Source organism: Micropterus salmoides, unplaced genomic scaffold, assembly GCF_014851395.1.
Source record: "Micropterus salmoides isolate LMB-PRFRI ecotype aquatic unplaced genomic scaffold, ASM1485139v1 Ms_hic_scaffold_18, whole genome shotgun sequence".
In the NCBI taxonomy this organism is placed as follows: domain Eukaryota; kingdom Metazoa; phylum Chordata; class Actinopteri; order Centrarchiformes; family Centrarchidae; genus Micropterus; species Micropterus salmoides.
In genome coordinates, this window is record NW_024040928.1 from 15,638,914 (window position 1) to 15,768,227 (window position 129,314).

General features: G+C 38.7%; 8 protein-coding genes across 12 annotated transcripts; 2 read left to right on the forward strand and 6 right to left on the reverse strand.

Moving 5' to 3' along the window:
• Positions 1 to 824: 824 nt before the first annotated feature.
• Positions 825 to 15,921, forward strand: si:ch211-225h24.2. The gene is made up of 4 exons (XM_038727393.1): positions 825 to 1,192; positions 6,661 to 6,717; positions 12,707 to 12,822; positions 14,189 to 15,921. The coding sequence occupies exons 1-4, from the start codon at positions 1,106 to 1,108 to the stop codon at positions 14,625 to 14,627; spliced, it is 699 nt and encodes a 232-aa protein (XP_038583321.1). The 5' UTR covers positions 825 to 1,105; the 3' UTR covers positions 14,628 to 15,921.
• Positions 15,922 to 18,955: 3,034 nt separating this feature from the next.
• Positions 18,956 to 42,037, reverse strand: fbxo25 (F-box protein 25). 3 transcript variants are annotated; one of them, XM_038727391.1, is made up of 12 exons: positions 41,964 to 42,037; positions 40,773 to 40,853; positions 30,390 to 30,575; positions 26,082 to 26,185; positions 25,038 to 25,087; positions 24,837 to 24,929; positions 24,631 to 24,724; positions 23,910 to 24,094; positions 23,257 to 23,439; positions 22,669 to 22,812; positions 21,655 to 21,681; positions 19,754 to 19,866 (listed from the first exon to the last, which is right to left on the reverse strand). In XM_038727391.1, the coding sequence occupies exons 2-12, from the start codon at positions 40,841 to 40,843 to the stop codon at positions 19,777 to 19,779; spliced, it is 1,227 nt and encodes a 408-aa protein (XP_038583319.1). In that variant the 5' UTR covers positions 40,844 to 40,853; positions 41,964 to 42,037; the 3' UTR covers positions 19,754 to 19,776. The 3 variants fall into 3 exon arrangements, with proteins under 3 accessions (XP_038583317.1, XP_038583318.1, XP_038583319.1); XM_038727389.1 differs by lacking the exons at positions 40,773 to 40,853; positions 41,964 to 42,037 and adding an exon at positions 31,470 to 31,532 and having other exon boundaries at positions 18,956 to 19,866; XM_038727390.1 differs by lacking the exons at positions 21,655 to 21,681; positions 40,773 to 40,853; positions 41,964 to 42,037 and adding an exon at positions 31,470 to 31,532 and having other exon boundaries at positions 18,956 to 19,866.
• fam110c (family with sequence similarity 110 member C) lies at positions 33,430 to 36,420 on the reverse strand. The gene has a single exon (XM_038727392.1). It carries the CDS (start codon positions 36,142 to 36,144, stop codon positions 35,113 to 35,115), a length of 1,032 nt encoding a protein of 343 aa, XP_038583320.1. The 5' UTR covers positions 36,145 to 36,420; the 3' UTR covers positions 33,430 to 35,112.
• A 1,931-nt stretch (positions 42,038 to 43,968) lies between the features above and the next one.
• On the forward strand, positions 43,969 to 59,833 carry acp1 (acid phosphatase 1). Of its 2 annotated transcripts, none has more exons than XM_038726999.1 (6): positions 43,969 to 44,062; positions 44,638 to 44,711; positions 47,332 to 47,445; positions 55,442 to 55,503; positions 56,425 to 56,530; positions 59,502 to 59,833. In XM_038726999.1, exons 1-6 carry the CDS (start codon positions 43,969 to 43,971, stop codon positions 59,577 to 59,579), a joined length of 528 nt encoding a protein of 175 aa, XP_038582927.1. In that variant the 3' UTR covers positions 59,580 to 59,833. The 2 variants fall into 2 exon arrangements, with proteins under 2 accessions (XP_038582927.1, XP_038582928.1); XM_038727000.1 differs by lacking the exon at positions 47,332 to 47,445 and adding an exon at positions 47,505 to 47,618.
• A 1,648-nt stretch (positions 59,834 to 61,481) lies between these two features.
• On the reverse strand, positions 61,482 to 67,243 carry LOC119909318 (ALK and LTK ligand 1-like). Its single transcript, XM_038727503.1, has 6 exons — positions 66,468 to 67,243; positions 65,168 to 65,538; positions 64,640 to 64,693; positions 64,347 to 64,427; positions 64,151 to 64,228; positions 61,482 to 62,675 (listed from the first exon to the last, which is right to left on the reverse strand). Exons 2-5 carry the CDS (start codon positions 65,454 to 65,456, stop codon positions 64,164 to 64,166), a joined length of 489 nt encoding a protein of 162 aa, XP_038583431.1. The 5' UTR covers positions 65,457 to 65,538; positions 66,468 to 67,243; the 3' UTR covers positions 61,482 to 62,675; positions 64,151 to 64,163.
• A 46,337-nt stretch (positions 67,244 to 113,580) lies between these two features.
• tmem18 (transmembrane protein 18) lies at positions 113,581 to 116,251 on the reverse strand. Its single transcript, XM_038726783.1, has 5 exons — positions 116,065 to 116,251; positions 115,763 to 115,880; positions 114,758 to 114,812; positions 114,463 to 114,556; positions 113,581 to 113,979 (listed from the first exon to the last, which is right to left on the reverse strand). The coding sequence occupies exons 1-5, from the start codon at positions 116,155 to 116,157 to the stop codon at positions 113,881 to 113,883; spliced, it is 459 nt and encodes a 152-aa protein (XP_038582711.1). The 5' UTR covers positions 116,158 to 116,251; the 3' UTR covers positions 113,581 to 113,880.
• Positions 116,252 to 116,377: 126 nt separating this feature from the next.
• On the reverse strand, positions 116,378 to 124,394 carry si:dkey-126g1.9 (uncharacterized protein C1orf115). Of its 2 annotated transcripts, XM_038726780.1 has the most exons (3): positions 123,824 to 124,394; positions 118,997 to 119,107; positions 116,378 to 118,804 (listed from the first exon to the last, which is right to left on the reverse strand). In XM_038726780.1, exons 1-3 carry the CDS (start codon positions 124,130 to 124,132, stop codon positions 118,430 to 118,432), a joined length of 795 nt encoding a protein of 264 aa, XP_038582708.1. In that variant the 5' UTR covers positions 124,133 to 124,394; the 3' UTR covers positions 116,378 to 118,429. The 2 variants fall into 2 exon arrangements, with proteins under 2 accessions (XP_038582708.1, XP_038582710.1); XM_038726782.1 differs by lacking the exons at positions 116,378 to 118,804; positions 118,997 to 119,107 and adding an exon at positions 120,435 to 121,647 and having other exon boundaries at positions 123,824 to 124,296.
• Positions 124,395 to 124,524: 130 nt separating this feature from the next.
• Positions 124,525 to 128,227, reverse strand: LOC119908870 (structural maintenance of chromosomes protein 6-like). Its single transcript, XM_038726784.1, has 7 exons — positions 127,991 to 128,227; positions 126,437 to 126,582; positions 126,162 to 126,287; positions 125,886 to 125,991; positions 125,508 to 125,660; positions 125,294 to 125,391; positions 124,525 to 125,059 (listed from the first exon to the last, which is right to left on the reverse strand). Exons 1-7 carry the CDS (start codon positions 128,096 to 128,098, stop codon positions 124,957 to 124,959), a joined length of 840 nt encoding a protein of 279 aa, XP_038582712.1. The 5' UTR covers positions 128,099 to 128,227; the 3' UTR covers positions 124,525 to 124,956.
• Positions 128,228 to 129,314: the final 1,087 nt, after the last annotated feature.

Genomic DNA, 129,314 nt, shown 5'->3' on the forward strand with positions numbered 1-129,314 from the left:
GTGTGTAGCAGATCACACAGAAATACACTTAGGCCTAATTATGGCAAAACAATTACTAAAATATTAAATATTACATTAGATATTATGTAACACATCACATAGACAGTAATAAAGATATTTACTCAAAGAGCCATGCACAACATACACAGGTGTATTTCCATTTTTGGCGACTTTAAACCTCTACAGCGTGACATTTCAGAGTGAAATGTTGTACTTTTTACATCATTGAAGTTACATTTTACATATGCTATGAACATTTCATAAAATATGATGAACTCTTAAAAATGAACCTGTCCAACCAAATATCAAGTGGTTAAAATGACCAGCAGCCACATTAAAATACTGATAACATGTATTAGTAATAATAATTCTATAAAAACTTATATGAAAATATAACATGGACTGGAGACATTCTGCTACATTTGAAATGTTTACACTTTGCTAACAATTCGTCTATACTTCTACTTACATAATGATTTTACTTTTAAATAACCTGTGACCTACTTCATAGGTCTGTATATACAAAGTAATTTAAACAAAAAACAGACTCCTTGAGAACTGAAGAGTGTTTCACTGTGTGTCAAACAGCAGACTTCCAAATATCCGTTTCCGTTTTTTTCCAGGCTTCAGTTCTTTCGAACATGAAAAAGTTCTGCATAAATATATATTATTTTACATCAGTGCTTAGGTCAATGCTTGCTTTGGCCAGAGATGAGACGTATGACCCCTTCCTCCTTCTACCATGGCAACTTCATGGAGCAGGAGAGAAGGAGGGTTTATGGGAGGAGCAACTGTTCAAGGTCCAGGTGCGTAAAAACGCACCAAACACACGCCAAACACTTACGAAATAGTGAGCGTCATTTCGAAAAAAGCCCGATCCTCCAGCTCCTGGTACCTCTATTAATTAATAAGCTGTTTGCAGAGAACGCCTACTGGATTTGCTGTTACAGAAATAACCAAAATACCGGAACGCGCTGCGGTGGTGCGTCGCTGAAAACGGACAAACGGGGCCAAAAAGTTCAGGGGGAACTTTAGATTTTTCTGGACCGTGGAAGGCAACTCTTTCAACAGATCAAGACGGCTTGTTTCAGCGATAAGTGGTGATATGTTCAAGAAAAGCAAGAGTAAAATGCTGGTGGATTATGCGTCAGAGGAGGAAGACATGTCCTGGCACTATCATCACTCCTACAAGGTAATGACACGGATGGAAAGGAAACTCAAACAATCGACTGCTTACAATGACAGGCAATCATGTTTGGCGACGTACCTGAAACAGCTGGGTTTTAAAAAACGGCAAAAATGATCCTGTGTATCTCTAAACTGTCTTGTTGCACTTGTTCAGCCCACCGTTTCATTTGTTTCAGGGTCCCCCCCCCCCAGGAACAAGTGTCAGGAAAGCAAAATGAGGCAAGGTCGTAACAGTAAAGCTGGGTCAAAATTCATAGCATGCCAGGTTTCAAATGATTGAAGAAAAAGATTTGTTTAGATGATATATAGATCAATATAGTAATTATTATGAGTCAATGAGTAAAAAAGCCATTAAAAACTAGATATAAATGATCATAATTAGGCACAAGTCTAGTCTGCAACTATTATTTTAAAATTACTCTTAAGAATATTTAAAATACTTATCTATTGAAGCTGCTAAACTTACCTAACCTAAAAAGTAACCATATACACCTTATGCTGTTAAATTGAGATTGTGGAGCAGAGGGAGGAGGAGGAGGACAAGTACTCAAACTCATGTCATGTCTGCCGAGGAAGAGAGTGACAGAAAATGCTGAGACGTCCAACCAATCCAAACATATTTTAGATACTGTAAAACTGTAAGAATATCTAAAGAAGCTATTAAACTATAGCATACTATAGTCTTCTTCATGGGAAATTACAGGAATAAAGCTGTGGAAAAAGGAGAAAGAGAAGTATGCTGACTCCACTATTATCATTGAGTGCTTTAGCACCGACATAAATGTATAAAACAGGAATATTTTATATATTATATATATAAAATATACAGTTTAAATAGAAATACAGTAGAAAGAAAGAACTTTAGACTTAAATTTGTGTCAACTTTGCATCATATAAAGCTTAAAGACTCGACTGACTGACAGCACTTGTTAGTCAAAAGGTAACAACTAACAACAATGTACTTGTGTTTAAAAAAATGATAGACGCATACAAAGAAACACACAACTGCACAATTCTCAGGTGAGCAGCGGCATGTAAGATCTGAGCCTCTGTGTCATCTCTATCTGGCACTTGCAAGCAGCTGGGCTCTGTCAAGGTGCTGGGGGGCATAGGGGAGGATCCATGATAAGCCACACACACACAGGAGGCCAGAATCCCTGGATAGCATTTTTTTTTTTTTTTCTTCATAAAGTTTGGAGCCCTGGTGGAGTGAAAGCATGTGGTATCTAATCAGCTCACTGTACTTGTGATAAAAATGCCTTTAAACTGTGTAACGAATCCAGGTTTAATGAAGAAAGTAAATCAATAAACATTAACAAATAAGATAATAAGAGGAGACACAAAGCTGTCAAACAAAAACTATTTTTATTTTGACAGAGAAGATGAAGTTTAAGTTCATTTTAAGACACTGTGTGATAATAAACCATGTCAGATTACCTGCCTCCATCTCCTTGAGTGTATTGCCATAGAACATTCACTGGATGTGTCATGTAGCAGGGAATTGGAAAGATCAGCCAACACCATTTCCCAGCATTTTTCATCTGTTGTTGAGATAATGTGGAGATCTGTGACCCTCGCCTGGGTTTTATTGGCCGTTCTTTACTTCCACCCTGGGAACCAAGGCATGTGGGCCTTACCCCCAAAGAGCTGCTTTGAGTTCAGCTTGTGAATCTGTGTCCAGTGGTCACCAGCTACTTTTTTGGCGATAAGAGCTGATCTGGGATTAGAGTAGGAACTACTCCTCAGAATTCCTGGGAAAGTCATCAGGGAGGTCTCCTCGAGTCTCCATTGCAATAAAGTACATCCAGGGGTCAGGGGTTTGATCATAAAATGTCGTAAACACAGAGAAAAGAGGCAGATCCAGCACAGCAGTGATAAAGGATGAAGCTAGGATCAAAAGTTATGATAACACAGTCTGGACATGCAGGATTTTCCTTCCCCTTGGTCAAATCACAGTAGCTACTCTGGTCCGATCTACCTCTCACAGTAGAGAGGGCAAAAGATAGATTATCCTGTGATGTTGAAGATAATCAAACATGTCAGATGGAATTAGAAAAATGTTTTATCAACTTTAAAGCTACAATGAAGAGAAACTTAACAGGAAGGTCAGGGTTCAAAATAAAGTTACAAATTATTTTCAGTTTATCTTCAGATCTATTAATCTGCAGTTGAATGGTGTGGTCTGTAAACTGTCAGAAAATAGTCAAATGCTCATTACAATTTCCCAGAATTCCAGTTTACATATGGTTTGTTTTATTTGACAAACAGTTCAAAACCAGCAACTTAAATGATTAATCCATTATCAAGATAATTACCAATATATTTTCTGACGATCGACTAATCAACAAATCGACCAATAGTTCCAGCTCTAGTTAGAAAAGTTGTTGTTTTTTGCCACTTTATAAATAAGATGGCGGTTTTTGTTTTGTTTTACATAATATTTATTATATATGTGCGTCAGTAATATTCAGAAACACATCTTTTTGCCAAATTTGTCTGAAATATACAGCATATAAACAAAAGGTACACAAAATAACAGAAACACCTGACTTCCAAAGCAATAAAATAATCTTTATATAAATTAGGTCTAGGTTTACCTCTTTTTGCCCCTTTTTGCTCAGAACCACCACAGTCTGATCTGTTGGGCCCTTCTGGGTGTTAACAATAATGGTCAGGGACCTCAAAGGCACCACAAGCGCTGTTCTTTCACTTTCTTCCTCCAGCATTTATTCTGGTGGAACAGGGATGGAGCCAGTGACCCACAAGTCTGCTTTTCTAGCCTTTAGCCCACCTCTGTAAGTTTATAATATTTTTTCGAATAAGATCAAAATGTTTACTTATGGTCGTTACAAGATAAAGTGAGTCTCATTCTTGTGTACTTTGTTTGCTCCCTGTTATCTCTGTGTATGTTTCATGGCAGAACAGATGATTTACATGTAGTGCCTATCAAAGGAGTTGAAAGCGTACATCATTGTCACCAATACAGACAGACACAGACAGACAAGTATAAAGGGATAATACATCCATGGACAAACAGAGGAAATGAAGGAGGGTACAAAGGAGGAAGGGAGGAGAGAAAATGCAGGATTTGAAGTTAATATCTTTCCTCCCTCCACAGTGCTGAAGGCGACTACAGTACAGGCCCTGTGCCGCAGATTGCTTTCTCACCACTCACTCTATTGAAGTTCAACAGGCTGTAAAAGGCAGCTGTGAGCTTGCGGGAGGTGCGTGTGCCTGTTTGTCTGTGGCTTAAAGTGCTAACACACCTGAGTACTTCAATAACACCACTCTTAATTCCACCATAGGGGCCCTCTTTGTGAAGTGGGATCACAAAAGTACAGATCAGGTCTGTGCAAAAAAACTTCAGACGTCCTCACATCTAAATCATTAGTGGTGAAGAACAGAAAGGTAAAGCTGAGTGGATCATCTGTTGAAGGGCATAGGGTAAAAATCCTGGAAATCAAACGTTTGTGGGTTTTGTCTTACAAGTTCAAACCAAATTGTCAGTATGTCTTAAGCATTTTTACAATCAAAGCAAAAGTTTGTCATTCCAAAAAATATGATTACGTGTTTTTTTTTTTTTTGTTTGTTTGTTTTTTTTACTGAAATTTAGACCAGAATGTTGATGCAGGTCTCATATCTGTACGCCAAGTGTGAAGCTGTAGCCAAGAGAGGGTTAGCTTAGTTTAGCATAGTCTGGAAAGTAGCTAGCCTCGCTCTGTCCAAAGACTCCAGGAAGTCCCTGCTCGTCCCCCACAAGTTGTTGTTTTTACAACAATAGATGAGATACAGCATGTTCATTAGTGAGCTTCATATTAACTGCAATCATATGAGAGTGTGGTGCCAATCTTCTCATCAAACTCAAGAAAGTGAATCCTCATAGTTCTTAAAATGTAAATGTATGTATAAAACTATTCCTTTAAATATTTTTGGTCAAGTGCTAGTCCCTGTGCTTGGAGAATGTGGAGTATAGTTGGTGTGCAATGCCCCTTGAAGACTACTGTTGGTACTTTAGATTGAAATTCACTGTGCGTCTTTATTGCCTAGTAATCTGGCTTTTTGAAAGACAACTCTAAAATTTACACACTGACACAGTCAAAGAAGGAATGAGAGAAAGACTGAGAAAAAAACGACCCCCTGAGGTGCGAAAACAGAACTCTTGCTTTCTGTTGTTTGGAGTGTTTTTTTTTTTTTTTTTTTCCTGTAACACGACCCCCCCCCCCCCCCCCCCCCAAATCTGCCCTCCCCTCTTCCTCTATTTCAAGTTCTTTAATGCTTTTACGCAGCGCTTTTAAAAGTACTCAGCAATCAGTATGTGTGAGTGTGTCTTTGATCGGCTCAGGTGGCGGAGACCCAGCAGACTTTGCTCAGACATGTCCAACCACCGTTTCCCCTCCTCTCTCTCACGGAGTCTTTAGATGTCAGACGTTCTTACAGCTTTGATCATTTTACAGAAATTCTGGCTCCACTTCAGTAATCTCAGGCTCAGCTGCACATCTGATGACTTCTTGCTGCCCTTTTCTTATGATTTAAAGCTTTTTTTGAAGTCTTTTGGAGCAAGTCCAAGTGAAGTCTATGATAATGGTTAATATCAGTCAAAATGGATTTCTTAATGAGTGTAAGACTCAGTGAAATGGGTCTTCAAAGTTTTTCTTAATAGTGTATCTCACATATCTGACAACCAGTTGTTTCAATTAACAAAAAGGTGTGGGACTATGAAAGGTCTACTTGAGGCTGTCTGATTTACTTTCCGTTTGTCAGCGAATTTTCATCAGGGCCAAAGTTGAGACTTGATTGTTTTTTCTTCATTCAGGTTAAGCTAATTCAATTACATTCAACTTTATTTTCATTATACTTTACTACACAACATAGGCTGTTGGAATTTCTTAAAAAACAGCAGTCCGTTAAAGTTAAGTTAAAACCTCATTATTGTGACTTAAGTCTGACTCAAGTCCACAAGCCTCAGGCTTGTAGCTCTGTCTATTGATTTATCGTTATCACCTATTATTATTATTATTATTATTAGATTTATCCCACAAAACAATAAAAAAATTATGAAACTTTAACACAAATATTACACAAAGGATATATGAATCATTGGGGGGAAAAGCCTGTAAACTGAAGCACAATGGACCCAAAATAGCTCTACTTATATACCCAAAGAGTGTGACATACTGTTGATGCAATAGGTCACAAATTTGTTTTCTCTGTTTTGTTTAAACCTGCCCTCTGAGTACAGTGGCTTCCCCTCATCCCCCCAGTCCTCCGTCCATCTATCCCTCCATCTCACCCTCCAAACAGCGTGTTTATGCTACAGCATTAAAAAGGTTGCCTTTTGTTTTTTTAACAGGAAAGCCTGCACACACTCCACACACATCCCTGCCGCAAAGAGTGGAAGGTATGTGTGTGTTTGTGTTTGGGGGTTACTATTTGTGTTAACTCACTGCTGCTGTATGTGTGTGTGTGTCTCAGGACAAAGACGTAGAAGGAGAGGAAGAGGAGGAGGAAGCTGTCACTGCAGTATCCAAGGTAAACAGCACAATTTCACTGCTATACGGACGCAACACAGACACAAACACACTATTTGCTTCCAAACTTAAACTCAGTTTACAGAGTTTTACGTCTGACAGTTACCCCCCGCCCCCCCAAAAAAAGATATGCACTCGTCCTGCATGCGCTTATCTTCTAACACAATGACTGTACAGTCATGCGCACATGCTTGCACTTCTGACATCACGCTCATGATTGTGTAACCCTTAAAGAATCAATCTTATGTCGCCAAAAATGTCCACATCCTTCAATTACCCCAGTGACTACATAGATGAAACACTATGTAGTGCAGCTGAGGTAAAGCAGGAGGGTGGAAGGACTGCTGAGGCTGTAGTGTTTATCTGTAAACACACCAGCCTTCAGAGTTCACCCCCTGCTTTATCTGTAGCCTATCACTGGAAAACTGTCATTGTCTGTTTATTGTTATGACGCGTGTGTGTCTGTGCTTGTACTGTTATCTTTATTCTGAAACTCACAGTTTGGAACTGTTTAGGGGGGTCACTGTAGCTTAGGGTAAATGTGCAAAGGGTAATTCTTGAGTCTTACATTTTGCAGTTTTGACCATGATTTTTATCAGTAATAATAACATTGTACACAACTCAAGTTAATTGATAAGATCTGGAAGTGCTGCAACAATGTCAGAAAAAAGAAGCACATGCAATGAGATGATCATACAGGTTAAAGTGGTCATAAAATGCTCACTTTAATAATTTTATAATAAGCATAAATTGATTTAGGAGTTTTACCAGAATGGTTTAATATTTTTGTCATAGTGCACATTTCTGCAACAGCTTATCATCCTGTGTGTTGACCGCTCCGTTTTAGCTACTGAATGAAGCATCTCACTATTTGATCTTTGTTTGAATGGGCAGTACCTAGTTAGGGACAACAGGGCAATCAGAAACATAGTAAGGTGGGTCCTGACTGGCTGGTAATCCGGGCTCAGTTCAGTCCCTACAAAACACTGTAAAACGTTTATTTCAACAGAAATGGTGGAGCTTTGAATTTCCTATCGCACTGCACTTTACTGCCTTATCGCAGCTGATTGGGTAACACCTTTGACATGCCCACCGAACGGGAGAAAACTTACCTCAAAGTCCGTTGCGCAACATTGCACACTGTTTCGAGGAAATATATCGCTCAATCCGAAGACGAAGCAAACTGGCGCAAAATGTTTAAAGATTGAAACCGGCCCAGGGCTTTGGTTCAACTGTACATGTTCCCGAACCAGCTTCTTAACTTAAACTGGTGCAAGAGTTTCAAGGTGTTAAGTTAAAATTTGTCTTTCATACAAAACGTTTTAGCTGTCTCTCCATCACAGAAACAATCTTATGTCCATTGACTGTCTGGAGGGTATCTAAGTTTTGGTAAGGAGAGTGGGGGTGAGGAGAGGCTGTGGTCAGACTCTGTGTGTGATGCAGCTCAGTGTGTTTCTCCACCTCTGTTTCTGAGGGCGTGCCACACCAGCTGCTAGGCAAGCATTATGACCAATTTTGCATAGTGACGCAGATAGGTTACGAAAGTAAAGGCAGGACTACAATCAAGCTTTTTCAGACAGTTCAGAGGAGTGTTTTCTGTGGGAGATGGGAATTCCCTTTTGGAGTGGACCTTGGGCTTTTTTTTACTTTGCAAACCTATTACATGCACGAAAAAGATGTGAGACAATAATCTTTAAACAAACCCTTAGTCAAGGTTAGTTAACCCAGCCGTGTAGAACTTTTGTCTTCCCCTTCTGGCAGTGAGAGTAATTAAACAAACGCTGTCGACGAGTGCTCATGACGGATGCCTACATGAGAGCTCGCCCCAGGCTAGTGTTAATATACAGAAACTTCCACAGTTAGAAGAAAATAATCCATTATTTAGGTAGAGTAAATGAAATGGCTACATAGCCTGCTCCAAATATTATACAAAAACCTGTCAGAGAGCAAGTAACGTAAAATCCGTGTCTGCCTGCAGTCCCTTCTCTTCCCTTAGTACTCTCCAACAAGGGAAGGCTTTCTTTTTTTGATTGCGTTAAGAGGAAGGATTACAGAGTTTTTTTTCACAAATGTTTTTTTTTTTGGATGCTTCTTAGTTTTTTCCGCCATAGTCTCCATAATACTCTTAGTTGCTTTGGTCTAATCTGTTACTACGGTTGCTCCAGAGCCCCCCGTCAGCTCTGACAAACCAGTCATTGGGTGGCGTAAAACACATATGTGCTGCAGTGCGGGTATATTGTCCTTGCTACTAGTGAAGCAACTCATGAATGACTGTTTTGGTTCTGTATTTTTTTTATACCCCTACTGCATATATACCTCAAATTACAAAAAGCTATGGCCATAACGTTAGACCTCATTTCTGAAAACTTGTGTGGGGGAAGCTACTTTATCTGCACCGATGCCCACTCCAAACAATGTTTGTGTGAGTGAGATGGTGATGAGAGATATGTAACATCTCCTGATAAGTACTGACAACAAGCCTTAACTTATAGGTGTGGTTGTGATTGAACTCTAACTGCGTAAATCTTAAGTGTAAACCTCACACATTCACAAGACATTGTCTTTGACTCTGGCTGCCTTGCTACTGTAGGTATAGCTAGCTAGCTGACTTAGTTCACAGGACATATTTCATGACCTGTCCTGTTTGTGAAGATAGGGGTGGCTGGGCTGAAGAAGGGAAGGAAACGCAGCATTCTTTCGAGGAGCTGGGCCTTTTGGACGGGAACAATCACCGTGGAAGAAAAACAAGGCTGAAAATAGCCACAGACTGCTCTGACTCTGTGGATGGCTACACTTCTTCCACCGTTGGCTGTTTTATGCTCATATTAGGACCCACAAAGTAGTTTTTCACTGTAAAAGGCTGATTCCATTTCTAGATAGAGGGAGTTTAATTCTAGACTGCTGTATTACCGTTTTCCAACATAAACTTCATCAAACCATATTTGCAAACCATTCTTCATTTCGCCTTTAAAATAACATATATTTCATATATAAAGGACTGACTTCCTACACTGTGCAATAATGTCATTCACTTCTATGACAGGGATCAAACTGACACAGTGGCTGAAATGTTAAATGGAGGATAACAGTTTGGGAAATAAGGTTATTTTCTTTTATGCTGAGAGCTAAACGAGAAGATGAATGCCATCCTCATCTCTAATGGTTAATGTGTAGCTACAGCCAGCAGCCAGTTATCTTAGCTTTTCATAAAGACTGAAAACCGGGGGAAACACTAGCATAGCTGCCACATAACCCACTGTGAAACCTTACTGTATTAGTTATTTACAATCTTTGGTTTTCATACCGATTAAACAAACAAGATATGTGTCGAGGTTAGAGGTGCTGGTAGGTGGGTTTTGTTAAGATTGCTGTTTCCCCCTGCTGATGGTAGCTTCATATTGAATGGATCGGTAACTAACTTTTGACAAGAAAGCGAATAAGCGTCAAAATTATTATTTATAATGGTAATAGTGAACAGGAGCAGCCCTCATATATTACGTGTAGCAGAGAGGCACAGGAAAAAGATGTCAAGCAACAAAGGCCGTAGGTGGATCAGAACCCATGAAAAGTAAATGCAGGATCTCCAGTAACTGAAGCTAAGGCTTTCACATTAGCCCATCAAAAAAAGACTAGCTTTAAAAAAAACTATTGTGTCTGATAACCAAATTTAGCAATATTTCTAAATACAAATACCTCTTTAATCTCGCAGTTTCCATCTCTGGGGTATGGATGGAAGAATTTGGGCCAATAAGAGCTCTATTGTTCTGCCAGGCATGGAGCTGTAGGTAAAGCTCCCCCACACAGCGAGCCTCAGTGAGCTGCTTGGTTTACCTACTTTTTGGCCAGAGAGATTACTGGGCACTGAGCTGCTTTGGATCTAGAGGCCCGGAGGTTAATGCTGAAGAGAATGGTGAATAGGCAGGCCTCTGTATGGGCACGCATGCATGCATGCACACACACAGCTGGAATTATGCTACAGTTCATGCACACACACACATACACTCAATCTGCTTTGGCATCTCTGGTTTCTGCTCTGAAAAGCTCGAACTAGAGCAAATCTGATCCACGGTTTACACTTGGCAGCACACAGGAAACAAGAAGCAGAGCGAGGAGTGAGACAGAAAGAGAAGAGACAGGGCGCTGAAATAGCTGAGACAAAATGTTGTAAATATTTTTTATGATAAAAAACTCGTTCATGACGATGAGAGGTGAGATTTGATTTTTCTCTTATCAGCAACAGTGTCTGTATCCATATGAGATACCAAAGTTAGGCAGAGTAAAATGAATCCATAAAATGTCACGTAGTTTTGAATACGTAGTTTTGTGTGTGTTTGATAAAGTGTATCTGTGTGGCCTGCATATCAGTAGGATGAACTGTTCTGTAAGTTCAAGTTATCTAAACTGTGACATTCTGAAGCTTGATCTCAGACCTGGTGATCTTATTGTACGTAATCCTGTTTGGCTTGAGTGATGACTGCTTTCATGTCCAGCTAGCTGTTTGCTTGTTATGGCCGCTGTCACATCCTCTGGTTTGAATCGGACACCTCTTAGATGCTTAAAATATAGAAACAAAAGAAGCCGTTTACATGGGCTGCCAAGGTCAGATGCATTCATCAAATAATGTTGTGTGTACTGAGAATGATTTGATAACGGTAAAGCAAAAGCAGGCACAGATGTGAGTAGGGAGTAAACGTTATGACCTTGACAGTTAACATTGGGAATTCTTCCCAGGCATGGATAGAAAGGGCCAAAAGCTTGTTCATATTCGCTGTGGAAGGTGGAATCTGTGCTCGGTGGAAAGCTGTGAGTGCAGGGAGGAATTCTGACGTGACGGGGAGTCCGGGGCAGTTTCAGTGGGAGTGGAGGGTCCTACCACTGGAATGTGCTGTGTGTTATTAGTCAGTGCCACTCAATTGGTCTCTCTATATGTGACTCAATATATGTGTAGTTATGAGTTTTCTTCTCCAACAGCAATAAGAAAGTTGCCTGGTTGGTTGTAGCATTATAAACCTTAAAGGAGAAGTTCAACATTTCGGGAATATGCTGGTTTGCGTTCTTGCAGAGAGTTGGATGGGAAGATCAATACTGCTTTCATGTCTGTACAGTAAATACTGTATGAAGCTATAACCAGCAGCCAGTTAGCTTAGCATAGCATAATGTCTTGAAACGTGGGGGAAACGGCTCTATCCAAAGGTAAGAGAATCTGCCTACTAGTGGAGTAACGTCCGGACAAGAAACCACAACATGACATTTATATACGCTTCTACAGATTAACCAAATGAGATTTATCATGTTAATTAGTTAGCTTTAGCAGTGCTTCTAGGCAGATTTTGTTACCCTTGGAAAAAGCCAGAGCTAAATTAAGCTTCATGTTTAGGGAAAAACGGCTAGCCTGGCTCTGTCCAAAGACTCCAGGAGGTCACTGTGCCCAGTCAAGAAATAGTTGCAGCACATAATGCCACTATAAAACCACAGCATTTGAATTTTACTATTGATTTACATGTTTTGCACAAGTTAGCTTAACTAACCAACTGATGACAGTAGCTTCATATTCACCATACAGACATGAGAGTGATATCAATCTTCCAGTTCTCTACAAAACAATGTGTCTCAAAATGTCAAGCTATCCCTTTAAAAAAGATTGGTGTTGCAAAAAAAAAAACAACTTGTGTGAGACTGATTACCTTTTGTTAACCAAAAAGAGTAGTTTTAAAAATGGATGATTGCTGTATAGATGGTTTAGGTTTGAGGAAGAGCAGTTCAGAGCCAGTGAAGCCCATTTAAAAAAAAAAAAAAATGCACCTTCATCAATCTGAACTGCTTTTCTAAATTCCTGTGAAGTTGACTTTATGAAATCAACCTTTTCGGGGAGCATAAATCACTCACAAACAGGCATGGGAGATAACACACTACCATGCAACAGAAGAGGATAATCATTTCGGCTGTGCAGTTCAAAATCAAATGTTCTCTTTTCTGCTGGTTTCTGTCAGGAGGCCAAGGTGAAGAAGATCATGTCCAAGAAAGAGAGGAGGGAGAAGAAGATGTTCTCCTCTCAAGATGATGAGCACTTCTTGTTGACCGGAGTAAACCTGGCTGACCGAAGAGGGTGAGCTTACACTTATAGTTATAACGTTATCATTAAACATGTTACTCTGAGTACTTACTGTGTTTTTACATGCTAATCATTATGAGGATATGTTATCCCCATCGACAACCTTGTAAATGCTTACAAGTTAAAGTATCAATAACTTAACACGTAAACAAAATAATAATAATAATAATGGGTACTTTTAAAAGATATTTAAGGGTATAATAATAGTTTCACATTTTGGAAATGTGCTTCTTTGCTTAGTTAGTGAGATCAATACCTCTTATGTCTATTTGCTAAGTATGGAGCTAGAGCAAGTAGGCTGATCATAGAGAATGGAAACAGCCAGCCTGTCCAAAGTTTAAAAACCCGCCTACTAAAAGCTGGCTAATTAGAAAGAGTCAGGCTCAGCATGCTAAGCTAAGCTAACCACCTGCTGACTGTAGTTTATTTAGCGACATGAGAGTGGTATCGGTCTTTTCTCTCACCAAGTGTATTTCCCAAAATCTGCTAATGGTCACCATGCTAACCCACTGTGATTTGTTTGCTTTTTAGCGTTAAATTAGGTTCAGATATGCTCAGTGGCCACTTTATTAGGTAAACCTAATAGCCATAAATTCAACATTTATGATAATACTGGCATTTGATTATATGTTTAATATTGGGGTTGGAGTTATAAATGGTGTTGAACTGGAATAAATTATATTTAGAGGTGGTTCTAATGGTTTGCCTATCCCAGTTACAAACACGAGGGGTGCTACTACCTAAGTAATAAGCATATGGTCGCTTTTAAAGTTGTAACAAAATCTGGCTATTATAATCTTAGGAAGAATAGGTGGCAGATCTGCTGTACTGGATTGCATTAGATTGTGTAGGTGTACCTAATGAAGTGGCCAAGGAGTGTAATTTAAAGTAGCCTACTTTTTAATACCACTAACTATATGTAACTTTGTGCTAAAAATATTGAAGTCAAACCTGACCAAATCATTCCTGGTTCACATCATTGTAAGGGGGATATACCCAGTAGCCATTACTGGTTAAGTGTATGTAGCAAAAATATTTACAAACTTGATTAGAAATAATGGGATCATGTCCAACCACTTGTATTTGTTTACATGTAATACAGAGCTTCATTTGCCAGCAGTTGTTATCTTTCAGACCCCTTAAGGAAGTGGAACATGTATGAAGAGGAAAACAAATTAATTACCTCTGACAAACAACCGGGAATTCCTATATAATGGCTTGCTGTGTGAGCATATCTCTCACACACACCCAGTCAGTCTTATTTTTAGTTAAGATGTGAGAAGTCAGCTGATTATTTTTTACACTGCAACAGCCACTTTAAAGTTTGTGTATCTCTGATTCTCCCTGTTTTCCTCTAAAGGTCTCACAAGAAAATCAAGGATGATGAGAAGGAGAAGGAAAAAAAGGACAAGCCAGAGAAGGGCCACTGCTTCTGGGATAGTGTTACCATGACAATGCGGCAGATCTCACCCACCAAAAAACTGGAGAAGATGGAGGGCTGGGAGCCGCCTTGCCTGGATAATGTAACGGAGCCTGTGACCGATGAAGCCCCAGAGGACAAGAGCAAGAAAGGGGACTCGCCTGTGTCCTTCCCCAACTCTCTAGGCCTCCCGTTGGAATTGGCCTCCTGGGGGGGGCGGGGTTTTGAGGAGGACTCCTCCCGCTATGCTAACCTGTCGGACTCCAAGGATTCAACAGCCGCGGTCAGGTGGACAGCCCGCGCCAAAGTCAAGCTGGCTGGCATCAGCAGGATGAGCAGAGGGATTGTGTCAGAGAGTGCTTGGGAAGGGTTTAAATAGTAGCCATTTTACCTTTGATCCACCTCCTTCCTTACCTACCATCAGTAAAGAGGATGAAGACCTGAACCAAATATCTGCTTGTCTCTAGTCTAGTTCTGGAAGAAACTGGTGTTTTTTGTCAACTGGTATTGAGATGCTGTAGTCAAGCCCTGAATATAACACATGAAGTTTGTCCTTACTATTTTAGCGGATTTGGCTTTTTTTCTGCAGGGCGGCCACATTTGAATCACTGACTGCCTGTAAATTAAAACAAATAAAAGCCTTAAACTACTGAACCCTTTTAACTGTGTATCCCCTGGCTTGGCATTTAGATGTTTTATATTGCTACAAAAGGAGAAGTTATTTTCATATAATTATTGTGGCTGTCAAAGGTAAAGAATCCATGAAGAATATGCAAACCTGCTACTGAAGACTGTTGGTTTCCACTTCCTTTCTGTCCATGCAGTCGGATCATCTGAGTACAAAATGAGAGTCTCACGCTTAATGTATACATCAACAGTGGGCTTAAAATCTGTGCATTCTTGTGTGTGTGTGTGTGTGTGTGAGAGAGAGAGAGAGAGGTGGATAGTAAGAGGAGAGAAAGTTTATGGATGGGCATGAACATTTGTTTTAGTGAATCACTCAAAGTTTGAAGCTCTGTTGTGTTTTGAGTATGTGTCATAGACTGATACATCTTTAAATCTGATGCTGAATAACATTTTTATAAAATTTGTAATGATGAAAACATAAAAGCCAGACTCTGTGTGTAGTTGTTTCCCACAGTGACTCCATGCACCTGTGAAGTGCCTTGTATCAATAGAATTATGTCATGTGTTTGCTGTAAATTTGAACCAGACCGAATCATCCTCTGCTGTGCTCACCTCAATGTCTATGCAGGTGTGTCAACCCAGCATGTTCCTGTGCTGCGTCAGCCTTTAAGTCCATTCCTGGTTTCCAGTTACAAACCAGTGTCCACGGATGTTGTTCGCTTCACCAGCTGGAGCAGCAGAAGTGTTGCAGTGTGTGATACATTATAAAAAGCTAGTGGGTTCTTTAATGCTGTTTGCATATCTGTGTATTTTATAAGACTGAGGCCATGGAGATTCATTTAATTTCTACAATGATTTTTCTTTTAGATTATATGAGAAACATTATGCCATTGGGCTTTGCTTCTCAGTTTACTGAATTTGTTTGATACTGACGTCTGCTTCACTGCAGACATCCAGTCCGCTTCCAGGGATATGCCAGTATCCTGTATTTATTCACTAAAAGGCTGCGTCACATTTTCTCAAGCAGAATAAAGATTTAGTTTGACTGTCTGGCTCTACTTCTTTCAACACTTTGCAGTCTGGAGTAAATATACGCCTTGATTTACCAGACTTTGCTTTCACCACCCACATGGTTTTCACTGATAAAATGGCCAAAACAGAAACAGCCTGCCCAAGTTCTTCCACCAGCAGGCATTTAAAGCTGGACAGCCACTTGTAAAACATACCGTGACCTTAAAAATTGAATAATACATATAAATACTGTCCATAATGTTCTGTAAAATAACACTGTTCTTCCACTTTGTATATTCATGTGACATTTCTTGTTATTATATTTAATTTTCAATGTATTTTTTTAGAAAATGTCAGCTTGTGCAAAGCAAGTTACTTTTCATTTATCAGCCTTTAAAAACAATTTACATTACATACAAAAAGTTACATTTTCAAAACACTTCACACACAGGGCTAAACTGAAAGTCACTGGCTAAAATGACACACTGTATTTGGAAAATGCACTAACACTCACAAAAGATAAAAAACATACAACAAAAGCAAATGTATATCTAACAACACAACTTTTGGTGAAGATCATACAGTCCTTCAATTAATCATTACATAATGGACAACAAAATACAGCTATCAGTATGAACCAGTTCAACCTTAGGTTGTGATACATGCCATTTTATTGATACTTTACATAGTATGTGCCAAAAAAGGCAAGAAAGCATATTACAGCATGAATTGTATTTTCTTTAAAGAGATAACACACCCTGCTGCACCAACACTTGCCTTGTTGCAAAACTGAATGCAACATACAATAACATCCAGATGCTTATTTGCAAAAAAATGTGTTTTTGTACGACAGCCAGTCCTATGGAGAGTAGCAACACTGCTGAACTTTCTCCATTTATAGACCGTGTAGTGGCCACTATTGCAGGACATGAAGTTTCTGACTCATGCTTCCCAAAAAGGGCAAAACTGTATATTCCAGTGAGGCAAGGAGGCAGATGTAAGATGAAAAAATATCCATTTTATTTGACAAAAAAAAAAGGCGACTGTCACAAAACAAACGTCTCCAGCCAGAGTCCTAAATATGTGTTCTATCAAACTTACTTACACAAAACAACTTCAAAATTTTCTATTGCTAATACACTCCAGAAGGTGTATTTTCTTCTGCTGAAGCCATTCTGTTGTTGATTTACTTCTGGGCTTTGGATTGTTAACCTGTTGCATCACCAATCTTCTGTTAAGCTTCAATTGGCAGACAGATGGCCTTACATTGTCCTGCAAAATGTCTTGATTAACTTTGGAATAAATTTTTCAGTCGATGATAGCTTCCCTTCCAGGCCCTGAGGCAGCCAAGCAGCCCCAAACCATGATTCCCCCTCCACCATACTTCACAGTTGGGATGAGGTTTTGATGTTGGTGTGCTGTGCCTTTTTTCCTCCACACATTTGGTTGTTGTTCCTTGCAAACAACTCAACTTTGGTTTCATCTGTCCACTGAATGTTTTGCCAGTAGTGCTGTGGAACATCCAGATGCTCTTTTGCAAACTTCAAACATGCAGCAATGTTTTTTTGTACGACAGCCAGTCCTATGGAGAGTAGCAACACTGCTGAACTTTCTCCATTTATAGACCGTGTAGTGGCCACTATTGCAGGACATAAAGTTTCTGACTCATGCTTCCCAAAAAGGGCAAAACTGTATATTCCAGTGAGGCAAGGAGGCAGATGTAAGATGAAAAAATATCCATTTTATTTGACAAAAAAAAAAAGGCGACTGTCACAAAACAAACGTCTCCAGCCAGAGTCCTAAATATGTGTTCTATCAAACTTACTTACACAAAACAACAACTTCAAAATTTCCTATTGCTATAACGCGACAGTCAGAAAACTGTTGCTCTATGTCCTGCTGGGCTGACCTTTTACCGCAGATCACCTCATTTTTACACTTTTTTTACACTTAGCTGCATTTTACAACACTTGAATAGCTCTGAGTTAACAGAACAAACTAATGGAGCACAGCTACACGTTAATTCACCACTTAAACAGTAATGACACCCATCTGAGACAAACATAAAATTTTGCCAAGTGCTAAACACATAAAGGAAAATTAACAAGACTTATAAATAAGAAATTATCCACAAGATTAACCATGTTTTTTCTGGTGGCTCTAACAGAGAGACCTTTGTAACCCTTCATGCAAACCAACAATTCTTCTTCTGAGAGCTTTTTTGTTTGAGGTATGGTTTCACATCAAGGAATGCTACATAAGAGCAGCAAAATTAAAATTGGTGGTTTTTTTTTAGGGCAGGGCAGCTCTAACCAACACCTCCAATCTCATCTCATGGATGGGACTCCAATAGACTTTTGTAGAAGTCATTAGCCTAGAGGTTCACATACTTTTTCCACCCCGCACTGTGAATGTTTACACAGTGTGTTCAATAAAAACATGAAACTGTTTGTATGGTATTTCTTAACTGACTGTGTTTGTTTATTGTTGTAACTTAGATGAACATCAGATCACATTTTATGACCCATTTATGCAGAAATCCAGCTAATTCCAAAGGATTCACATACTTTTTCATAGAACTGTATATTATAGAGGGATAAGGACTGATTGGGGATTGAGGAGTAGTGCAAATGAGTTTCACACAGGTGCACTGGATATTAATAATTATGTAAGTCATTTCTATCAAATGTGGATAGATATTTTCCTTTTGTTTAACATGTTTAATTCAAGAAGTTTAGGTCTTTCTCTATATGATCTGTTTTGAAAATATGTGTAAAAGCAGTAAAACATTTGCATGAGAAGACTTATGCTGTGCTGAGAAGGTGGTGATGAAAATCAAGTGGATCCCAGTTTGTCTAAGCAAGCGAAAAAAACTAATCATGAAACTTTGTTCCTGTGTTCAATTAAAAACGAAATTTTCCTTGCTGTTTTCGGTGGGAAGACATTCACATTGAAATCCAAGGAGTGGAAACTACAATTAGATTAAGTCTAAAAAAAAAAAAAGTCTTTATACAGTAAACAAAAGGAAAAATTATTCCCTGCGACCCAGTATAAAATGAAGAACAGAAACAGGTTTTTAGAAATATTTAATAGTTCCTGTCCCATACAGTCATGATAGTACCATCAAGAGTATTGGAACAGCAAAGGAATATTACAAAAAGTTGGAGGAAAGATACAAAACGTTTTTTTCCCATAAATAATTTTTTACATTTCCTCTGTCTGTTATTTGACAGTTCTGACAAAAGTACATTTAAAAAATTTTACCGCTAATGGAGTTTTACATAATTTTCTCTTAGTGTCGACGTTTCCAAATATACACGGAGCACAGCAAGAATTCACAAAAGGACAACATACAGCATGTAAACAGAGACTCAGTTATTGCAGAAAAATACCACCAAAACAGAACACAACAAAAAGCAGAATAGTTTAACGCCATTAAATAAACCATTAACACACAAGTAATCTTATTCTGCTGCACTGTAAATGTTTACCTTTTGCCATGTAAAACAAAAACCCATTAACATTACTTATTATTATGTACCTACCATAAACATGCTACAACTCCTTTACAGAAAAATCCTTTCACATATTCATATTACATTTACATATATTTTTTTCTCTGTCAGGAATTGCCTTTTTTTGTCAAGAAGACAAACATTTGCGCTGAGGGAGGAAAAACATAAAAGTTCTTAAAACCAACAAACACACACATTTAATCTTTTCTTCGTCTTACGGAAACATTTGTGCGTAAAGAAATGAAGACATTAAAAAAGGCATCTTTCAGTTGAAGCCCTTTGTATTTGGGTAAATGACATCAAGGTCTCGTACAAACTCTCGAGGTGAGGGCTGGGGGTAAACGTAAGCTTCGCTCGAAGAACAACATGTAGGGTTTAGAACTTGAAAAGGTCGATAAAGTGCTGCGGAGAGATGGGCATGAGGCAGCTATCTGGATCGTTGGCTGTGCATGGATGGCCACAGTCCTGGAACACAGTCAACAACCACATTGTTAGAGAGAAGGGAGAAGCCAGAGGTGCAGCTATGCACACAGTTCACATACATACAACAACTTGACATGGGACACTGGAGCTGGATGCATCAGCTGTTTGTAAGTTCAAACTTGGTGTAGTCATGATGCAAGTGGAAGTTTACGCATTACTGAACTTAAATCGATTGTACTGCTCAAACTAGCTCTTACAGAAGAGATTACTTAAGCCTGCAATAACTGATTTTTTGGCCACTTGGGGGCAGCTGAAACAAGCTCTAAATACAAGCAACACTTTCCGCATACAAGTTTGATCCATTGTTAAAAGTATTGATTATACCACCTTAACATTACACATCACTGCCAGATGTAACACACTTTTAGAGTATTAGTCAACATTTCTGACCTGTAACTTAAAATGTTGTTGAAATTAGTGACTTAAACTGCTATAGAAATAATAATAAGTAGGCTTAGGGCTGGGCAATATGGGCAAAAATGGTATCCCGATAAAAAAATTTCCTATCATTAAATTATCGATAATTATCACGATACATGTAAAGTTGTTATTTCTTTGAAGTTTAACGGCTGATTTTTCTTCCGGAGTGAAAGTTGAAGAAGCCAGATGGTTAATTGTAGTTTTAAACTGTTCTTTATGGTCAGTATCTGACAAACACCTGACAAAAACAGTGGATCACTTAACAAAGCTGATATAGAACATTCAAAACAATTATGAAAAAAATCTTTTTTTTCAACAAATATTTATGAGTAAAATTAAGTCAAATCTTTTTTCGGCCCCTTTTCCTCAACATAATAAATATCTTAATAGAAATATTAAGTGCTAATTTGTTTGTGATTCAAATGATTTAAATCAAACATTTATTGAACATTTGTTATATTGTTATTAAGGAAAACTGTATTGGTCTAATTATCATTAGTTTTATTGCCCAGGCTTCAAGTAGGCTTCACTCTCAAACGATTACAATTTGTATCAACAACAATCTGAATTAACCAACATCATTGCAGATTTTAAGCAGATATGCCCAGATATGTTAACTAAATATGTATGTTAACTAGAAGATTTAGTAAAATGCCTTTAACTTACATTTCCAAAATAACACAAAACACTTTTACAAAAATTACAAAAGGTCACTTAGATTGCGTAACTGGATATGTCCTGCTCACTCCAAATTTCATAAATAGTACAAAGTTAACACATACATTTTTCTATGTAAGCATATTGTAAAGAAAAGTAATATTTACATTTAAAAAGGATTGGAAGTCAAGCATAATATATTGATTGACTACCTAAAACTTATTTTTTTTTAATTTACAGCCAGTTACAGCTGATTGCTATAAAGAGCAAGAGCTTTAAGTTTTAATAGTACCTGATTTAGTAAAGCAGGAGTAAAAACATGGAAGGACTTTGCACACACATTTAGGGATTTACAAATTGCTGGTGCAACCTGATTCTGGACATTAGTATACACAGAGAAACGTGTGTTAAACTAAATGACAAATGACAGTTTTCTTTCAGACACATGAACTCAACATTCAGAGGAGTTTATGAATCAACTAAAACACACGTACTTTTAAGAATTCTGAGAGAAGCCATTAAAAAGTCAGTGGAAAGAGTGGCACTGTTTACTAAACACACCTCGAGCAAAACATGATGACATCAAGTGAAACGGAGAACACTACAGTGATGAGTTATAAATCAGATCATCTGGGAAACATGAGACAAACTGGCAACTGAAGACACAAAAAGGCATGATGGGACAGAAAGTACCTTGAATAACAAAGCCAGGTGGCAATCCTTAAGGAATCAGGGAGAAGGGGTACCAGGAGAAGAGGCAGGAAGGAAGGGGGACAAGCAAGGAGAGGGATGCAAAGAGGGCGAGATTAAAAAGTATAGGCACCCAACATGTTTGTGGGTAGTAAATAATCACCAGGAGGGGGGAACAGATAGTATAGGAGCAGTAGTTTTCATCCAAATACTGTTATTTTTTTGTACATACATACATCTTTCCACCAGAAGTTATTATCTTAAATTCTGAAAAACATGATCTTTGTCTTACACGTGGTTTAAAGTCAGACCTTGTGTCATTGAGGGCAAACAAGAAATGTGTTTGACCTCTGACTGCCACGTATACATGTACACAGAATCCATTGTATTGGTGGCAACAAGGATTATCATTCCTGTCAGTACTTACTTATATATTTGTATAAACATAACATTATTCTGAAAATGTAGTATTTCACTGGCCTGCTGTTTTACCAGTAAACTGATCAACATCAGAGCCAAATATTTACAGTACAAAGATGGGACTATTAAACACCTTTTTTGCTGCATGCTAGAGACAGATATCAGTGTGATAGGCTGTGTGACTGGACCAAAGTGTCTCGGAGACTTTCCCTGAGTGTTCCAAATGATAATGGATGTTTTGTCTCTTTGACCAAGGAAATACAATGTGTTCTGGTACAAACTTGATAGACTCTCATGTCTGATTTCTGTACAGTTTAAGAAATATCAGGTCTGTGAGAAAAATCTCTTTGAACCGTGCAGGTTTAATTTACTGTACACACACTTCTGCTTCTAGAAAGCTACAGGATACACCACTATGAGGCGATAAAAGCAAAAGCTCAACCAATCAGTAACACTTATTGTGTAGAACATATTGTTTACTTAATGTTTTCCTCCAATAATGTACTGGTAACTTACTTGCAGTCTGATGAACAGTACTGGTTAGTCACATGGTATTTCCCTCATGTTATGAATGTGGTTGTAGGTGTGTTTGTTTACCTTCCAAAAGAGGATGCTACAGTGTTTGCAGAAGTGCAAGGTGTCGCCGTACTGCTCCTTCATCGGATAATGTTTCTGCAGGGTGAAGTACATTAGCTTCCAGTCCACATTATTGCTCTTGGTTAGGACCAAATTCCTACAGAACTGCACATGGATGGAAGGAAACACAATTAAAACACCCAACCATTTAAAACACAGGGGACAGGAATGTAATTATAACTGGAACAAAGTGTAATTAGATATAATGGAGGACAATTTGTCATTAACACCAATCATGAGTGGGTGTTTTTATACAATATGTGTGTGATAGTGTGTGTGTTTTTGAGAGAGCGAGAGAGAGCGAGAGAGAGAGAGAGAGAGAGAGAGAGAGATCATTGTGAGCAAAGTGTGGCAATTCTGCCCTCTAGTGGACAGCAGGTGAACTAATTAGCAGGCATCTGGGGCAGCCATCTTTTTGGAAGCTTAACTGTAAACTACTATTGGAAGTTTTAAGCATCTCCCTTTCAGAATTATTATTAAAAATCACACATTTAGCGGCACATACTCTTTGTCTATGTCTGATAAAAATTAAATATGTTGCTCTCTCACCTGTTTGTCTGAGAAGTGAAAGTAGCAGAGTTTCTTCCACAGCGTCCTGTTCTCACTGAGGAAATGCAGAGTAGGCGTGGCCTGTCCCAGGTTAATGATGTCATACGCATCGGATAACTTGCAGAGGATCTTGTTCTGCATGTGTAGCGGCAAGTCGCTGAAGGACGTGCCACTGCACATTTGCTGGGGAGACAATTAAGAGCAACACATTAATATCAGAGCTGGACTGTACAGACAAACAAAGTTTCAATATTCCTACATCATAGCAGTAATTTTCCACTGAGGATGATGTTTGATTCATACACAGCTGAGCATTAAATGACCAGTTCCAAGAGATTAGTTGTAAATGCTTCCTCCATCCATATTTCATGTTCCTCACTCATTAAGTTTACCTTCTGCACTTGTGGCCATAAAAGCTTTCAGATTTGTAGCCTATTTCCCTTTTTAAATGTCTCATTTACATACTGGCAACTCAAACTGGACCTGGAGGCGAGGCCCAGACTCCGGGGAGCAGACTTTGGGATGGGCTACACACAAGTCACACGCAAGTCACACACACACACACACGTCTCACACACACACACGTCTCACACACACACACGTCTCACACACACACACACACACACACACACACACACACACACACCTTCTACCTTGGGGATCTGCAGGTTATTGAGCTGCTGCTGCCATTTGAAGATGGTCTCCAGTCGGCACAACCAGATGTTGACGTTGCCCACGAGGACACACCTGCCAACGTGAATAGTCAGACTGTGCAGTGTCGAGCTCAGGTCCTGCAGCAGCTCCTTGACAAGGCGCGGATTGTACTGGTCCTCTAGAACTAGTGGAGAAATAAAAAATAAATAAATAAAAAAAGAAAACATACAAAACACACAAAAGACAATCTTTAAGATGAAGTTCAGCAGCCAAAATGTAACATAATGTAACTAATTATTTCCTTTTCCACCTAAAAAATTTTTATAACTGCACCTAAGGAAAATGCAAAGACTAATGGTAGTTTTAAAAAATCATTTATGAATGAATTGCTGAAAATACCCTATTTTTCTGCATGATTAAAAGCCATTACTTTATGGGGCAACACAGCCCCATAACGACGGAGCACACTGGTCCTACTGGTTTTGTGGTTAGGCATTCAGTGCAATAACACTACACTAAACAGTAGTCTGAGAAACAACATCTTCTGGTTGCTCAGAACACTTACGATTTGGTGAAGAAATGTCCTGTCTGTATAAAGCTACTTTTACTAACACAACATGCTACTGACAACTCTAACACCAGAAACAGTGCTGAGAAAATATCTGGCTACACAAGATGTCCACTGAATAAGTAATCAATGTCCGTCTCAGGTCTCCTTACCCTTTCTTACAATCTTCTCCAGTATATTGAAATAGTTTTTCTGTGCAGCTCCACTCAAAGAGGTCAGCTGAGACCTGGCAATCAGCTGGAAAAGCTGTGGGAGAGAGATGGAGTAAGACAGTTAAGAGGAAGAGATGCTTGTGCACGTCGTAGTACAACAGTTTCAAAAGGATCATAAATTAACATGTGTGATCGTCGTCGCTCACTCTCGCAACATAGTTGAATCTTCTCAAGTCCTGAATGGCACTGGAAAAATCTAGACGGTTGAGGGCTTCACCGAGCGTGCAGTAACCATGACGCTGTGTGTTAACATAAAAATACACACTTATATTTTATTAAAGAATTTATGTATTTAATAGCAAGTTAATCCTTCAAGTGAAAATTAATGTGACTGCTGCAGCACTCACTTCTTTTGTGCTCCCTTTCTGCACGTAGATCCATTTATCCCTGAAAACAACTGGACAAGGGGAAAAAAAACAAATGTATTGCAAAGTGTCCTTCCTTAGTATTTTGGTGATATGCAGTACTAACCAGGTGTTTACAAATGTTTGGACTGAGGTGGTGGAAGACATATTTAGATCCTATGCTTAAGTAAATTTATTAGACAATAAGTACAATTAAGTACAACATTAAGTGTTACAAATCTTAGTGAAGTATTTAGGTACAATCAGCAAAATGTACTTAAGGTGCCTGTGAAGATTTCTTGTAAATAAACAAAGGTTATATTTATATTCAGTGTTTCTCACCAAAAAGCACTGTATGCAACTTTGAGAAAAACAAAAGTGTTTAATGCATTTCATCCCTCATCAAACATCTGAAAGGTTTAAATCCTGCATTGTTTACATTCATCTTTACTTTCCAACAGTCTTTCACAATGTTGTACAATGTTGGGCAGTTTAATCTATAACAAGGCTTCATATTTTATAAGATCATGATGCATTTTGTGAGTAAAATCTTAACCTACAAAGCACCTATTTATTATCGCTGTCAAATAAATGTAGTGGAGTATATAGTACAATGTTTCCTTCTGAAATGTACTGCAGTAGAATTATAAAGTAGCATAAAAGGAAAGTCCTCAAGTAAAGTACAAGGACCTTTAAATAATGTAAGTAATGTGATGCTACACAGCATTTTCACAAAACCCTGAAAATGTTTCTGTAATCTGTGCAAAAAAGAAGGTTGAATTCCATTTATGGATGAAAGGTCATGGGTGGATAGTTCCAGCCCTGAACAATGTTTCCCACAAGCTGTCTGTTGGACAGCTGATTGAGACTGAAACTAGTTGTGTTATTAAAAACACGTTCTGGTGTAAATACATGCAAAAGTCACAAATAGCCATTACTGCTGTAAGCTTCAATATGATAATCACAAGTGATAGATTGAATTTTCATTATTGATACCATGAACTCTTCACAAAGCCAAAATTGTGATCATGCTTTGCTGAAACTCACACTGAGATTTGGTGTTATTGTTGTAGAAGTCCTTTTTCCTCTTTGTGGTGGGGAGCTCACGCACGTCTTCAACAAACAGATTTTCTTTGTTGTCACTGCACAGCCTGTTTGGACAGAGGAAGCATGGAAGGAACTTGTTAAACATTGCATGCGGGTGTGACCAGTTCACCTGAAATACAACATAATTACAAACTGCTGTACAGAGTATGCTCTGCTGCAGCGTCCTGGAGCAGGTCTGTGACTATTTACTGACTGTAGTTCATGGCAAGATGGCTCCTAGGCAGTTTAAGTGCTGCAATATTTTGGAGTTAACAACTTAGGCCAACAAATGTCCTTAATGGCTTAGGTGGCCAATGAGAATAAACTAAACAGAAAGTAAATGCGGGGCTAAAATTGGCTAAACTCAAACAGAAACCCAAATGAAACCATGTAAATATATTGGATACAGGTTATCCACGGGTGGGTGCTTGTGAGGGTCTGTGCACATTTCTTGCTATTTTTATTGAATATAAATGCTTTATGACAGCACATCAGGTGTCTTTGCAGAGTACTACTATTGTGACAACTTCTTCTTATGCAAACTTCTTCTACGGCAAATGAAATGAAATCCCATTAACTAAAATAATCTTTACCACAATCGATTCCTCTGTAACTAGGCATTCTCCAATGACCTTTGAGCAACAGATAAAAGGGCTGGACTGAACTAGTAATTGACGGTCACTGAATGCACTCATAATACTTTGGCTGAAGTTGAGCAGCCGACTGGCAACACTACCAACTCAGGGAGCACAATATATGAGTCAGCTGACTGTACTGGGCATCTTCTTAAAGAGTAAGTGGAAGGACTGTGGTCCATTCAACTTGACTGCAAAGTCTCTGGATCTCATATAAAAGCACACTTTTCATCTAAAGCAGATTTATTATAAGGATATACTTTAGAGAATGACTGATAAGATGGTTGCAACAAATACCAAGTACTACAACAGGTCCCAGAGTATATTCAACAGGGTATTTATTCTAATGACAGATACAACGGCAATATTCTGTTCATGAGCTTCCAGAAGCTGGACAAAAATATGTACTTCACACAATCTGAGTGATTTCAACACAGATTCTTTTGGATCAAGAAACAAATTTACTTTTTCCTCCAGCATAAGTGAAGGCATGGCTTTGCTTGTCTGACTGTGAAGTCAACAGATTGGGGCGAATGAGCTCTACAGTAATCCTCCGTCTCTATCCATTTATCCATTTGCACAGGCATACACACAAACACACATGCAAGCACAGTAATCTGTCACAGTGAATTACAAGTGAGGAATGCAATAGCCAGGCTTTTAGTAATTTATTTTTTTTTTACAGTTTGCATGCAGAGCACCAGCCTCCACAGAGCCAATAAAAGTAATCACACAGCAGCAGGAAAGTTCAGAAAGATTTGTGGACATTTAAACTATATCCTAAAATACATGAGCTAAAGGGTTGAGGGTTATGTAGAATGTCAACATGAACAGGGAAGAAAACAAATAAAGCATGTGGCTGACATTTAGCTGTTAAAATGTCTATTACTCACTGTAGATAGATGTGTTCAAGTAGCATTTATTACGTGCTTTGTCAAGCGCAAGACGACTAAACAATCAAGGCAATTCAGACAGTGTCTGTGATAAATTACCACAGAGATGGGCAGTAAAGTGAGGGTCAAATACTGACACTCAACTTTCCAGCACCTGACACTAGTGAGCGAGTGTTTGCAGATAATACGTGACAGAGGTTTGTTGACGTTAAAAGATACATTATGTTCTAAACTACATCCGTAACACTGTGCCAGAGCATTGTGGTGGAACAATGCTCTTCTTTCTTTCTTTCAGGCATACATTTGTTGGTCTGCCAAATGTACCTCCGTCGCATTAAGTCACTGGCCTTTCTGAGTGAGGCTGCCTTTGGAGAGCAGCCAATTTGAACAGATGATGTCATTAGTTATTGTCCGGTGCAGTGTCCTTGGCCTTTTTGTGAAAAGACTGCTGACCAGCTAATGTGGCACTGTGAGGTAATGTTGTTTTTTTTTTTGATCAATAGAAAGGGCAACACTGTGATGTAAAGGAGATATCACCAACTGGTGATGAGATTCTACCAGTAACCCTATCTGCACCAGCAGGACACCAGCGCCCTGCTCACTGTTTAAGTGAGTCTGACAAGTGTAAATAAATTCAGCCTTGTACCTTACAGTCAGTCAAAGCTCTGGTCCATATGAGCAAAATGAGCTATCATGTTCTCGGCAGTCCACATTTACACAATAAAATTTGGCTCTAGCCCATAGTCCTTACTTGGGCAAGAGGCTTCAATGAATAGCTGCCTGTGTTATTTTTTGGATATGATGCTTTAGTAAACTCTCCACATTCCAGGTTTTGACCCTTGACCCCCATGAAGTCAGAAAGGTTAGGGACAACTTGAGAAAAACCTAAGCAAAGACTACTTTAACTTACAACAAAAATCTCACAGATTTCACCAATAAATTGGATTACTGAAAAGTTCTAGGCCTGAAGTTCTATGTTTGTTTGTTTGTATATATATATATATATATATATATATATATATATATATATATATATACACACACACACACACACACACACACACATCATAAATTTGAATACAATACATCTTAATCTTCAAATTGTGCAAAGATAACAAGAGACTTTGACAGTCAGATAAATGCAAGTAGCAAAAGAAATGCTTTGCAAAGAAATGCTAAGCCATGTACAGTATAAACAAACTAATGATGTAAATAGCACCTCACTGCACCACACAACACCCCAACACACATACTTTATGATTTAGGAGAAGACAGATGTAATTAAAAGGATGGATACGACTGGGAACCTCCTCTTTTCTCTCCCTTTATGTGACCACTCATTGCTAGTTGGCTTGCGTCAAAACAGTACATGTTTCCTGCAGATAACAAGGCGAGCTCTCCTCCTGGGAGGCAACCCAGACTGCCCACAGAGGCACATGTAATACAGACCAGAAAGAATTATTATTGTTATTTTTTTTTAGTTCAGCTGCTTTCAACAAACAGTGGTCGTTAAAATCCCAACTTAACTCCTTTGGGATGTTCAGTGTTATAAAAGCACACACACAGGTGCTGTTTCATATTGAAGTTATTCTTGTGTGCTTGATATACGTTACGCCAGTCATGGTTTGTCAGTCAGTCAATAATAAAGCTAAAATATGAACAATTACCTAATACCAGTGTATATATAATGTAAATTTTCAGTTATGACACAGGCCTTTGCAGGTTAAGTCATTTTTACTATTTTAAAATAGGTTATATATTACAACCAGGCTGCATGGCTTGTTTTGAGTGTTTGAGTAAACAACAAGTGTTTGTTTATTGCTTCAAGAGGACAGATTGCAGGAGACAATAATAGATAAGAGTTAGCGGAATACATTTTCCTTCTGGAAATGAGAAACTATGGCTTTTGTACTTTGTGGAAGTTGGAAGATGTCTGACAACCAAGACAACACTCAAAGTGAGCGAGTCAGTCAGCTAGAGTCCACTTTTAAACAGAGATAAAATCTAATCGACTCTTGGCAATACTGGTTTACTGTGGTAAGATACTGAGCAACCTCCAATCTGATGGGCCATTTTGAGTTGCTTAAATATTTTAGTTATTCATTTATTTAAGTATTTGTAATACTAGTGTAGAATAAGAAAACTTTGATGCTAATTTGATTACACTTACTGCTGGGCTCTGAATATAGATTATTTTTGCATGACAGTAATCCTTGCAATCATTAATTTAATAAAACCAAAGGTGAAAAGGTGAAATCTTTATCATATTGTTGACCAATGCAATGACCTTTGTTCTATGGATAATTTAATCAGATAAAAAAGTCCACTAACTAACTTTGTTAGTTTTAAATTATTTTTTAATCTGAATCATTACTTTGGACAACACAAAATGTCTCACATTACGATCAGATCATCAAGATATGATACCACTAAAAGTCAATAAATGCTTATATATATATATATATCCATCCCTAGTATATACTGTGCATGTAGAAATAAATCTAAGCACTGCATAAGAGAGAGAGAGGGCTACTGATGACTATAGGTAATATACTCATTTTATACTTACATGCATGTCACAATTGTATACTGAGGATATAATACATTTTAAAGTCAGTTAAGTCTAATCTTACCTGACAAAACACTGACCCATTAACCATATGACGTTTGACACACGCAGTGCTGGTACAACAATGCCATTAAAGGCTGATATAGATGATGAAGGTGAACAATTATCTTACTCTTTCAAGTCTATTTCTCTGTTGTCATCTTCCAACTCGTGTCCATAGAAGACAATCCTCTTCCAGCCACACTCTGTCTTTGTCCAGCTCCAGCCTGGTGACCTCCAGTCTTGGCCCAAGAAAGGCATTTTAGCAAATGTCCGGCAGAGAGCAGTGAGCAGAGAGGGTCGCTTCCACTCCAAACACCTGGGGGGTCAACAAGATGCAGGATTTAACTCTGTGCTCTGGGTTCTTTGGAAGAAAAGAAAGGATAGGATAGGAAACGGAATACCTAAAGGAGAACTTATAGTCAACTTAATGCTTAATGTTGACACTTAACTAACATTTTTCAAAAATTCTGATAAAAAAATTCACATCTTGAAATTAAAGTTAAGTCAAAAATCTGGTCGCTCAGACTGGATCAGTGAAATTCAGACATCAAAATTTAAGATTAAAACTTGACCATCACAGCTACTTAGGATGAATCAGTCAGACCTCTTCCTCATGTGAGTCATCTGAGAAGGAGAAGTTCACATGAGCCACTGCAAACCTAGGACACTAAATTTGTGAACACTTTTTTGAAACTCCACCAGCTGAAATGACTCTCTGGACATTTAAATTCAGATTTTCAAAGCTATAGTGAGATTTCAATTTTAACAGTGTTTAGGATCTGTTATACTAAGGGAGTGGGAAATGTATTTATTATGGCCTTTTTTGCTTCCATAGTCTGCAGCCTACAACTACATGTTAATATCAGCTTTCTCTGACAACTTCCAAATAAAAAAAAGAGGAGCATTATATTTATTAACGTTGTCTATTTTGATCCTGTTTTTGCGACATTACGGTAGACACTGCGATGCAAAATGGCATACTGAGATAAACTGCTTTAATAACACACCTGACAACGACTATGGCGCATTTATCTTGCGCATTTGAAAAAATAACAGCGTTAGCAAACGTCGTTTTAACGCTTAACAGTAAAAAATGAATATAAGACAAGCTGTCAGTCGGTTCAACACATATAATCACGACAGGAAATACATAAAGCATACCAACACTCTATAACAGAGTTGTGAATTTGCACAAAACGGCTAAACAAACCTTAAGCGACTCGTTTGTTGCACGGTTCTCCTCTGCCTCTGTTTCTTGTCTCCGCCTGCCCTGCTGGAAATATTGACGGAAGTAAACACAGAGCGGACACTGGAGTTCGTCTGCGCCCCCTGCTGCTCTTTGATAGGACAAAACGTCAGTATTTATCTTGTTGCTACCCAGAGTCGCATCACTGATTGGCTCACCCGGCTGTCAATCACGTTCTTTTTTTATCCCATCTGTTTTGATGGGGGTTTCTTCTACACGTGACAGAGGTCTGCGCACATGCACTTATGTTTTGATTTTGAGCTGGCGGATGGGAACGGGGGGCAGGACGGTGGGGGCCCTTTCTATGTGGAGTTTGCATGTTCTCCCCGTGTCTACGTGGGTTCTCTCTGTGTGCTCCGACTTCCTCCCACCGTCCAAAGACATGCAGACTAGGTTGATTGGTGACCCTAAATTGTCCTTAAGTGTGAGTGTGACTGGTTGTTTGTCTATGTGTGGCCCTGCAATGGATGCCTGTCCAGGTTGTACCCCGCCTTTCACCCAATGTCAACTGGGATTGGTTCCAGCCCCCCCCCCCCGCGACCCTGTATGCAGGATAAGTGGTTGACGATGGATGGGAACGGGACCACCGGGCATTTGTATGAGTGTTGATGTTGTTGTTAAGGAACATTTCCAAAACACATATTTTTAAAGTGCTATATTAATTATTATTTTATTAAACAGAAAACTCAGGTTCAGACCTCATTGTTAATGGTATTAGTTTTAGAAGTTGTGGTAGTGGTTTAGTATTAGTATTACTCTGATGTGAGAATTAGGGTTAGCTACCATATTTCTGTTTAATCATCATTATTTCAACCACTTATACTGTAGTGTTGTTGATTGGGGAAGTCTAAGTCAAATCTTAAATCATTTAAAGTCCAAGTCAAGTCTCAAGACTGTTGAAGAAGGAAAGTTGCTCACCTTAAATCTGAGTTTAAGATGGTGTATAAACAGAATTTTGTCAACTCCATCACAACTAGTTTTGAAGCCATTCGTGCTCCAACTTACTCAAGTGTGATGTGCAAACATAAAAGGCTACATAAAATACACAAAGGCTGGACTTTCACGGAAGAAGGAGACGTCTTGTATCTAGTAGTTCAACTTTTGATTGGAAAACTATTTGTATATTCATACATTCTTGATTTTATAATGAGCGAGAAGAGGTAGATGTCACTTTCACAAGTTTTTAAAGAATTGATTGAAATAATAGTGTAAAAACTGTATTAGACAGTCAAGTCAGTCAAGACTCAGCAGTCAAGTCCAAGTCAAATCTTGAGTCCTAATTTTCTTAATGTAAATCACACATAAGTAAAGAGTCTCAAGTCTATAGCTAAGGTATTTCTGAATTTTTATCGGTGACATGACAGAAAAGGTCTGAATTGCTGTTGCCATTAGATAGGCTATATTTATGTTTTGTAGAGCAGCAGCATTACAAATCAAGCATCTATCCAGATTGGTTTATGTGGGGTAATTGTTCCTCTGGGCATTGTTAGTATATGTGATCACAGTGCTGACAGAGGTTTAGTCTGACTGGCCTGGTGACATAGTTGCTTAGCTTTTAACACTACACATCACATTAGGTTCAGTCTTGTTGTTTGATACTGCCCCCTTTAGGCTACATACAGTAAGTTCAAAAGATTTAAAATCACTATGAACAGTGCTACCATAGGCCTGATATACATACAATATTAATTAAAAAAATGGTGTTATATCTATATAGATTTGTATTCCTCTTAATTTGATCAGTTGAATAAGTTAACCAACATTGTATTCGCACCTTGGATTAGACCTCCCGAAACATACTTTCACTGAATAAAGGCAACAATTTCATCCCTATTCAGTCATTGTCCGGTTAGAATCTGTTAACGTGCACCTGGCCTAAGAGATGTGCACACAACTTGTAACAATGAATACATTTAAGAAACAATTTGCGAGTAAGAAAAATAATTAACAACTTTATTTCTAGCAGTTTTCCAAATTTACAGTATAAAACAACACAGACAACGGTAGTGGTAGCTTGAACCTGGTTTGGGTAAAGGGGTGAAGTGATACTGCAGTAATATTTCAGCCTATATGGTGAAATTGACTGAGATCACAGTAACACTTTACACAATAAAAATCCCAAATAAAAGAAGGCTTACAAGCCTGCAGTCAGCAATCACACATTGTACACTGAATCATCAGCTGAATATTAAGAAGTAATTTTTAATTCTGGGAACAAACAAGTGGAAAGAGCAGGACATGACTTGCCATCATATGAAAAATTCAGTCAGGCCTCTGGAGAGAAATGTGTGTTGACAACATGGGTATACCTGAGTGATGTGTATCTACTCACATATGCTGTGCAGAGACATTGTTTTTACAAGAGAAAAACAGAGTGGGTGGTTATCCCGTTTAACACATTGAGTCCACAATTGGCTAAAAGACAGAAAGGGGAAAAAAGTGGTGAAGAGACAAAGCAGACAGAGATTGGGAGAAAAGTGGAGATACAGTTACAACAGGTCACTGGACTTAAGCCTATCAGATTATTAAGTACATTCCTCTCACACAGTACTCAGGGACAAGCTGATTCTTTGGCTGGAAAATAACTACATCCTGCACACATCCTGTGCACAAGTTTTTCTGTCCAGCGGCAGTTAGATTTAATGATTTTTATTACTGTCAACAAGAAACACTCGTCTACGATAACATGGAAGGAGCAGACCTGTCTTACTGACACTCTTTACTTTTGTAACTGTGGTGTGTGTGTGGAAAGGAATTTACACATTTCACATCTCCAGATGAAAGGTGTACATGAAATGTGGGCAGGGATACACTCATTGGATTATGAACTTATAGGCAGATTGGATAAATGATTATTTAAGGGCACGTTCATGCTTATGGTGGTCTGAATGCCTTCCTGAGGAACTTCATATTTGAGTAGCATAACATGAGCAATATCACTGCTCCTAAAATTTTAATCTTGATATGCGTGTCGTTATTTGTGTCTTCAAGTGTGCACCCATGCACACAGTTTTGACATTTAACACAGGTATTAGGAATTCTAAATTGCAGCTCTGTGAAAAATCTGTGTAGAACGTCAGCAAATAAACCTGCTAGTAACATTTACATTTAGCTGACACTTTTACCCAAAGCGACTTACAATTGCTATACATGTCAGAGGTTGCACGCCTCTGGAGCAACAAGGGGTTAAGTGTCTTGCTCAGGGACACAATGGTGGATGGGTCACAGTGGGGAATTAAACCTGGGTCTCTCACACCAAAGGCATATGTATTATCCATTGCGCCATCACCAATGTTTGAAAAATAAGTTTTTGTGTTCCTGTGTGCGTGTGAGGTGGGGCTTTCTGTGGCAGGACAGAGAACAGCTAAGCTTTATGCAAGTTTGAACAGATGCAAAAATGCATTTTTTTGCTGAAATTCGCACACAGTATGCATAGAAACCAAAAGAAAACGGATATAGGCACATAGACACACAAACACACAGTCACAACACACAGTCACATAAAGTCCAGTGGCGTTGTAGTTGATTTATGGTCTGCGATACAATAAATGGGTAAAACGTATCAGTTGTAGGTATATGGCCTCTATAGAGAAAAGAAGGAGTTATCTCAATCAAGGTCTCTTAACTTTTTCCCAGTCTCTGTGGCGTTTTTGCAACTGTACAGCCATTTGATAATCCTTGCATTACGTTCAATAACAGACGTCCCCTGATGTATCTTTTCATGTAACTCACGATCTTGTAGTCCATCGCTGTCACCACTGTTCCTGGAGAAGCCATCGTCTGATGTCGAGACGCTGACACTACGGATGTTTATTGGAATTTCATCTGAGCTTGCAGAGAAGTTCTCCTTCCCCAAAGACTCAATAACCTCACTGTCCAGCCCACAGTACTTGAAGAAAACATCAAAGTCCGCAAAGCTTTTGGAGTACCTGGAGCTGATGTCAGAGTGAGAACGACTGACCCCTTTGCCAGGCCTCCTTTCACACTCAGGGACCGCCAGAAGACCAGCAGATTTGTTCACACCAGCTGTCACCTTTCTCCCAGAACCCCTGTTATCTGTTTTGTGTTGTCCTTCTACTCCGTTCATCCTCCTCTCTGATTTAGAGGTAACTTCAAGTGAGCTACATTCCTTTACTGTTCCCTCAAGTGTGGTGTTTTCCCCCTCATACTCTTTATCTGCTGCCTCAGGTAACGGAACATTTCTGTGCACAGAGCCGAGAAGCAACTTACGGGTTATATTGTGTTTCCGGTCATTTGTTGACAGCAACTCACATTTTTGTCTGTAAAGCAGAAGAGAGTCTCGTCGTTTTTTGGAGCTGGACTGACGTATCTGCCCCGGTGAGCAGATTTGTGCTCCACGTGTAGCCTCTGTTGAGTTACTCCCCATGACAAGATTTCCACAACGGTTTGAGCTCTGGTTAGAAGACCCATTGCTACTCACAGAGGCTGGTCCAATACTGATCACAGGCTCCTGAGCCGAGTTGACCACCTGTTGGCTTTTGACATACTGTAGTTTGCTTGCAGCGAGCCTCTCCACAGCAGTCATGCGTCCTTTTTTCTCATTCTCCAGTTCCATTTGCTTTCGAAGGTATTCTGGACCCTTCCCCAGGATTTTAGTGGTCTCACTGGTTGCCTCCATTGTGGTTTGAATGAACAATCAAATCAGTTGTTCCAAAGAGTGGGTAATCCTTTAGCTTACGGTCTCTTCAGCGTTAGAAGTAAAAAATTCCATTCAAGTCCGTTCTTTGCCTGGGCACGTATCACAACAGGAGACTTCACATTACTCCACCCATTCTGTGCTAGGCTAGTTTTAACCAAACACAAGCCCGTTCAAAGTACACCTGATACATCACAGGGTTTTTTTTCTCGTCTCATGGTGCAAATGCGAGCCCTTTTCCTTGTTGCTCAACACAGGAAAAAATATTACATTATCTCCTACCAAGAAAACTAGCTTCCCTATTTACAAACTAGTCTCCGCTATCTTTTATCGACTCATTTATCAGAGACACTGACTCATCAAATAGGATTGGTGTTCATATTGTGCAATAAATGTTTACCCGAGCCTAATCATGCTGTCTCCCATGGGGATTTTTAAGAGAAGGTAGGTGGTAATTATTATGTGTCAAAGCCATCAAAGCAATATTGTGTAACACTCAAAGAGAAAAGTTTATGGGTTATTGTAAGAGTTTGTTTTGTATTTTGCAGTGTAACTATATCTTACTGAATGACTCCACCAGCGGTTTGAAGACTTGCGCCAGGTCAATTTAGGATGATTACGTGTTGTTTTAAATCAATCCCCCTAGCTCGTCAAAAAACCTGACATTAACTTTATTTTGAGGTTTTATTGGATCTGAAAAGTTACACCCTTAAAACACTCAGAAAACACCACAGACCACTAATTTGACAGGGCAAATTGATGAAACCATAAAACTTTTTTATTTTATTTCAACAGTCCAGTCTCCAGTTTACTGGTTTTCAACAAACAGATGTTCATTAAAGCCCAGTTACCAGTGATAAAGGAAAGCTAGACCAGCTGACAACAGATATGCAGACAATTAGTCAAATAAAAAACATTGGCAACAACCAAACCCTCCACTCCACTTCTATTAATGGGTTTTCTAATATGTTCTCGCTGTATCTTTCAGAGGACATGGGTAGATGTAAATGAGTGCTTAGACAAGAGAGAAGGAAATCAGCATGAGTGTGAATGTATGCAACCTTTGTTGGCTTGTGATAGCTGTAAGATTAAGGTTTGAATGCAATAGATTAAATTAAAGGTGAAAAAATCCCATCAAAAATAAGTAGGTTCTCTACACCCTTGTGTTATTGGAAACATTGAATCAACTAGAAACATCTGTGTATAAAATGAACCTTAAAGATACCAGATCTACTTGTTCAAAAGGCAGAGGGCAGCACTAGAACACATAGAAGGAGGGTCATTAGAATACAGTTTTGCCTATGGCTTAATACTTTATTTTTTTAAGAGCAAACACTACACATCCAGCATCAAAGAGGAGTCCACTCTTATCCCGCTTGTTAGCTTAAAGGCCAACAGAAACCAATGACTTAAAGGCATTTTTATTAATTATTTCAAATAATTTAAGCATTCTCATATTTTCCGGTGTTTGCAAACAATTATCATACCACATCTGTTTTTCGTGTTGATTGCATTTATTCATCAGTTTGATTTCTTTTCATTGGCTGCCCTAAAATCAGAATGAATGGTTCACTTGAGGATTCTGCAGTGTTGTGTCGTGTCATTATTTATTAATCATACAATTACATTTTTTTTTTATATTGTTATTTTTTTAGATAGTCATTCTTGACATATCACACCTTTTAACCATCACTATGACAGAATATTTAAATGTATTGCAGATGAAGAATCTTCCATATTTATTTCTTGCAACAAAGAAGAAAATAACTTAGGCAGTGACAAGTGAAAGTGGTACTGAAAGAGCCCACTCTCGGAAAGCAAACAAAGCCATAAGATCCGGCTTCCTTCAGAGAGCCATAACTCCCATCATTGTGACAGACCCACACTGCTATCCCTAGAGGCATGTTGCTTACATCTCTAATAAAAAGGAAAAATAAGCATCTGAAAATGATCATTTTCATAAATGACTGTCTTTCTGTTGCACAGTAATCACCAGTTTGTCTTGGCTGGACTTCATGTGCAAACCAAATATATAATAAGCAATAAATGTTTATAATATACAGCATGTGTTTAACACACAGATGCACGCGTGCATGTACACACACACACACACACACACACACACACACACACACACCTCCCAAAGACTCTTATGTCACCTTTTTTAAAATGTTAGAGTTGAAACTAAGTGCAGTGGCCGTGTTTACAATCATTTAGCATGTTGTCTGATTGATTAGTGAAACCTGTTTAATTGGAAAAAAGAGAGAAGGAGCAGACTCGCAGAAAGGATGCAGGGGAACAATGAAAACATGAACACTGACACCATTAGTCACTTCTCCCCTGAGCCCTGTCACTTTTATTTTATTCTAAACTTACAGTGCCAGTTGGATAAACATAATCTACACTTTAATGTGACACTGCATCATCTGCTAATTGTGTTTTTATTGAGTCATTCACAATAATTATCACCCATCCTTGAGACGTGAATGAAACTGGTCGACTCAATTAAAAACGCTGTGCAAATTATAAGACATAATTGCTGCAGGCATCTTTTGCTTGCAGTTATTGTTTCAGTGTTATGTAAAGTAACTCATAATAGGTAATTATGCATGCAGGGCTAATTACCAGGAATATAAAGTCACCTCCCACTCAATTAGTCAGTGTCTATCACAAGCTCATTTTACTGTATTTCAGAAAACAACTGTTTTTGGAGGATTGCTGCAGTAGTGCTCATTCATGGTAAGGTTTTAATTTCCTTTTACTTACATGTTTGTAGTCAGATAGTCTGGTGTAGTCAGCACTAGATAATCCTTTCTCAAACTCAAAACAGATCCAAACTGATTTTTTTTTAAGTATTTCATTGTGAAATACAATAAATTTTTTTCACCATGTTCATATTGAAGTGATTAAAAAGACTCACTATAGAATGAAATAATGCAACACACCAGGGATCATAACCACACTTTGAAAGTAATGAGTGCATACATGAAGAAACAAATGTTTTGTGAGTCTTTATTTGACTGGCGAACTCGTTAAGTCTTAAATTCAATTATAAATAGAAATGAAATCCTACATCTCATATTATGAAGTTATCAAGAGTTGGAACTGGAATCAGCAAAGAATCTCTTGGATCAGCCTGACAAAACAAAGGCCTGAATTTTATAATTGTCGGCTTACCTAATGTATATCTATTCCCTGGGCAATAATATTCCTAATCTTTAAGCCCTAATCATTGCCTTGCATAAAAAGTGGTGTTGTTGCTAACACCCTGCTTATTCCTCCATTCACATCTGCACAACCAATCACATCCTATTCTCTTGGCAGCTGCAGTTACCTACCACACATGGTCAGACTGCAATAACAGGAAAAAAATGCTAAACAACACAAAAAAACCCAACAACAACACACTAATAGCATTAATAACAGGCACAGATTGCCTGACAACTCTGTGGATATATAGTAACATCAAATGGAACTGTTCCCCACAGCCAGCTCTGTAGAAGAACATCTGTAATGTGCATCTCTTGAATCCATCATAATGTGGAGCAGATGAAAAGCAAACCAGGGAAATGGTTGTGACTGACTACGTTAAATCAACAAAAAAAAAGAAATTTTCAGCCTACCATGTTTCTTCCCTAAGACAAATATATTATGAAAATATATGCACTCAATAGGACTATGTGACAAATTATGTACTTTCACTTTTTATCATTCTTTGAAAAATGAACAATTATGCACAATAGCTGCAATATCAATATTTTATTTATATATTATATTTCCTAACACCAAACGAGAGAGTGTAAGTTTGTACATATGTGAGGTTTTGACCATAATTGAGGTTTGTGCTATAGTATGCACAATAAAGGTGGAGGCTGATTGTGCTAAGGACTGAACATTGTAGTTGGTTTCAGTTGAAGGAAATACATTCCTCTGTGGCATCTGTCTGAAAAAAGTATTGATAACTTTCTACCGCTTTCTCATGAAATATTCCTGTGTTTTCAGGTGGTGTCATATTAACATTCTATTAAAAAAATATTTTTTTCCTTGTTTTCTAGACTTCAGTGATCGCCATCTTGTGGCATTTGTTTTTTCCTTTCTACTTGCCGACCAGCAGGTGATAGTGATTTGAGTTGATTACTGTGTCTACAAGAAATGCCTGTTTTCTCTCTCTTAACACTTGCCTGAGGAAGATCTTGGAGAGTCAAACGTTGCCTTGACAGGAGAATTAAACTATTTATTTGGAGCTTAACAGTGTGCATACCATTCTCCTCTGTGCCCTGCAATAACGCTATATGCTAATTTGATGTGGAACATTTTTCCAAGATTAAGTTAATACTCTCAGAACAGTTAAGACAGCCATTAAAAACATTGAAACCATTCTTTGCCAAACAGCTTGGCTTATTTTTATAGTGCTGCTTTTTTTCATACAACATATTTATGGAAAACAACACAGCGATTATATACCATATTCTGATTAAATGGAGTTTCCTTTTATCCTTTTTTGACTGTTTTGGGGAAAAAACATTCAGTAAATGTAACAGTTTCATCTGACATGTATGTTTGATGTAATAGTGAGCCAGGAGAACTGATTAATGTAGTTCATTACATACCTTGATACTTTCCTCTTTTCCTTAAGACTGTAGTGTTGTCCAGCTGCGTGTCCATCCGATCGGAAAGGCATTAAAAGCTCCCTGTACAAAAATCCACAGATGTTTTAAGTAATATGTAGACAGATAAATGCAGGATACAACTACCTAAGATCCTAGAAAACCTACAGCTGGCTTTTTCCAGGAAGAACTACCCAGTGAAGTACACCTGAGTTCTAAATTAAGTCGGTGTCTCCCATGCCCACATTTATGTCTGGGCTTAGGTATTTCTTTGAGTTCAGCCGGTAGACTTACTCATCCAGAACCTTTTGTTTTACTTGTTTGAAGTGAGAAAATGTAATTACATATTACCATATACATCTGTATCTTATTGTTAAAGGTGAATCATAAAGAATCATTTAAACCTCTGTCAATGAAACACTGAAGGTAATTTCAAAAAGCAACGTGTTTCTCCAAAATGAATTTTTCTGCTTTAATGAACATCTCTCCGCAATCTACTTGTCCTGTCATCTCTTCTTCATTGCTGCTAAGAAAAGATACTTCCCATCAGTGGCGCCGCCAGAAACTTTGGGATCCATGACAAAAAATCTAATTGGGCCCCCTCTGCGCAGCTGTTGTCACCACATCTCTAGGACCTAACTGTCCCATCAAAAGCTTTACATAACTCTAATTAAAGGCTTTCAACTGTCTTGTTTCTTGTAGGTCAATACTAGTACTAGCACAATATTTACTGCTGGTGATTTGTACATGCAAGTCTGCATACAGTATGCAGTTATTTTTATTATTTGATGCAAGATTAAAAGCCACCATAAAAATGTCCTTAAGGCAATCTTTTACAGTCTCAATGTATTTTTATAGTAAAATTAATTATCTATAGATGTCATTTAACGGCCATAATAAAATCTAAATGAATGTATCAAAGAGGATTATTTTAATATCATCTGTAAATTACGTGCAGGTTGAGGTAAGCTACTCACTGTTTCCAACTGTCCAGCATCCAGTACAGACAGGAGGTTGTTTTTATTTTATTTCATAATGATCATTATGTGAGAAAATAATTTGTGTTTGAATTGTTGTCATTAATAAATATTTCATTTTGTTTTTGTTATGGTAAAAAGAGCAAGAAAGACAGAAATCCCCTCAGACTCCCTGGAATGATGCTAACTGGCATGTCATTAACACAGTGTTGCTCACCTTCTTCACTGGGACAGGGACGCTAGCGGTTATGAGGAGACTGGGGTGCTGCCGACTCATCTGTTGTTAGTCTGCTAAAGGGACAGGGACAATGATTTACTATGAATATTTTGCTAAACGTTTCCCTGCACTGATTAAATGTTGGTGAAATGTAGGCTAACGCCAGTCTGTAGCTAGCTAGCTTATTTCACTGTGGACATTAAGCCAACAGGTTAACACCACTCACAGACTAAAGGCTGGCCACTTTTCTTGGTGAAAAACTGGGTTACACATTGACATCCTTTCCTTCGTCTTTCCTCTCTCTCTTTTCTCTCTTTCTCCTTTTGAAACCAGATTTTGGTTTACTAGGCAACATTGTGATGTCTGTATTTCTGGCGCATCTACTAACTGCAACTAAACTCCGTCACTGATAAGGTGCGCATAGGTAGGACCAAACCATTTCATGCAGATACAGGGGGGTGGTCGGTCAATATGGATGTTTAGTTTTTGGTCAATGGGGATATTTAACTTCTATTGCCAAAAACAAAGAGATTAGTAATTTTATTATTATATTTAAAATACTCAATGATGATGGTTTATATAAATATAATTTGATATTAGATTTTACCTATTTTTTGGAATTGTCCTAACTTTTCCCCCCTACATGGCGCCCCTGCTTCTCATCACTGGCTAATAAGAAGATCCAGGCTAAGTAATGAGTTAATTAGTAACAGGAAGTAAACAAAGAGAAACAGGTACAGCTGCTTACACAGTTTGGTGTCATATCTATGTTGATCTGCTCTGACTACGTGACAAAGCATTGTCTTTGATTTGGCTTCCAGTTTCATTCAAGGGTTTGTCTGTGACCCTTATGATTTGTAGCTGAGCATCACTAGGATGGCTGACTTAATGTATGTACTTTATGCATGTATGTGTTTCGTTGGTAACTGTATCATATACATCATAAACAATGGCATGACAAATGGGGCATATGCTGTATATAACAGTTACACAGTACAGAAAGATGATCATGAGTTGTGTATTTCACACCATGACTGAGCAAAGCGTTACCCAGTATATGATAATTTAATCTTCTTGTAGTCCAGGGTGACCCCAAGCCCAGATTTACCGATGTTGTTGTACATAAAAAGAATGGGTTTCACTAAACATGACGTGATAATGAATCAACTATAGTCAGATTGTGTCTGTAATTCGAGGGATCTGAGAACTTCTGAGAAATAAAATGATAAAGTTCTCCCTGTAACTCTAAACATTTATTACCCTACTTCACATCTTGGATTGACTATTGCAATAAAATAATAGTGAGTGTTACAGGCTAGTGAGCCAGTTTTGCATATGTTTCAAATCATCACAAAATGGTACTTTCCTGTCCAGCAAAACATGAATGTACTATTTACTGGATACCAAAGATTGATCAAGAACAAGTCATCGTAATAAGAATGAACCTGTCGTCTGCAAATATTATCAGCAAAACAGTAAAAAAGACAGAATGGACTTTCTAAGTGTTACAGTATATTATTATATAAGTGATATTTTTTGATTACTGTTACTGATGCATTTATTTGTAAGCAGCATTTTGCTGTTGTTGTTGGTCAATGTTTTTAGTTCTAGCTACACAAATGCATCATATTTTACAAAAATGAAAATGACCATTAATGCTAAATGTGAAAATTAATTCACACGATAATTAGTAGTGAAAAAGTGTAGCAAAGTGAAATGTAGTAGAGAAAGCAGCAGACAATGGAAATAAACAGTACAATACTTAAGTAAATGTACTTAGTTTAACTTTCCACCTCTGTGAACTACAAAATAAGTAGGCCAATAAAAGTTTGATTGGTAAAAGAGGACCTAATAATTGTAACAAGGATAAATATTTTGAGTTTTACACATTTCTCCATAACTTATGGGATGTCTCTAAACTTAAAGAAATGTGAGATTTTAGGACTTAAAAACAATGATAATCACAACTGTAGCATTTTCAGGCTTCTTCTCGTTCAGGCGCTAGATGGCCACCACCTGGTTGCGGCGTCACACAGGACCCTTAACTTACAACAACATGGCGGCCAGTAGTACAAAGTCGGTTTTGTTCGTTTGCTTGGGTAAGAGCCGTTTAAATTAAAAGCCTAAAAGCACAGATTGAGTGTGGCCGTGTAAAACAAACATCGCACACGACCAGTGTACTAACGTTACTGTGAAGCATTTTAGAGGTTTATTTAGGCGCTGTTATTTACCCAAGAGAGCCGAGTTAGCTGACGTGTTTCAGTTGAAGTGTTTCAGCTAACTAAGTCATCTGTTAAATGAATGAGTGCGATGCTGTGAACTCTGTCATATAACGTTAAACTTTTCACTAGAGCTACTTCACTTATGCATCAGTGTGTTCTGTAGAAACGCCGAGTATTGTTACTTTGACAGTAGCGACGAGTTTTGGTGACAGCTTCTCGGAAATGTGTCAGTTCATGACATCGGTGCTCTGTTATGACCTCTTGCTTATCATCAGCAAAGTGCTCTGTATTTGTTATTATGGACCCGCATTTGGACACAGATAATGTATCTTTTGCACTGTGTTAATTGTATCATGCTATTTTGTTGTCAGATGTAGTGTTAGTTGGGTACTTGTTTTTTCTTTAATTCCTGGTTTTTAAGTTTTTGTCGTGGCGTCTCTGGCTTTGAACAGGGAATATTTGCAGATCCCCCATCGCTGAAGCAGTCTTCAGGAAGATGGCAACTGATGCTGGGGTTGTTGATAAGGTAATGTTTATTATTAATTCATTATTACATTGTACGTTTATAACACAGGTCATTAATTGCATTGGCCCACTATTACATCTGATGATGGAATTGTTTTTTTTTTTTTTATACTTACAAAGAGAGCTTTTCCTGAGGGAATGTCATTTAGCACAATTCTCAAGTTAGCAGAACAGAAACAGAAAGAAAGTATTAAGCACATAGAGGCACTCAAATGACCAAACCAGTTTAACTACATTAGTTACAAATACTATGCACTGTAGGGGAGACCGGTTATGGTTGTAACACTTTTTGCTTCAGCAACTACAACTACTTTTATACAAAGTACCCACATTTGTTTACTCCAAATGGCACCAATTCAGTCCTCTAAAAGAAAATTGATGTCAAATACATGTTGTTCCTTTGTTACAACCTACCCCACTACTGGCATAGGTTGTAACAGTTAGACAAAAGAAGCAAAAATGGATGCCACACCATATGATATGCTTAAAAAACAGGTATAGTGAAATAAAATAACAATGTTTCTCTCTCTCTCTCTTTAACTAAACTACTGTGTGTGTGTGTCAGTGTGTTTAAATTCTTAATCAGAGTCACAGTCAGTGCTTGAAGTGGGCCGGTGCTCACCAGTACACAGTATCAGCACTTCTACATTTTACTCTTTTGTGTACCAGGACTTTTTCTTGGGCACCAGCACTTTTCACAAGCTTCCGGTATTCTTTTCTGCCCTCTCCACTTATGGAGACTGAGTAGGGAAAAGATTGGGTGCTGATACACACGCCAACATGTGAATGGGGAGTACTGGCAACACTTTAAGAACAGGTCAAAGTGTTGACAAATGATTGCTGGTAACCCTGGAGTGCAGGCTTGGTGTAGACCCATAGACTCCATAGGAAACTCTAAATTTTTAAATTCAAGAAAGTCCTTATAGGGGATTGTTGTGACTAGGGATGGGGACTGTTAATTTTTATTGATACCCTTATTGAGACTGCTTAACGATCTTTACTATTTTTACTACTGCACGTGAAATATTCAATGTGCGAGAACGTTATATATTGAGATGACCTATCATTTGCAATAAATAAATATATATTGAAGGGTACATATTAACTGCCTGGTTGTTTTTAATTTAATATTTTAAATACAGCTAAATGTTGTTTCTAGAACAGCAACATTAATTTTCAGCAGCAAAGTAACTCAATAACTTTATGTGACATCACAAGTAGTGAGTGACGTTTAGAAAGAACAACATCAGTCTGTATCAGTCCCTCCTCCTCTCTCGCTGGCTGCAGGTAAGTTACCAGGTAGGAGGAGGAGCGTCTGGTGTTTCTCAGCCAGCAGCTGAGATTGTAAGACTACAGACCAGTCTGTGCTCCAGACAGACAGCTTTCTAGTTAGCTTGTTTTTAACATTTGGCTAATGCCAAGCTAGCGTTAGCATTGTTTGTATAAAACATACAGGATGAGATACTGAGGACAGAGATGATTAAATTAACCATTTCTACATGTTTAACGTTACATTACAGACAGGTGTATTGATAAAGTATTGTGTTTTTACTTGCGAAGGTTTTATTGCACGTACTTACAGTAACGAGCGTAGCTGTCATCAACTAACGTTACAGTAGTTTGGAGCTAACTTAACCCTCACCGTGACGTTATTCCACCGCGACGGCGCAGCCTCTCGCTCTGCTGCCGCTGTGTGAGTATGTGTGTGTATGTAGGAGCCGACAGAGAGCAAGCAGAGACCGCAGCCTGATGATTTTCTTATCCATTGCGTTTCAAATTAAATCAGATTTGATGCTCGAGACATAACGTTACATCATAGGACCCGCAAGTCACGATAGCAGTATCGATAAGCACGAACCTTTATTGATTTTCGGGTTTTGAGAAATTTTGGAACCGGGTCTCGATCCCCATCCCTAGTTGTGACACTTTTTATTGAAGTGTTACAACCCACCCCTGTCAGTCATTGTTTAGCTAGCTGTATTAGCATAGCGGTTTGAAATTAATTAAATAGGGAAAAATGCATCACACGTTGCCTAAGAAACGACAATTCAATCTAGTATAAGTCATACAATTTTATCTGCAATAGATACTAAACAAAATATAGTCCAGGTCAAAAAATTTACATTCTTACCTCAAAATAATTGTTTGTATATATTCTGAATGTACCTGTTTCCGGCCTTGCCAACTACTATGCCTGATCGGGGAGGCAGTAGGTAAACACTGAAATGATCTCATGACTCCTTTCTTACCTCTAATTGCTGGAATTGGTTTTGTTACAACTCTCCCCATGTTACAACCATACCCGGTCTTCCCTACTATTACATCCACTGATTATTGTTATTAAGTGGGAAATGAATACCTATTGGTGGCAGGTTAAACAAACCCTATCCATAGTAATTGAGTTGATAATCACAGGATACATTTAAAGATTTTTGGAGTGAAATAAGTCATCCATCCTTATCAGGCCCAACAATACATAACAATGAAACATTTGTCCTAAATTCCACCTGTTGAGTTTCACTTCTAATCCTGTAAAAGCTGTACCACCTACCACATGCCTGTACATGAGAGTATGAAGCATTCTTACCCTTTTATTGTTCCCCGTGCTCTGCTTTGCCTAGTGGAGGATAGACAGTGCCGCCACCTCCACCTATGAGCTAGGAAACCCTCCAGACTACCGCGGTCAAGCCTGTATGAAGAAACATGACGTGCCCATGAGGCATGTGGCCAGGCAGGTACGACCACCCACCTCTCCACCTAGTTAGCGCCCCCCTTTTTTTCTGTGTTGTTGCAGTGGATCATAGACAGTGGTGCCACATCCGACTGGAATATAGGCAGCTCACCGGATGCCCGCGGTCTGGCCTGCCTAAGGAGGCATGGCATTGAGACGAGTCACAGGGCCCGACAGGTACAACCAAATGTCCCGTGGCTCCTCTCACCCCATTTTTAGCTTCATTACACTGGCTCCCAGTATGTTTTAGAATTGACTTTAAAATTCTATTTATCACTTTTAAAGCTTTTCATGGCCTCTCGCCTTGTTATATTTCTGACCTTTTAGTCCCATACGCACCAGCACGACCTTGAGATCCTCGGGCAGAGGTCTGTTGTCTGTTCCAGAGTCTCGACTGAAAACTAAAGGGGACAGAGCGTTTGCTGTCAGGGCCCTGAGGCTCTGGAACAGCCTGCCCGAGGAAATCAGGTCGGCTGAGTCAGTGAACTCTTTTAAGTCCCTTCTTAAAACATACTTTTATAGGAGAGCTTTTCCCGATCTTATTTGACTTTATTTTATCCCTTTTATTTTATTGTATTTTACTAATTTTATATTAAATTTTCATGCTCTTATCTTTTTTTGTATTATTCTTTACACTTGTTAAAGCACTTTGTAACTTGTTTTTGAAAAGTGCTCTACAAATAAGGATTATTATTATTATTATTATTGATATTTGTGTTTATTAGTATAATGTTGGTAAGATGGTGCCTTCTAGACACCCAGGTGTTGCTGTTGCTCTGTGACTCAATGTATGACCAGCTTACTGGAGCTTTTTCTAGTTCAACACAGGCTCAAAAATTTTTTTCTAATGCCTGGAATGCCATGTTTAAAAACATGGGATGCCACAGACATAACAACAGAATTATTAATATATTTTAATTGTAAGAACACACACACCAGACAATTCAGCCAAGACTCATGACCACACATTTTCAGAGTGGCGGTTCTGGGGACTTCAACTCGCGTGATCAAACGTGACTTCAGAAATAAACGAACATGGAGGCAGACTAATTGTCAGCTAGTTGCACTTGTGTGTGCCATGTTCTGCAGAGAAAAACAAAAAAAAAGGATGAAACTGTGGATGAACTCGTGACTGTGAAGAGGACATCTGCAAGGTTTATACATTTTATAGTGCAAACAAATATACAACGTGTTGGTAACACTTCCTGGTTGGTTTACTCTCATTGGCTGTTGGGGCTTTTTTGTTCCATCGCTGTTCCATCACAGTACAGGAAATGATTCAAGTCTTCCTGATTTCGAATCGTACATACTAAAACATGTTTGATATTTGCGATACGGCCTCTGATCTAGTCGCTGACCTTGGTTTTATGTCTATACACTCTTCTCACTACATGATCATTTCGCCCGTTACTCTGTTTCAACCATGCCATAGATTGAGAACGCCACCGCAATTTTTGGGAGGGGCGAATTGGACCCAAAATCGGCCCAGTTATCTTCTAGTGTGGGACCAGAGTTTTACATGATTGCTCTGTCCACACAAGCTCTTCCTTTGCAAATGGTGGAATAGAAAATCTGTTTCAGTTTGTCAGTGCCAGATTTTTACAATGTAGCCCTGTGTTTCATTAATGATTAACTACTCCCTGCTTTAACACACCCGCATCATCACAAATTAAATGAAAACTAATTCAAACCCAGACTCTAGCTCTGGAAAAAATAACCCTGTAGAGGGACCAGGATTAGTTGTTAGTGTAATAAAATGAGTGTGCACACAATTTATTAACTTTTCTTCTTTACCTGCTAGAGAAAATTCAGTAAAATACCCTTACAGTGGGCACATATATTTACTGGTGTTACACTAATACCTTGGTTCCCAACCCTTTTAGCCTATGACGCCTTTAAAACAAAGCTTTGTTGTGAGTAGATTGTCTGAGTGTGGTGGCCTTTTCAGTTCGCCCCTACAATCATATGCTTTATAAAACGTCTGTCGCTTTGCACACAGCTTACACAATATAACATTTATATAAGATAGGTCTTTATAATGGCACATATGGTGAAAGAGATGAACTTATATTTGATATTAAAATGATAAGAACTGTAGAAATGCCCCTTTGAACAGTTATTCTTCACTCTTCTCTCAGTTACAGTTTGCAGCAGGTTTAGCTTAAACCTCAATTACAGTGACCTCTTGTGACAGTTAGCTGAACTCCGCAGGACGCATCAGCTGGTTCAGATTCTGAGGACACAACAATAGGGTTTAAGAGATAATGTGACTCAGGAAAGACGAGACTGGCAAGCTACTTATTTGTTTTTTTATATGTTTTTTTTTTTTTTTTTGTGTTGTTTGTGTTATATTGCTGCAGTAAGTTTAGTCCTGTCTAAGTTCCTTTCGTTTTTTTTGCCTCTAGTTTATGTGCTACTTGAGCTGTTTAAAATGTGCTTTTATTTCTAAGTGGCTATCTACTTTTTAGATTTATTGAACAATTTTAGGGACCTTTTTTCCCCAAATACATCAAGTAATGATGTTAATGAATAAGTTTTAAATTCAAGATGGCAGTTTTTACCATTGTACAGGTTTTCTGATATGGATTTTGAGACTATAGTCTTATTATCTTGGAAATATATTTTGTGTGTGTTTGGTTGTGAATCTGTTCACTAGGCCTGTGTCTATACTGCTGTGTATCATGATGGTGCCCTGTGTTGTGTATGAAATATCGATAGAGCCAATGTTTGTATCACCTCGCAGCATGTGTTTCAAATCTTGAAACAGGCCTGAAATTACACCAAGATGTTTGTCCATCTAGGGCCTTCAGGCTTTGCGCTGTGCTGACTTATCCTCAGCGTAACTCCTACTCCCCTATGCCCTAAAAACACTTTCTTTATGTTTCCCTGAGAGAACTTCACCCTGCGCTTGAGTTCTGCTGTCTTGTTGGTTTGTCTGTCTGCAAATCGTTCAGTCAGACACTCATCTAATCTCCTCAAAGTAGGGACGTGGAGGCTCAGTCCTTGGCTTAAACCCAGCCAAATCCACACAATGGGCTTTGACAAGCTTTTGCTCTTTCCTCTTTTCCTTTATCACCCTTTTCATTTCTCTCACTTACTTTTGCTCCCACCCTTTATTTTTTCTTCCCCTTACCCCCAATTTCGTTACTCAGTGAACTTTGCTGACCTTCTGTCGCTGCCAGTTTCCAAGTAGACTGGCCAAAAGGGAGATGGTATGGAGACAACGGTATCCCCACATAAACAAATGTGTTTGTTTAATTAAGCAAACATGCTCCGCAGTGAGCCATAAAAGCCTATGTGAAGTGTTTAATGCCTCATGAGAACTTGCGAACCAGTCATTAGATTTAAGAGAGCATAAATTTTTATTTCATACTCATCAATATGTTATCAGTAAGTCAACATTTAGATAAAATAAGTGTTGGCAATGTTTTAAACTATGATACAATCCAGACACAGCCTAAGGTTGCTCGGTGCAGGCTGTCATTTAAATGGTTATTGTATGTAATAGATTTTTTAAATTTAGCATTTTTAACTTTTAACTTAACACTTCTGTATATTATTGTTGTTGTTACATGCAGTAGTATGTAATATTATATTTTAAGGAAATATATGAAATCTAAATATGCTATAACACTTTACTTTCTAAGCAGAATAAAAACATTTAATAAATTGTTTATAACAAACTATGTATTTAAATGTATTTGTCAACAATTATAACTCCTATAACATTTAATATTATTTTAACTGCTTTGTCATTCATTATCTATTTACACACCAGCCTCCACTTATGAATGCTCACAGGGCCTGCAACCTATGGTCAATTCAGAAGTCAGTCACTATATTTTTCAGAATATGCTAATTCAATTAACATCTATATTTCCACAAGTCTTTCTTCAAACTCTACTAAAATCAACACAGACATTCTCTATATGGCCGATATCGAGAGTTGCAAAGGGTTTTCAGATCGGTCAAACGGTGAGTCTGCAGTGATCTTCCGTATCTTGCTATAACTCCTACAGTATGCACAACATTTTATTTTTGGCTAAGTTATGGTTCAAATGCCACCAAAATAATTGACAAAACACTCAAAACCAATAGAATGATGTGTGATTTTTTTTTTTTTTTGCCTCACCAACATCTTGACAGTAAGTGTTTTGAAGTTTTAACTGACAAAACCATCCAGGTCTGGCACATGTGATGTCCTTACTAACTACTAACTGAGCAGGTGTGTGGAAACAGCTTCTCACCAGTAGCTCAGTCAGGAAGTCACCTACTCTGCAGATCTGACGTTCCAGGATTCAGAGCCCCAAGTGAGAGAGTCAGACTTGCTGACTGTGGGGTTGTTCAGATCCTAGTGAGTCTAAGGTCTCTTTTATTTGGATCTTTTGACACTTTCTTCTTTTTCTTTGCTAAAAAGTGTTTGTGCAGCTTAAACTTTAAACCTTGGAAACACAAAATGTCGCAGGTGGGTTGAACATTTCACCCAGTAAGTAGTCCAGTACATATAGGCAAGGCAAGTTTATTTGTATAGCACATTTCAACAACAAGGTAATTCAAAGTGCTTTCCCTAAAACATAAAAGCAACAGGGAAATAAAAAAAGTTTAAAAGCAACATAGGGAAATTGAAAAAATACACATTAAAAAAATAATAAAAGTTACAGTGCAGTGTACAATCAGGGTTAAAATAGTTAAATGGAAAATAAAAACAGGCTGAGGAGTTGAGCAAATAATTGAGTTACAATTATTTTGAAAAGAGAATAAACAGAGAAGTACACTTAATCTAGTCTCTCTAGCTGGTCTGTACTCGGGTCCATAGCAATCTTTGGGTCCACTGAAACTCCAAAAACCCTCGGACACTACAGAGAAACCAGGACATGTCTGTCCGCAGGCCACTTTGATCCAGTTATACTCTGGACCCACCTGCGCGTTTACAGGTGGACAGAGGTTCCTGCAAATCACTCACTTGCGAGATTTAAGACCACTTCCTTCACTCTGTTCAATCTCTCTCTCATTATCTTTTCACTCAGTTTACCTACTCATTTCTCACCGTGTAAATATTTAATTAAAAGCAATGGTAAAAAGCTAAAAACAAAGAAAAAGAAAACAGGACAGTAAAAGTTACAGTGCAGTGTAAGTTATCAATCTACTAGTTAAAGGCAGTGGTAAAAAGAAAAATCTTAAATATTTAATTAAAAGCAATGGTAAAAAGAAATGTTTTCAGTCTTAATTTAAAATAACTGACAGTTTCAGCAGACCTGCAGTTATCTGGGAGTTTGTTCCAGATATACGGAGCATAATAACTGAACGCTGCTTCTCCTTGTTTAGATTTGACTCGGGGAACAGAAAGCAAACCTGCCCCAGACAACCTGAGAGGTCTGGATGGTTCATAACGAAGCAGAAGATCAGAAATGTATTTTGGCCCTAAACCATTTAGTGCTTTATAAACTAACAGCAGGATTTTGAAATCAAATCTTTGACATACAGTAAGCCAATGTAAAGACCTCAGAACTGGAGTGATGTGATCCACCTTTTTGGTCTTAGTGAGGACTCGAGCAGCAGCGTTCTGAATCAGCTGCAGCTGTCTGATGGATTTCTTAGGGAGCCCTGTAAGGACACTGTTACAGTAGTCGAGTCGACTGAAGATAAATGCATGGATTAAGCTTTTCCAGGTCCTGCTGAGACATAAGTCCTTTAATACTTGATATATTCTTCAAGTGATAGTATGTCCATGACTACACTAAGATTTCTGGCTTGATTTGTGGTTCTTAACGTTACAGATTGAAGTCGAGCACTGACTTTCAATCGTTCCTCCCTGGCTCAAAAAACAATAACTTTAACAGTTTTATATTTGTTCAATTGAAGAAAATTCTGGCACATCCAGCCGTTGACCTGCTCAATACAGTTACTCAGCACCCGTATGGGATCATAGTCCCCTGGTGAAATGGTTATGTAAATTTGTGTGTCATCTGCATAATTATGGTAACATATTTTGTTGTTTTCCATAATCTGAGCCAGTGGAAGCATGTAAATGTTAAACAAAAGAGGTCCCAAAATGGACCCTTGGGGAACTCCACATGTCATTTTTGTCAGCTCATATGTGTGATTACCTATAGACACAAAGTAGTCCCTGTCCTTTAAGTAGGATTCAAACCATTTTAGTACTGTGCCAGAAAGTCCAACCCAGTTTTCAAGTCTGTCTAGTAATATGTTGTGGTCGACCGTGTAGCACTGAGATCCAATAATACTATGACACTCTCTGATCTCAAGGCGATGCTGTAAAGATCAAGTTTGTGTTCCTGCAATTATCTTAAAGTCTGAATTCTTTCATCACTTTAATCTCTTAAGTAGTCTGCATCTGTTCTTCTCCAGTGAAAATGTCAAATATTGCGTTTTTCACGACTTGCTTGATTCCCGATCATTGCTGCTTGTGGCTGTATTTATTTTTGTTATTTAAACCTGTGCTTTTCCTACTGTGATTTGTCAGAATGTCTTCAACAAAAAAAGGGCTACCATTGATAAATTTCCCACAATTTTGCGATATCTCTTCATATCTTCTCAGGGCTTTATCTTATCTTTCAAACTTGCTGAACTTGAATTATGCTGTGTGGCGCACCCTGCTTATTCCTCATTTATATTAACACCCACCCAGCTCACTCTCAGGCACATATTTCAGAAATCAGACCGAGGTTTCTGTTGGCCACTGTCTCAGTTAGAGTGTGAGAGCGCAAGGTAGCAGCAGAGAGATCAACAGCTTCTGTGATTATTACTGCGACAGATGACCAACCTGTGTGAAAGTAAAGTGTGAGAGATTTTTTTTTAAAAAGTCATCCGACCACCATGGCTACAACCAGACTAGGAATAAAAACATGGATTCAAAACAGTCATAATAATTATCTGTTTACTGCTGTGGTGTTACATGAATGACCACAACTGTCTCTGTGATTGAATGTGTCCCTCAACATCTGGATCATTGCAGGCATTTTATTCGTGTCTTGTTCTTGTTCTTCTTGGCATCCATATAAATCGTCTCTCAGAACCCTTCAAAACTATTTAGGGGGCTGCCTGTTTTTTATTTCATCTCGTTCCATTAAATCATCTCGAAGCACAGTGAGCACTTTGCACAACACCCCTCCGCATGCTTACAGATGTGCAGCTTTCATAACCCAGTTTTCAGCATGTCCAGAATCAAGTTGTTATCCTCAAGATCGAAGCCCTTGTTGATTTGGCCACACTGGTGATTACCGTGGTAATGGCAAGTGCAGTTTAAAACGACATCAAAAACTCTGCGAGCTGCTATTTTGTCCGTATATATAACATCATCAAAAAGTTCTGGTATATCTGTTTATAGTTCAGCCAAACATACTCAAGTTCTTTTAACAAAGAAGTCAATGATAATAATGTGATTTCATGCTGCACAAGTCGAGAGTAGATTTCCACATAACAGCGGGGCACCGTAAAGTTGGTTGGTTAACTCCTCGTCTTACAGCTCGCTTTGGCTCCATAGTGTTTTATTACTCCCTTGCAAAATCTGAAAACGATATGCTGACAAAAACTGCTGAAAATTTCTGTTTTGTATAAGCAACTTCGATGAACAGTCGCTGTTAGAGCTAACCTGGGTGACAAGTACATTATGTTCATGTTTGCGTCGTATGCACTGTTTGCTGTGAATCCCTTGTGTATGTGAAGGCAATAGGAGTCCAGCGCAGGAATGGCGGACTCCGCCACTAACATTGAAAACTTAAAAAACCGAATGTAATTCCTGAAAAAATGCCGACCATTAATAGTATCAAAAACATTGTTTGATTTCATGAAAATCTTAACATTTATAACATTAAATGTGTATTTCCATGACTAGGCTGTCTTTATTGTTGTATTGGAAATGTTTGATTTTCACTGCATATGATTGAAGAACCGGAGAGAGGCTCTGCAGGCCGTACTGTGTTTCCACACCGAGCCAAAAGTAATATTTGTTTTGTCCTGCATTTCTTCCCGACTTCCAGGTGACCAAGGATGATTTCATGAGCTTTGAGTACATTCTCTGCATGGATGAGAGCAATTTGAGGTACAGTTATTTCAGCTCACAGCATCAGTGTTTATTATTTCTCCAAATGTGGATTGCAGTTGGGCACACAGTTGTTGAAAATACTGGTGTCATGTGTTAAGTGTCCCGTCACACATATTAATGCCTGGGAGAAAAAGAAAAAAACATTTGCCTTGAATGGGGTCAAACTAGGTTGTCCTGCTAACTGTCTCGATAGTGATCTGTGCTACTTGTTCACATGCACATGAAAATGGAGGTAACATTGAGCTTTAACTAACGTGTAGGTGAATGCCTCCCCTTAATGAGCAATATCCTTTCTTAAGCTCTTTCCAGAGGTCAGTGGGAGGGATATTTTCTGATACTTTGAACGTTTAGGGATCATTTTGAGATCACATGCCTATGGCAGATCTGATCTGTAAGCAGCTTACTGAGTTCTTTGGATGCCTTGTCTTTGCTCTTTGAGCAGTTTTTCCTCCCCTTCCCTTTCTCTCCCACATTATTTTTTTCTCCACAAATGTTAAGCTGACGAGACTGAGAAAATGAGACCCTGTCCTAGACAAAATGTACTCAGTCCATGTGTAGTTTTCTTTTAACAGAACCCATCTCATTGTTGTCAGCTTGAAAGTGTTTATACCTCCTGTTTCAGTTTGATGTACAACAGGTTGAGATGTTATTTTAATTTTCTGTGTGTTGCCTGAATCAAGCTTATAACATCTTCTGTTAGTGATTTTGGAAGAAGGTAATCACATTCTGTACATTATTGGAAGGATTTTTAACATGACAGTTCTGCACATAGGAAAACATAGACGTCTCACCTCATATCTACATGGCAGACAAAACAATACTACAATCTAAATATTGTCCAGAGGTCACAAGTTAAAACCTTCAAGCGTTTTCTTATTCTGCTCTCCTGGAGTTACATATTTTCTCTTGTGTTCGCAGTGACTTGAACAGAAAAGCAAAGTTGGTGAAAAACGCCAAGGCACAGATTGAGCTTCTTGGTTCATATGACCCTCAGAAGCAGCTGATCATCAAAGATCCGTATTATGTAAGTATTCAAATATATTCACTTTTAAATATTGAATATTACTGGTCACAAAACACAATGTTAAAGATCTTTTATGTTATACTGAGGAGTGAACAAATATTTAATTTCATTATGAAACAGGGACAAATTAAACAATGTTGTTTAAATATTGGAATAACAGCACTCATATTTTAACCATCTGCACTTGAGAAAACTAAAACTTCTGATCTTGTGTATTTTCCAAGGCATATAGCATTAAATATTCATTAATAAATAAACAACATTCAACTTTAAAGTTTTGGGGGAAAAAAACAACTTCCTTTGATATTATTACTTAGCAAAACTTATTGTGTTTCGACTGTGTGGATGACCCCACAACTGCCATCACATTATGATTCAAATGTTGCTAAATTCTGATTGGTGCACAGAAGTACATGACATCACTTTTCTAACCCATCCTCTTCAAATTAAGAACTCAGACAAAACAAGTAATACAGAAAATCTGTCATGTAAATAAAAAAAAAATGTTTGGAAAATTGGTAGAATTGGTGGAAAAGTTTTTCAGGTACGGTTCCACTGCTCAAAGTAAGAAGCTGGTTGAGGAAATAAGTTTTATGGGCCTTTTAAAACTAAACTTAAAACTGTTTCATGGTGAATGTAAACTGTCAATTTTGTTTGGAAAGAACAAAGAAAAAAAGTCATTTTCTCTTCTTCAAATGGCTATGCACATGTTCAGAGTACTATATATCATAAGAAAAGGGTTTTATAGACGTGAAAAAATGCTGAAATGTTGCGCAGTGGAGACCACAGTTTTGGACACAGCATATATATCTTCTGGTGCACGTGTTAGTTGTGGAGAGAATTTACTCTCCACGGGAAGAGATGGGATATAGGCATGTGTTTCATGAAATAAACAGCCCTGCAACAGTAAAACGGCAGCAGTTCCTTGCTCACTTATTTTGAATAAATGTCTAGATTGTAACCGTAAAAAATGTGCTATTTAAGCGTTCCAGCCCTTTACACACCACAATAAATTACTTTTACAAAACGTACAGTGATGCCAAATTTATCAAATAACAGTAACCTTCTCTGTTTTCAGTTTGCTTAATCACACTCCATGGCTCACTCATCTGTTTTGTTCCTTTTACGTGCTTTGTCTTCTCTGAAAAGTCCTGCCAAATTATTTGGACATGGTTCATTGGATGACTTTTATCTTCTTGAAGGTTATGAATGAGAAAGGCAAGAACGGGAAAAGTGGAAGTGAATAAAGGTTGAGAGATGTTGGAGAGTTTGATCAGTGATGATAAGTTGTCAATTTACATGAATTTACATTTACATCAATTTACATTTAGGACTTTGGGATCCTTGGGACACTCACACTTTTCATATTTTCAAAATAAAACAGTCATCACTTTATTAGAGATGTGGCCGGAAGAAGAGGTTGTGGTTGACCACGATTGATGTAGTCAAGTATAGTAGTTTGTCTCAGATTTTGGCTATGAACATCACTTTTCTTTGTTTGGCTATCCACAAGTGTCTTGTAGCTCTTTTTTGCCAAAAGGAGGCGTGAATGAATACTCTTCGGTCAGTGTGGTTTGGACAGTATTGGATTGTGGTCCCTCGCCAGGAACCACATAGCATGACAACAAAGTGAGCAAAGAGGTGAAGGACAGTCATTGTAAATGTGTCTGGATAAATGTACGTACGTTTTCTACTCCATTTACTGTGATTATAACAACAAACTCACAGCATGGCTGAATCACCAAAGCGCCTTTCTTTATTCTTGGCATTTTTACTGTTATTACTAGACATAATTGAGAGCTTACATTCATAATTTGCTGTTAAACAAGTTTAGCTTGAAATCCCCAGAAGACCTACATTTTTAATAGAATTCAATTACTTATCATGGCATGCATGCATTAATAGAACCACCAGATGTGTGCGTGTGTGTTTTTAGCCATGCTAGCGGTACCATTGACTTTTCACCTAGCGCCACCATCAGGTCAACATTTCAGTTTGTCCAATACTTTGAAAAACTAATGACATTGCCCTCAGCCTCAATTGTACTTTGTGTTGGTAACAGGCTAAACTAAGATGGTGAACAAGGTAAACATTAAACCTGCTTATCAGCATGTTAGCATTGCCGTTTTGAGCATGCTGATGTTAGCATATATCTTGAAGCACTGCTGTGCTAAATTACAACCTCTAAGAGCTCTCTGCATGGCTGTAGCTGGTTTTGTTAAAGAGTCTTACAGCTATTCTAGTACTACATGTCTGACAAAGTTGTGTTTAGAACTGAAACAATTAAACAAAGAATGTTGTAGTCGATCAACAGAAAATTATTTGAATACTTTTTTCATAATTGATTCATGGAGGTGTTTTTTGTGAGGGTGTGAATTTTTTGTTGTCTTAAATAATAGTAATCTGCATATTGGAAAAAAAAAAATCTATAAAAAAATCTTGAAATTCATGTGATTAAAACTTTAAAAGGCAACTTTTATTTATTTTAATTAAAAGGCCTGTCATCTTGGTGGTTATTGATCTGCAACTGCTGTTTTTTCAGTGTTCGTCTCGTTTGTCCAGTGCCTCAGTTCACATTTGTGTTCATTTGTTCGAGTAATCACAAAAAGTTTTGTTAGCTTTACCATAAAAAATGCATCAAGATTTAAGCATTTAAGTCCAACCACTTTGAACCGTCAAAACAAAACATGAAGAAAAAAAAAATGCTTTTGGCAATATATTTCTCCCTAAGGAAATGCTGTGTTGCCAAATTTGAGTGTGGGTTCAAGCTCACATTAAGTGTACAGTTGAAGCCAGTTGGAGGTCTGGGATCTTTTATCATATTTTTTCAAACCACATCACGGAATGGGCCCTACATATCTACAGCTGTAATAAGTATCAGATTATTTGAATTCTTTGCCACCAATTTTTAAATAAAAGATGTATGTAAAGATTATTTGATTTCTCATTTCTTTTGTCTTTTATCTTATAGGGGAGTGACGAGGACTTTGAGAAGGTGTACGAACAGTGTGTACGTTGCTGCAAAGCATTTCTGGAGGTGAACTCCTAACAACGTCCCACCTTATATGATCTTTGTTGAATTTGTTGGATGAAAAATCAACCAAATATGCTTTGGCTCTGTAACACAAGCACACCTCATCAATATAACTGTCTTGCACGTGTCACTGAAAGAACCAGAACACTTTGTTTCAGTGTTGTAAATGTTATACAGACCACACATTGTGTGCATTTATAAGGATGCTGTGTGGACATGTTTGGAGACTGTAACTTCAGGTGATTAATAAAATGGATAAATGAGAATGACTATTGGAAATTTGATTTTACACACAAATCATTCATCTTACAATTTGAATATGCTAAGGAATTTATATGAATGAAATTATCCTGCAGATGATGATGCATGTATTTGGATTTGTTTGGTACTCAACTCTTTTTATCTGACCTATTATCACAAGAAATTCTTACAAATATTATATAGCAAATATATCTGATACTTAAAAACCAAAAAATATGAAAGGAAGATAATTTCTTTTGAATGTTATTCCGTTTTGTACGCGTAAATTATTCTGCCGTGCACCAGTCACCACTTAATACTTAATGGTGGTAATCCCATAAGGGAGGACTCGTCCGTGCCAATACATGTTACCACTCAGCGTGATTAATTTCCACACAGTAGAGTTAACATTGAAAAGGGGACTGTAAATCATCAAACAAGGGTGGAACCAAATGTTAGATAAATCAGCTGGTGACTGGATTGTTGACAATTGCTGAAGAATTTTGGTTTTTGTTTTAGTTTCCTTGTATGTGAAGCACAGCTTAATTGAGGAAGGTTTCAAATTTTTTCAGATTTCAGATTTTCAGGACGCAAGTTAGAAAATGTTTCTTTTGGACACAACTTTGTCCAATCTATGCTTTTGTTTAGTCCCAAAATAAAACGCATCAGGCAAAGTAGTTCCCTAATACCAGGTATTAAATCCACAGCCTATACAAATTTACTCTGGCACAAGCAAATGATGGCTACAAAGTTCAGAATACTTTGACATTTAGGGAAATACACTTATTAGCTTTCATGCCGAGAGCTAGATGAGAAGATTGATACAACTCGCTTTAAACTCCTTAAACACAAGATCACAAGACTATAATTTTTTTTTTAAATAATTTCTTGGCCAGAACCAGTAACTTTCTAGAATCTCCTCTGATTGCTAAGAAACAGTCTGACACATAGTTCATAAAACTATTTTTTATCTGCATTAAACAAAAAAAGATGTAAAATGTTATTTACTGAGCTTTAGAGGTGCTGGTAGGCCAACTTTGTTACTTATGCATAGAACCAGGTGCTAGGTGTTTCCCCTTGTTTCCAGTCTTTGTGCTAAGCTAAGCTAACCGGCTGCTTGCTTTAGCTTCTTATTTAGTGTACAGATATCTGAGAGCGGTGCCTCTCTGCAAGAAGAGAGTACAATAAAGGTGAATAGGATTTTTATTTGTTGCGCTCACAGTTTTAAAGAATTTAAGACCTTCAACAGGAACATCTCTTACCAGAAAAAAGGGTTTTTTTTGACAACATTGTTTGTAGGAACTATTTTTTGATACCAAGTATGTATGAAGTAATTAAGACATTGTTTCTGGAAAGAGACAAAGGTTTGTGTGGCATTTTAGCCATTTTTTATGGTATAGCAGTGGAGAAAGGCAGGAAAAACAGGGAAGGTTTAATAACATTCAACAAAGGACCCCAGCCAGAGTCAAACTGGGAATGTTACTGTTACATGGTAGGCATCCTAAACCAGTCAACCACCGGGATGCCCCCAAATGGGCATTTCTAATGCTGTGAGCGCTGCAAATGAAATTCCATTCCTCTATTGTTTTGGTGCGGCAGTAGAAATGTCACAAACACATATCGTAAAATTCAAATAAAACTAAAAACAATTTCACTGGAGTAAAGTGAGAAAATAAGTTATTTGGTGAAAGGAACTTTTATGAGTTATTTTTATGACTCACATTCTGGTAAATGTTTGCATAAAAATGATTTTTTCACAACATCTATTTAAAACATACAAAAAAACACACTGCACTCTCTCTTATATGACAAACACTTATAACAGGAGTGGGAAGTTCACAAAATCTGTAGTCCCAGAACTTGGTCCAGTCGTGCTCATTCAGGGAGCATTCCCCATTTCAAGATGGGAATTTTAGAGAAAATGCAGGACACAACAAAGACCATTCATATTTGTACCAATCTTATAATTTATTTAAATATATTTTGATTTTTTTTGTATATACATATATGTGTATTTGTGTATTTAACAACCATTTGGTAAATGCCAGTCACTTTAATTTAGGTTAGGTAGCTGGAATCCTCTTATGCATTGCTTTACAGCATGTACATATTTGTCTTGTTTTATGTGGTCACGGTGTAAAGTATGTACAGTGGAAACTTGTGACAATTTCAATTTATAAATATAGACTGTACCACACTCTACCAAAATCCACCGGAGGGCTGTAACTAACAACCCCACATTCTTTTTTTTAGCATGTCTCACAAAGACACGGAGAAATGTTCATGCAATTAATAATTTAACCACAGTCCTTTCTCAGTGGGTGAAACTATGCCGCGACTGCCAGCCAGGGGTCTGTGAGAACTTTGTGTCTGCGTAATCAGTAGTGCAGTAGAATGGATGGGGCTCAACCCAAAACACTCATACAGAGCAAACCAATCGCAGAAGGCATGCTTAAAAATAGTACATTTGGATTTTGCTCCTCTCTTAAAGAAATGAACAAAATAAAAATATGCGTATCCCTTTCTTTTTTTGGTTTGTTTTAGCAATATCTTTTTGGATGCCAGCTGGAAAAAAAGGCCCCATGTTTGTTTCTCTCAGCTACTTCATTTGTCTTCTCCTCTCCACTCTTCACCACTTTTTGTTGGTCTGGTTTTGTTGCTCCCTCGTGGTGACAGCCAGCCATCGAGGCCCAGCGGTGGGTGGCAGTAATCCACGCGCTAGCAGAACAGACCTCACTGAAGGGCAGTGCAGTGCCTAATATCAGTCGGGGATGGTCAGAGTATTTTAGGCTTCCCTTTTACTGTCCAAGGCACTTCTTTCCCAACTTCTTTTTTTTTTTTTCTTCTGGAAAACTTGTGTTAGGTTTCAACCTACAGTGAAGAGGAAGTAACATTCAGCACAGTCTCCAACTTGGCAGCGCCTGACAAATTCCTTCTTTTCCAAAAAGAATCACGAAACAGTAAGAAAATAATCAAGAAACTTGATATGCTACAGATCTGCTGCTCTCGCTGAACGCTGTGTGTAACGACACAGCACACATATCACCACTGCGAACAACTGCCTCAGCGTCTCCAGGCAGAAAAACATGATCTTTACATTGTTAACTTCAGCCCTTACTTGCAGGACTCTGCCTTATTCTTTCACTCTTTATATTTATCTGATGCAGTGATGGAAAAAGTATTCATGTATTTTAATAAAGTAGAAAATGTAAACTCCACTAGAAATTAAAATCCTGCATTCAGAATTTTACTTAAGATATATCAGTAAAATAGAGTTCAATAAATAGATAGAGTAATAAAAGTTCGTATCTAAATTAAAAGTACTGATGATGGTGAATGTCCCCTTTTGGAGTATAATATAGTTGAATATATTATTATTATTATTATTATTATTAGCGCATTAATATGTAAGCAGTATGTTAATGCTGTATCTGGTCATGGTAATTGTATATTGTTGGGTAGTTTAATCTTAAACAATTTATACTTTTTATAAAGTGACTAGTTACTCTAGCAATATGTCCCTGTGAAATGTAGTGTATTAGATGTATAAAGTACATAAATAAATTGGAAATACTCAAGTAAAGTACGTAAAGTAAAGTGTGCCAAAAAGTACAGTATTTGGCAAAATTTACTTTGTTACTTTGCTCCACTGCTCTGAAGCTTCCTGTATGGTTACAAATACCAGTTGTGCTGTACCTCTATTCTACCACCTTGCTGCAGTGGCAAGTAACTAAGCACTGTACTTAGTAAGTATGAATTTCAGGCACTTGTATTTCACTTAATTATTTCCATTTTATGCTTCTTTATACTACTCCTCTACATTTCTGAGAGAAACCACACTACACTACAGATACTAGTTACTTTACAAATGACTGTAAATTAAATTATAATGCATTGTTTTAAAGAATTAATTAGTATATAAAGGAGTTCAAAGTAGCTCCACCTCCACCAGCTACAACAGTAAATGCTACTTACACATTAATGTGTCAGTACTAATAATGCAATAATAAAATATATAATAGTATAACACTCACAGGGTCCATTGTTGCATCGAGTCCTTCTACTTTTGATATTTTCAGTATATTTAGATAATATATATATACTTTTTGACATCATAGTATTGTTACTTTTACTTAGATAGATGATCTGAATACTTCCTTCACCACTGCCACCTTGTGACTTTTGAAATTTGAATAATTAACCTGCATTACTTACACACATGCCTCTGGCCTACCTGGATTCTAATGTTAATATCTAACAAGTGCAACACACCAGCACTTTGACCATATGTCCTATATCCACAATATTCTATTCAAACTTGAAATAGAGTTGATTTAAAACAGTACCTTGCGTGTGGTGCTACCCCTCTGTGCACTGCGGAGTGCCGGCTAGTCGCGTGAGAAGCCGCGCACATCTTTTGAAGTCTGAAGAAGAATTAAGGTGAAACAGACAGACATGGTGTATGAGTGTTGTGTTGACATTTGGACTAACAAAGAGAATCATTCCTAATAGTTTCAGGGAGCCAGTGTAATTGCAGCTTACAGGCGGGTACTGTGCATTCTCTGGTGTGGTGGTAGACTCTGTAGACATGCTTCCGGCACTTGGGACTGAAGTAGAGCGGACCTAAAAGGGAACAGTAAGAACTGTAAGAACATTTCCTGCGCCACATGCACCTGCGCATCTGACATCTGTTTTTACAGCCTCAGGAATTCTTACATTTTTGACTGCCTCGTTGATCATACCTCAATCCAGTAACATTCTGTCTCTTTCATAAAATGCCTCCCTGACTCTCTCAAACTCACTCAAGCATCAGTGAGTTTGAAATGAGGCCTTACCTGTTATATGTTTGAGGAACTTCTCCTTCTTTTTGAGATCTGTGGGGAATACCGCTGTGGAGAGTAAGAGGTTGGGAAATAAGTGTCAGGTTTGCACTTTTTTTCACTTTTTGCAGTCATTTATTTAATATGGGGCTCATCACATCACCAAAACCTGAATAAGTTTTGATATCACCGAGCCACAGCCACAAAAACAAAAGTGAATTATTATTATAGGACATATTAAAGGGTTGGTGGACCCAAATAATGAAGAAAAACAAACATATTGTCTTCCCTCCATCTGGTGGTATCTAACCATGCAGATACTTGTGGTTTAGTTGTTCCAAGATTTTAAATGTCTGCCAACAACCCAATGTCTGCAGGGCTACATATCAAGTTAGAACATGGTTTTGGACATTTTGGGTGCAACAACCCTTTAACTTAACCCCGTCTTAATTCTATTAATCTATTTGCAATGTGAATATTAGACATGTTCCAGTAGGCTACATCCTTCATTACGTCACGCCCAGACAACAAGTCTTTACTCACCGACAACCTGCTCCCCTCTGAATGTTTTCACGTTGCGTAAATCCTTTGGTTCCACTGGAGAGCTCCTCGTCCGTGATGTTAAGGGAGCTTCCGTTTTCGCGCTGTGGCGACCCCGGCTCCCCTCCACGTGTTTCACGATCTCTACTATCCGCCTCAAGTCCTGCTGCTGCGCGTCCCTGCCGGCTGCCGCCTCCGGGGCCGCCGTGGGCGCGCTCTCGCTGTAGTGGGCCGTCAGCGTGCACATTAGTAGCACCAGTCCCATGTTGAAGTGCTTGCGCAGTCCGCTCATAGCTCCCGTTGAGTGAGGGGAGGGGGGAAACAAATGAGTCGTTCGCCGACGCCTCTGGGCAAGAACAAGCTTAACCGGACACCTGCAAGAGAGACCCAGAATGAAAGTCGAATCAAAGCGTTTCTCGTATCATTTACCACGAAATGACACAGGTGCCCATTAGACCCGCTGAGAAAATGCAGGAGAAGTGTTTTAAGGGCTGTGACAGACCAGACTTTGACTGTGGCCCACAAAGCTGTCCAATTGTATTCCCTGCAAGTTTCCTTCAAAATCACACTTGACAAGTAGCATAGATATCGCATGGAGTTACTATTTGCGCACTTGTTAACTATGTTACAAAGCCTGCATCATATTTATAACAGGCTACCAAATGCTACTATATAGTGGTTATGCCAATGTTGCTTTAAATTCTTTAAAACATCGCTTTTAATATTTTATACAAGTTCTCTTCCTATATATAGCCTAACCTTTTCTCTCTTTATAAACCTTTCCTCTCTCTTTATAAACCTTTCCTTATTATACTTATTGTTAGTCTGTTCATTCCTTTGAATGATCATTGAAGGCCAGGAGAGAATCCCTGTTTCCCAAAATATAGAAACCTAGACTGTGTAAATAATTATGCATCCCTTTGCTCTGGGCCAGACGTTGGTGACTGTCCCAGGAGTCAGAACCTCTGGTCCAGCTGATTTGAGTTTTAGTAGGCTACTTCTCTGTTTGTTCTCTGTAATTAATAAATTCTTCAAAGACAACGGTTTGTTGTAACTCAATTATTTGCTCAATCCCTCACCAGCAATACACAATTTCCACGACAAAAGGCAATTCACTTGATGCTATTTTGGCCATAAATCAGTACAAGTGGGCTACAGGTTATAGGAGACACTACTTTAGTTTTTTATTCTTTTGCTAAAGAGAGGTAAGTTAAATTGCATATATACTATAAGACCACACGAGCAAGAGCAGCAAGGCACTGGTTAGAAGAAATTAGCGCTGGGATGCTAAAAATGCAATTACCTTCAGGTCTATATAGGCTTCGCCAGTACTGTATGATTTCTTTCCGTGCGTCCAACAATGATGAAAATGGAAATAAAGAATGTGCGCGACTTTGGTTTAGGTTCCTGCTTCTGCGCGGTCCGAAATATGTCCCCTCAAAGTCTGCTCTCAAGTTATATGAGTATTTGCTGGGCATCTGTTGTCATCCTCTGAACACCGGCCGACTGTAGGGAGAGCGGACAAACTGCCAAAGGACTGGGTGCTCGTGAAGTCCCGTGTGCGTCCTCGCTGAAGGAGCTGATGGGTCGCCCAGAAGTGAGGCTCACTTTTTATTCTGTCTCGCAGACGCGGTGACCTGTCCCTTGAGGGTTACTCCGCTGTGTGTGTGATGACAAAAAGACGCATTATTGGCACTGCTGAAGCGGAAAGCCCACTTGGGTTGACTGACCATCACTTGAACGCCGTGTGAAGTTTTCTGCGCCCCCTTCCTTTCCGTTTACTCAATTTATCTGTGCGATTCGCTGTTACAGGAAGCGTTTTTCCCACTAATACTTCCACTGAAATTTCCAATCAGCCCAGTATATAGCGCAGATACCGGCATCTTAGTGGAAATGCTCCCATATCCTTCTTGCGATTCTCATAACGTCATTTAGAGCCATTTACATCCATCATGGGAATTGAAAAACAATCACGCCCCCTTTAAGGACGACTCTTTGAAAATTAATTTGTCACGGTTTTTAAAACTTATCGCACCATAGTTTCTGGTCAGAGCAACTGATTTATCACAGCATAGTTGAGGTTTACAGAAGGTTCTCCTCACTGGAGATTAGTGTGTACTAGCCTACTGTGGTACAGCTTTCTTTAAGTAAGTGCGTGCAATTGGCTCCCATGCCCCCCTTCCCTCAAATCTGACTGACCAGTAAGACTTGAGTAGTTTACTATTACTATATAACAAGAAGACGCGGATTAGGGAAATTAGCATGTTTAAAAGCTATGAAAATAAAGTGAATGCAGCGCCATATTGAAAAGAATTACATGACCTATAGTATCATCAAAACAAGAATTCAAAACTTGGCTTTAAACTTTGGAGTTCCCCAAATACATCTTGTGTTTCGCCATCATCTGCTAATTGCAGTGTAGTTGTTATAAATACGTGGACAAAACCGCATTGTTTTCACTGCATGCATTGGTAACTCTTGTGGTCGTGCGTAAAACCTTGGTGCTGAAAAGGACAGCGCGCACTGTCACCTAGCTCCAAACCTCTTCCCTGAACAGGCAATGCCCTGTATTTTCTCCGGATGGATGCTGTGGTAGTGCCTTCCTGTAGAATGGGTGTGTTTTTTTTGTTTTGTTTTTTTGTCTAAACACTGATTAATTTCATCGCTGAAACGATGACACGAAGTATGGGTGATGTATCTGGTTTCCCTGGTGATTCACACCTGGGTGATTTATGTTGATGTTTGTAGATCAGAGACAATGGATCCTACTGTTTGGAAGTGGTATGATATATCCAATAACACTGCACATCTGTGTGGTTTTAAAAGGGTAGTTCCATAGACATGAAAATCTGGCATGAGATTGCAGGTGAATTCAGATTTTGAAGACAAAAGTGAATACAATGTTCCACAAACATTTATCATTATCATTAAAATTAGAGCAGGACTGCAATGCCCACTAAACCCATTATAATGTGACAGTTGTAAAACTTGTAATATCCTTTTAATTTAATGTACAATTAAAAGCATATATGAACTACTTCTGATAAATTACTTTCCTCTTGAAAAAAAAAAGGATGTGTATTTTGCCTTCTATCTTTCATCAATATTTCAGCAAACAAATATCAGAATAAATAAATATTTCTCAAAATCACTGAAATATTCTGTGATGAAAGACAGCAGTTTCAGCAGGGGGCGTCATTCTGCAATCACTGTACATTCAAATCCTCCCAATGTTGTTCATATTTGTACTGCCTCTTGTGAATAATAGCACTTAGCCAGGATTTGGGCTGGATTTCACTCTTGAAGTCTTTCCAGATAAATTGTAAAATGCTAGTGCCCTGGATGTAAAATGCTAGTGCCCTGGATGCCCTAAATAAACCAACATGCTTAATTTGCACCACAAAATGCAGTTAAAGTGCTATGGCTGCTGAGCATATCATTCACTTTGGATCTCTTGAGTCTTTAGCATACACGGAGCAAGTTTAGTATATAGCTGTAAATTCACTGCTGCTGTCTGGAGATCTTTGCTGCACATCATCCTCGTGTCACATACCCAAAGCAAAAACAACAGCAGAAGTGATGATGTTAATTTGTTAAAATCCATGTTTGGATGGGTGTATAACCCTGCTTAACACACTTTTTGTTCTTGTGCAGTTGTATTGACCTTTCTAAACTCTGATACAGTCACATGTAAAACTATGTTGCCCATTGTGTGGAAGTCAGTGAATCATATGTTTTTTTGTAAACCACATGTGGTGATAGTCACTCGTTTCAACATGCTCACTGTCTCATTCTCCTTTCCCTCCTGAACTCGGTGATATTTTTCTTCTTAAAAGACATTTTAATTAGTTTTTTTTAGAGGAGGATGTGGTCGTCTTCCCACGAGTGTGCCTCTTTCTTCCTGAATTTCTTGCTCAAGTTGAACATTTCACTTCCCCAGGGTGCTATTCACGGGCACTTTTCGACTTTGTCAAAGAGTGAGGTCCCGTATAATGTTGGCCACGACAAAGGAATCCACTGCTGTACTCAAGGATATTGAAATATTTCAATACGTTTGTGAGGGTCACGTAAACTGACATCACTGACGGAACTTATTACTAACTTAGTACTTACTAAATTTCTGGCCATTATAATTGTGTGAAAATAGGAAATCTGTTCTTTCATTTGCTGAAATGAATTGGTGTGTCATAAAAAATATTATGATTTACATCAACAAAAGCTCAGCTTAGAAACTGCTTCCATCTTTTATTTTCAACATACAGGCACGACATGGAGTATCTACCATACTTACCTCCAACCCAAAAATGACTTATCACTGTCCTGCCACTCGTATCCATGCTCAATGTGTTTCTGATTAGAGAAAATCCTCGTTATAGATAAACTAGATCCCTCTTTATCTCTCTCTCCTCGCTTACTTTCAGCAGGTGGTTGGCTTTTGCTTTGCTATAACTTGAGCTGGAAGTTGTCTTGTGTCAGTCAGCACATGTAATAATCCCACCATGAAGAAACATAGATATAGCTGTGGCAGCTTCAGAGAAGAAGAAGTGAGTTTGACAAAATACTAAACCAACTTATATGGTGAGATGATGCATGCAGAGACAGAAAGTAACATTAAAAAAGCTCCACCGATTCAGCCTTGCACTTCCATAATATTGACGAACTCATGATGAATACCAGATCATCAATACAAACGAGCTGAAGGCCTCTACAAAGCAACCTGGGCCTCCTTAACACCTCAGCAGTGCCACAGGCTGATTGTCTCCATTCCACGCTGCACTGATGTAGCAATTCGTGCGAAAGGAGCCCTGACCAAGTACTGAGTGCATAAATTAACCTTTTTCCGAACTTTTCAGCTGTAATGATCAAGATTAAAACAAAAAGATAGGCCTGAAATATTTCACTTTATGTGTAATGAATTTAGAATATATGAAAGTTTCACTTTTTGAAAAAAAATACAGAAATACATAAACTGTTCCTCAATATTCAAATGATTTTAGATACACCTGTATATGCCTGCCCTAAATATAGGCAGGGAGAGTTCAGCGAATTAAGCAAATAAAAGTCCAGACTATTAATTGAGGTTTTACAGTATGTTAGTAGTGGCCAATGTAGCCTTAAGTTGCTGGCCTCGTGCAGAGATGAGGAGCAAGTTATAGAGGTCAGGTAATCTCCCTTGTTTCCACACAGAACCACACATTGTATGCTGCAGGATTCTGGGAAACAGCAGAAAATTGCAAGGAGCAGGTAGAGCAGGAAAATTCAGGATCAGTGTAATTACAAAGCACAACGAATGATTGGCTTGATGAATGAGCAAGATCATTGATATAAATTGATGATGGATTGGATAAAACATGGGGCATGAGACTACAGTATAAAACTATTTGTTAAGTTTTGTTGCTGGAAGTGAATGTAAATTCAATATTCACTCCCCTTTTAGCTCTGTTTTTGATCGCACCTGTTCTCCATACCTGTAAAACATCTGGCTCTTTAGCTGCTTAATGTTCTGCTGTGTTCACCAGGTAGTCACAAACAGTGTCAGTGTGCCGTTTGGTGCTGGACAGGACCTTTATCGCTGAAAACAGTTACCTGCTGCAGCCAAAAACGACACTATGAGTGTGAGGGACCAAAACAGTTTGTGGGCCAAAAACACAACAATGGGCTAAATGTGGTTAAAATGCTTAATAGAGCTGGGGGGAACAGCATACATCCATTTATTTCCCTGTTTTTTAGGGCACATAAAACTAAATTAAAACAAATTAACTGCACATGTCTTTAGACAAACCCAGCCTGTCTGTTCCGTTAGTATGGTTTAGGGTTTGATGGTGACTGGGCTGTGGTCAGCACAACTTGTGCAATCTCCTTCTGGCTGCCAACCTTGTACTCCTTACAACTAGAAAAACACATGTTCAGTGCTATTGGAAGGGCAATTCAGGTCAAGTCCTGCAAACATAACTCTCTCATTTTAAGCAGCTTATTCAGTGCGTTTAATCAGGGATGTAAACATGCAAATCTTGTCAAAACACGCACATTTCACAATAACATGCTATGTGCACGATTGATGAATTCTGTGACGTGTTGCCATGTGTTGTCGGAGCAGAAAATGGTGTGAAAAATAACAGTAATGATACATTCCATTGTGGTGGCTCATTAAACCATGCCATTAAGTCCAGACACAGGTAAATTTAACCAGAGTGCAGTCATTGTTAATGTTATTAAATACACTTGCCCCCCCTGCTATTACAAGCCTATTAATGGGGCATGGATAGCAGCAACTTCAGTAACAAACTTAGCTCATTTAGTTAGCATTAGAAACTGAAAATGTGACAATGCATTTAGATCAATGGGAGAGAAAATACATAGATTTGAAAATTGTCGTTAAAAGCACATATTCGATATTGGAGGATGTAATAAAATACTGTCATCAAGCACGGTCTGTTGACAACTACACATACAGGGATGTTAAAGTTTGCAGTGCATAAACCTCATTACCCATTTGAGAGTTACTTTGTGTTTCATGGGCGGATCTGATCGCTATCTCCAAATAGTGGAAATCCATCAAAGTAGTATTCAAGACGGATTGAAAGCCAATTGCTCAAGCCACCTTGGAAGGTGAAACACATTCTCGCCAGATGTTTTGTTGAAGAGGTGTCAATCTTGGACCCCATCAACTATCGTCTGACAACAATTTAGCCTCTTGGAGCAACGGCCGATGTTTTGACTGATGATGATTTGAATGCAGATACAATTTTAAAAAGCTAATCTCTAGGTTTCAGAGGTTAATAAAAAAAAGCTAAATTGTCATCAGACAGCCAATGGGTTCAGAGAATGCATTTTGGCCAATGCATTGGGCATCTTTTGGTCTCCACACGGACTGTTGACTTACATGCAACCAAAGGCCACTCAAACACGATTGGTCAAAACTACTCAGACCAAAAATGGAAACCAGAATGCTTCCGATAGCAAAACCTTGTCTCTTGCCTACAGAGTCTGCATTCATATGCAGATATCTGTGAGATATGGTGTAAATGCTCCCTCTTCTCCACAAGTCATTCGCAATGTTTACCTCCCAAGTGCAACTATATCATTAAGTGATCTCTTGGAAAAGCATAAGTAGAGTCTGTCCCCTGGGATAATAACAGCTGAAATTGAAATTACACTGAAATTAGCTGTCTTTTTCCCTTGTCTCAGTAAATCGTCAGTTTCAGCTATTTCAACACAAATTGTACAATGAGGTCAGTCACTGAATGATCTGTGTGGGTGAGGGAGTGGTGTGAGTGATATGTTAAAACCTTAATCGTAGTCACGCCATATGAATCATCCATGTGATTGTGTTTTTATGTTTAATGTTATGTTTTTTGTTAGTGGATTTTATGTTTATAGATTGTTGTTCACTAGCTGGTTAAAATCAGAATCAGTGTTATTCGCCAGGTATGTGTACACATCAAGGAATTTGACTTTGGATTGTACATTGCTCACAATGTGCGTACTCATACAATAATACAGTAACACAATAAAAGTATAGAGTATAGTATAGAGACAGTACAGTATGAAGAACACATATACACACAATATACGCACAATAAACAGAAACAAAAACAACATAGATATACTGACAAATAGTGCAGTGATTATCATTATTATCATTAAGTCGGATGTGGATGTGATATGCAGGTACACATACATGCATACATGTACACATGTACACAGTGTTATGGAACATAGTGCAAAGGATGCTGGAATAAATAAGTATTTTGTGCAAGTGTTATGAACTTGAGAAAGGTGGGTGCACAGGAATTGACACTGTGAGTCAGAAATCAGCTGTTCATCAGAGTGATGGCTTGTGGGAAAAAACTGTTCATGTGTCTGTTGGTTTTGGCATACAGTGCTCTGTAGCGCCTACCAGAAGGGAGAAGCTGGAACAGGTTGTGTCCAGGATGATGCTTGATTTATACTCCTGTGTAGGGTCTGCGTGCGTGTTACGCCCCTGAAAATGGGGAGGAATAATCACGAGCGTGAAAAGAGATGTTTCCTCAGCGAGAACTTTTACTCTAATAAGAATCTTTTACAAAAATAAACAGTATATACAATTTATACAGCAAAAGGCTTAGGTGTAGAGAATGCACATACTTTCACTGACACAGTATTTACCTGAGACATACTGGTAATCCATTGTAACAACAAAAACTGAAGTCCTATGCGATTAACATATTACAACAAAATGCAATTTAGTAGACAGTAATTAAGCATACAGAAAGTAATCTAGTAGTCAAATATATTGATCCACCGTGTTACAGCTGTTGGTTTGGCCGGTGGGGGGGGGGCTACGCAGAGGCTTCGCCATAAATTTGATGCAGAAGTAGAAATTTCACTTGAGATGGATCTGCAGTGATGTTTCCTGCCCTTTTCCTGACTCTGAAAATGTATAAGTCCTGAATGGAGGGCAGGTTTGCACCGATTATCTTTTCTGCAGTCCTGACTGTCCGTTGTAGTCTGCTCCTGTCCTTTTTGGTGGCAGATCCAAACCAGACAGTGATGGACGTGCAGAGAACAGACTGGATGATGACTGTGTAAAAGTGGATCAGCAGGTCCTTTGGCAGGTTGAGCTTCCTGAGCTGGCGCAGGAACTACTCCCACTTAAGGTCCTGGGATGTAGTGGAACCCAGGAACCTGATGGTTTCCACAGCAGACACAGGGCTGTTGAGTATGGTGATGGGGGGCAGAGTGGGGGGGCTCCTCCTGAAGTCCACGATCATCTCCACAGTTTTGTGCGTGTTAAGCTCCAGGTTGTTCTGACCACACCAGAGAGCCAGCTGATCAACCTCCCGTCTGTAGGCCGACTCATCACGTCTCAGATGAGGCCGGTGTCCGTTGTGTTATCAGCAAACTTCAGGAGTTTGACAGATGGGTCTCCTGAGGTGCAGTCGTTGGTGTAGAGGGAGAAGAGCAGGAGGGAGAGCACATACCCCTGGGTGGCACCACTGCTAATAGTCCGGGTGCTAGATGTGATGTTCCCCAGCCTCACCTGCTGACTCCTGTCAGTCAGGAAGTTTATGATCAACTGACAGGTGGAGGCTGGCACAGTGAGCTGAGTGAGTTTGGTGCTGAGGATGTCTGGGATGATGGTGTTGAACACCGAGCTGAAATCCACAAACAGGATCCTTTCATATGTCCCTGGAGAGTCGAGGTGTTGCAGGATGTGATGCTGTCCCATGTTGACTGCATCATCCACTGACCTGATAGCCCTGTATGCAAACTGCAGGGGGTCCAAAAAGGGGCCTGTAATGTCCTTCAGATGGGCCAACACCAGTCTTTCAAAGGACTTCATGACTACAGATGTCAGGGCGACAGGCCTGTAGTAATTTAATCCAGAGATGGAGGTTTTTTTAGGGACCGGGATGATTGTGGAGCTTTTGAAGCAGGAGGGAACTTCAGACAGCTCCAGGGATCTGTTGAAGATCTGTGTGAAGATGGGGGCCAGCTGGTCTGCACAGATTTTCAGGCAGGATGGAGACACACCGCCAGGGCCAGGAGCCTTCCTGATCTTCTGCTTTGGAAGAGCTCGCGCACATCCTCTTCACAGATCATGATTGCAGGTGAGGGGTCAGAGAGCGGGGGTGACAGCGTGACAGAGGGAGAAGGTGACTGTTTGAAGTTGGTGTTGAAGTGGGGAAGAGGTGTGAGTGAGAGGTGTGACTGTGGGCTTTTCAAACCTACAGTAAAAGCCATTTAGTTCATCAGCCATTCATTGAGTACCAGCAGTGTTGGGGGATGGTCTCCTGTAGTTTGTGAGTGTCTGCAGGCCTTTCCACACTGATGCAGGGTCGCTGGCTGCAAAGCTGTTTTCTAGGTTTTCAGCGTAGCTCCTCTTTGCAGCTTTGACCTCTTTACTCTTTAGTGTGTTCCTGGCCTGGTTGTACAGGACTCTGTCCCCACTTCTGAAGGCCTCCTCCTTGGTCTGATGAAGCTGCCTGAGTTTCGCTGTGATCCAGGGTTTTTGGTTGTTGTATGTGTGGACGGTTTTAGTCAGCACACACATGTCCTCACAAAATCTGATGTAAGATGTCACATTGTCAGCTAGTTTGTCCAGGTCAGTGGCTGCAGCCTCAAAAACACCCCAATCAGTACAGTCAAAGCAGGCCTGTAAATCCAGCTTTGACTCGTTGGTCCATCTGTGGAAAATTCTGTCATTGTAAGTCAGCTGCTCAAATGTAGATATTCTTCTGGTGTTTTGGGCTGTTACCAAAGGGCTTCAGGTGCATTACCAGCACCCTAAGGGCTTAGAGCAGGGCTTACCCTGATGTAAACTGACAAGCGTAAACGGGGCCTAAGAGTTTCAGTAGTGCAAAAACTACATTGCTTTATAAAGTTGTGGGGGAAAAATTATATGCCCAGATCAACCTTAACCATATTCTCAGAGTGGGCGATGCAATGGTGCTCAATTTTACAAAAGATATAAGCAACGTCTCTATAGCCTATACATTTATCGCATCAGTACATTTACTTCCATTCTATTTAGATTTTATCTAATTTTACCACAGTCCCTTGGTCACCTGATCTGAATCCAGATCAAGACAACTGTGGTAAATTGTTTCAGGAATTATCTTGAACAAGAAACTGTAAAGATGTGATACACATCCATTTTCCTCTAGTGCTCTCTCTTTCTCAAATTCAAATGAAAATAAGCTTTATTGGCATGAATGTTAAGGTTACATTACTGCCAAAGCTAAAATATATTTTTGAATGATTACATTGTACACAAGAAAATCAGCCTCTCTCACACACACAAACTTTCAGTTTCACCACCCTAATATTATTAAGGGAGGTTGAGTCAATCTTGTGTGTTAGCTTAATCACCGACTAGAATTCAGAGTTCAGTCTCTTGCATTAGTTACATGACAGGGATGATTATGTTCTTCCATATAAAGGGGTGAAGGAGTTTGTTGAAGATATCTTCACATCTGGGGCATTAAGTGTAAACGTGACATAAGCAAAAATATCTATCTATCTATCTCTCTCTCTCTCTCAGTCAGCTTTAGTCTAGATGTGACACTTTCTGTTAGAGCACAATATCCTCCTGTTGGGTCAGATTTGAAATGATAGAATAAGACATACCTTTTATTGTGTAACTATAATCAGTGCATGTCTGTTTTAAAGCACTCATTGTTCCTGAGAGTATAATCTGTCTTTCCTTTATGTCACCTGACTCTGTGGTTTGAAATGGAGCTGAAATTAATGGTTTGCTCACACAGAGCTGAATAAATGGCTTGCTTTTTTTTTTTCATCAAATAGCCTTGTACTAAATAATATCACTGTTTAATGTCAGATATGGAAGATTTAACACAATATTTCATATTCTGGTTCCTTTTTAGGTCTTATTTGGCAATAAGGGAAATACACTTATATTCTATGTTTTTGTAGCAGATAACCAAATCTTGCATTTTAGTTATTCATTATGCACTATTAATGGAGATCTTCATAGCCTGGGCCAAATAGATCAAACCGGCAAACAGGTCACTCACTATCTGCCAACATGCATATGTTTTGCATAGTTGCAGTAGCTGAGACGGTCATGAGAAGTCAAATCAGCCAGTCTTGATGAGCATAAAACACCACAAAAATAGTGTGAGCATATATTTTAAAATGAAATATGCTTGATTCAAATCGGATTCATCAGATATCTTACTTGTGACTGACTCTCTTTACTTGTGCAAAACTAATTTCTCAAACCATTTTGTGAATCACTGAAAACAATTGTGAATCATTTGTGACCATTTATCTGTCCTCCCGGAGAGGCAACATGATAATGAAAGGAGACCACACTCATCCCTGTCATCCGAAAGAATAATAATATTTATTTTGGCAGCCTGTTTTCTGGAAGGAGGTTGGACGACACATTATCCATTGTGTTGAAAAAAATTAAAAAAGTTAGAGCAGCTGCCTTCAAACATGGACCGAGAAGCTGAACAAGAAGAACAGGAGGAAGGGAAATAATCTCTGCCTGAGTTCTGTTGTTTGTCCACTCTGTTTTTCTTTTGATCATCAAGTGATTTTTGCCTGCCTATGCATAATAACTCTTGATGTGTGTTAGCTATTATGAGATTATTATCGCGTTTAGTGCCTGTGTATTGCTTGGGCTGAACATCAGGTGCTAGAGCTGTTAAGCCTTCAGACATGATTGGGATCCTGTCTCTGGACGAAAGAGAGCATATGTTTGTGGCACGCTATTAATACAGATGGCTGATTACTTTTACGCCCTGTATTCAGCAAACTTTGAAGTGCCTCCCACATCTGCATGAAATGCAAAGATGTAGGACAGTAAGGGGCGTGATGAGTGAAAGCTGCAGCAGATAGTTTGTTGGTTTAGTTGCTGAGTCTCGCAAAACAAATGAGACAACACTGTGGAATTTGTTTGTTTAGGCAGGATGCTCCAGTGTCTCCCAATTTCCAATTTCCGCGACGGCAGATTTACCATGTTTACTTATTTTAGAGAATTGAAGAGATGACAGAAAGACCAGAAAACTGTGCTGAGGTAATACCCAGTACTTTGGCAAATATTTAAATGAATCCCATGTCATGGAGAGCATCTTTACAGTAGCCCCTGATCTCAGTGCTTTACTGATACAATATCCCTCTCTTCTTTGGTATCCACACATGATTAGTCATGCCTCATCATCTGATCCAATGTCTCCTGAAGGTCAAGAGCTGGCCCAGCAGCATGCCTGAAAAGCTAGATTGCATTTCTGTCTTGTAGCCAGGATCCAGTTGCTGGACTCACATTGTATGTTTGAAGGAGAAGGAGCTTTTCCCAGATGTCTTTCTCCATGGGAGCAATTGATATTAACACACTTTTCCTGCCGGGCCCCGACCACTCAACATCACTGCCATGGGATCTAAAAGCTTGAGAGAGAAAGAGACCAAGGGAAGGCTACAGAGAGACAGAGATGAGGTTGCGTCAGCTCAGTGTTTATAAATGTTTGAGAGAGTGAGAGCTTTGTAAATGGAATTTCCCCTGGGAAAATAAATGGTATGGTTTTGTATTGGGTTACAATGGAAAGTAATGTTTTTCTGTGCCAGCATACATCTATATGTTGAGCGTATTAAATGTCATAACTTAACCAAGGACTTTTAAGAGATAAGAAGTGCAAGAATAGTTTTTTATACAGAAATACAACTGAAATACCCTCCAAGGAATACATTTAGTATTAGATTTGGAATTAGATCAGAGATAATAATTAATTCCTAGAAGACTCTAGACAACTGTCTTCTGAAGAAAAGGCCTCACCATCACTGTACGGAAAATGCACTCAAACATGGATCAGTTACTGTAGCTGCAGCCATTGTCTGGGAGCCAGTTCCTTGGAAGAACTGTAGTACTTATACCATTATCTATAACTGCATGATTCCTAGATGACATTATGTGTACTCCACACATACACAAATGTTTTGTAAACCTTCAGACAATGAAGAAAGCTAATCCTCAACTTTGTGATCTGATGATGAGAAGCCAGTCTTTGTCCTTATCTGAACTTTCGACTAATTACTGAAGAAATACAAAAACAGTCCAGACTTTATTCACCAGTTTGGGTGATGTAATAATCTTCTGACACTGTATACATTTAGGCCTCCATGTGACCTGGATGAAGGGATTACAAAAAGCACCAAGCTATTTGTAGCCACTTCCAGAAAGGATTTTTGCTGAGACATGCATGGTTAACACACTTTCATGTCATTGATTTATGAACTATTTGTAGACTGCTTGCCTCTGTCTCTGTTGTATTTTATCCATTTGGTAACAGGCGCAATACAGTTCTTTATTACTTATTTAATATTTAGGAGTGAACATGTACAGTGTGAATATTCTTTAGTCTTTCACTTTAAAGATTAGGGCTGGCAATCATCTGTATTTTTCAAACTTTTAACAAGCCCCATGAAAAGCTCAAACCAACCAATATGTTAGTCTCTCATTACTGTCTGATTTGCCCAAGCTCAATTGTTCTTAGTGAAGACATTATTTTTTAAAAACAAGTCACAAATATATACTTTCATTTAAAAAAACTAAGCTGTCCACTATAGTCTTTGTCAAATATTACTTTAACAGGAGTAAATAGTACCCATGTACATTGTATTGAAAGAACATGTCACAAGCCTGTCATCACCGGAAAGCAGGTTATTATTTACGTTTATTGTGGCTCCGACTTCCAGTAGCCCTATAACGTTAGCATAGGAGGAAGTTGGGTGACATATTATTATGTCTATATTGTTAAGAGCAAGAAAGTCTGTGTAAGGGGGTGGAAGGCTGGGTTAAACACAGGACTTTCACACAGGAGACCTGTGTTTGACTCCCATGTGAAATCAAGTAAATGTCAAATTGTTTAGAGTTTTAATAGTAATTTAATAGTTTTACTTACTTAAGTCGCATGATTTATGTGACTTAGCTACTTATTTTAACCCAAACCACAATGTTTTTCCAAACCTAACCCAGTAGTTTTGTTACCTAAACCTCACCAAACTGCGACTGTTTCACAATGTTTACAACGTGTTGAATTTCCTTAGGTCATATGATTTATGTAAAATAGTTAAGGACAAACAACCAATTTTCTAGTACAGGTATGAGGACATGTGGCACTGTGCAACAGTGTGGCTTGATCAAGTGTAATTTAAAATGTGTCCAATACTTTGGTTTTATGACCAGATACCTGCAAAACTAATCACATTCGTGTCAACCTCAGCTGTACTTTGTTTAATGCAAATTAGCAAATCTTAGCATTCTAACATGCTGAACTAAGGTGGTGAACATGGTTCATTCATATTACATGCTTAGTATGTTAGCATTGTCATAGTAAGAATGTTAGCATGCTAACAATAGCATTTAGCTCAAAAAGCATGACCACCGACGTTTTCGCATGACCACCGACGTTTTCGCATGACACATTGTATAGCATGTATAGCACAGAGGAATACACTATATCAGGCTTTGGCTACACAGGCAATACTTGTTAGTAGGATCAATTCATTGTTGGTTTTGGTATTTTCGTGGGATTCTTTGACAGTATAAGAAAATGACAGAATATTGTGTTTTTCACAACCTAGGTCACATTTAACTTTCTATTGGTTATGGAAAATTTTACTTACCATTTGAGTGATAGCTCTCTTGGGTTAAGCTGTAAATCAAGTTGGGAACTTGCAGTAAATCTTTTCGACGTCACACAGTGCAATGAGCAACCACATGAAAGATCAGACAGATTTAACATAAGGCCAGTTTAACCCCGTTAAACCACTCTCGTTGAAGTGGGAAAAGAGGCTGGACGCACTTGAAATGTACATCAAACAATCTTTGTATATTTGTTCAACATTATGTGTAACAATAACCTATGTAACTTTTGTGGGTTAAAGTTAATCTTGGGTTTTGGGGTGGTGTTGCATGTTAGTCATGTCAGTACATGCACAATGGAAGACTGAACAAAAACAAATTATGAAGAAAACAAACCTTTATATGGCACATTTGCAGAAATATTTCTTTTAAGTTTACACATAAGGTAGGCTAATGTAATTTTAATCAGACCAAATTATTGACTGGTTGATTGATTGTTGTAAGTTTTTGGTACTTTGATTTGTTAATCTGTCTTTTGGACTGAGATTACAGTAAACCCTAACTCCTGAGAAGTAACTGATCCTTTTCAGTTGAAGTTTATTCATGGAGTGCTGTGGTGTACCAGTTACACTGTAAGTGCACTAAGTATATTATCTGGTTATGGTATGTGACACGGAAAGACACACACACAGTTCCCATCATCCTATTTTTTCCTCTGTACCATTCTCCCCACTCACATGGCCAGGATGTGCTGTATTTCTGTTACATCTGCTCGCCCTGATGACAGAGTGGGACAACCTGACCTCATGCATGAAACAAGATATTGTCTGTGGCGTAATGCATACTCACAGATATAATATGTGCACATAAATACAGAAAACACTAGTCATTCTCCCCTAACAGAATCATGCATACAAGAGTTTGCACACATATACATCGTTCTTTTTTCTCTAACATTCCTCTGTTTTTCAAACATTAGAGGCCTTTGGACTGAGATCTGTCTGTTGCTGAGTTGGGCAAATCAAAACTGACTCCTTTGAATATTTCCCGGGAAAAACAAACAAAGAAATAGCCAAGCGATTGAACAAAAATCTGAAAAGGGACCCTGAAACAACAAATGGAGAAGGAAAAATGCTGAGAAATTCACAAAATAAGGAGCACTGATAGAAAACAAGATAACGTACAATTGTGTACAATCACAGAAGCCAGAAAAGTGTGTGTAGCGCAGTGGTTCTCAAACTTTTTCTGTCATGCTCCTATTCAGAAGCCAAAACAAGTTCATTTTGAAACTTTAATTTAACTCTCTTTCCTAAAATTTATAATATCCTATACAAACAAATGACTTTGGAGGACCAGTATCTGTTTTTTATAAATTTTGAAAACAATTTGTGGAGCTTTTCATGACGTTCTTCATGGCCTTCTCCTGGATGATTAGGAAAAATGTCATTGAATGTAGGCAAACTGATTTGAACTGATTTCTCTCTCACATACCAAACATGTTGTGGCCCCTCAGAGCTTTACAGTATTTTGGTATTCCTCTGGGCTCAGTTCTAGATTGTGTATGTCTTACAAGTGATTTATTCTTTACACCTTACATTTTCTGCAAGATGTACATTTTGATAGACATTTTCTATTGAAAGAAGAACATAAAAAACAATATCAGTTAGTTCTGGGGTACACAGGGTGTAGACAGTGGGAGGTTTCTTCACTCTATCAAGAAGATTCATTAGATACACGCCATCTCATAAATTCCCACCATCTCAGCCTCTGTGTCCTCCTCAGTATCAAAAGACATCACTGTGGTGTATGTGTTCAACTTTGCTCTTGAAAGGCTGAATCAAGACATACTTAAGACAAAAAAATCATACAAGGGAGTCGACCAAAGACGTGCAATTACATGAAGGAATTTTAGGGAGTAACAGGAATCTTTGTCTTTATTTACTTTAGTTGCAGAGGAGTTAATGTGAAATTGTGCTTTGAAACAAAGGCATCTTAATTCAGTATGCAACAGATTTTCCTTACCCTGAGAAAGAGTTTCAATATTTTGCCCCAAAGTATGGGTATTTATGTAATAATAACGTCCACTTCAATGAGTAGAAAATGTTTGACTCAAGTGTTTTTTTTTGCGGCCATCACAAACACTCAACAGTTGAGAGCTGGCATTTGTTTGAACTGCTTGTAAACTGAAAAATCACATTGTGATTGAATTTTGAAACATCAAAAGAGATATATTGTGCAGTCTGAATTTAAATCTTTCAAACCTGTCATTGCACTTGGATAAATGCCAGTGTAATAATTTTGCAAGACTGTCCTTAAAGTCAGTGTACTCAACAGAAAAATACATGAGTTTATTATTAAAACAGCATTGGAAAGAATACCACCATAAAAACAATAGCACAACTGTTACAGAAAACTTAATGGCAAACATACACAGTAGCTTCAGTGTACAAGGGTGTAAATTCTACCACTGTGAGAAACACCTTTCACAAAAAAATCCAGCATGTGTTGTCTAACAGATCAATGGCAATGCAAATGACTGAGTCACCACTTCAGAGTCTCTAATGAGATCTTCTTTGGGCATGAGAGCCAGTGAGTGGCATGGCTTTGGTTTAATTTTTGGGTCTCATTCATGCTCATCAAACCATTCAGTGACTATGTGGTCCTATGAGATGGAGCGCTGTCATCATCAACCCCCAGTGGGATAACAGATATCTCACATATTTCACACAATAGCTTTGTATTGGCCATATCTGTATCTATATATATATTTATACATAAATGTTGCATTTTGTACACATATTTCATGGCTAAACTGAGGAGGTGGACCACTTGAAATCCCTGATTTTAAATAGCTGACACAGCCAAATGTCTTATGAAAAATGCAATATAAACACACTTTATATGTGAACTTACAGAATTTAATCACTGAATTTCATAACACGTATCTATCAAACCTGTTTTATGAGCAACAATCGTAAACTGAAAAATTATTAGCAATCTTGTAACTTTGAACATATAATTTTATGTCAAATGATTAAATCACATTCTCCTGTCTTGATGATGTGTGACAATGGACAGGGGGAGGAGGATAAAGGGAGTACCATTATCAGGCTGTGGCTGAAGTGTCTTGATCCATTGGGCTGAATGTCTGACCTCCTGAGACACTGACCGACCACCATCTCTGTCTCTGTCAAAGCTAATGGCCTCTTCAGCAACACCAACATGAGTATACTTAAGCCAGACATTTAGCAACAGAAACCACGTTAGCATTGGAAAGTAATCAAAACGCAACAGTCATCTTTAACTGACTGCCTTGGGAAACAAAAATGAAAGTGATATATTTTCACAGTTTCTAATGCTGATAGATTGCATTTTGACACACTCAGACACTTTCAGTATGGGAAACAAACACTTGATGTGTCCATTTTCTACTGCTATGAAATCTAATGCTTTAACTTATCATATATATAATATACTGTATATATTCTATGAGCAGCTTGCGAAGCTGTGTTTAATAAAACGGTCTGTTCATGCCATTGAATGACCCTAACTGACCTAATCCCTATTTCCAGCTAAAAAAGTTACCTCAGTTTTACTGTCCTTCCATTATAAATCAGTGCTCAGGCATCATAGTCAAACAATACATATGCAAGAACATTTTCTTTCTGTCAGATTGAAATACTACAGTGTATTGATTTTAGCTGTTTATAGAAGTCAAAACAATCAACAAGCAGATTTGAAACTCAGGCATGATAGGATTTTACAGGGCTTTAATGTTTTCTTTGTTTTGGCAGTGACTGAAGTATTTATCAAATGTTCGAAAGGAAATATGCCCTTCTTAGTTACTTAGATTAGAGTTTTACTTCTTGTTTCGTGCCTTTACTTAATTCAGTGGCCTTGTCTGTCTCAAAATGTTTTTAATGGACCTATATTAAACATTGGGTCAAGAGGGATGGATCATGGACTGGCCAAAGGCAGTGTGGAAGTGGAGGTGGCTTCTCAGAACAGAGCATAGTGTAAATTAGGATTCATAAGATTCCACAAAATGTCATATAATGACAACAGTCAAAAACACCATTACTGTCCCAATGAAACAATAAAAACTATTTTCGTCATTTGGATGTCTTCCAGGTGAGAAATGTGTGCTGCTATCCCCATTAAACGATACTGCGCATCCTCCCTATTAATATCGATTGTGGCCGTTTGGAAAAACTATAAAAAATTTAGATTTCCAAAGTGTTCGGACAGCACATCGTAGGAACTAGTTCTGATCAGGTATACCCCGGCCCTCAGCAGTAATGTATGTGCTATGAACATTATTTTCTTGTTGCCTTGTGGGAATTTTTAAGGGCACTATTCTGTGCAAAAATTTAACACTGATAATTTGGATACTCAAACTATTGGAAAGTAAATACACTGCACAATGTATATAGTAAATACGATGCTCTTCAGGCTGTCTAATTGTTTTTAGGTGTCATCAAAATAACATTTTGTGATACATTTATTTATATGTAAGTATCTTAAGAATAGTCTAGGTTTTCCTTGTTTGCCCTTGTCCTCATTGTCTGTCCTGTCATTTGACATCAGAGAAGTTATAAAAAACACTGCAATGTGCCATGGAATCCCCACCAGTGCAAGTCCAATGAAATGCCACATTATTTATTGATAAACAGGTCGAAAAAGGAAAGAATATAAACATTTTACTTGTCAGGATGTCTGGTAAATGGCAACTGTTATGAGAAGATGAATAATGCAATGCAGCAAGAAAAAAATAAAAAATGCATTTCCTGAAACACAAATATATCACTGCTGATGCAGTTGTCTATTGTGTTGAGTGTTGTCGGTGTGTGTAAAAAAAGCTTTTAGACCGATGGCTCATAAAGCTGTTGGTTGATTAAGGCGAGCAGTTTACATTGTATTTAAGCGCTTTTAAAGTTACAATCTATTTGGTAAAAATAAGGTGTATGGTAAGATATTACACAACCAAGCACCTAAAAAAGTAAAAACATTCAGTGAAAAGACTTCAGGAAGTCACTGCACCTGGCCAAGAAATAGTGTGGCACATAACGATGCATGCATTAAAAAAGCGATATATTATGTGTTAATTAGTGAGCTTTAAAGGTGCCGGCAGGCAGATTTTGTTACCTTCAGACAGGCTAGCTTTTCACCCCGTTTCAAATCTTTATGCTAAGCTAAGCTAACTGGCTGCTAGCTATGACATTATATAGGACAGATGTGAGAGTGGTATTGATCTTCTTATTCAACTCTTAGCAAGAAAGAAAGTGTCCTAAATTCCTTTATTTTGCAAGCTATGTAACAGCAGCCAATGTGACCACTCTTGTCAATAATGAGATAATGTCAAATTCTAAAATCTAAGCTATTGTAACAATAACAGAGAAGACAACATGAATAGTGACCTGATTCAGTTATACTGCAACATCTCTCTAAAGTTTGCTAACATTAGCTAACTTTAGCCACTGTTAGCTACTACCAAGTAAGACTAACGATATAACCCCTGAGTGTACTGACTTGAGGAATAGTGCATTTTATTGTTCATGAATTCAACTTTTCATTTGTATGAGGAAGCTTATGTTATTTCTTCTCTAAAAAGTTGTATAGTCTCATTTTAAAGGTCAGAGACTGGTGATCTAACTTGTGACCAGATGCACTCTGGGGAAGCTCTTTTCATCTTCTCTTTCCAGTAGGTCCATTTTTTGAGTCTGTTTCCTCCTCCTCTCCTGGATAGAAGCCGAGTCCCTTTGTGAGAGCAGACTATATGCAGGGAGGACAAAGACAGTCTCTTGTCACATTGACAAACTGTCTGTCTGACAAGTTGTTGCTTAATAGTCTTCTTCTACAAAGCCGGCAGTCACATGTTTCACAGTCGTAACAATAAACATTTACCTTGTTCGAAAGATGTATACTCACTTTTTATAGACTTGAAGAGATGAAGGGGATTAGTTTGAAATGAGAAGATGGATGGGAGCTGAAGGTGGAGGAATATGTCACAACCAGAAGTGAACTAAAAAAAACTCTCATACCTATCTTATACAATTTTATTTCATGGATAGTTCTCATTTAATTGATTTGCAAGGATATTGATGTTTATTTTAATGATCAACAAGTTAATCAGTTAAATAAGCTGATTGACAAGTTAATGAAAAAATGCAAGCCTTTTATATTGCTTTCATTGCCAATGGTTGCTGTGTGTTGATTTCACCATGAGGTTAATTGTAGATGTTGAACATTTCTATTTCTTCCTCCCCTCTTTACTTTAAGCTGACATAACTAAGAAGTCCCTAAAGTTCTACTTATCAACATCTATAATTTCATGACAATTGAACAAAATCCATCTGCTAATGAAGTTCATGTGATATGACTGAAAGCTCCAGAACAGCTACTGAGGTAGTGAGACTGTTTCCTCAACTGTGTATTTTCTTTGTCCTACAGCATAGTATCTTAGCCAGGTAAATGACAGTACGCTTTATATGTTGTTGAACAGATCATGTGGTCATGTGAACTGAGATCTTACTGCACATGTTAAGTCTTCTGTGGCTTGAGCCACCACAACACAGAAAGTAGTTCTGTTAACTGTTAATAATTCATACAGGTTATGTACAGGTTAACAATATACACATATACTGCAATGCATACTATAAAGGCTGTGGTATGGAGGATCATGAGCAGACAGCTCTTAAGCCTGTTTTATTCATCAATAATGCACCACTATTAGAGGGCACAGTAGCCAGCTCAAACACAGTTTTCCATATTTAAAGAGGTGGTATATTTTCAGGTTGAAAATCTTAATTAGGGGTTGTACCAGAACATGTTTACATGGTTTAATTTTCAAAAAACACCATATTTTTCTCATACTGTACATTGCTGCAGCTCCTCTTTTCACCCTATGTGTTGTTCGCTCCACTCTTGAGCTACAGAGTGATGCATCTTACTTGTATAAAATCTTTGTTGGGAGTTACACATGTGCAGTTTCCAGGTAAGAACTACTAGCCAATCAGAAGCAGAGAAGGGCGGGTTGTAAGAAACAAGGTAGTGTGATCCAAATCAAAGCTGTTTCAGACTGCGACCGTAACCTAGCAGATGGTATAAGTTACTCACAAGTCCACAACCACACAACATCATTGTTCCACATCTTACCATAAACCACTACAAAAATCACCATATTTCAACTCAATTTTACATAAAAATTGGCAAAACAATTTGAACATCTCAGTAGCTTTCACATCAGGTGTAACATTAGCATTATAGCTATAACTTTAGCTGTGTTAGCCAAAGTTTACAACAAATGCGCACTTGAACAGTCTGTGAAGTGACATTGCCGTGTTTAAATATAATTCACAACCAATAACCTTGACGGAATTGAGGGGGATCGAAAAAAAGTACCTGGAAGCAGGTACAGGTACAACATTTTTACAATGGAAAACCAAACAAAGAGCCAAAGGGCCTCCGCTCAGACTAGCTTGGTTTGAGGGCGTGCCTGACCCCGCTAGCCGCTTGGCAAGCTTTATGACGCGCTTTCATTGGGACGTCACAAGTAAAGGAAGTGAAGGGCTGGACTACAAACGAGCTGTTTTCAAGCGGTTCAGAGCAGAGTTTTCTGTGGGAGATGGGAACTCCCTTTGAGCTGGATATTGGACTTTTTCACTTTGCAAACCTGTTACATGCACAAAAAAGATATATAACTCAATAAAGGAGAGGGGAAAAGCCAAAAAGCATAATACCACCTCTTTAACATATGAGGATAATGTGTGTTTTGGTTGGGTCTTTCTCTATGATGATGACTTCTTTTTGTTTTAGCTGGTCTGAATCATCAGATGCCATCACAGGTTTCACAGTATTAGGACAACCGCTTTGGCTTATCACATTAGCGATGACATCATTCCTGCTGCGTTCATTCATTTGAATTTAGAAAGAAAGTTATGGTCTCCGTTTTCCCACAAATTATATTATCTTGGAAATTATATTATAGTATCTGGGTGGGTAAAGAACACAACCAATTTTTCTTTGACTCAATGACAAAGAACATCAGGTGCAACGTATGAGCCCCAGACAGAGGCTGATAAATGGGAACATTTTTCGGTGAGGAAGACAGTATCTCATCCTTACTCATCATTGAATATTGCTTTGAATTTGCTTTCTTCTTTAGAAAAAAAAAAGTTCTGGTGTTTTCTGTCTGGCCTATGAGGTCCCAAATTCCCTCTTTCATCTCTCCTTTTGTGTCTGTCTCCAGCGGGTGAACACCCTTTGTGCTTTCAGGAGGTTATGAGTGTTTGTATAACCTGCAACACTGTCATGTAGTGGGAAATTACCCCGTTGACAGAAATGTCTTGGCAAGGGAAACGTCAGGAGGAGAAACTCTCCTCATCCCAGACGGAAACCTCAACAAACACAGTTGGTGATGCAAAAGGGCACCAGTGGAGCAAAACAGGGCTTCACGGTTATTTTCAGACCAAAGTTTGAAAGAATCGCTTGTCAAACCTGTTGATGCTTCATCATATTCTTATCTGATATTTAAGCAAAAAGAGATTGGAACAAGTCTGAGTTCATGTCATGACAAAGATGGAAGAGGGACAGAAGGAAACATGGTGTCTCAGTGGTTTCTGTCACCTCTCAGATCAAGGATATCTTTATTGTCCCCAAGGGGCAATTTGTTATACTGACAGTAGTCAACACAAAACTATCAACAGTCATGACTCACAAACAAGCAATATCAAAACAGGCAAAAGAAATACACTATGTTAAAAAGGCCACAGTTAAAGTACAAACAATAAAACAATAGAATGGAATTACAATTGCGGGAGGTTGTCCAGACTTGTACCTGCAATTTTCCTGCACACTTTGATGATGCTTTGCAGTCTATTTTTGTTCTTAAAGTTGAGTGACCTGTATCAACTGACCAACGAGAAAGTTACAACAGATTTGATGAAACAAGAATAAAACATTTTCAAAAAAGTGCGGTCAACATTAAAACTCTGAAGCTTATGATAAAAATGCATACGCTGGTGAGCTTTGTTACACACAGCATCCACATAAGGTTCAAAGGTCAGCTCATCATCAGTAGTAATGTCCAAATATTTATACTGCTGAACAACTTCAACAGAGGCCTAAATTGAATCTTGTAACAGTGATCTTCTCTGTGCCCAGACATCCCAACACATGTGCGTGTGATTGTCTATAAAAGTAATAATGAGTAATGTCTGTTTCCTTGTTGGTGATGGACTGGCAAACTGGCCAAAGTGTAAGCCTTGTGTATTCTTGAATTTGGCTGGCTCCAGCCAGGGTTAACCTGAAGAGTAAAGATAACAAACAGAACGACTGATTTGGAGAGATAGATTGAGAATCATTATGGGATGAAGTTAAAAGGGGAAGTGACCACTTTCTCAGATCCCAAGATGTATTTTCTTCTGTCTGTTCTTAAGGCTAAAACATTGGAATAATTTTTCAAAGGAACTAAAACTTTTCTAAGGAATATTTCAAAAAGATTGATACTGCTCTCTTGTCTGTATGATAAGTAGCCAATGTAGCTGGAATCAGCAGCCAGTTAGCTTAGCTTATCATAAGACTGGAAACACTGTCCAAGGGTAACAAAATCTACCTACCAGCACCTCTATTGCTCATTAATTAACATGTTAGATCCCATGTTTAATCTGTAAAACATGTACAGTAGCTGGAAACAGCAGCCAGTTAGCTAAGCTTTTCATAAAGACTGGAAATAGGAGGAAACAGCCAGCCTGGCTATGTTAAAAGGCAAAAAGCTCCACCTACCAGCACCTCTTAAGGTCACTAATTATTAAACATTATATCTTGTTTGTTTAATCTGTATAAAAACCATCAAACCACTCCTGTGAAACATTTGCAAGTTCCATGGTGAATGAGTGGTAATTGCTTCTGTCTTGGCTAATATTAATTTAGATTTTGCGAGTTTGCTGTTGTGGCTTGTACCTGCTTGTTTATGATTGCTTTGTCTTTATAGGAAGCCAGTTCCTTTGTTTGTCCTGGCCAGGTCTCCCTTGCAAAACAGTCCCCTGACCTCAACTCAGTTTAGCTGGTTAAATAAAGGTTAAATAAAAATAAATTTTAAAAAACTCAGTTTGAGTTAAAATGCACTTTTGGAAAAGGCATCGTCTCAGTAGTTAGCAATCTTCATATCTAGCTGACCATAGCCATTTAGCAAAACATTTGTGATAAATTCTACGGAGGATCATTTTATCCATGATCAAAAAGCAAAATGTAAGGTTTAAAAAGAAAATGGCAAAATTTATAAATAATTGTTATATTTTAGGGAATTACATGTAAAAAGGAACTAACAGAAAAAAGATAATTGTATATTGACATGTTAAAGTGATATTATGAAAGAAGCAAATTGAAAATAGATGAGATCCTGAGATGAGAGACTGAAAAGCTTGTATGTAAATGCTGAAATTGAAATGTGGTATTTTAAAAAATTGCTTTAGAAATAGGATTAAGATAATTTCAATTTGATATTTTTCTCAATTACATTTTCAGTATTTAATTCTGGGTAAAATTATCCTCTATAAATTGAAGCCACCTTTAGAGGCAGGCTCAATAGAAGGGTTGTTTTTACTGATGCGAGGTTCATAATTCCTCACAATGTACGAACTGTAGTTTCTGCCTGCTCTGAGTGGGTCATTCAGATATGTATGTGAAGATCAAACATCGTGACAAGTTCCTGTCGGCTATCCCTGATGACCAGTAGGGAGCATTCAGCTTTAATTCAGTAGATTCAGGACAACACTGACAGAGACCTGGATGAGAAAGCAATGTGCATTACTCTTTTATAGGAAAAGGAAGAGCAGGTATCCAGCAGTCTCTGCCTGCGGTGCGGAAGAGAAGTCGTGTTGAGAAAGCGCATCCTGCCTTGATCTTGTTTTCTCCAAACAGCCAATCACGGTGAGAGTACACGTTGTAAAATGTGCAAGTAAAAAGAAAAGTGACAACATGATGGAAGACACAGAGCGGGATAGAGTTACTGTTTTACATCTATATACGTAGAAGGCACTATGCTGTATGTAGTATATGATTTATAAGAGCAGCGTCAGTGTGGTCATGTTTTTGTCTTAAAACCCTTTTAATTTTGTACTTTTAGAGACATCCTGTCTGCCCCTAAAGTGGTCTGAACATTCTGAATCTGAAAATCCACTTTGATTGTTTTTCTTACGATGTAGACATAGAAACGCTGTATGTATAATGCTATATGATACAGGTAATTAATCCATTGGAGTTTTAAAGCAAACCTATAAAACCTTGCATATCGCAACATTAACTTCGCTACTGCTCAACAGAATAAAGTGACTGCATGCACTGGTCTTGGGCAAAGCTACATTAACCTATTTGTTAAAAAGATTTGCCAGTTGTCCTGTTGTCTTCATGTTCCCATCAAGTACAATGCACATGATAGATGGCAGTTTTATTATAGTTTGCAGAGACACCCAGAAACCAACCAGTACTCTTATACTATAATACACTCATGTCAGCTAGTTTATGATAATTTAATGAAACACAGCTTTATTTATTAAATGAAGGAGTTAGAACTAGATTTGACCCAGGGCCCCATGACAAGGCCTCAGGATTACATCATTTTACATTTACGTTTACATTTACATGTGCATATAATGAATGTGTTACACTTTTTCAACCCTTATAACAAAAGGCACTATAACATGTATTGTATATGATTTAAAGGTGAGGTGGTCAGTGTGATGATGTTTTTGTCTGTCTTTTAAGCACTTGAATTTTTGTGCCTTTGGAAAGGTCCTGTTCATGGTTCGAGTTATGTGGGAGCCAGTGGGAGCTCAGCTCCCATAAGGAGGGTCTGAGCTCCCATGGAAGCAGTAAAATCATGCATCTGTGGGTGTCTCTAATTAATTTATCAACAACCATTAGTTTGAATCACAATGTATAAGTAATGTATTTTTCATTATAATTAGTATTATTTACATTAAACAAGATAAACAGACTTAAATGAACACACTTTCCTAATGAACTATGCTGCGCATCGCATGAATGACAGGATGGCTGCGCACTTCTCCACCATCAGCCACTATCGTGCGCACAAGTTTTGACCGAACAGGTTGAGGCCGCGACCCGCAAAAATAAACTCAGTTGTATTGTAGCCTACTGTCTTACTCTGAATTGACTGCAGCTTATTTGTTTAGTATTATTGGCTTTTTGATGCATCCTCCAATTAGTACAGCGCTACAAATGATAATATGCTTGCTACTGTGTGCTGGCGACAAGCAGTGCCTAAAACAATATTACCATAATGGGCGGAATTGCGGTCTCTCCTTGGGCAATAGTCTTTGATATCATTTTTCAGGCGAGTTAACGGATTGCCTAGTGTGAATAGGCCTACACCCTGTTGCAATATCACAGACATCTGGGGCAAGTAGTGGACTGCTGTGTGTGTTTGTGCGTTGGCATGTGTGAGAGAGAGGGAAATGTTGAATCACATAATAAGCAATGATATCTCTCTCAAAAACTATGTACACTGTGTGTCATATTTCTGTATTAATGGGTGAAGTGATGCCTTCACTGTGTGTCGCAAGTCCTTAAAGCAACATTAAAAGGATTTTTTTTGTGTGATTTGGTGGCCCTACCATTTCAGAGTGTAAATAAACTGTATACGTGCATTTCTTATGATTACAAAAACTAGCAAGTCGACAACTTTGCTAACACAGCCAAACATCAAACAAGTGCTACAAAACATGTCATAGCAATATTACTCACTGACTTAGTCCAAAAGAAAGAATGCCAGCTCAGGGTCTGTCTTGCAGCTTTTTGCTTGGTCCCTCCCCTTTCCTCTTCTTAGCTTCCACCAACAACGTCCTCTTCTGTCTCTTTGCATCTGCCATTTGCTAAAATTATATCCATTGAGGCTGCTGAGCCTGGTTATGCTGCCCTCTCGCTGCTGGTGACAATCCACTCTTCACCAGCAGCAGCATAATGTTGCTTGAATCTTGGGTGGCCGCTAGACAACAACCGATGTAAGAGCACCAATTTCTGACTGTGTTATCTAGTAAGTTTCAGCTAGCTCTTATAGCTAGTGACTAAACCTCTGTCGGTGAACGACTGGCTGATTTCAACAGCCAAACACCAAGCAAGCTCAACAGGCTGCTGAGATGGAGATGTACATCAGTAATTTTGCTGTAGTATGACTTTTTCACTGAATTCAGTATGAAACTTGATTGAACAAGTATTCTGCTGGTGGCTTGATATGATGATTCCAGCTAGTAAAACACTGTGGTCTGGGGAGGGTTTGGTTCAAAATGGCATTTTACCACTCTTCACAGTGGTCACCGTTTTAATGCAATTTACGCACATTAGTCTTGTGCTTCTCTTGGATAGAGAGAATGCATATTTCTTTGTCTGCTAATCCTTAAATGCATTAACCTTTATTTCTTTCCATTGCCCTTTCACTTTTTCAACCTGAGCTCCTCCAACAACCAGCATGCTAAATGTGGCTATACTATAGCAGCTGAAAGATTACACAAGTGATAGCAGTCATTCACAGGTGGTCATGTGGCTCATGTTACACTAAAATTTTGTTTGGGGTCCAAATTAAATTGTATTTTGGTCTGGATTTGGACCAGAATCTGCCTGTTGAGTAAGTGGGATATACAGTAAATCTTTGATTAATGTTCCGGGCTTTTATTTGCTAAAATCACTTAATTGACCTTGCCTATATTTGGGACAGGCATCCATATGGGACAGGCCTTTAATTCCTTTTGAGCAAAACTGTAATAGGCTACTATGAAACAGTTTATTTATTTCAAACAGTATGATTATAACTTGTATGAAAATGATCAAATAACATGAAATACACATCATTCATTTGACCTAGCACCGTCAGACAGCTTATGCGCTTTTATTTTGAAGGCAGCAATGTAACGAAAACAACAACAGGGTGCAGGATGAGAGAAGTGTGGCAGAAGTTAGCAGACAGAGAGCGATAGACTTCACATGACAGTATTCACATCTTGTATAAATTTTTATGAAAAGCTAATTTGATTCTTTTGATTGGTGGACCCTTAGGACTTAACCAGCACTTCAGAGGTAATCGGGCACTGGTAAATCTATAAGAATTAGACTTTGGGGCTCGTTGTTTCCGTTAAATGAACTGAACAGTTGAATTGTGGCTGTGTGTAACGATGTGCAGCAAGTCCATACTGACATAGTGATCATACGTTTAAACATTAATATTTGTATTAACGATCTAAGCAGCTTAGAAACAGCTAAAGCGGGCAACCACTCAGGGTTTAAGAGGTTTTATACTTCCAAAGAACCTCTATAAAAACTAGACCAGGTGTCTAATCGAGACCTGCGTTTATTTGTCAAAATGTGTTCCCACACTATGCAGGCCAGTCAACGGGGTAGGCGGCTATTTGGAACTTGGCTATTAATTTAAGTTTTATGGTAGATTATTCATCTGTGTTTTAATACAAAATAAATCTTGCATGTTGTACCATTGCAGTTGCTGCTGCTCAGTAAAATAAATTGCCTGTGACAAAACAAAGACAAAGGTCCATAGAATTGAAAGGGGACAAATCCTGGTGAAAAATGTAATAATTTCACTTAAGTGCATTTCTAAGTACTAACTAACTTGAGCTATCTTAATATCAGAGCACTGTCCCATCTGTGGATAACGAATCTGCTGACTTTGATGATGGCTGTGGCCACCCCCAAAACCTCTACCCCTTTATCTGCTTCACATTAAAAATGTATTTACACAATGTAAGAAAACAGACACAGTATTTTAAAGGCTATATGGTGAAAAGGAAGAAGCACAAATTATTAGATAAACATCTTTACCTGACATGTCTTGATTGGCTAGAGAGTTCACCTATAACACCAGGGGTGAACATGACGGACTGCGCTGGAGATGAAGATGATGACTCATCAGTCTAGACAGATATAGGAGACATTTCTCTGCAACGAAATTAAAAGAACAAAGGCTTGTGATTATACAAATTCTACGTTTTAATAGAAAACCAGATACATTCTGACACCCCCAGCTCCACCTCCACACCACCCTCTGTTTCTTCATCTTCTGTGTTTCTCAGCCAGATGTTATCCTTTTTTAACACAACCAGCGACCCAAAATACTCACAGTGTTTAGTACGTTAGTGCGAGCTTGTGTGTTCTTTGGCTTGTGTTACGGCTAATTAAAATTTAATGGTACGGTATGTGAAAAATGGAGGAACAACATTTGGAGAGTGGTACACACTCACACAAACACACACCAAAAAAAAAAACTGACGATATTCACGTTTTCAAATTCCTCTTGAGAATTAAGTTTCTCATGAAGTCGTTTTAGCATTTTAATGTGTGGAAATTAACACACAGGGGTGCTGACTGATTTGTTTTCTTTAGAGGACCAGAATCGTGTTGTCATCCTTTTAAAGAGATTGTTTTAATTAATTAGTGAGCTGTAGAAGTGTTGGTAGGTGGATTTTGTTTTACCTTTGGACATAGAGCAGACAGAGCTGGTTGTGTCCCCTTGCTTCGAGTCTTCCAGATGTAGAAAGTATTGCATGGGGCTTAAATGAAACACGTGTCTTGTTTGAACCAATAACCAATAGACTCTTCACACATGTAAAGAGAGGTAATCAATAACCTTATTTGGACACTTAAAGAATGCATGTTTTCACACACTGTATGCTATTACTGTCTCCTCAGCTGGGCTCAATAAACAACACTATGTAATTCTTCATCAGTGTTCGAAAACTTCTTCGTCACACCTGAACCTGATTCACATTATTTTATTAGTGTTCAATTAATGAATCCAAAATATTTCTTTATGGGTCAAAAGTTAAGGATGACTGGCCACCACTTTGACCTAACATGTTGCAGCAATGGCAGATGGAGACCAGAGCACACTGGGTGAATGAAAGAGGTTGGTGCGGTTATCTTGTTACAAGTAATCACAAGGAGAAACAGAGTTACACATTGGAAGCATACAACGCAACATAACTAGTACTCAGCATTGGCCTGAAAGGTAACTTACATAATAGCTAACTGAACAATCTGGCAATAAGTAACCACAGAATCAGGCAAGATATACTGCAGGGCTGACAAGCTGATGAGAAGCAGGTGTATGTCATTAGCAGCTAACCAGGAGCCAGGGAGGAGAGAGGGTCATCACTATGCCTACAGCACACATACACAAAAAGACACAGAGGGGAGACCAGGGAGGGGAGACAGGGGGAAAAGGCCCTGATTGTGCCACTTGTGTCCTGGTTTTGAACCCTGTTCTTGTTTTAATCCTATTTGGGATATAATGTTTACAAGAAACATGAGAAACTGGGTTATTCAAATTCCTGTATACATGATTTCAGCAGTATCCTGGTTTTTGATCATCTGCGTACAGTTGTGTCTTGATTTCTCACCATCTCTGCCACTATTTTTGCCACTCATTACTACACTTAAACACAATCCCAGGTTTCTGTTTAAGACTGTGGATCAGCTGGTAAACCCAACCCCTCCTTGTGCCTCAGCTGGAAGTAATGACTGTGAATTGTTTTTATCTTATTTTACCAATAAGGTGGTGTCAATCAGAGCCTCTATTACCCCCACTGCCTCTTACTCAGAGGTTCCTCACCAGCAACAAGAGAGTTTTAACCAGTTTTATCCCATCGACTTGTCTGAGCTTTTAAAAACAGTATCACAAATGAGAGTGTCCTCCAGCCCACTTGATGTTATACCTACAAAGTTTTTACTGAAAGTAATAGATTCTGTTGGGCCCCATTTGATCTCTGTTTTCAACAGCTCCCTATCTACTGGTTGTGTCCCTGATTATTTTAAAACGGCTTGCGTGAACCCACTTTTAAAGAAACCTGGTTTAGATCCCTCCCTCCCACAAAATTTTAGACCAATTTCAAAACTGCCTTTTATTGCAAAGATTTTAGAAAGAATTGTGTCCAAACAGCTGCTCATTGTACTGGAAAATAACAAATTATTTGAAACGTTTCAATCTAGTTTCAGGAAGTACCACAGCACTGAGACTGCCCTGCTTAAAGTCACCAATGACCTTTTAATGTCTGCTTATGATGGCATGTGTTCAGTCCTGGTACTCCTGGACCTCCTGCTTTTGACACCACTGATCACAACATCATGTTAGACAGACTGAGGCACTGGGTGGGGATCTCTGGTACTGCCCTAGAATGGTTTTCATCCTACCTGTCAAATAGGAAGTTCTGTGTGTCTGTAAACAACTATTTCTCTTCGTTCTGTCCAGTTAAATATGGTGTGCCTCAGGGGTCGGTCTTAGGACCCATTTTGTTTTCCTTGTATCTGCTTCCCCTTGGACGTATTATCCATAAACATGGCATTTCTTTTCATATTTATGCTGATGACACACAAATGTACTTGTCCGTCAGATCCACAGACCCTGGAATGCTGAGTTCACTTAATAACTGCCTTTGTGAAGTTAAAAAAAGGATGTCAAATAATTTCCTCCAGCTGAACTCAGACAAAACAGAAATCCTGGTCATCGGGTCCCAGCAGATGGCAAAACAAATACAGCCATCTGATGGTTCCCTAGTAAATCACATTAAGCCTTTGGCAAAGAACCTTGGTGTTTGGTTTGATAGTAATTTAAATTTCGAGCAGCACACCACAAAGCTTGTTCAATCATGTTTTTATCAACTTAGAAATATAGCAAAAATTCGATTTTTTACACGCCTTCCCTCTCATCACGCCTGGATTATTGCAACAGCCTTTTCACCTGTTTAACCCAAAAATCTACTGATCGACTCCAGACTGTCCAGAATTCAGCTGCCAGGCTTTTAACCAGAACAAAGAATATGACCACATTACTCCTATTTTAGCTTCATTACACTGGCTCCCAGTATGTTTTAGAATTGACTTTAAAATTCTATTGATCACTTTTAAAGCTCTTCATGGCCTCTCGCCTTGTTATATTTCTGACCTTTTAGTCCCATACACACCAGCACGCACCTTGAGATCCTCGGGCAGAGGTCTGTTGTCTGTTCCAGAGTCTCGACGGAAAACTAAAGGGGACAAAGCGTTTGCTGTCAGGGCCCCGAGGCTCTGGAACAGCCTGCCCCGAGGAAATCAGGTCAGCTGAGTCAGTGAATTCTTTTAAGTCCCTTCTTAAAACATACTTTTATAGGAGAGCCTTTCCTGATTTTATTTGACTTTATTTTATCCCTTTTATTTTATTCTATTTTACTTATTTATATTTATCTTAAATATGTTAGTCTTTTCAATGTTTTCTTGCTTTTATTATGTATTGTTTTTGTCTTTTGGGTATTATTGTCTTTACACTTGTTAAAGCACTTTGTAACTTGTTTTTAGTGCTCTACAAATAAAGATTATTATTATTACTATGTTCTGTAACAACAAAGAATTTTCAGAAATCTGGATAATGTGTGTACATCCCACAGTACTCTGGTTTCTTTTAGAGTACTCCAGGAGGAATATCCAAATTCCATAAAACCGGCATCCAGATTTCTGAAACAAGCATGTGGCACAAAACAGGGATACTCCAAAAACCAGCACACATGTAAGGAAGTAAGGGGGAGAACCATGTTTGGCATTAATATATATTGTTTTGCCATAGTGTACTCCATAGTGCCTGTGTGAAATGTTGTTTTATGTTCAGATATTCTTATATAGAAATTGAAATTGACAATAAAAACCTGTCTACTAACATATGATTGCTGATTAAAATGTATGCAAAGAAGGAATGGGGCCACTGTCTGCAGGTTTCTCTACAGTCAAGACATCACAACCTCAGGGTTTCCTACATGGCTCACCACCCACAGTGTTAGTGAGCCCTCCCACTGGGCCTCATGGTGACATTCTGCATTACAGCGCATCTATGTTGCAATATGCTGGGACATCACCTCCAACCTCAAACACTACTTCCTCTTTCTCCATACGGGCCGATGAGTCACATCATGGACAGTACATGAGATGGTCATTAAATCAAAAGTATGTATAAGCAGTACAGGCAAGGCCTCAAGAATCCATCTCTTTTCTCATACATTTAAACGATTTGAAAGCGCTGAACTGTCAACAAGACGACTTGGAGAAAAGGAGGACTAAAGGGTTTGGATTAAACCTTTTCTCTTCTCTTTCTCGCTGACAGGACTAACTAACTACACACGCACAGAGGAAATGAGGCATCTCACTCTAAGTGACAAAGTTATCCAATTCATCACAATAATGGGCTGATTCATGCATTTCAGATAGGGGGACAAAATTGGCATAAGTGACAATGGAGACACCGTCCCTAGAGTGTACACGTTGTCCAGACAGACGGATATGTGTGAGAATGGACATTAATAAGCCTATTTCATTCAGCAGATTCTCCATCCGCTATTCAGCATGCCCTTCAGGACACAGCAGGACTGCACATAAAGTTGACTGCCTTCAATTGTCCTTCGATAAAGATTTTTGCGTGTTTATCTAACAGTGTTTGTATGCGCACACCCATGGATTTATGACATTATGTTGGGAGTCTAACACACTTGGCAGAATATCTTTGAAACTGCCTGTTTGATAAACTAGCGCTGAATGCAGTTGCTCTGTGAACTTGAATATCTTTGACATCTTAAATTCTTCAGATTATACAATGACCTCTGTTATCAAAAGACAAATGTTCCACATATGTCTTCTCTGCATTTCAACATTTGAAAAACATCCACTTTCTGCCAGTTCTTTTTGTCACTCCATATCCATCACCTCTACACCTCTGGTTTGGCTGGGTCATATCTCTCTCCTCAGCACTTCTTTTGTTGTGGTCTGTTTTTTGGCAAGTGATGGTTTGGGTTTGGAGTCCTGGGTCCATCTGTTCCATCTTTTCCCAGATTGACAATTAAATTAAGTCTTAAAGTAAAAAATGGGTGAGGCAAGTATGGCAAGAACACTTGCACACAAATGGCAGTAACACTTCATTTTATCAGTATTTAAATTCAGGAAAATGTCCTAATAATTTCTAAATCATTTATTGGAATAAACTATGTAATTTGATACCAGTTATAGAGAAAATAGATACTGTTTTAAATTGGTATGCATCCTATCACTTTTAATAATAAATAAGCAATAAATTGCTAGTGTAACTTAGAAAGCCTTTTTGTCCCTGCAGAGCAGGTCAGCTTAACATGCAAAAATGTCAAATTTGTCCACAGACAACCAATCTACATGTACAGTAAAGTTCCCAAGTTTCCATGATGCATTGTTGTTCATTTTGGGTTCAAACAGAACATTTAATTCAAGCAAATTCCTATTTTCCCATAATTTGGTACCAAATTACATCAGTCTCTTCATTATTAGGAAATCACAGGCCCACATCTGGCTGTAACAAACTGTTAAGCGGTATTTGCAAGTGTTATTCATCCAGCTCTGTTCCTGTATAGATAATAATGGCTGAAGGACTACAGGATAATGCAATTGTTCAATACGATCTCATGCTGTTACTGTCTGTAGGTCCATGCATCAAGAAGAAATTTGCCTGTCTTGGTGATGTAATAATTTTGTCAGGGACCACAGCGGAAGACTTCGCATAGAGTTCCCGAAATGATCTGAAGGTTCCCACAATGCCATTGGATATCTGTAACAGAGAGGAACCAGTCACTGTGTAATGCCAGTATGTGCATAAAGAGGGAATGGTGAGTAAGTCAAGGAAGACCCCAGAGGAGTATATCATGTTGGTAATAATCTTACCTGAAACAAATCTAAGAACATTAATTGATTGTAGTTGGGTATTTTACTTTTCTCCATCTGGACTTAAGGAAAAGAACAAACTGCAGCAAATGAGTGTTCTTCCAAAAAAGCACACACATCTGTTTTGAGGAATATCTTATTGCATAAAGTGATAACACAGCACCTCTATCTGATCTTTAAACCTGAAGCTACTTACATGCCAGGGTACACCCTTAGACTGGCCTGAAATCAAACTTCTTTCATTGGGAACTAATAAACTGGCACTTTAAAGGGTGCTTTCACACCTGGATCGACTGGAGACGTTGTTCTGAAACAAGGGGGCGTTTCCCCTTTGGCCCAGTTCGTTTGGAAATATGTGAACACAGCAATCGCACTCTGATCCAGAACAAAACAACCGAGCCGACATCGCCTAGAAGAGGAGGTCTCGGCTCGATTCCATACGAGCCCTGGACCGATTCAGCAGCGTATTTTGCAAATTTATTGCGGTCTGTTTTTGTGGTTAATGTATTGTATAATGTACTGCTGTCCAAGTTTGTTTGCCCTCGCGCGACACTGCTCAATGGAGCGTTCATAACCCCTCTCTTTCATTTTATCACTAACCATTTTGTAGACTTAAGTGTTCTTGTGGTGTCCAACATCTGTGAGATGTGTTTTTCTGACCAAATATCTATGAGGCATTTCAGCTTCTCACAGCACCAAGTCAATTTTCTGTTGCATGAAGTAGTGACGTAATGGCGTAAGGGAAAACCCTGGAAGGGTTTGTGATTTGGACCACTTTACAGCAGTGTTGTGTGAACACAAGTGAGTCAAATTGATTCGGAACAAAGTATCTGTTCCAGGACAAAACAAAACAGTAGGTGTGAAAGCACCCCAAGGCCCCGATCAGACAGAGAGCGGTATGCAGAGCCTTTTTTTGTTGAATTTGGAAAAGAGCAGTGTGCTGCGTTTTATTCTATGGTTTTATTTCATGTTGCTAGGCAACCACCAAATCAGCTCACAACTCACAGGTCTGTGTCTTTTGTTGCTAAAAACATCTGCTTTAAAAAAAAAATAGACAAACGGAGAGCGCTAGCTCTGGCATTGTTTGAGGGTGAGTGGTGAACGAACACGCAGGAGACGGGAAACGGAGATCCGTGTGGGTACATGAGACCCTCAGAAAGAGGAGACACCGCTGGCAGTACCACCAGCTAGTCCAGTAGCTTCGTCTTAGTGATGGTCGGTTCAAGACTTATTTTAGGATGACTCCGGGACAGTTTGTTGCAGTCTCTGGACAATCCAAGGAACTGTTAACTTCCGTCACCACAACTGAGGGCCTCTCTCCATTCATTCGATTGGATGATGGAAAAAACGCAAATGATGTCGGGCGCTTTTCTGCTCAGAGTTGAATTTTGTTTTCAACACTGTGCGCTCAGAGCGCTCCTTCGAAAATGCAAGGCGCCCAGGGCGCATAAATAGCGTGCGGGATGAACACTGCCAATAGAATACAATTTAAAAATGTAGCTTTGGCAATAGATTTTTTTTAGAATTTGCCAATAAAGCTGAACTGAATTGAATTGCTCTATAAAACACTTCTCTTATTCTAGAGAAGTTTGCAGAAAAAACAAATTATATCAAGATTATTAGAATTCAATTAAAGTGAAGGGTTTTATTATGGTTTTCATGTGAGTTCAGTGTAGACAAAACAAACAAAATAACAAGATAAACATAAGATTTCTTAAAGTGGTAAGAAAATAAGTAATCCTTATTGTCATGTTGGAATGAAACATGTTTTCAGTGGATCCTCCGAAAGCAGATGATGATTAAAGGGATGATGCCCTTTCATCATCATCTGCTTTTGGAGGATCCATCCATTTTCTGTAGTAAGTGATACAGGTTGATCGATGACTTACTGAGTGTGAGAATGAGAGTGAGTCACTGAGTTCAAGCCTTGTGTGGCTTTTTGTCTGTATCCTGGAGAAATGCTGTATTTGAATATATGTCAAGTATAAGTACAAAAATAAAGTATATTCTGCTGTAATGACTGGTGCTTTTATTTATCCATTAAAGACAGTTCCAGGCTTTATACATCCCCGGTATGCAGAATATGTCCAATAAAATATATCTATATAATCATGTATAAGACAGTGACTCATTCATGAGCACACACTGGGTGAGTCATCCATCACTCTGTATCACTTACTCCAGTTTTTCCTCTCTCTCCCTCTCTTCTCTCTTTATTGTATTACAGAGCATGCCCAGTCACAGTGTGACTCAACCAGCAGAGACATGGTGATGTCCAGGTGAAAGTATACTGCTTTCAATGCTTAAAGCCACAGGGAAACATTTTATTTCAACCCCCTTCCTCCTATTTAGCATTTAGAAGTAGCATATCAACACTTAATCAATGCTTAAAACACATTTTAATCTAGTTGTCAGCAAGTATAAGGAAATTTTAATTGTTAAGTAATGTATGTGTAAACAACTCCTCAAATAAAGGATCCATTAACTAGTGTACTAATAGTTAACGAATGTTTTATAGGGTGGTGATGGCGCAATGGATGAGACGCCTGCCTTTGGTGTGAGAGACCCATTGTGTCCCTGAGCAAGACACTTAACCCCTAGTTGCTCCAGAGGCGTGCGACCTCTGACATGTATAGCAATTGTAAGTTGCTTTGGATAAAAGCGTCAGCTGAATACATAAAATAAAATGATAGCACAGTAGAACATCACTGCCATCATTATAATGTACATCACTGTATATAATTATATACAGTGATGTACATTATAAAAAGTATGTGAACCTTTTGGAATTTCAAGGTTTTGCTGAGTAAATTTGTCATAAAATGCGATCTCAAGGGTATTGACAAATATAATGTGTCTAAAATAATAACACAAAATAAATTCTGATCCCTCATTTCTTTATTGAGAACAACCAAAAAAAACCTCATAGTGCTCGTGGAAAAAGTATGTGAACACTTGAGTTAATGACCTCAAAAAAGCAAATTGGAGTCAGGTTTTAGCTTTTGACTGATAAAACCCCCCCAAACGTCTGGAGTTTGCTCTGCACACGAAGCACACGTTTATGTGAGCCATGCCTTGCCAAAAAAAGCTTTCAGAGGATCTACAATCAAGAATTGTTGATTTACATAAAGTAAAGTTTACAAAGTGATTTTAAAGACTTTAGAAATTCACTGTACAGTTAGGCAAACACTCTACAAATGGAGAAACTTTGGGACTGTTGCTACTCTACCAAGAAGTAGGTCGCCCAGGCAAACTAAGAACACAACAAAGACTCATTTATGAGGTAAAGAAACTACCCCAAATGACATCCGGCGTAGAAAAGGCATGACACATCATCATGAAAACATCATCCCAACCATAAAGTATGGTGAAGGAAACATCATAATTTGGACCTGCTTTGCTGCATCAGGGCCTGGCCAGCTTGCAGTCATTGAGGGAAGATGAATTCCCAAGTATATCAGACAATTCTTCAGGTTAATGTGAGAATGTCTGTACTGTGTACAAGTTGGGTGATGCAGCAGGACAATGACGACCCACATTTTATCACAAATTTATGCAGAAAACCATAAAAATCCGAAAGGTTTACATACTTTTTCTTGCCACTGCATAATATAAGTGTGTGATGCTTTTTGCTTGTTTTGAATGCAAGGTCTTCTCATTTTATTAAGATTTCTGCTAGTAAATTGCAGCACAATCCCCACCATTTGTTAATATAAGTAATAAAAAACTAATGAATTGGTACAATTCATTTTAGCATTAAAAATGCACAGCAATTTTTGCTAATTGGAGGCAGTGCAAATCACTTGTGACCACAACTTTGACTTATAATGACATTTTAAGTTGATATAGGGAATTAGCATTGCTTATTTACACATCTAGCAGTTACAGAGCAACATTAGCATTCATTTGGAGTTGTGTTTCTGTCCACTCGGTAAATTAAAGTCATATATTCACTCTCTTTTTGCTTGGATTTTGGTCTCTACCAACTCGTCAGGGAAAGATCTGCCTCTTTATCATTTTAAATGCTCCACTTTGTAGCTAGTAGCTAACTGTGTCTGCCATTTTGTGCTGCGCAGGTAGGCACAGTGGGTTTATCAGCTTTTTTGTGGAACAGCAGCTGCCCACTGTCGCTGGAAACTGTGCTATTAGAGTGGTGAGAGTGAACCAAAATAGTAATGTGGCCGGAGAGAAAAAAAATTAGCTGAAACCGGCTACAAAGCAATCTAAAGCCAAGGGGAGCTGCAGATTCAGGTGATCTTTGTAGGTTAAAGGGGCTATATGTAGTTTTTCAATGAAATCACTGTAGTATATAGTGCCGCGCACTTATACCATTGTGATGAGGTTGTTGTCTGCCAAGTAGGCGGAGTAACACAGTAGTGTGTTCTGGTCTGTTTACAGCTGAAGGAATGTAACGTTAACCTGTTGAGGTTGGATCGTGAATAAATAAAGAGCTCATGCAGTTAAAGTCAAGTCTTGAGATGTTCATCAACATTGTACACCAGCCTGCCCATGCAAGGTCTTAACAATCACTAACTAATAAATCAAATTTTCACTGCCTTATTGTCAATGGGCCCTAACCTCACTTAGGAATGAAGCATATGCCTGTTTTCTGCTTCTTATGTGAGGATACTGGCTCAGGACTGTAACCCTGTGCGAGCCTCTCTCTGACTACAGCAACAACACCGCAGCTAACGAAATGCAGTTTACTAACACCATAAAACAACAAACTCCCAGCACAACACAGACTTCAACATAAACATCACGTAAGGATAAAAGCAACAAGAAAGGTTTATGTGATGAAGCCCATCAGACCAAACGAGATTCAGATGATGTTGGGTCAAAAACAGTCAGATCAGAAAGGCTGGAGAAACACAGAGAGAGTCATGTAAGCTTGCTGGCTAACACCGAGCAGTTGCTTACATTATCAGGTGCAAAGTTGTATCTCTTTCCACATTACTTCACCAACTAATGAGTCCTATATTTCTATCCTGTGTACCACTGGTATTATGTGAAAGTGTTGACTTAGGCTGCAGGAAAGGATGTTAACGTGTAATGTATCGCTCAGTCTCTTTACATCTACAGCTGCTTTTATCTGGAACAAACAGACATAATGAGCAAACAAACATCACTTTATGTCTGTGGTAATAGTAAAAGTATGTCTTTGTGATACTTAAATGTTTCTTTTAAGGGAACAACCACAATTGTGGCCAAATAAGTGTTTGCAGTTAGCCTAACTGGGCATGACATTTATGTGATTATAGGCAATAATAGTAGTCTGTTGTTGCAGATGGAAAATGTGTTTTAGGTGGTAGGTGTATGTCTAATATCCTTGGTTATATTTGGAAAACGGAATGAAGCCTATAATTAACATGACTTACTACTGAGTTTTATATAAAATAAAGACTTACTTCAAGGATTGTGCGTTCAGTAATGAGTAACGTAGCATTACTTGCCTTAGTAACTAGTAGTAATATTACTGTTTTAGAAAAGTTATTAGTTACACTACTTAGTTACTGGGAAACGTAATATTATTACTTGCTGTTACTGCCCAACACTGCATACTGACCACCAAACCAAAAATGTCCCTGGCTTTCATTTCAGAACTCTGGTCACCATAAGGAAGAACCATCCAACAACACTACAGTAAAGTATTTACTGCGGTCTAACTGTTATAAAGTGTGACAACAATTTCATCATAATATTCAGTCTAGCTCACAAACCATTTCGTTATCATCCAATACATGTAATTTAGCTGTGCTGACATTGCTGAGCCTCCGGTAAAAGATACACAGATAGTAATGATAGTTTCCTGAAAAGCAGACAGGCAAGGTAACGACAATGTAGCACATCAGCTAAATGCAGTCGCTGTAACATTATCATTTAACATTAGTTCAACCCAACTGATAAAAATATTACTGTAACTTTGCAGTTGGAGTTTCCCTGAGTTTTAGCATGTTATGTGAAGCTGTCTCCCTGTCTGTCCATAGCCGCTGTCGCAGTGCCTTTTTTCGAGGAGTATTGTGCCAATATTTGGCTCGCTGCACTGTATGAGCCGGTGTTGAGCTGCCTCTGAGCCGGGAACATTGAAGTAACAGAGCCTGAACATGTCTGTGTGAAAAGCTACAGCTGCATGCCGATTGCGTTTATTGTGGGATCTCTGTAGCCTGGTTGCAATCTTAGAACCGCACCTCTGGTGGCTGCTTAAAACTACATAATGCAAGCAAACTCTTTCACATTGTCACATTTTCATTTCATACACTTATTATACACTTATTATCTACAAAGATCTATCTACAGCTGCTTTAATATGTTCATGGATTGCACCATACCAGTGAAATTAGCAACCGTAGTATCCCCAAAGCATTTATTACACATGACAAAATCTATCACAGGCAAGTTTTAAATGTATTAAAAATTAATGATTACATATTTCTTACAACTATGTAATGTTATGTTATCAAGCATGCAATTATCTGTTTATAGACAGTTATAGATGCTTTATATAGTGGGACAAATACATCAAAAAACTAAAAAAGATAAACTAACCCCATGGAGTATATGCATATACTCAATTTTCAATTTACTTAATTTTCAAATGTCATATTTTCACCTCTATTTCATGTAAAAAAAATTATATCACCATCAACACTGTTAAAACTACATTTAAACCAGGTACGGCAGAGAGGGAAAAAAAGAAGCTCTGCTGCTGTAAAGGAATGTATATTCACAACCGGTACAAGATTTGTGGAAAAGTGGTTAAAACTGCACTTCATTAGCATAAAATTGTAATAAACATAGTCTTGGCCAAACATCTTTACCAGTAGATTATACAACCACAGATGTGGAGAACCACAGCAGGAGCCAACATAAACTGTATAGAAACACTGAGAGAGAACGTTGTGACAGACGGGAATAACACTGTCATCATTTGAGCTCATTTCCTTTCTGTGCTCCAGATATAAACTCAAAGTATCCATGGCAGTATCTGGCCTACACAACATCTGCTTATTCACATTCTTTCATATGCAGTGAAGAATGCATTTCAGTATTAGCTCAACAATCCTCATGTCTTTATGTTTGGGATTTATGTGGATTTGTAATAAAACTTGACAGAGAAGCTTCACTCTGTCATTTCATTAAAGGGTGGATCTGTGTGGATCCAGGCCAGATGTTTGTGAGTTGTGAGGGTGGCTTGCAGGTGTTCTTTAGTGCAGTTGAGTGAGTGTTGAAATATTTATTTTACATCCATCCATAAATCTACATACAGTATCTCACAAAAGTGAGTACACCCTTCACATTTTTGTAAATATTTGATTATATCTTTTCATGTGACAACACTGAAGAAATGACACTTTGCTACAATGTGAAGTAGTGAGGGTACATCTTGTAGAACAGTGTAAATAAAACATCACACAGCCATTAATGTCTTAACCGCTGGCAACAAAAGTAAGCACACCCCTAAGTGAAAATGTCCAAATTGGGCCCCATTTTTCCTCCCCAGTGTCATGTGACTTGTTAGTGTTACAAGGTCTCAGGTTTAAATGGGCAGCAGGTGTGTTAAAACTGGTGTTATGTCACACTCCATCATACTGGTCACTGGAAGTTCAACATGACACCTCATGGAAAAGAACTCTGAGGATCTGAAAAAAAGAATTGTTGCTCCACAGCAAGATGGCCTAAGCTATAAGAAGATTGCCAAGACCCTGAAACTGAGCTGCAGCACGGTGGCCAAGACCATACAGCAGTTCAACAGGACAGGTTCCACTCAGAACAGGCCTCGCCGTGCTCGACCAAAGAAGTTGAGTGCATGTGCTCATCGTCATATCTAGAGGTAGTCTTTGGGAAACAGAAATATAAATGCTGCCAGCGTTGCTGCAGAGGTTGAAGGAGTGGGGGGTCAGCCTGTCAGTGCTCAGACCATACGCCACACACTGCATCAAATTGGTCTGCATGGCTGTCGTCCCAGCAGGAAGCCTCTTCTAAACATGATGACAAGAAAGCCCTCAAACAGTTTGCTGAAGACAAGCAGAATAAGGACACGAATTACTGGAACCATGTCCTGTGGTCTGATGAGACCAAGATAAACTTATTTGTTTCAGATGGTGTCATGCATGTGTGGCGGCAACCAGGTGAGGAGTACAAAGTGTGTCTTGCCTACTGTCAAGCATGGTGGTAGGAGTGTCATGGTCTGGGGCTGCATGAGGGCTGCCGGCATTGGGGAGCTACAGTTCATTGAGGGAACCATGAATGCCAACATGTACTGTTACTGAAGCAGAGCATGATCCCCTCCATAATGGTCAGGCACCACCTTATCTTAAAGAGCTCATAGTACCTTACTATCCCACCAGAGGACTGCACTCCCAGAATGCAGGGTTACTTGTGGTTCCTAGAGTCTCCAAAAGTAGACTAGGAGCCAGAGCGTTCAGCTATCAAGCTCCTCTCCTGTGGAACCAGGTTCCAGTTTGGGTTCAGGAGGCAGACACCATCTCCACATTTAAGAGTAGGCTTAAGACTTTCCTCTTTGATAAAGCGTATAGTTAGGGCTGGCTCAGGTGAGTCCTGAACCATCCCTTAGTTATGCTGCTATAGGCCTAGACTACCGGTGGATTTCCCATGATGCAGTGAGCTCCTCTCTCCTCTTCTTTCTCTCCCACTCTATGCAACCTCATCCCATTATTGCATGTTACTAACTCGACTTCTTCCCTTTCCCGTAGTCTTGTGCTTTTTTGTCCCTCTCCTCTCTCCTCCTATCACTTCCTGCAGGTTTTCTGGATCTGGAGGTGTGGAGTCTGGATCTGTGGTTGCAAGTCACCTGCTGCCCCCGTGTTCCTGCTCGACACCCTCTGCTACAACAACTATTGTTACTAGTCCTATTGTTATTATTGTTATTATAATCATTAACATTACGATTATTATTATTAACACTGGGTGGTGTGGTGGTGCAGTGGTTAGCACTGTCGCTTCACAGCAAGAAGGTTGTGGGTTCAAAACCCCATTTGCCCCGGACTCTTTGTGGAGTTTGCATGTTCTCCCTGTGTCGACAGGTCGCCAGTCCATTGCAGGGCCACACATAGAGACACCAATTAACCTAGATGGTGGGAGGAAGCCGGAGCACCCGGAGAGAACCCACACAGGGTCTTTCCAGGTGCTAACACTATTATAAATAGCTGTACCATTTTACAGTCAGTCTATAGCAACATCACCTTTACTGTCTGTACCTCTGTGTGGATATTGTGAAAGCTGCCTCCCACCCCTCTCTCTCTTTCTCTCTGTTCCTCTCTTGCCCTCTCTCTCTCTCCTTCACCCCCAACCGGTCGAGGTAGATGGCCGCCCACCCTGAGCCATGGTTCTGCTCCAGGTTTCTTCCTCTTAAAAGTAAAAGTTTTTCCTTACCTCTGTTGCCTAGTGCTTGCTCTAGGTGGGAACTGTTGGGTTACTGTAAATATCATCACAGAGCACGGTCTAGACCTGCTCTTTTATGAAAAGCACTCTGAGATAACTTGTTGTGATTTGGCACTATATAAATAAAATTTAATTAAAATTAAGAATTCGGAGACTGGGCCACAGAGCAGCATTCCAACATGATAATGACCCCAAACACACCTCCAAGACAACCACTGCCTTGCTAAAGAAGCTGATGGTAAAGGTGATGGACTGGCCAAGCGTGTCTCCAGACCTTTTTACACTTTCATACAAGCTGAACACTCACTACTTCAATTTGTAGCAAAGTGTCATTTCTTCAGTGTTGTCACGTGAAAAGATATAATCAAATATTTACAAAAATGTGAGGGATTTACTCCCTTTTATGAGACACTGTATGTCTACTGTTTATTGCTGTTCTGCATGTCTCCATGTACCAAAAGAAGGTTGTGTGTTATTGCTTCGTGTTGCTTGCATGGCGACCTGTGCTGAAATACTATTTGTTGCTACTGTACAGTATATTGATGAAGGTTTCAAAACATCTTGCCAAAGGACTGCGGTTGAAAATTAGCCAGTTGGCTAACACTGGCACATTTACAGCAATGTTGATTAATTTGTGTTGTCCTAAATGAATAAATGAATTGCACATTTGGGTAAAAATATGTTGCCCCTTGTAAAAATAATATAGCTTAACATTATATACATTATAATGTTAAGATGAGATTAAAGATACTTAAGGGGATAACTTGTTTTTAAGGGTTAACTTTATGCTATGTAATTGGGGTATGATCAACACATTGATTACTAGTCTGTACAGATCAGACATATACCATGTGTCTTTAACTCTGCTTGCTTCAGTCCTTCATCTGTAAAGTTTTGACTGCACCTGTGTGACCCTCAGCTTCAGCTCACATGTCGTGATGTACTGACATGATTCATCCTTGATAGACATGTCAGTTTCTGGGCAAGAATTTTTCTTAAATTGCTGTTGTAACATTCCTAGAGTTATAAATAGCCTCTGTCTACTACACTCATTGGTAACTTTATCAATTAGGATTTACTGATAGGTTAATTATTTAACCTTCTGTGAGGCCCAAGGGTCACCTTCATTAGTACCTTTGACACAAGGCAGGATGGACAATCACGTGAACTTCTCACATTTCCATCCGCATTTCACAACAGAAATCATTGTTGGTTTTTCCAGTTTAAGAATTAGGTGCCCACACACACTTCATCTACTTGTCCTCAATAGAGAAGAAGATACAATGTTGCCTCATGACTTTTGTCACGTACACTGTTCCCCACCTTTCAGCCTCAACACTATTGTCATCTCCTCGACCCTCTTTCTTTTATGTAAAATGTGTTCACCCACAGGACTGCAGCTGACTGGATGTTGTCCAATGTACTGTTCTGCAATGACAAACCAGAGGAAAGCAGCCATATCTGAGATACATGAAGTGGTGATCTTGGCTGCAACTTTTCCACCAATCAGACAGAAAGATTTAAACAGATGATAGTGTCCACCCCAAATAATAAATAAAAATGACCTTCTCAAACTTTCTCCGGGTGCCTTTAAACTTTATCTATTATTTAGACATGACTCAAGTGTCTCATCAACTGAGATCTACCTAAAAAGTGGTAACATACTCTTATGATTAGGCATCTCATAGGCAATGCAACATGTGTGTATTTGACACCTGTTTGTGTTTACCAGAGAGAGGTCAGAGTGCAACCTTCGACGATTAATCTCTCCCCCCACCAATGCAACAGACCCATTTCTTTTCCTCTCCCCCGTCCTCTTAGATAACTTCCGACGTTGACAGCAGTCCAATCAGTCATGTCCACAGGCAATCAATTCTGACAGATGAATGTAGCAAAGACATACTAACATGTCGGGGAAAACAAATAAGGAGTGAAAAAATTTAATATAAACAGCCAGTAAGGTTTAGGTAGGACATCCTGGCAGCTCTCTGCAGAGATAAGAAATGAAAAAAAAAACAAAAAAACAAATGGGAGTGTGAGTTGAAAGACAGATTTGATGGAACGCAGGACCTGTCTCATGTCATTAAATCCATACTGCCCTCTAGTGGTGCACCAACATCTCCAACACTTTTCATTTGTGACCGCTACGTTTTACTGCAATGTTTATACATAAAGCAACAAGTAAAGAAAAAACATTGTGGTGACTGAACTTGAATTTTATACATAGTGTCTAGCTGTTGTATATTCCCTCAGCAGCCTGTGTGTGTGTGTGACTGTGTGTTTCTATCTGCTTTTTTATGACACATACTCTGCATACTGTATGTTCAAGATTAGTACTTGTATACTGTTAACTTAATAATAATAATAACAACATGACAAGCTGAGAATACAACAGGTAGATTTAGCCTTTGGTGTTGGGCCCTGCAAAGTCGTAACGACAGAAAACATGTCACAGTAAGAAAAGCACATGATAAAATGAATGATGGCTTAAGTCCAGTAATATGATTCAGTTTAAGGGTTATTGTGCGTGCTGGCTCACTGGGACACTCGAATAGAGCAGAACCATCATTATTAGTAAGACCTGTGCTTCTCATACTATGACAAGTCAAAATGTGTGCTGTGAAAAGCGTACTGGTAGACATGAAGGGTTTAAACCTGTCTTGCACAGGGAGCTTATCCCAGTATCCTAAAACAGCCACCCCCCTCCCATCCATTATGAGGAGGACTGTGCCTCCCGGTTGGACCAACTGACAGGTCACAAGACCTTACTTCCAATTGCCACTCCCCTCCCTCCACTGCGTGGGAGCTGTCAGACAAGTTCGACCGATTCTGTGATACAAAGCCAGTTAGGCTAGCATAGCACAATTTGATTTTGAAGTAATTTCCAGCCCACAGTGGCCTGTTGAGGGTTTATTGAATAAAGTAAGGTTTTTCTGTGAGATGTTGAGTCAACTTTTGAAATGACTCAACATCAATATAATTTATGTCCTTACGCCCTCCCATAGTCTCAGTCAGTGGATCGATGATTAGTCATGGATTTATGCTTAACCCATTGTAGTCCTCCTTACACAAATAAGGATGCCAGTATGATAACAGGTTGTGGTACACAAGGTTTTTTCAAAATAAAGTTATTTCTTCCCCTCTCCATGGTCCATGTACTGCAACATCACCAGTCTTTGAAATTAGGAGTCACATAAGTTGTTCAAAAACACTTTATCTTTCTTTGTGCATTTAAACACACTTTAAAACAACATTAAATACAAAACAGCAAATGACCTTTGGTCCTCGTAAATCTCATAGTGTACAGTACATTCAGCAGCATCTTTCAACAGCTGTTACCAGAAACACCCAGTCCTGACCGACATCCACGAACAATCCTTTTACAGTCACAAGAAGGAATCTGCCTTCCTTCTCCACAATTCAGGATTAGCATAGAAGGAGACACGGATTCCTAATTCCTCCCAATGAAGCCCATTTTTGGACATAAAAAGAGGGATCAGTCATTCTTCTCTCTCTTCTCTCTGCGGGCCTTTCGCTTGAGCTGGAGAGTCTTCAGCTCCGTCATAGTGGAAATGGTCCTGTACACCCACACCATCTACAAACATTCAAATAAACAGGTGCTTATACTTGTACTTTTTTTAATAGAGCCTGACCAATATCGGTTAATTTGAGCTAACTGCAGATAACATGGCACGGTGTTTATAACAGCCGAAAGATGACAATTACAAAAGAAACGGAGAGAGTGATCGCACAATCATGTTATAAGTGTTATAATTGCATAGTCAGTCCACCAGAGGGCAATCTGCAACTAAACTGGATTATGTCATATAATCTTGTGAGGTCTCATAACTAAATATATCAGTTTATTTCTGCTCAGCATTATTATCGGACTCATTGTCCAATAGAAAACAAACTACATTATAAAAACATAAACAAAACCTGATATTTCGGAATGTCAGATTTTCAAATCCTCAGATATAAAAGTCAGTCTCAGTCTTAAAAATCCTGTATTCGTTGGGCTCTAGTTTTTAACATTTTATTTGATATGAGAAGGATGAGGTGAAAAAATAAAGCTTACCACAATGATGACTGTATTCAGCAGAAGAGGAATAGAGTAGACCAAAGATATGAACATGCCCTTGGAATCAAAGTACTGGAAATTAGAAAAGGACCTGCAAAAAGAATAAAGATTAATGAGATTTTCTTAATTAATGCATGTGTCCTGTTTTCGAACAACAGAGCCTTTACACACACACACACACACACACACACACACACACACACACACACACACACACACACACACACACACACAAACACGTGTCATTCCACAAACGAAACTAACAAAATTAAAAATTGCTGATTGGTCTTACTTCCAGTTCATGGCTGCCAGCTCATTTACATATTCAGCAGTGTACACCAGACCAACTGTGGATAGAGGATAACACTTTATTGACTCCCAAGAGAGACATTTGGCACTAACAGACCACAGAGGTAGGTAGAAGAAAAATATATTAAAAATAACAATAAAATTAACTACAGTACATCAAACCTAGTGTGTATTATTAAAGTAATGTATGTAGAATTTACACAGATAATAAAGAGACAGAAGCCTTTTAGTACTGCCTTTTATTCGCCTGTACACAGCTTTTCATTTACTTTTTATAGTTTTTTGTCATGTGTATATAATTTAATGCTGTAAGCCCCTACATTACCAATTTTTAAATGCTCTTATGAAAAATGTTGAGAAATACACCCATGTTTTACATGATGCAATCTAGGCCTGGGCAATAAAACAATAACGCTAATTATCGCAATAACATTTTTCCTCAATAACAATAATATCTCAATAATATATATATATATAATATAATTATATAATAGTTTGATAAATGTTTGATTTAATTTATTTGAGCACTTAATTTTTCTACTATTGATTTTATTGAGGAAAAGGGAGTGAAAAGAGATTCTACTTAATTTTACTCATGACAACATTATGATTATCATAACTGTTTGAATGTTCTACCACAGATTTGTTAAGTGATCCACAGTTTAACACCACAGTTAACCATCTGATTTCTTCAACTTTCACTCAGGAGCAAAAATCAGCCTTTAAACATGATTTGACATTTATTGTGACAATTATCAATATAGATTTTTTTTTATCCTCGTAATATTTTTGGCCATATAAAATACAGGTATGTGACAGGAAACTGTGAAACAAGAAGTTAGTCGTTAACTTACAACTTAGTGATTACTAATGAGACAGTATTTCGCCATACGTCATGTCATGTATGTGAGCTACTTTTACTCGATATCAATCAACAGTCTTCATTAAAGCGAATCATTGTAACGTTAGGTATTTTTTATTCACTTACCCATGAGCAGGAAGTGGCATATCTGAGCTCTGTAATACCTGCAGGTCAGTACAGTCAGGAACAAACACACAACATGAAACACCAACAGACCGATAAGCCAAGGTTCCGACCACTGCACCTACGGACAGTAAAAAAAACAAAACAGCATCAAGCAACTGTCCCTTGAACTATTAATTTAAGCTGAATATGACTGTTCCAAACGAGTAGCTGTGATTAATTAAACACAATCGATATATTAGCCAAGATAGCTAACTGCTAACTTAGCTATTTCGCCGCCAGGCAGAAAATCCTATTTAACTTACAGACATGAGAAACGTCCATATCGAAGTAATTCTTAAATTGCTGAACCCATCAATGGGGATAGAGCTAATATTTTCCGCTTTCTGGTCCGTCATCTTCACAAAACCCTGCTCAGCCGAGCCTGCTGTCTGATATAAACACGGATGTACGGACAGAGCACTTCTGTCGCAGTAGAATTACGTCATAGAAACGACCGAGTGTAGGTCTTCTTCTTGGAGTTTCTTTTGGTGGTTGGCAAACAACAAAATTGTGCATTACCGCCGCCAACTGGTATGGGAACTAGATCAGATCCGCCGCCGAACACTTTAATAATAAATAAAATAGATAACATTCATTTTCTGGACGTCTTGGCTGAAACATTACATTAAAGTTTAATTAGTGTGAATGCTGATTCAGGAAATCCTTTCTATTCTGACCTCTGACTTCTTACCATCTTCCATGACTTTTGCATAGCCTACTTTCAGCCACAGAAACCATTCAAATGTCAATGTAGTCATAGAGTGCACTCTTATTAAAATTCAACCAATTAATTAAAATAATAATAATAATAATCTGGATAAAGTCTCTAAGTTCTTAAAAGAACTAGAATACACAGAGAGGAACATAGACATAAACACATAATATAAACGCAGCAGTTTGGCAGGTCTAGACGCAGAATGGGCCACATCAGGTCCGGATTCTGTGTCTGCGTGGATTCTGAGAGAAACAAACATGAGCACATCGCTCTCAAACACTGCCAGGTTGTTCACCAGTCAAGAGCTGTGAAACAACAGCACGACTCTGTTGTTAAATAAAAAGGAAAAGTTCCAATGCATTCTCTGGCGGACCCGGATCAGCTGTTAGCTGTAAACACACCACAGGGCTAACGCTAAGGTTGCTATGTGGCTGTGTTTTAATGTTTTAATGACCCTTACCGTAATCTTATTTTACTTATTAATTTTGCTTTGTTAATGTTTGTATGTTGTTCCTACCAAATGAAAAAAAAATGTAAAATTCAGTCTTGTCTCAGTTAAAAAAAACATTGCTATAGGTGGTGGTCTTATGTTTCTTTTAGGGATAAGTATTAAATGAGCCCCAGAGCTAAATTATTAAAGATTGTTATTGATACGCTGCAACGTTACTGTTTTTTTAAAATCTCTGCTTCTTAAGCTTTAGTTTAACTTAGTTTAATATAATACTGCAACATCTGCCTCATACACACCAAGCAAAGTCAGCAGACCTTAGCGCTGAAAGGGCAGAGGGTCCAGTAAAGTCAACCAGGTATATTCCTCTTATATAATAAATACATTTAGTCATTTAACTTGTGTTTTTATCCAAAGCGACTTACAATTGCTATATATATGTTAAAGGTAGCACACCTCTGGAACAACTAGGAGTTAAGTGTCTTAGGGACACATTGATGTGTCACAGTTGAAATTGAACGCAGGTCTGACACCAAAGGCATGCGTCTTATCCACTGCTCCACAACCAATAAGTATGCTCATTACTGTATGTAGACTTATTTAGCTTTGGGGTATAGTTTCACATTTTACACCCTGCGAAACCATGTTTTAATCCCCACTGACATTAATTTTATTATTTCTAAATGTACCTGCTTCTCCCTGCACTCACTCACTCACACCTTTACCTCTGGTCTCTCACTGCAAACACACCGGCTTTCTCCGGCTCTCTCTCTCTGTCTGCTCCCCTGAGTTTCTCCATCAGCAGTAGGTTATGTTTTATAAAGTTGCAGAAAAGACACAGAACTCGTAATTTTTCTGGATATTTTCACCCATGATCCTTTTTCACGGAAGCATGTGCACCGCATGCCAGCTTGTTAATTACGTAGCCTATCAATGTCATTATCCATCCCACTGATTCATTGTTAACATCGTCCAATGCCAGAGTATGAGTGTGTTCTCTAAATTAAATGGAGTTTGGTACAAACAGTAAGTGCATTAGTTTAAAGGCCCGACCAGAATCTCGGTGACGACTCAGGGCTAGTTCGTGAACTTATTTAACTAAGTAGGGATGGGGATCGAGACCCGGTTCCAACATTTCTTAAAACCCGAAAATCAATAATGTCCGAGCTTATCAATATTGCTATCAAGACTAGTGGGTCCTATAACGTTATGTATCAAGCGACTAATCTGATTTATCTTGAGACGCGATGAATAAGAAAAGTAATGTTTTTAATGATGGTACCGAAACGGGGTATTAAACGGGCCCAGGACTGTTTATCATCAGGCTGCAGCCTCTGCTGCTTTTACACGCACACACACACACACACACACACACACACACACACACACAGCGGCCAGCAGAGCGAGATGTCGCGGTGGAGACGGTGAAGTTAAGTTCGCTCCAAACTACTTGATTTGTCGACATCTACGCTTGTTGGCCTACTGTAAGTATGTGCAATAAAACCTTGGAGGCATCATCCCCATCCTGCAGCACCTTTAAATATAAAGGTGAGCGGTGTCCAGGAGAGGGTCCCTGTCCTCCAGTCTGATCAGTCCTCTGACTCCTTTTTTTCCTAGAACACCTGGAGGCCTGGTCCTGTCTGCTGCTCCGCAGAGAGAAGTATGACCGAACACACCTGAAGACTTGTGTTAGAGACTCCTGGGTCCCCGTTAACGTCTCTGTCTGTGTCCCAGGTCCAGTGAGGAGATGTTGAAGATGGTCCTGAGTCGTCCCTGTCACCCTGAGGACCAGTTCACCACCAGCATCCTCAAACACTTGGCGTCCAATCACGACAACATGCTGAGAGAACACATCAAGGCCCAGCTGATCAAGAACAACAACCAGCCCCGCAAGAGACAGAAGTGAGGACAGATGGAGACAGAGGTGAGGACTGACAGGTGAGGACAGTCATACGAGAACAGAGACAGACAAATGAATGAGGAAATATAGGACAGAGGTGAGGACTGAGTGGTGAGGATGGTCTCTGGGTACCTGTTGAACAGTAGTTGTGTCTCCGTCCTCAGTCTTTACAGTTCCAGCAGTCAACTGGCTCAGCTCACCCTGGAACAGATCCTGGAGCTCATGGACAACCTGAGGCTGAGTCTGAGCAACACCAAGAACAGCTGTCAGTACACAATGGCTTATTGATCGCTTCAGGAGGGATTGATAACTGATAGCTGATAATGTCTTCACTCAGACCCCGATCTTTCAGGCTCTGCAGCACGTTCAGGCCAGCTGTGACGAGGTCCACAAGATGAGGCACGCACGCTCTCACACACACTGACAGGTGACATCACTGCGGCGGCTGATATCACTTCCTTCCTTATCACATTAAATTTGATATTTAATGTGTCTGATTTGTGAAACCAGGCAGCAGCTTTGTGTCAATGTCATTGTCCAACCCAGTGTTTCATTGTTGACATCGCCCGATGACAATTTTGTAGACATCACTATACCCTATATTTGAATTTTGTGACTGCATTTCCTTTGTGCGTTTCTTTTTTTTAAAGTCGTGATATAAGTCTTAAATTTCATTAATGATGGTCTTAAAAAGGTCTTAATTTTGACCTGAAACCCTGATTGTTCCATTACCTCGTCTACCTGACTTAAAAATTTGCATAGTGTGGAACTTCTTATTTTGAACAATCTTTATTAGCTATCTTAATTTTCTTATGATTCCATATTATGCATAGTCTCTTTTTCCACAAAACACAGTAAAGTAAAAGGAAATTTTATTTAGCTCAAGAGATTCAAGTTATTATCACTTAACACCAAAAAATCTCATTAACCATCAGTGAATCAATGTAATTTAATATGCAGAAATTAGGTTTTTCTCAAAAGTGTATTTAGTTTACTCAAAAATATTACCACTACTTAAAAAGTTTAAGGTAATGAGTTTCCACAAATATATTGATTATTCTGAATTTATTCGGGTTTACAGTATAATTATATTTTGCATCTTTCCCAACTCTCCTTCAGCTACTTCTTCACACAAAAGTTAAGCCAGCAATTCAGTATAGCGCCATTCACAATGTCTCTAGTTTAACCCGAGTTTCTCAATCAGGTCTCTTCTCCAATCTTCTCTGGATAAGAATCATTACATGTTCTGAAGTTTAAATTAAATGCAATTCTGATTTTATTCACTGAATTCTTTAAAGCCTCTGTAGATATCTGAATGAACTTGCGGTGACTTTATTTTAATTATCAAACAGTAAAGACTTGTACATAAACTCCTTTGTTATCTTAAATTCCTCCCACGCGACCTTCCTTTCAACAACCTAGTTACTTTCATCTGAACTGTTTTCCTCTGGGCCCCTGGGACTTTGTGTCATTGAGTTAAGGCGGGCTATATACATATGGTCATAGGACCTATTGGCAGTGGAGAGCAGTTTAAACAGGAAACCTAAATAAAATCTGAATAACCAATGACCCAATTTTGGTGCACAATTTATTAACATCCATCCATCCTTAACCACTTATCCTGCGTACAGGGTCACGGGGGGCTGGAGCCAAACCCAGCTGACATCGGGCGAAAGGCGGGGTACACCCTGGACAGGTCACTAGTCCATTGCAGGGCCACACACAATTTATTAACATTTTATCCCAATACCAACTTACAAATATGACTTGCAAAACCTTTTAAAAAACTGAAGAAACTCTCACATGTACAGACACACTGAAATGTTTGGGACTACCTTCAAAAGTCACACCATTACCTTTCAGTCGGAGCATCCTCTTAAACTGGTAAAAAAAAAACAAAAAAAAAAACAACTTGATCATTGGTCTAGTTGCTCCACTCTGAAAGGACAGGTTGGCCTGGTTTCTTACTCATCCTTTGCGGGTCTGCATCTTTTCAGGTACTTCTCTGGATCACTACCCTGTTCAGTTTTTCCTGCCTGTAAGAGGCGTCTGCCCTGATTCACTTTCTGCAGCTACATTAAATACTCCTGTCCTGCTGCAGGAGCCACAGTCCCAAATTATTCCTCTGCTCACATGCAAACACCAGCTAAATAACTTGATTAAAAAACAAACATTCAAGTGTTAAAAAAAAGGCACATATGTTTTGTAGTATCTAAGCCTGGGGTAAATAAGTGCATGAGCAATATGTGATTTAGACTTAAATGAGTAAATACAGTACATTAAGAATGAACAGCAGAACATCATGACTTAATAACATCAACAACCTGTCACAGTAGGAAAATAACAGGTGTTAATGATGAAATAAATGATGGATGGGACAGTTCATTGGAACATCATGAATGTTAAAAGTAACACCTTTTGCTTTTTCTACTTTGAACAGTCAAAATGTCTGCTGTGAAAAAGGCCCATTTCACAAAGGCATGACTTTAACATGTAGATGCCTACAGCACAATAAGCATATTATGACTGCAAGTTGTGAAAAATGGATATAAAAATGCACAAATCTTCTAAACATTAAGTCTTTGGTCAGTGTCCCTGGGTTGACTGATATGTACAGTGAAGAAATTGCAGGAGATGCATGGCGCTCAGGTCGTGTTTCTGCCTGGGTGAAAGTCAGGCACAAAAGTAGTGACCACTGTGATCGGGGTAGAGTAGCCTAGGGCAAAATTGTACAGACCGAGCATAAGGCACTTCCAAGTGGAGCGCAGTGCCTTGCCAACATTCTGAAAAAAGACAAACATACAGCCGGAAATCAATCATTAATTCTGTAGATTATAGCAATGCAATCATCTACATTCCAAGTAATCTGCTCTGTGAAAGGTTTCCCCTTTACAAAACCCCTCACATGATCACAATCATGTTTATTCCCACATTATTCAGACGATCCAAAGCTTTGTCATTGATTTTTGACAGAATTAGGTTAAACAAATATGGGAATCAGGAGTTGACATGAGATCAGGCAAAAGCATGGTGTTTTAGAACAATAGCACCCCAGGAGGAGAGGTGCAGTCTGTATTTATCCCTAAATGTAAACAAAAAGTGCCGTGAACACTATTGTCTCCTGTGCTCTTTGGACAGGAAAGGGCTGACCGGCTGAAGCGGATATAGGAAGTTAGATGTTTTAGAAAAATAGTGCAAGAACAATCGTACTTCCTCTATGTAGTAAGTTAAAGTGACTCTTTTTACTAGCTGAACAAATTAATAACTTATGATTTATATAAATTATTTAGAGTCCAACCACCAATCTAAGAAGATAGATAAGTTTGGTAAAAAAGAAGGTACAGATTAGTACTATTAGTCAGTGGACATTTTAAAGATTAAAGATTTATACGTCTAACTACCACGTCCAAGGCCAATAATAAACTTTCACACTCCCAGTATTAAAAGTAGTCCGTCAGCATGTTCTGACAGATTTATGTAGGCCATGAAAAACTGATAAGAGTCTGTTCTGTTACTGTTCAGTGTAAACAAGAGCACCTCATCAGTGATAAATGTGTTGTGTCATAAACATGTTGGTTTGGATCAGATTTCATCAGCCATTTCCTTACAAATTACAAATAAATCAAGTCAAACAGTAAAAAGACTGAGGTTGTGCGAATTAAGGATGCTTTGTAGGTTAAAGGCAAATTTCATTATTTTTAGTGCATTCGCTTTCTGGTTTCAGTTTTTCACACTCATCAGTTTATTGGAATAATTAAAATGAGGCTGATCGATTGATGCCATTTTGAAAACAGTTGTTTGAGTTGACGTTTCAACTTACCTCAATTGAAACTACAAGAAAAGAAAAGTTGGATCAATTCAGGTAGCCTTCTACAAGTTCATCGCTGGAAAATTGCACATTGCAAGCAAATCCTTAAACAGTAGCTACTTTTACTTTAAAAGCTACATCCTACTAACTCATTGCAGTGTAAGTATGACTTTACTCATTTATGACTTGTTTACCTGACATTTGACAACCAATAAGACTGTTATAAACAAACATGCCTGGTCACTGATTAACTTATTGGAATAATGTTGTTTGAAGTCATAGATGGTAGTTAATCAATCACACTTGGCCATGGGTTATAAAGCAGTTGTCAGAGGAGCTCTCCTGGCCCTGCCACCTGTACAGACTGGCACGGATTTATCAAGAATTGAAAAGGGTAAAGCTGAATTATAAACATTCACACCCAGGTATAAAGTGATAATTGCAGGGAAGAGTTAAGACAGACCAGGAAGTGGACAATTTTGAACTGTATGTCCTGACCTCTAGATTGTTTGTCAGGATGTCCTTCTTCTCTGCGTCAGCAGGCCGAAGAAGTGCCACATATGAAGCTTTAAAGCTCTTTAGTGAGAATAATCTCTGGCTTTAGTCTGGCTGGGTCAGCGTGAGCCCACAAATCAAACAATCATCCAAGATGAGTGCTGCTGGTATTATTTTGTTATACTGTGACCTCAATAAGCCTGATTTTAGGCAAAATGGGGACACACAGTACCTCTGTAAAAGTGATATTTTCCAAATAATTTATAGCATGACAACAGGTTTGTGCGGATGAATTTCCCTGAGTTTTTGCAATAATTAATAATCTACTGCAACAATTTTTTTGAAGCTCATTTATGTCATGTTAGTGGTTTCAGTGAAACTATTATGAATGTGGTGAAGGAGGCATGTGGTTGTTTTTCTTGTGAGGCCCTCGTGTTTGAAAAGCTGTACTTTATTGTTTTTGTGAATTTTATCATGTTGTATATGTAGCATTTTAATTTATTATGTTTATGTATGGCTGCTACCTTGGTCAGATTTCATTTGTAGAATAGATTTTTGATCTGGTAAAACAAGACTAAAATAAAAAAAATAGGAATATACACACATGAAAGTTCACTGAATAACATTTTAAGAAAATTTAAAGAGAGAACACTAACCTTCTTTACTTTCTTGTACATTTCTTTTCTTTTCTTCTTCTCTTCTGTAGCCTTGGCTTGTGCCTCGTCATCAATCAGTGGCTCATACCTCTCTGACACAAATGCAAGATGAATTTCTCGGTGGGACTTCTCATTTTGTCTGCTGTTCTCTGCAGCTGGATGGTCGTCACTGTCACTAGAGTGATACACACTCTCTTGGTGATCTGCACAGTCCACATGGCGCTGATATTTCGCCGCTTGTACGTTCAGAGTCTCTGCTCCTGCTGGATTCCTGTCAAACAACCTCGACGGAAGAGATTTGGGCTTCATGTTGCCTGCTTGCTGCAGCTCTCAGGGATGTGATAACAAGTACCGCTTTCCCCAGGACGTCAGATTTGTTGTCACTCGATGTTATTGTGCATGAGTGGAAGTGCATTCCAGTTGGACCGCCTTGTGTGGAGAATTTGGCTCAGAGCCCTTAAAGGTGCAAATCCTTCCTCCTCACAAGACTGACCTTTAAAGTCAGGGCAAGTTGAATTCAGATCCACATCAAAACAACTTTCATCCCTTGAGAAGTGAGCAAAGCTGAAACATCAAGATTCTGTGTTTACCATGTCATGTCACAAAAACACCCTTCAGTTTGAGAAAGACTTGAGGTGGAAGCACTCCACTACAAACCTGAAATATACTTAAATGTGCAAAGAAACACCACTAACACTACATTTGTCTCTTAACGTGTGGTTTAATGAAAATTAAATATTACTTACAGTGACATCATTAACTTCTTCAATGTGCCTTTAAACAGGTATTTTGGCAGGGGATATAAAAATACTTCGCCTCCATGTGCAGTGCCCCTCAAACTAACAGTGCCAACATTTTATTGGTGCTTGAATGCAGCACTATAGTACAAAACAGTTACGGGACTGCCTACTAAACAGACCTTTGAACAATTATTACCTTTTGAACACAGAGGAAAAAAACAAAAACAAAACAAAAACTCTGATGGGAACAGAACAACATGTGGCTGCACTTTTGCAACACAAATGTTCCCAGAAAATGGCACACAACCCTATCTTGCCCTGATTGGTGGAGGGTCTTAACGCCTGCTAGTGGTCTCATTACCTCATTTGATTTTATATTACGAGCTAGCTATATTACTGGTCCTCGTCGTCTTGACTTCTTTGTGCATTGTTGTTTTGGCAGCGGTCTGGATCTTTCAGACGGAGGATGCGGATTATCTTACTCACTGGGAGAGAACTGGGAAAAAAAGAAAAGATGACAACGGGACCTTTCAGTATAAGTAGCTTGTGCTCTTTCCAAGGGAAACTAAGCGGCATATTAAAATCACATGGCCTTTACTCCTGAAAGGATTACTTAGTCACAGCTAATTTTCTAAGTGAATATACAGTAACTAAGTCAATAAAACACATCTTGGTGGTCCAACTGCTTTGATATAAAAGCATATAAACAAACAGATGTATCAGTGAATACCTCATGCTTTGTGGGGTGAGGAAAATGAACTGTCTGTAGCGCTGACCAGCAGCCACCTTCAGCATCATGTCCATTGATATCCTCCTGTTCACCATGTCCTGATCGAACAAAACATCTTTTTAATAAGACTAAACACAGTGAGACAGTTTCTTCAAGTGTTATACAAAGTCAAGGACCCCGCATAGGAGCTTTCCCCAAACCTGTCTCTTATTACCATGTAAACATCAAACTCGTCAAGGCAGCGGAAAGGCGCCTCTGTGATGGCCCACAGAGAGAGGACAAAGCACACAGTGGAGAAGGAGCGCTCGCCTCCGGACAGGGAGCGCATGTCACTCAAGTCAGCCTTGTTTCCCTGGCCTGGCTGCACCTACAGAGGAGTGGACGAGAAACCACTTTTGAACAAGAAAATCTTTGCTGTGAGCATTTCATGCAACACCACCTGGTTAAAAAAAAAAAAAAAAAAAGCTGTAGCAGTTATGTCTCGCTTTTTTATGAGTCATGAGCGTCTACAGTTCACAAATGTTAAACAAAATAACACCTCATTGTACGTTTTTAAATGGAAAATGAAGACTGAATCAAACATTCTGCTTACTGAGATGGAGAGGGTTTCATTCTTGTGGTCAAAGGTCATACTTCCAGTGTAGCCTCTTTGAGCCAGCATGCTATCAAAGTAGTATTTACAGCGGGCCGAGAGGAACCTAAGATACCAAGAGATGCAGAGGAAATGGATCAGATGGACGAGGAAGGATTAACGGGCAGAAGAATTGATGACAAATCAAGGAACACAGGAGGAGCTTCATGTTTTCTCTAGCAGTAGTAGTGTAAAGGCCAGAACACATTTCCAGGATACAATTTGTCAACAGCTTACCTCCGGAGCTCAGCATAAACCTGGAGTCTGTGGTTCATGACACTATCCAGACTTTTGATGAAGCTGTTGAGGTTCTTCATTTGCTGTGCCATGTTCTTGTAGTTCTCCAGAGCCTCGTGGTACTGCCTTGATGTGGGAAAGATGGACAAGTGGGGAAAATGTATGAGACAGGAAGGTTTACAAGTTAAAATGAATAAACTGATGTTTGTGGTTGCTGAAAGTTGTCTAGTCTAACATATGTAGGAACATTTCAAATAAAAGTCTAAGTAACATACCTCACAACCTCCTCCCGGTCACCCTGTTGTTCCTGCTGGGTCGTGATCTTAACCTTGAGGCGGCTGATCTCACTGTCCAGACTCCTGGCGTTCCGTCGTCCTTCCAGGCGCTTGGGACAGATTTCTGTGGCCTTGGCGACAGATATCTGAACCCCAAGGGTTAAAATGAATGATTAATTTCTGAGAATCAATTCAGGTGAAACTACAATGTACACAATCTAGCACATTAATTTAATAGTTATCTTAACTCACAAAAACAAGGTATACTTTAGATCATCATTGCTCCAAGGCTAAACATGCTCGTTACTCTGTATTGCCGTGTGCATATAATGAAAAGTATTTGACTGCTCTCAAACTTCTAGGACCGACACCATTACTTCTACTGAAAGCGTACAGCTCCCCCTCTGTTTTTCAGGGTTTCTGCAGTGTTTACCTAGTCAAAATTAAGACTTTTTAAGACCACTATGAATGAAATTTAAGATCTACAATCACATCATCAACAAAAGAAATGTAAAAAGGAAATGCAGTCACAAAATTACTTGCAGAGTGAGTAAATGTATACAAATTAGGGTACAGTGATGTCTACAAAATTGGCATTGGATGATGTCAACAATGAAACACCGGGATGGACGATGAAATTGATAAGTGCCGTGAAAAAAGGATCACGGGTGGGAAAATCCAGAAAAAATACGAGTTCTGTCTTTTCAGTAACTTTATAAAACATTACCTACTGCTGATGGATAAACTTAGGGGAGCAGACAGGGAAACAGAGACAGATAGAGGCGGGGAAAGCCGATGTCTTTGCAGTGAGAGACCAGAGGTAAAGGTGTGTGTGAGAGTGAGAGCAGGGAGAAGATAAGTCAAGGTAGGCGCAAAGCAGGTACATTTACAAATATGTTTTTATATATATATATATATATGGTTAGTTTTTTGATGCTCTCCACAATGATTTTACATTCATGACGCAGCATCAAGCAGTTTTCAGCCTCACCACCTTATGACAGGAAAACCCTGTTAATATGACATCAGAAATATTAGGCCTACAGATAGGACTGTTCATGTTTGCCTTGTGTGTCTTAATTTACTGCTTTATACTTTTGTAGAAATTAACAGACAGGCAACATGAGAACCACCTTCCTTCTGTATTATTACAAGCATTTCATTTGTACATCAAAATCTAAAAGAATAATCTCCTCATTAGCTTAAAAGGACTAACGTTAGTTTGCATCCCTAATTTGCTTTAACGTTAATAACCTCAGCTCCTCCGTGGCAAACACTGTCCTGTCTTTTTAACGTAATGTTAATTTAACTATGAAGATGTAACTTATAGTATGTATACAGGACAGAGGTAGCGTTTCATGGACGTTGGAAAATTAAAAATGATTTAACACCTAGAACACAAACCTTCAGCGAATTTAAGACTTTTTCAGGCCTTAAATTTTGAATTTTAAGACTTTAAGACCCTACGGAAACGATCAATTGCTTATCTTGCGATTTAAATTTTTTAAATCCACCATGTCTGAGGAAGCCCCGAGCATCTTCTGTATGGCATACCTGTAGTTCCTGCTCCTTGCTTTCCAGGCTGGCCTCCAGGGTCTGTATGTTTTGGAGATGGGCACTGCGTTTTTCGTCATAGTGTTTCTTGTGATGCTTGCATTTCATCACCTCCTGATCAGTCTTGCTCAGCTCCTCCTTTAGTAGGACAAGCACACAAAGCACGACCACATGAGCTCCTGTGGGCAGCCGAGAATCACCACCAAATGACTCTGGCAGAGCAACTTTTTGGAACAATTAATACTTCTTTCAGCTGGTTGAACTTTGGTCATATGCCCCATGACTCTTGAATTTAATCCTTGATTAAGACCTTTATGTAGGGACCCATAAAATCAGTTTAAATTTTTCCCAAATTCTGTTTAAATCTTTCCATGTTTTATGATTCAAGCACTTTGTCACCCAAAAGGAGTGTGTAATCATGTGGTGGAAGAATAAAATATCAACAATGCAATAAGAAAACCGTAAAAAATTGGGTAATGAATTTGATGTATCATGCAAATATGCATTTAGAAATATTCAAATGTATGTGTAGTTATTTATGGGGACAATTCATGACAAATGTATTGTAGCAATACATGTACTGTGAATTGCTCCCTATTAAATAGGTTATTACTTGACTACTGATGATTTCTTCCCACAGATCTTCTGCAGGACAGCCTCCACTATGCTGCTTAAACACATGGTATTAAAAGCTTGACCAGACGTAGCTTTTTCATTTGTTCCAACCAAATATCTGACTCAGCCCATACAGCCACGTTTTCAACAAGCTCGAATCTTGTATCTGCTGATGTGGTTACACTTTTGAGAGTTTGTTGAAGTGACTGAGTGACTGTCTGCACTATGACTGTGTGTGTTTGTGTGTGATCGTGTTTACGCACAGGAGGCGCAGAGCCCTTCCCTGTTTTGGCAAATTCCACAATATTCTGCATTTTACAGTTGATTCCATTTTCAATATCTCTCTCTCCCGCGTTGGTGCAGGGTCCCGCTTTTTGGCAACTAGCTCTCCATTTCTTCCGGTTCAGGGCATCTTCGGGGGTGACGTTGCCGTGTTTCATACTTTCCTTTATCCGGTCCATCCACCGCTTCTTCGGCCGGCCGCATGGTCGCTTTCCCTCCGGATTCAGGCGCATTGCTCTCCTTGCCACAGATTCTTCTTCACTGTGGACTGCATGGCCATACCATCTAAGACGTGCTTCCCTCATCATTTCTATGTTCAATGCAATGCCCCTGGTTTTCCACTTTCATTATAAAAATTCTGCAATTCAGTCTCTGTTTTCCGCATCGTATTTACATAAAGGTAGGGACCTTTATGTAAATAAGTAAA

What these genes read in the sequence shown, in the direction of transcription:
- si:ch211-225h24.2 (XM_038727393.1), top strand. Translation starts at nt 1,106, where the DNA reads ATGTTCAAGAAAAGCAAGAGTAAAATGCTGGTGGATTATGCGTCAGAG. An exon ending in ACTATCATCACTCCTACAAG is followed by an intron (nt 1,193 to 6,660) that starts GTAATGACACGG and finishes TGTGTGTCTCAG; the next exon opens with GACAAAGACGTAGAAGGAGA. An exon ending in CTGTCACTGCAGTATCCAAG is followed by an intron (nt 6,718 to 12,706) that starts GTAAACAGCACA and finishes GGTTTCTGTCAG; the next exon opens with GAGGCCAAGGTGAAGAAGAT.
- fam110c (XM_038727392.1), bottom strand. Translation starts at nt 36,144, where the DNA reads ATGGAGGCAACCAGTGAGACCACTAAAATCCTGGGGAAGGGTCCAGAA.
- fbxo25 (XM_038727391.1), bottom strand. Translation starts at nt 40,843, where the DNA reads ATGCCTTTCCGATCGGATGGACACGCAGCTGGACAACACTACAGTCTT. An exon ending in ATAACCTGCAGATCCCCAAG is followed by an intron (nt 23,440 to 23,909) that starts GTAGAAGGTGTG and finishes TTGTCTCCCCAG; the next exon opens with CAAATGTGCAGTGGCACGTC. An exon ending in ACCTGGCTTTGTTATTCAAG is followed by an intron (nt 19,867 to 21,654) that starts GTACTTTCTGTC and finishes ACTGTGTTCCAG; the next exon opens with GACTGTGGCCATCCATGCAC.
- acp1 (XM_038726999.1), top strand. Translation starts at nt 43,969, where the DNA reads ATGGCCACCACCTGGTTGCGGCGTCACACAGGACCCTTAACTTACAAC. An exon ending in TGAGGCATGTGGCCAGGCAG is followed by an intron (nt 47,446 to 55,441) that starts GTACGACCACCC and finishes CCCGACTTCCAG; the next exon opens with GTGACCAAGGATGATTTCAT. An exon ending in TCATCAAAGATCCGTATTAT is followed by an intron (nt 56,531 to 59,501) that starts GTAAGTATTCAA and finishes TTTATCTTATAG; the next exon opens with GGGAGTGACGAGGACTTTGA.
- LOC119909318 (XM_038727503.1), bottom strand. Translation starts at nt 65,456, where the DNA reads ATGAGCGGACTGCGCAAGCACTTCAACATGGGACTGGTGCTACTAATG. An exon ending in CAGAGGGGAGCAGGTTGTCG is followed by an intron (nt 64,694 to 65,167) that starts GTGAGTAAAGAC and finishes TACTCTCCACAG; the next exon opens with CGGTATTCCCCACAGATCTC. An exon ending in AGAATGCACAGTACCCGCCT is followed by an intron (nt 64,229 to 64,346) that starts GTAAGCTGCAAT and finishes ATTCTTCTTCAG; the next exon opens with ACTTCAAAAGATGTGCGCGG.
- tmem18 (XM_038726783.1), bottom strand. Translation starts at nt 116,157, where the DNA reads ATGACGGACCAGAAAGCGGAAAATATTAGCTCTATCCCCATTGATGGG. An exon ending in TATGGACGTTTCTCATGTCT is followed by an intron (nt 115,881 to 116,064) that starts GTAAGTTAAATA and finishes TACTGTCCGTAG; the next exon opens with GTGCAGTGGTCGGAACCTTG. An exon ending in TGAATACAGTCATCATTGTG is followed by an intron (nt 113,980 to 114,462) that starts GTAAGCTTTATT and finishes GAATGTTTGTAG; the next exon opens with ATGGTGTGGGTGTACAGGAC.
- si:dkey-126g1.9 (XM_038726780.1), bottom strand. Translation starts at nt 124,132, where the DNA reads ATGAAGCCCAAATCTCTTCCGTCGAGGTTGTTTGACAGGAATCCAGCA. An exon ending in TGTACAAGAAAGTAAAGAAG is followed by an intron (nt 119,108 to 123,823) that starts GTTAGTGTTCTC and finishes GGTGTTGCTCAG; the next exon opens with ACTCAGCCTCAGGTTGTCCA. An exon ending in ACACAACTACTGTTCAACAG is followed by an intron (nt 118,805 to 118,996) that starts GTACCCAGAGAC and finishes GTGTTCTCTCAG; the next exon opens with CATGTTGTCGTGATTGGACG.
- LOC119908870 (XM_038726784.1), bottom strand. Translation starts at nt 128,098, where the DNA reads ATGAAATGCAAGCATCACAAGAAACACTATGACGAAAAACGCAGTGCC. An exon ending in GACCGGGAGGAGGTTGTGAG is followed by an intron (nt 126,288 to 126,436) that starts GTATGTTACTTA and finishes TCCCACATCAAG; the next exon opens with GCAGTACCACGAGGCTCTGG. An exon ending in GTTTATGCTGAGCTCCGGAG is followed by an intron (nt 125,992 to 126,161) that starts GTAAGCTGTTGA and finishes TTGGTATCTTAG; the next exon opens with GTTCCTCTCGGCCCGCTGTA.